Source organism: Danio rerio, chromosome 2, assembly GCF_049306965.1.
Source record: "Danio rerio strain Tuebingen ecotype United States chromosome 2, GRCz12tu, whole genome shotgun sequence".
NCBI classification, from domain to species: Eukaryota; Metazoa; Chordata; class Actinopteri; order Cypriniformes; family Danionidae; genus Danio; species Danio rerio.
Genome location: NC_133177.1, coordinates 43,654,994 through 43,799,172, shown reverse-complemented (window position 1 = coordinate 43,799,172; position 144,179 = coordinate 43,654,994). Strand labels below are relative to the sequence as shown.

Here is a 144,179-nt window from a genome sequence, read left to right as displayed (position 1 = left end):
CAGGATTTATCTATCTAAACACACAAAAACAACATTAACATTATACCAGACACTGTAAAAAGCTAATTTCCGGGTACCAGACAGATATTCAAGTGTCAGATATGTGAGTTTCAAGTATGTTGTGGGACTGCTGTACAGGAGTTTTTCTTAGGGATAATAGATCGTGAAATTTCGTGGTTTTTGTGTTTGTTTTTAGTTTTTTTAAAAGCATAATGGTAAAACATGAACATGTTAATGAATGTATTAAAATATTTGATTGTTTGTTGTACAAATTCATAATAATGAAAAAAATAATAAATTGTGCATCTCCTTCCATGTGAAGCCATGCTGTTGTTATGTTGTTGTAGATGGTGTATTATGGGAAAATTTTGTACCCCATGCTTTCAAGTATGGTCCTGAAAAATCTCTGTTTCAAGGGCTATCTAGCCCTTCCCCTTAGCCCTACACCTTCATGCTAAAGAGAATTGGGATACCCCTACCCCTTCACCTCAACCCGTAAAACAAGTATTAAGTGGAAGGGTTAAGGGTTAGACTTAGGATTGGGCCTTAGGCCCCGTTTACACTAATGCGTTTTAGTTTGAAAACGCATAAGTTTTATTACGGTTACGCCAACCGTCCACACTACGCCGGAGTCCTCGAGCGCCAAAAACGGAGCGTTTCGAAAATGCTGGAGAGGCCGTTTTCATTCTGAAACGCTGCTGCTCCGTCTCAATGTGGATGATGGAAAACGGAGACATCTGAAAACGGAGGCGGGGCTGCAGAAATTTGCCTCTCTGATTGGGGCTTTTCCTCAATATTAAGTAGCCTAACACACAGTTCAGTCCTGCTTCCTCTCCTTGTAAGTTCAGACTTTGCAAGTTTGATCAAGGCTGCAGTCTCTTCTTCTCAGTTTGATATGAAAAACAGACTATACCGAGGACACGGGTAAATCTTCAAAGGGAACAGTGTCCTTTATAACTTCATTCACATCACCCTGGCTACGTTGTTTCACTTTCTCAACAATAAAATGTAAACATGATTTAAGGAACTGCCTATTTTCATTTTAATATTAGCAACTTAACAGAGAGCAGAAATGTTGAGGTGTTGTGCTGCATATATGAGCGTCATCTTCACTGTGTGGATATTTATAACAAAACGGAGCCGATAACAACTGCCTCCTTTCAATTTCAGTGAAAATACGAAACACACCCTCTCTTTTGCTGAATATCAGTTTTAATAATTGATTATGGCCATTATAAAAGTATAACATACAACAAGTTTATACATTATAGGAAATAAAGGCAAGCGATCAGTCAATATACAGAATGTAGGCTACATGGTTACATTAATCATGAACTTATCTTTGCGCTCAGCCAAAACACGTTACCTGAGAACAAGTAATAGATTCCAATGACCAAAGTCAGGGAATATATCATTAGATTGAGACAACAAGATAAATGAAATATCCCGTTTAATAAATATAATGAGATTAGATCCAGCAGGAGATGCTTGATGAGAAGTCCGACTAGCACAGCTCTCATCTGGGTAGATGGCCTGCAGCGCTTGCCCGAAGGCGTGTGTGTGGTCACGTGATGGCGTTTTCAGCGTTTTGGTGTGGACGGAGAGCAGTTCAGAAACGCTGGGTAAACCGCGAGTGTGGACGTGGATCGTTTTCATTCTAAAACACCGTTTTAAAACCAAAACACACTAGTGTAAACGGGGCCTTAATCTCAATCAACCTGACACTTTTAAGGACATTGGTTTATTCATTATACTCCCTTAAAATAACTAATCCCTTTTTATAGTGTAGGAGGATTTCTGAAGGACTTTGTGACTCTGAAGACTGATGTTCTTGCCATACCTTTCAGCATGGCATTCTTTTGAGAATGTTTCCTTAGATTTGGATTGTACATTATGGTCCCACTTTATTATGATGGTCCGTTTGTTGAATTTAAGTTACATTGCATCTACATGCCAACTAATTCTAATTATAAGTAGACTGTTAGGTTGGGGTTGGGGTTACTGTAATTTGACATGTATTTGCAAAGTTTTATAGTCAGTTAAATGTCTGGTTAAGGAGCATATCAACAGATATTAAGCAGACAGTCTACTAATACTGAAATGGACCATTAAAATAAAGTGTTACCTACATTTTTATTCCATCACTATAAATTATTAAATTAATCTGCAGTAGTCAAATGGCACAGTTGTCAAGTCGTAGTGCTCATATTTTTAATTCTACAAGGACATGAGTGCTTTTACCAATCATAATTATCTCATAATTATCTGATAATCATGGCATGAACACACTTTAATGGATCTTGAAAATTCAGCTTTCAGTTGGTAAATGAAATACAGCAGTGTCTTCGGTGAATACATGGACAGGTGAAAAAAGGTCAAGAACAGGCATTAAGAAAATGTAAATAAGGGCAATTTCATGCTGACTTATGCACAATTCATATTATGATCCCTGTGTAGCACTTTTCTTCAAGACTGCTCTTTTCGAGTTCACTCAAAAATGCACTTATTCTAATGCCATTTACTCACCGTTGGGTTTTTCCAAACCTGCATTTTCTTGTACTATATGGTACCAGTCGGCAAAAGTTTTTTTTTTTTTTTTTAACCATTTTAAGGTCAATATTATTAGCCCCCTTAAGCTATATATATCCTTTAAATGTTACTTTAAGCTGAATACTAGTGTCTTGAAAAATGTCTAGTCAAATATTATGTGCGGTCATCATGCCGAAATCAGTTATTATAAATAAGTTATTAAAATTATTGTTCAAAAATGTGTTGAAAAAAAAATCTTTCTGTTAAACAGAAATTGGGGAAAAAATTCAAGAGGGCTTCAACTGTATGTTTTGACTTCAACTATCTGTGAAATATGTTAAAAATGATTCAAACATTATTTCATGCATCAGGTCAGCAGCATTTCAATCAGCCAATCGGTTAAGGGATACCTTTTTATACTTGCAGTTGAGGTTGTGTGCTTCTACATCAATGTTTTCCTAATATTAACCCTCTCTGATTTTGGAAACGGTTATGGTTTGGTTTAGGTGTAGATGGGGTTAGACATGAATGCATTTTTTTAAACAGGAATGGTTCCAGGACCAGTGTTGAGGGAAAACTTATTACAAGTAACGCAAGTTACGTAATAATAAAACTTCAAGCAACAAGCAAAGTAACGCATTACTTTTAAAAATTAAGTAATAATATTTTAGTTACTTTTTAGCTTAATTAATTAGGCTAGCTTAAAACAAATCGCTGAATAAAAATGAGCCTCAATGAATCAATCAGTCAATGAGAGAATGTGTTTATTATTTTGATTATAAAAAGTAACTAAGTAACGAAAGTAGTTAAGTTTTTGGGGAGTATTGTAACTCAATATTGATTATTACTTTCAAAAGTAACTTTCCCCAACACTGCCCAGGACCAACATAGATGTTAATCTAGAATCGCTTGCTTGGCAAAATTGTACCCGCCTGGCACATATCCCTTAGTTCCGCATTGTTTTATTTTTTTTATATATTTATTTTTTCTAAAGCACTCTTATTATTTTATATAGGTAATTATGTGTTTATCTTACACTGAAACAATAATATTATTAATTTAATTTTTATATTATATTAATTATATTAATTTTTCAAAACTTACTATTTCCAGGCCCCAATTATTATTAAGTTGAAAACATATAAATGAACCTTATGAACTATATAAAATTATAAATAATATGCCGTATATAAATGTCATTCATTCATTCATTTTCTTTTCGGCTTAGTCCCTTTATTAATCCAGGGTTGCCACCACGGAATGAACCGCCAACTTATCCAGCATGTTTTTACGCAGTGGATGCCCCTCCAGCTGCAACCCATCTCTGAGAAACATCCACACACACACATACACATACACACTCATACAGACAGTTTAGCCTACCCAATTCACCTGTACCACATGTCTTTGGACTGTGGGGGAAACCGGAGCACCCGGAGGAAACCCACGTGAACGCAGGGAGAACATGCAAACTCCACACAGAAACGCCAACTGAGCTGAAGTTCGAACCAGCCACCCAGCGACCTTCTTGTTGTGAGGCAACAGCACTACCTACTGCGCCACTTAGTTGGCACAGTAGCTCAGTGGTTAGCACTGTCGCCTCACAGCAAGAAGGTCTCTGATTCGAGTCCCAGCCTGAGCCAGTTGGCATTTCTGTACAGTTTGCATGTTCTTTGTTTTATTCCGCTGTGGTGACCTTTGAAATAGAGACTAAGCCGAAAGACGATTAATGAAAAAAATATTTTCTTTTTATTTTATACATTCATTCATTTTTTATTTATTTTATTTTTTCTTTATTTAAAAACTGATGACTCAGTTGAAGGTAGGAACATGCATTAAGAAAAGTAAATAAGGTCAATTTTGACTCATGCGCAATGTATATCATGATCCCTGCACTCTTTTTTCCCATTACTACTCTTCTAAAGTTCACTCCTCATCCCACAAATTCACTTAAAATAAATAAAATCCCAGTAGCTGACTGTTACAGCTACTCTAGTTAAATGTAAAAAGATTCAATTAGATTTCCAATAGAGACCTGTCAGGCTTATGCATTACAGTCTCCACAACAACCTCTTAATTAAAGACGTTTGCACAGATTTTTCACAGACTCTCTGACCTGAAAGCGTGAACTATGTTTCTGCAACTATCACCAGCAGCCGCTCAACTTTGCTAATGTGTGATTTGAACAGATGTATCTGGACATCATGCATACTATTGTGGTGATCCCTCGCTCTTGCTGTTGATGATGGCATTAATCTCTCGGTGCCGTGAATGAGGATCACAAAGGCCTGAAATTAGCGGCAAGCCTTCAGCAACACTCAGCGTCACATTTAACGGAAACACACACATACACAAGCATAAACACTTTGCCAGGAGTCATTAATTTTAGCGCTGAGTCTGGAAATGCAGCTCTGGCCTTTTCATACCCAGCTAATTGCCTCTAATTGTGCTCTTAGCAGGTGTTGCGCTGAAGCGGCGAGTTCTGCCTTTCGTCCCAAAAGCCAAGCAGATCTTTTGCCCTCGCGAAAGCAGCAGGGGTGGACCAAAACAAAAGGGCCGACTGCTACCCGTCTGACTGAAGTTGGAGCTACTGGATAATTCCTGCAGTGGACGACTCTAAGGTTGCTTGATACATATTGTACAGTATAGATTGAATGTGTAGCAGATTTATTATTCTAACATCACACACCTTTTGATCAATTCCAGATGGTTTTGTTGAGGACACATCGGTGTAGCTGCAAGTGTAAAATATTTGCAATACCGGTAAGACCCTACTATAGTAATGCACAATGTTAGAGTGAAATATACAGCAAACTTGCAATTATAACCACCTTTTGAAAATATCCACAAAGCATGATGGATAAGAAGCAGTCCTTTTTAACTAGGATTCTACGAGGATGTTAAATGCACTGTTTCATGCATATCAGTGTTATTTTCATCTTATGTTGAGGTATTTTACATGTCTAAAATGTAAAATATTTCAGTTTAATTAATTTATTTTTCAATCCAGGCTCATTCTGATTAAGTACCCCTATGTACATTTCTGGAGAGCATCAAATATGTCCCAGGAGTTTTTGCGATTGCCTTTCGTCCCTGCTGTTCTTGCGTAAATCCACCAGATGCCACTGTTGACTGACTGACTTATTGACTGACCAACCAACTGAATACACCACCTTCCCCCATTCCTAAAGCCAACCAATACCACAATCCCACCCTGTTATTTACCTGCTTGTTTTATTTTTCAGCTTTTGTCTTACCTGCTTTCTGAAACCTTTCTTCACAGGACTCGAACGCCATTGTTGCAGTCAACTCTGCTCTGCGTCTCAAGTTCGCCGACGTACATGTCGAGCTTCTGGACAAACTGGTAACTGCAGAACAGCCATCTATACGAAGGTAAGCGGTCAGCTGGTAAGCGCGTTTTTCAGTTTGAGGGCATATTTACTCTACACCCTTTTCAAACAAACAAACAATTTCAAGAGTTCACACTTAGCTGATGATTGATAATAAAGCTTGTTTGGCGTGCTGTCCTGGGAGAGAGTCCTGAGCTTATAAGATCCTCGAGCCGAGGGCTCCCTCCCGTTGCAGGGCGAGAGGGGAGTTTGAGCTCAGGTAGATCTCGATAATTCCACTTCCTGTTTATTGTAGCTAAGTGTCAGATATGGATGCTGAGAAGGGGTACTCAGAGCTTGGCTAAATTATTTTGGATTAATTGTTTAAGGTGCTTGTTTTTGAACTGTGCGAGGAAAGCGGAGGACCCGGGAAAAACCCACGCGAGCACCGGGAGAACAAGCAAAACTCTGCACAGAAAAGTCGCCTGGTTTGTAAGGGAATTAAACCAGGGGCATTCTTGCTGTGAGGCAACAGCGCTAATCACTGGCCACCCTGTCGCCCGTTTGAAAGGAGGGAAAGTAGGGTTGGGTGGCGGGGTTTCTTCAAAACGAAGATATTGAGATGAGAAAAGTCTGGTTATTTATAATGAGTTAAGGATCATCTAATAGGATAATTAGTCATTAGCTAAAGTTGAAACAGGTGTGAACAATCATAAGCACGCCATCCTCTCGAAATTTGGTCGGAAAATGCTAAAGATGTTTCAAGTTATTGATTATGATACTGTTATTGTATAGCCTGGCAAGTTAGGTAAATAAGGTAAGTCATAAGACAACAGTACGCTCATGTGAATGTAATGGAGGCCAGCTAGTAAGTGCTGTGCAGGTAAACCTCACTCCTCTGACCTTTGAAGGTGCTCTAGCGACAGACGCTAGAGGCCATGGTCTTTATGCCTCCTTAGTAGAGCAAGCAACTCGCATGCGGAAGGATGCAGGTTCGATACCAGTTCGAAACTGGTTGGGTGGCGTAGGATCGGTGGAGTTACATAAACAGTGGTAGAAAAAATCTTAAGGTGTCTTTCATTTTTTTAATTTATTGTTTAAAATTGCTATTATTCCAAACTAAAAAAAAGACACATTTATCCAGACGAAAATAATATTGGAAGTTCTGTGATAGTACCCTTGCTCTGTTAAACATCACTAAACAAATATTTTAAAGAATTAAAATTTCACTAGAGGGCAAATAATTTTGTTTTTATTTATGCAAATTTGTTTAAGTATCTAATACCTGACATTTTGTTTAAAGGGTTATACATTTATATTGTAATTATATCAGCTTTATTTAACTTAACAAAATATATTTTAATAATTTTGATTTATAATAACACCATAGTGGTTAGCACTGTCACCTCACAACAAGATGGTTGCTGGTTTGAGTCCCGGCTGCTCCAGTTGACATTTCTGTGTGGAGTTTGCTTGTTCTTCCCTTGTTCATGTGGGCTTCCTCCAGGTACTGTGTCCTGCCATTTTATCCTACGCATTAGATTATGCTACCAACATTGTATTTGAATGGTTCTGAAGTTAGGGTTAGGTATGAGGTAGGTTAGGACGATATTACAGCTTCATATCACACTACTCCACATTAAAATTTACACTGGTAGCAAAATCTGATGGGTAGCATATTGCATCATCAAAATGTGCTACCTATTTTTTGAACAGGAGATAGGACAATCCAAAAAGTAGTATTACACATCTCTTGAGTATTTGTTTTGAATTTGATGGCAATATCATGACATTTCTAGAATTATTTTTCTGAGACAACGTTTTGTTATTTTCTGCCTCTTCTTGTTTGTAGAGAAGCAGTCTGATGACCACATATTTACTAAAGGTTTCTAACAATTACTTTACCCTTTTCACATACCACTGATTTTTTATTGTAAAATAATAGACAGAAACGTATAGTATGAGTGAATTATTTGATCACAAGAAGCATATTGTGTGAAATGAGTCCAGTGCATATGCAACAAAAAAGTCGTACAAGAGTTGTTGTTTTGCCCACTCACAGGAAGAAAGTTCTTGAACATCTTTTCATAAAAGTTTGCTGTTGGATGCTGTTTGAAATCCACTCCACAGCAGAGATTCAGCTAAGGTTTTTTATTTTGTCAATTTAAACAAATGTGTCCACTGGCATGTTGTAAAATCTTTCTATAACACATTAGAAATGTTCACATTAAAACACCTGGTGAGATTGAATGCAGTGCATTATGGGATGGAACATCTCCTGCTGTGTTCTTTGTTTCTAAATTCTGCACGTTTCAGCAAATGCTGTACGCATTTCATGCATAATCGAAAAAAATCAATATATATCCTTAATAATCACAGTAGGGATATTATTCTGAACCTTCCCTTTGTTATAATTCCTTTGCTCTGCTTCATTGGTGTGTGTTGTAGTCCTACATTTTAAATGCCCAGCTTAATTTTATCTCAGTTAACCATGAAATAAGGTTTAATGTTTATAATAATGTTTTAACCAAACAAAATCAGCATAAGAACATTTTGTTGTATGCTCTTGAAAAGAGCATTGCTGCGTTGGTGTGAAAAACTGGAGATCTCAACAGAGTATTGCTTAATGCTCAATTAGTCAGGCTATACATGAAAGCAGTCCCATCATGCTTGCCCTCTTCGGACATTTAAAAAAATGATATCATTAAAACATTGGAGGCAGAGGAAGTTCTATTATTGCCAGCTTGACCTTTAAAGGGTAATTGCCTTTTCCTTACCAAAGGATAAAATCCCCGAAACGTTCAAACGAAAATAGGACCTTCTTTACAAGCTACAATAAACCAAACAATAAAAATATGTTTCTCTATAAAATGCTAGCTATATCAGTGAGGAAGTGATCTTAAATGGCTTTTGAGGAAAAAAAAGAGGGCCACGGTATTTATGGAACTCGTTTAAATGTTCTGAGGTTGTATTTAAGTTAGACCGGTTTTATACAAATCAAACGAATACATTGGTCACTTTACAAACCCTCATCATGTGATGTGTATTCATGCTGTAAGAAAACCGAAAAAAGAAAAGGTTTTAAATGAGTAAAGCACTCTCTGGCTCGTTGGAAACAGAGTCAAAGTTTTATCCTGAAGTTTATGGGGAAACTCTGGCTTCAGAATGAAAGCGTTCCACTGCAGTTGTCATGAAAGATAGACTTTAAAGGGCACTTTCAGACTATTGTCACATCAAAAGAACTGTGGCTCTCTTTGGGGTATTGTGCTACTTTAATGATTTTTTTTTCTTCTTCTTTTTTTGACTTGGCAGGAAGCTATCATATATAGAAACCACCTGATGTGGAAACACAGTGTGCTGAAAGGAACTGTATAGGGGGGAGATGCTTGGAGAAAAGCAGCAATGGTGTGTTTAAACAGAGAAACTGAAAAATAGCTGAGGGGGGAAATTAATAATTGATTGATTGTGACAAGATTGTCATAGATACCAAAGATGTTGTAATTAGGCCTCTTTGCATGTTGCATATTACATTTCTTGAAGTTTGTTGTTGTAATTCACATTGGGAACAAAAGTGTTTCGTAGTGGAATATGTAGCATGTACTCAGTTGTGCTTAATTTGCTACTGGTATTTAACGCTTCGAGATCATCTGGACCAGCAATCAAAAGAAAGGATTCGACTCAATACAGCAAAAAAAGATAAGTAGAATATGTACTGTATTAGTATACCTTATCAAGTACATAGTTTCAAAGTGAATAAACCAGTCACTGAAAATATAATAAATTGTCTGTAAAAATAATTTGACTCCGATATTGAAAATTTCAACCCAAGCTCATTCTGGAAACGTAGCCCCGCGGACGTTTCTAGAGGCCGCGATTTATTCATTATTATTATTTTTTATCGAGCGAACGCTGTGGGGTGTTGTGGAGGGCCCGGAGGGACGAGGAGCTGGCCACGGCGACGACCGGGATCGAGTCTGAGGAAGAGCGGTTCCAGAAATCAGGTAAGATGAAAAACAGACTCCAAAAAAATACAGCGAACGAGTTCGCGACAGGGCGAGATCTGAAAACGAGGTCAAAATCGGACGAGGGCTTTTGCTTTTTTTTCTGGATGGCTTTTGCAAATCAGACATGGGTTTAAGGAAGGAGGAGGAGGAGGGCGGCTGGGTCGGTCGATTGGCCGCCAGGTCGATCGTTCAGCCAGTCAGTCGGACGGCTTTTTACACGAGAACAGCGTGGGCACGAACCGCGCGCGCTCCGGAGAGGCGTCCGAGACGCGTAAAAGCACACACAGCGGCCTCTCGTGGATTCGCAAAAACAAAAACTGCTAGAATACGTACCTCCCAGGATGTATTTTGCGGTCTCCAGAAACGTCCGCGGGGCTACGTATCCACAATGAGCCTGGGTTGGAAAATTTGCAGTTGGTTCAGAAATAACCAAAATATAGCTACAACAAGTAATTAGAATACTAAAACTACAAAATAAAGAAGATGATGTCAAAAATTGAGGGGAAAGTTCAGTAAAAATAAGTTCAATTAAAACAACTCAAAGTCAGTGTTCTGTTCGGGCTTAGATACAAAAAAAAATTTAATTAAAAATCTGTGCTCTTAAAGTGAAGTTCAGTTAAAAAATAACCGAAAAAATAGAGCAGTGCTCTTCAAAGATGAAAATTTAAGTCCAAAGAAAAAAAGATTAGATGACTGATCCTTTTTTGTCTTTATCTCCAGTCACAAAATGATAGGGTGGCTCTCCAGTCCAAACCGGACAGAATGCCCAGCATGGACAGTTTTCGATATGTATGATTTTTTATTATTAAAATAATACAAATTGTATTATTAAATGCTAAAAGAGTGTCATACAATTTGCTGACTTAGATGCTCACATTATCCCAAAATGTTTTGTAGGAATGTTCAAATGGAGAAAAAGAAGCAGCACAAAAGTTCAGTTGATTGTAATGATGATTTATCAATGGTCACTACAGCAGAATGAACCTCCAATTACTCCCGCATATGTTATAGATGCCCTTCCAGCCACACTGACCGTTCAATTGTTTTAAATGAAGTTTAATTATGAACTAGTTTCGAGAGGATCACGTGCTTAAGAGGAACACTTTTGTACTTTTTAGGTACCCTTGAGTTATTAATATGGACCTTTTTTAGGTACAAATTTGTACCTTTTGAAAAGGTACCACGCCAATGACAGATCGCGTACCTTTATTTCTGAGAGTGTGGATGGTAACATCCGCAATCTGAGGTATCCTCTGCCAAAGACACTTGTGCTGCCCATTACATTACAAACCACAGGAGAGGGCCATTTTTTCAGGAGGATAGCACTTCTTCTCATACTTCAGCCTCCACATCAAACTTCCTGAAAGCAAAGAAGGTCAAGGGGTTCCAGCAACTTGGCCAGCCCAGTGACCAGAATGAACATTATTGAGCATGTCTAAGGTAAGATGGAGGAGGCATTATATATGAATCCAAAGAATCTTGTTGAACTTGAGAAACAACGCTCTCTTTGCCATTCCAGATGACTTTAGTAATATGTTATTTGCAGAGATGTATGGATGCAGTCATCCAAGCTCGTGAGTCACATGCAATAACAATTTTTCCACTGCATCATGACTTTATCTTCTATACTGTACATTATTTCTGTTAAGTGACTTTTTTCTAAGCAAAGTGAGACCTTACTGTCCTAGTTAAATAATTAAAAATCAAGGCATGAAAGACATATTTTATTTTGGTAAAATAAATGCAATCTAGAGCCTTTTGCCTGTCATATAAGCCACTTCTGATACCAAATGATCAACTAGAAGTTGTTATTATTTGTTGTTCCTAAAATTTGGATTGGCAAAAAGGTTTTTTTTTTTTTTTGTCAGGTAATGTACATCCAAGTTTTCTTGAACAGGGAAATATTTGCTGATTTTTTTCCACCAGGAGTTGAATAGATCACTGGATCTTTGTTGATAGCTACTGATGACTTTGAAAAAGTATCCAAATATTACATATAAGGGTCTCTACAAAGCAGATTCGACCTGCTAGATGCTTCAAAAACTGTCACAGGAGCTTTCACTGGGCAAGTTATCACCTCTATAGAAAAGTTACACATCTACAGTTTGACAGTTTGCTGAAGTACTGTACATTACAGAGTTCTCAACGCATGTTGTAGGGAGGAAAATTCAGCACCAGAGAGTCCAGCGAGGATAGAAAAGGTCAAGAGCTTTACTCTTTTCATCGCATCCTCCTGGTGGAGGTGCTGTTCCCATAATTACAGTGTAAGCAGTGCCTTCTAAGTGCGCCTAAAGCAAACATCATCAGGCTGACGGCAGTAATTTTATATCATTACTGAATATGACTGGGTAGGGACATTAGCAATGGAACATTAAACTGCCTCATGCCGCTTCCAAATGGTTTGTAAAACAACGTACGATTCCCTTTTCATGATTTATGCAACTTTCAGGAGACCGGCACACAGAAACAGGGACGGAAAGAATGGGATTCGGTATGTGCTGATGAAGAGGAATTCAGGATTGATGATGATGGAGGTGATGATGAATCATGATGAGTCATTGTAAAAAGTCAGAGACTAGTGCAATGTGCTGATAATAACAGCAGCTGCGGTCGTGAAATCATTCAGACATCTGCTCCCCATTGAATACTTTGTTTACTCTCATAATGAGGCAACAGCTTATTTAGCATGTTTTATTATTGGTGAACTATCCGGTGAGGGGACTAGAAGTCGGGTCATGTTTATTCAGCTTGCTGTTCTTGGTTAGCCGGTAAAGTTTTTTTGTTCATAAAACTGAGTTTATAGTCGTATGTAATCAAAGCCAATGATATGATCTTCTCACACCTGTTTTTATTCCAAAGTTTCACAGTTTTGCGCATGTTATACTGAAAAATGTGTGGCTAACTAATTCACCAGATGGTTATGTAACCCAGATAACCTAGGATACTAATGGAAAGTGAAAGTGATGTGAGGAAGAGAAATAAAATGAGCCATTTAATCCTTCTAGGTATGAAAGTCATGGTCCGAGTCCATAGGAGAGCGAGCGGAACTCCACTGACGCACCGCATTTGGTTAAGAGAGGAAGTTATGATTGGAAAAGTTAAGACAGTCAAAGTTACGAATGTTAATTGATGCAGATAGATTATTGAGAGAGAGAGACGAGACTGCAACAGATCCATAGTCCCTTCACATTTAGTAAGCGATTTGAAAAAGATTTAACAGAGACAAAGTTGCTGAAAGGAGGCAACAGCACCAAAAAAACTTTGTCTGATTTAGAAACTATCGCCAAATAGAGAATTTGTTGTCGAAGTGAATGTTGGAACCAGTAACTGTTGTCGGCAGACATTTGAGTAAGAAGCGGATTTGCCTAACTTGTAAGCAGATACTGACTTGGATCTGAAAAGAATTTTATTGATGAAATGACACTTTTTCAATTTAGTGAGTTAAGATTCATGTATTTACTTTACATTTACATGATATTTCACATTTAAACACCACAAATTCGACACAGAGTTAATATGAGATGAAATTATTTAGGTAGTGAGCGCATCGCTCAAGCTAAAGCTATCTGACATTTAGTAATGCTAATGAGTTAAAGGTGCAGTAGGTGATCTGCCAAAATGCTAACCAGTTAGCATAATATCTTCAAAACAGTCCCACCCCTGCAGTCCAAAGCCATGCCTTCTGAAACACTAATGCGCACGACAGCAGACAACCCACTAGTTCATGTCATGCACCAGTTATAAATGTAGTTAGTGCTTGGCCGATGACACGCAGGAAATTACACTTATTACTAAGCCATACTTCATGCTATTTCAGAGCGAATATTCAGAGTAGCATAGTAAACAATATAGGGAGCGCGTCACAGGTTGTCATGGTTCAGAAATGAACCAATGTGAATATAAAACCAACCTAATCTAAGTAAATCAGGCTAGGCGGAACATAGTTATTTACATATGTTTTGTTCTTAAACTAAATAAATATCTACATTATCCATGTTATAAAATGTCCCTTATGAAACTGAAAACAGTCACACCAATCTTTCGCCGGAAGATTTCAGTTGCTAAACACCTCTGTTGTGCGTAACTCATTAATAACAGCAACATGTACAGTATGTAAGCTTTGTGTGACTAAAATAGTTTTAAAAAATAGCATTACCTGTCTGAAAGAAATCCATGGTGTCATCCTTCCTCCAGTGTGCAAAAGTAACCCCAATATTGATTCAGAATTTTCAGAAAAGTGTTTATTCTGCATTTGATTTTACCGCTGTGATCTCATGTGTTTCGTGTGCACATGAATGCGAGGCCCACATCCCCATGTGCACGCGCTAATGTCGGATCTACGTGAACAGAGATGTGCAGATGAACAAATCTACATTTGTTGACACACAGTTTGGGCTAATTATCAGATTTATGGGAGATGTCGGCCTGACAATATTTAATTGAATGAACATGTTTTTAGTCTTATGCCTTACCCGGAATATACAATACATATAAATACATTTAGATAATTTTCTTAAATCCTTACTATTGGAATGTGAAGAGACTTTCAACCAGCACAACACAAAATGTTTATGAAGACAATCACCTATTGCACCTTTAATGAAATATCATAAAATGTGGTATTTGAGGATTGTTATGATCAATGTGTGTATATAAGTTGAGTAAATATACATATGAAGCATGTATATGTGATTTAATGTTAAAGATGTTTTATTATTGATGCTTGCCTTGGTTTTGCAAAACTGGGTTTTTTGTGTGAGTTGAAGCATCTGTGACAAGTCCCTGGTTCATACTGGACTCAAGACATTAAATTATGTATGACGAGCCACCAACAGAACCGATTCACCTGCTAGACTGTGTGTTTAAGCCATCAGACTGGCAGAATTTTAAAACAAGACATTTTCCTAAAAATTTCAGTTAAAGAAAAAATAACTTTGTGTTTGTTTATTCACTCACCTGCTGCTTCTTTTCTGTCTCCACTAGCCGTTCCTGCTCTTCTGATAAATTGGCCCACAATGAAAAATACGCTAGCATGACATACTAAACTGTACTTGCTACAGTTATCAATCATAAAGAAATCAAGTTTAACTTTCCAACATAATTGGATTCTTTTCAAATGAATGTTTTCTCCAAATGTTAAGATTCTGTACTCACCTTCACACGGTTTCCTATTTGTGTTTCACAGATATTGAAGAAAAATGGTTTGGAATATCAAGAAGGTGAGCAAATATTATCTGTTCAACTGATCTTTTAAGATAGCACTGTTTGAGTGTTAACTCGTTCTTCCTTTTTTATTCCCTCTCCACAGTAAATGCAAGAGCAGAGAACAAAAAGAGAGGTAAGGACAGAAATTTAGCAACGTATTTGTGAATTTCGCTTAGATATTCAGAGCAGCGATGGATAGAACGTCACTGAATGCCGAAGTGAAAAAATCCCATTTCTCAGACACGCGGTGGGAGATTGAACATGAAGGGGATCATTTCTTTGCCGTGGCTAATGTCTCTTCTGAGAGTCCTCTTTTTGCTAAATTAATTTTGCTTCCTTTAAGTGCATGTTTACTTTAAACAGCACTGAAGTCCCCTGACAAATGCATTTCTTTCTCATCCCCTGAATGTTCAAATGCTCTCCAGGTGCATGTAGACTTCAAGTATGCCCAAAAGACATTTTGTAGGCTTTATTCAAATTGCTCTTTGCTACATCACTGAAACGTGTGCCCACTCATGTATAACTCAAGGTGTGATGGCTGGATTGTGTTTACTGTGCTTCTAACAATCCGTTTTCATAAATTAAAAACTAACTGCAGGCTGATAATAGGGATGAGTTCAAAAAGTGACTATTTTCAGTGTGAGAGTCATGCTAACTATTCCAGAAGCTAATGTTTACCAATTAGTAGTATTGCCTTACTAAAGGCTATACTTTTTCACATATTTTAAATGTAGATTTGCAAAAGAAAGTCGGCATGTGGCCATTTACATGTATGTAGTTATAAGTATGAGCTTTCAGCCCAAAGGTTAGGATATGCCTCAGAAAAAACATGCTGAATGCAATAGATAAAGCCACAGTATTGCTGACAAATGTGTTGATGCAAAATACGGTTAAATTACAACAGAAAAAATGTGTTTAGGTGAAGTTTCGAAAGGATCACATGCTTATGAAAAACAAGTTTTTTTTAAGTTATAAAATTGTATCATATATAAATATATATATATATATATATATATATATATATATAGATAGATAGATAGATAGATAGATGATAGATAGATAGATAGATAGATAGATAGATAGATAGATAGATAGATAGATAGATAGATAGATAGATAGATAGATAGATAGATAGATAGATAGATAGATAGATAGATAGATAGATAGATAGATAGATAGATAGATAGATACATAGATATAGATAGATAGATAGATAGATAGATAGATAGATAGATAGATACATTTTTTTTTTTGACTGATTTAAGTTGACATTATTTGATTCAACTAAACATGTAAGACAGTAAGACTTTTTTAAAGTGCATGCAGTGTTGGAAAATCTTGAAAACAGCCCTCTCTTTCATATGAACCGTTGGATTTTCCACCCAGTAAATCAGTTTTACTCTTGTTCGTAAAACTGAACTGATTAACAGAGGTGTTCCACTGATTCAGATGTGCTTTCAGGTCTTCGTTTTGTAACAGGTTGTTTAGTTAAATCTGGCTGCTCTTTGCAAAACTTTAACACAAGTTGTATAAATTAGTAGACTCTTTTATTTCTTATCAGCAAGGAAAAAACCTACCTATAAAACAGCTAGTAAAGTTCTATGTGTATGTTTTGGCAACCAGTACTTTCTATTTCTTTCTCGGCGTCCTTTTGTTTGCCTCAAAAACCTAATCCTGTGTTATTATGTCCAAAAATATGCTCTCACATTATTAGTGCTGTGTAAGCATAATCTATTTTACATAGATATAAAATAAATTGAAACTATTTGCGTGTTTTATGATATGCTGTAATAAATTTAAATGTTTCTTATGATTTACCACATATATGTATATGTGTATTACATGAAACATTGAGTCATGAAAATTGACTTGAAAGTCCTGGAAAAGTCTTGGAACTTTGGTAGTAAAAATGTGTCTGAAGTCTGACAATATTTTACTAGATATTTTTTAAGACACTTCTGTACAGCTTAAAGTGACATTTAAAGGCTTAACTAGGTTAATTTGGTTAACTAGACAGGATAGGGAAATTAGGCAAGTTATTGTATAATAATGGAGGGGCTAATAACTTTGACCTTTAAATGTTTTTTTTTTTAAACATTAAAAAGTGCTTTTATTCTTGATGAAATAAAACAAATAAGACTTTTTCCAAAAGAAAAAATATTATCAGACATACTGTGAAAATTTCCTTGCTCTGTTAAGCATAATTTGGAAAAAAAAATAAAAAATTGAAGGAGGGCTAATAATTCTGACTTTAATTGTGTAATATATATATATATATATATATATATATATATATATATATATATATATATATATATATATATATATATATATATATATATATAATTTTTTATTTTATTTATTAATTTATTTTTCAGCACATCTTTTTTTTTTTTTCCTACACTGTTAGACCTTACCAGGCTTTTTTACAGTAGAACACTGGCAACACTGTTGCCAGCTACTCACTGTAAAAGTTTGGTTACAGTAAGTAACTGGCAACAGTGTTGCCAGTTAATTACTGGAACTGAACCATTACAGTGAGTGGCTGGCAACAGTGTTGCCAGTTGTTTACTGTAACCGAACCATTGCAGTGAATAGCTGGCAACAGTGTTGTCAGTTAATCACTGTAATAGAGCAGTAGTGGTAACTAACTGGAAACTGTGTACAGTTAATTACTGTACTGTAGTGTTACAACTCACAGCATTATACTGCATACACAATAGTATGTCAAGGTGTTACTAAAATTAATTAGTATTCTTGCCTTTTATTAATTCTTTAAATTAATTAAGTTGTAAATTCTGACAAATTTATTTTATTGTTTTGGCAACAAACAAATATAAAACAGAAAACGTATAACAAAATTAAGAAATCAGCAGATATAAATATCATCTTACATATTACTGAGAGCCACAGGTCTGCACAGCAAGGCTGCAGTCAAACTAACGTTTAAGCATGCAAAATTCTGTTATATGGCTCTGCGAAAAGGAGTGGGATTAAACAAAATATTTAGAGATTGAAAAAGCAAGCAACTGGTCCATAATTTTTGTTCAGAGAGGTCATGGTTTGATCTTTGATTAGTCTCAAGCAATCACATGATGTGATTTCACAGTTCAGAGTTCTCCAAGCTTGAACTTTCCAATGCTGCAAACTGTAAAATTTGTCGCATGAGCATGCATTCCAGGTCTGCAGCATTCACATGCGTATGAATGGAAGTCTAAAGGGAGAAAAGTGCAGTGTGACTGGGACTTTAAGCTGTAACTCTAATTAAACACACCTGATAAAACTAATTAAGGCTCGTTAGAAATCTACAGGTAATGTTAAAGAAGGGTGGGAACTAAACTCTGCTGCCCTGCAGTTCTCCAGTAACTTGGAGTGACCCCCATGGTATATAGCAGGGGTGCTTAATCTTTTTCCTGGAGATCTACGTTCCTGCAGATTTCAGTTGCTACCCATATCAAACATACCTGCCTGTAATTATCACGTGGTGTTCAGGTCCTAATTAATTGGTTTAGGTGTGTTTGATATGGATAGCAACTGAAATCTGCAGGAACGTAGATCTCCAGGAACAGGATTAAGCACCCCTGGTATATAGCATACTTTTAAAGCAACTGCCAACATTTATCACAATCACATATCCAATACACACACACACACACACACACACACACTCAAAGTGCTGCAGTGAAATGTGTTACTCTCTCCTCAATGCTGACCATGCAAAAAAAAAAAAACAAAAAAAAAAAACTGAACAGCAAAAAACAAAATAATTATTTTAAATTTTAAAGTTTTAAATAATTAAAAACTGTGTCAAATCTCAAAAAGTTTAAAATAATTATAGAAAACAAAAATAAAGTTGGCAACACCGAAAAACCAAAGGATTCAATCTTTTATTGTTATAATTATCTCATGACAACAAACTTTTTAATTGTTTCAAATATAAATTCATAGATGGAAACACAGCTCTGAAAAATACTTAGCAACAAACTCACAACCTGGGACCTGACAGTGGAGCTTTTGTGTGGGGATGGCTATGTGTATCATGTTTTTGTGATTCCCTGTGATGATGTGCACATGTTCCCTTACTGAGATGATGGAATTTAATTTTGGCTTAGTTGCCAGAAAGATACACACAACTGTTAGCATCTGTACATTATGGCAGCGTGCAATATAAAATAAATACCTATACTTAAACAAAAGTAATGTAAGAAGTTATATGAGGAGAGGCTAACTAGCTAACAATGTAGCTTTCAAGTACACAGTTCAAGACAACAACAATATAACTTAAAACACAGCCTTATTTTATAAACCCTCAAAAACATTTGAACACATTTTACTTACTCATTTAAGATTCTTATTTAAGCCTAAAACATATCAGACTCAACATTTGAATTGATAGACAGAGAATAGAGCACACTCAGCAGTAAACAAATCAAACACCTGGCTCTCTTAAAGGGCCAGCAGTTTCTGAAAACTCTTTCTAACACCTTTGTGTTTAGAAAAAGACGGACAGCCTGTGGGAGTGTGTGGTGATGCCTAAAGCATTATTTTTTTTTACAGTTATTTACTGCACAATCTACAGAGTAACAGTGCAGTTATACTAATTAAACACACCTGATCAAACTAAATCTAAAGGTAGTGTGTTGAAGCAGGGCTGGAACTAAAATCTACTAGGCTGTGGCCTTCCAGGAGTTTGACACCCCTGGTACATAGCATATTTTCAAAGCAACTGCCTACATTTATCACAGTTATGCTCATATCGTTTAATAAAAACAATAAAAATATACAATAATATAAACTTCATCCATAGAAAAAAATAAATAAATAAATAATCTGATTCTCATGTCGTTCCAAATTTGTAGTAAAAAATGATAAAAAACACAACAAAGATCATGATTTATAAATTTATTTAGGAAAGCCTTTATACTGTTAATGGCACTTTTACTTGCCAGTTTTCCAGGCAAATTCATTGAGTCTCTGCAAAAATGTATGTGCGTGTTGTTTAAGATATATATATATATATATATATATATATATATATATATATATATATATATATATATATATATATATATATATTTTTTTTTTTTTTTTTAATAACACATTTTTACTAGTTATTTAGCAAAATACTAATATTCAGTTGAAAGTGCAATTTAAAATCTTAACTATAGGTCAAACTAGGCAATTAAATTAGATTAATTATAGAAAAAGTAAAATGCTTTAAATGCATTTCGTCCATACCTTACACTTACCTTTTAATAAGCTCTGTGGCATTGGTTGACTCCTGATACTCAATGTTAAAAACATAAAAGGAACCAAAGAAAACACAGAGATAAAATAAATATAAAATAGCAACATAAAGCATCAGAGTAGATGGGGCAGTAATGGTTGAACAGTAATTTACCATTTATTATCACAGTAAATATCTGTAATGGTACATAGAGTAAATTACTGTAATTTATTCTTTAGACTACAGAATTTCATACACATCCTGCTCCTTTTACAGTAAAATACTGTTTCCTTTCATTACAGCTAAACGCTGGCTATTTTACAGTTATTTACTGCATAATCTACAGTAAGGGTTAACAGTGTAGCAGAAAACAGGAGTCCCTCCTGGAAAATGAATTACGCGAAATAATGAAGTCACTGAATTAGATCATTAGCTTGATTAACTCACCCCATATGTTGCAGTCATGGGAGAATGATGAAAAAGCAGGAAAACACATCAGCGCTTGTGAATCATAATTAAGAAATGCTAATTGTGTTTTTCATTACGGGAAAATCAATGGCTAACTCTGGAGACGTTACACTTGGTTTATTTTGTTTGGGTCCAAGATTTCATTTCAGAAGCGACACATTTTGATGCCGAACGCCTGCGAAAATATATACGCCATAGCCTGGAAGTTCAACCTACCACAAACTGTAGCTATAAAAAGAAATGGTTGCGTGTTGTTTTGCATGTTATCCTTCTTTTGATTATTTTCAGGCATTCAAGTTTTCATTTCTAGGTGCAAATTTAATAAATAGCTGTCTCCGTAATACTGTGCACTCGTTGTCTGTGAATACCGCTTATAGCTCATGCATTAAAGCTGACTAGCTTGGCTCTGGCCTTGCTTTAAGTCAGTATTATGCTGAGATGAGAATTTTTTGGATTGTGCTTTGTTTGCAGGGTCACACACGCACACACACACACCATGTAATTAAATTTTGAATCTGCTGGTGTGCCGGAGACAAGAGCATACATTTGAATATACAATAAATGACTGCAAAAAGCAAAACTTTTTTTCTAAAATGCCATTAAACGGTAGTCTAGAGCACAGTATGTGCTCCCTGGCCACTGAAAGCATTGCAGTTTGTTTGCATACTTTAGCAGATATGCGTATCTCTTGGTAAATTGGCTGATTTTTTATTTTTTTTTTTGTACATATTAATTTATGCATGCATTTTTTGCCATGTGCTTGCATTTTTATTATTAAATTTCCTGCGATCTCCGTATGTGCTCTCGTATATTTCTCATACAGAAAGCCATTATTATGCACCGAGTTATTTCTTAATTTGCTCAAGATTATCATTTTCATGTGTTTTATTGAATACTTTGATACAAGTCCTATAGATCATGTTTGCTTTTTGCTGCATGGATTTTCTAAAAATGCAATTATAATATTAATGAAGAAAGAAAAACAGTAATATTGCAAAATACTAATGCAGTTTATATGAACTGCTTTTTTTTAAAAGTTACATTTTCAGTAGAGATATTCCTATCAGGTTTATTTACCCATCGAGTCCGAGTAATTTTGAGTTTCTATCAATACCAAAACCCGACCCAGTACTTTTATAATACATTTTTAAAAAATTTCAATCGAGGTTGTTCGTGCTGCATTAGTATAAGAAATCCAGGGTTCTCTTCGAAGGCGAATGACAGGTCACTCATTGTGATCATCTGTGCTATCTTCACTGCAAAAATTGCTTTTCTTACTAAGATTTTCTGTCTTGTTTCTAGTCCAAATATCTACAAATAAAAATATCTTATATCAAGAAGCATTTTCTTGGCAAGCGAAACATATTGTCTAGTTTTAAGAAATATTATGACAAAATTAAGTGAGTTTTTTTTTTTTTTTTGCCTTAAAGCAAGCAAAATAATCTGCCAATGGGGTAAGCAAAATAGTCTTGTTTTTCCTTTTGTCATAAGATTATTTTGCTTAGCCCATTGGCAGATTATTTTGCTTTTTTAAAGAATAACTCACTTAATTTTGGCATGTTATTATTTAAACCAAAACGATATGTTTTGCTTGCCTAGAAAATTATTCTTGAATTAGGTTTTTGGACTAGAAACCAGACAATTTAAGTAAGACAATCATTATATATGTCTAACAATCACTATAATGTCCTGTGCCTTTACGCTGTCACAGGGCATTTTTTCTCTCCTTTTCAAACTCTCCTCTCCTTTGGTTGGTTTGCCTGGGTAAACTCGCTGTATTGTGTTGGGTGTTTTTGAGGTGCCTTATCACATTTGTTGTGTTAAATGTAGCCTTTTCATTTTCACCTTTTGCAATCCCAAGTTTGCTATGGCAATGTTGTCGTCATCAACTTTATAATTTTAATATAATATAATTTTAAATTTATAAGCTTAATAAACTACTAATTAGGTGTTTATTCATAGTTAGTAAGGTAGAAGGTGGGTTTAGGTTTTGATTAGGATTAGTGATGCCGATAAGATCACATGTTATAACTTCTAATTAACAGTTAATATCTTAATAATAGGCATGTAATAAACAAGTGGTTAATAGCAGGGTACGAATTACAGTGGTGGGGGTGGGGTTGTGGGGGGGGGGGTGGAGGAAGTACATGAAATCGAGATGTATTGGGGGTTCAGCTCTTTAATATTGAGAAATAGTTAGCTCTGATTTGTATCTTAAATAATAATGGTAATATTTAAAATAATATATAATATAAATATACATTTGACCACCCCATATGGTTTACACCACTGTTAATGTATAATTGCGCTAATCAGCCTATGCAAGAAAAGTTTGAAACTGCTGATCTAGAGCACCAATGTTTTCTCATAAAAATAGGTGTTTGTAAGTCAACTTAGATGCATAGTTTGTATAGTTTCACGTACCGTAACCACCGAAATGGGTAATCAGAGGATACTGTAGGTCAGAATACACTAAATGTCCCTCAAAACACTGAAAACTTTAAGTTTTATAAACAAATTAGATGCAATTTAAATAAATACATGCATGACTGCAGCATATATTACACAAACTAACATTTTTTTTAAAAAATTGACCCCTGATGGTCAATGTATAATTCACACACTGGTTAATAGCATGAATTGTGTCCATGTAACTCTTTAAATAATTATACATTCTTACTTATCTTACCCCACTCTCTTATTCTGTCGCATACTGTAGATTTAATAAAAGAATATTATACTAAAAATAAAACTATTATTCACTGTTTTCAATATTGATATTTGTCACTTTTGACACAATGAGATTCCATGCCTTGACATATTCACTTTTGTAATATTTGTGTATCACTGCAGAGCTTGACGAGATAAACTTCTCGTGAATTTGAGGAAAATGTGAAACTTTACAAGGTTGTGATGAAGACAGACTGCAGACTTCTGTCAGCTGATGATGGAAAAGGGCAAGCATTTCTTTGCCTCTCTTGGCTCCACCAGAATGTGGCAAAAAAAAAAAAAGCCAAATGCTGCTGTCATTTGGATGATGTGTCATAGTGACACCCGTACGTATTTAAAAGAGGCGAATGAAAATTAGCATGACATCGGCATACTCATATTTCATTAAAGCAGCTATGAAAAGGAAACACAGGGTTGGTCTGGAAAATTATTACTTTTTATTAGAATGTTTTTTGAAAGGGCAAGTCCTTTTACAAAAAAAAAAAAAAAAAGTACACATATACATATAGAAACATATTCTTGTCAGTTTTGGAGATATCAGTAGTGGTGTTCAAATTCATGAGCACCTGATTTATTTTATGTGAACTGTTAAACTGATTGCCTATTGCTCTGAGCAGTGTATTTGGGAATTGGACTGCTGCATTTGTTCTTAAATCAGTATCTCACTAATTCCATTTATGTGGTCAGAGTCAATGTCCAAGTAATGATACAGTGATTTAAATGATCAGTTCAGAGTGAGTATCCAACATAACGATTCAATGATTCAAATGATCTGTTCATAGTGATGCTGTATCCCAATTTGCATACTTATACTTTGCCCTAAAAGTATGTATTTATTTTGTAATGGAAAAATATATACTTTTGAGTGTGTGACAGAAGAGTATGCAAGCTTTGGGACATGCTACTTCCTTGTTAACAGATCATTATGTTGCTTAGTTATGAGCTCTGTCAATCATCCACACATCATCCATATTTCTTTCATATTTAATTATTTACCTTATTGGAGAAGCAGCCACAGGTAAATCTCCCATTCATGAGTATTTTATGCAAAGAAATCTCTTCTTCTTTGGATAATTATGCATTCAGAAGTTAATGTCCAAACAGGTCTTTTTATAAGTTCAGTTTTGTTGTTGAAGATGGAATATAACATGGTAAATGCGATTTAAATATTTTCCAGTGGGCTAGAAATTAATTAACAGTCATACAAACATCTTTACCAAAGCCTCCGTACTCGACGGTTGGTCTCACATTTCCACAAAGTTTGTAGTTTATTTACATTTTACACCCACGTTTGTAGTTTTATCAAATTCACATCCAACGCACAATGTACAGTACTGTTGTCACGCCTGGGCTCTCTCAGAAAGGCAAAGGATCGCAGAAGTTATTAAACACATAGATTTATTTACAAACACTCAGTAGGAAGATACAGATGACTCAGCAACGACATGGGGTTTTGACAGACATAACCAAGAAAATACTGTACAGTGACTAAACAGCACACAGGACTATACACAGATGAACACTGGTGAAACTAATGAACATAATGAAACGGCGGGAAACAGACCAAAGGAGCACATGAGGATGGTCACATGACAAGAACACAGGGCCTGACAACTGTAGGCAATATCAGTGATTAGAGTGTGGACGGTTCTACATTTAAAATTATCGAAAATAGTAAACCATTTGGCATACTTTTTTTTAACATATTACGATTTAAAACACACAAATTTTATTTTTATACTACTTCCAAGTAACGATTCACTGTTTTAAATGAAGCAAATTTCCGCATTATTGTCATGATTCTTGAGGATGAATTTGTTGAATTCCCAGGTCTGAGTCAAATTCAGTCGCGAACAGTGTTAATTTCTTCTTTGAAAATGGTTAGGGTTAGGTACAAAAAGAAACTTTACAGGTCTGCTGCACATGCACTATGCACTATGCTGTCTACCTATGGTGCCTACCTTGTGCGTAGCCATGCACTTTTACTTCTGTGTGCTGTTTGTGTTGCTCTGCAGTAACACTTTCAAACTGCTAGCTAGCAGTAGGTTTTTATGTTCCTCTGTGTCAAGTTTCTTCATGAATGCTTTGCTTTTTCTGAATGCTATACCTTAATGTACAAGTAGCTCAAACTCGTTCATTCAGAGGCGGGAACCAGCGGACATGCAACAACTTTAATCATAAGGTAAACACATAACAAAAGTTTGTGTCTGGAGCTCCTTCACGGGACTCCACACTTGTAAGCAATCGGTCTATCCGGCTCGCGGCTCTCAGCACCGGCCACACTCACCACTATCAAGCCGACCAATCACAGAGGTTGTGCTATGCATCATTGTGATGTGTAATTACATTTTTTGATAGGTGCACATCAGCATTGGTGTCAGCCATATTTCCAAGGAGCCTGTGTTGACTGATTGAATAATATATATATATATATATATATATATATATATATATATATATATATATATATATATATATATATATATATATATATTAGACTATATAGTATATATGGTTAGTGATTTCCTATCTGATCCGATACCAAGTAAAATGAAGGTGAGTATCAGCAATAACGATCTGATACCGATACGGGCCAAAAATAACTGGGAAATTAAAGTAACAAGTAGTGCACTTAAAAGTGTCACTTCATAATGAATTTGAGACATAATACGATTCATTTTTGTTTATTGATGAAAAATTATCATACAAAAAATAGCCTACTTACATATTTATTGACAATATCTGAGCATGTATATCTTAAAATGCCTACCTGAACCTCTTCTGACCGCCTACTCATGATGTTTTCATATTCTGTCTTGTAATTTATATGTAGGAGTTTGATTAGGTTTGTGATATTACAACAGTACCTCATTGTTTTGTTACATGTGTCACAAACTGCATCTCTTGAGTTTATGGAAGTGAAATAGCTCCACACATAACTTTGCTTGCGGTTGCCCGTATCCAATGACAGCACGATTGAACAACATGTTTTAGGCCAGTGGACTGAGTGGCTAGCTAGCGTGGTCTGCGGTTGTATATTGCCATATTGCGCACATGACTTGGCAGGCGGACGAACAAGTAGTTCCGACTATGTTGGCATTATTCAGATTTTTTCAATATTATTATTATTTTATTTTAAAATAAAATACATATTTGCTAAAAAAAATATTGAAACATCTATATTTTGATAAGATAATCTATTCTAGAACATACAAAGCTAGTATCGCAGATATCGATATTTTAGTATCGACCCGCACATCAGTAGTATGTGTGGTGCATTTTTAGTATGAACAAAACAGACGTACTGTTTTTGCAATGACAAGCAGCTCTGTAAATGATCAGAGAGTTATCATTAGCAGCCCGAAATAACCTCCTTTTCATTTTTTCTCAACCCTCACTTCAATTTCAACAAGCAAAGAAGGAAACTATTACCTATTACATTAAAGTGCCGGAACAAGAGCTCTTACACATTAATTAGACTAAACTATTAGGCTCTGCATGGCTTATTGAGCAGCTCCATTACTCTGTGTCGAGGTTGAGACCCTCTCTCTGTGTTCTGTCCACCTAAGCCTCAGCCACTGCGTCCGTGGCGTTCACCACAAGGTTAATTGCTACACCTTAGCTCATGTCCTCGTGTTAATGCAAATGAGATCTTTTGACATCCCTCGACGAGTTTGTGTGCTGGAACAGAATAGGCGACAGCTCTGGAGCTTGTAAGGGACTGCATGCAACAAAAGCTGCTTGTCTGAGTAATCACTCTTTTGGTTGTTTGCAGGAGGAGGTCGCAGAGGAACAGTGTATTCATGAGCTGGAAGATGAGGGAGATGCATTTGTTTCCTCCTTCAAACTGAAAGGTAAAGGCCTTGTTTGCTGTATTCTCTCTTCGAGTGCACTCAGTGAAGCGGGTTTTCAGCAGTGCAACAGGCACTGGAGACGTGTAGATTCTTTATTTAACAGTGGATTGGATTGTTTCAATTCACAAGGAGTAAACATTTTGTACGGGAGAGGCTGAGGGCAGTGTTTTCCTCCAGTGAATGGTTCTCAGGGTACACAGCAAATTCATCAGAGTTAAATTCTCGGTGTTGAAGCATTTCAGAGTAAAGTGTTGACGTTAAAGAGTTAGATTTTGATAAATGAATATAATAAGAGTTAGAATTGATTTTATTCAGTGCGAAATCAAGGAGTTATCTTTTTTACACTTGGTGGTGTTATTTCCAACATCCGGGAATTCATGCCGCCCCAGTCACTGAAGAATTTTCCAGACGCCATTTTCCATCTGAGGTTTAGAACAGCAACTGGTGAGTCAAACTACCTAAATGTTGGTATTTTACTGACTTTCTTTAAGGAAATACAGTTGTAAACATATTGTTAAGTTAATAACTTTAGAATGTAGTGACAATTTTAATCTTCTGCGGTTCATTCATGGTCGTTTGTGTATCTAGCTTAACTGCATTACTATCGACTTCTTTTCAAGAATGTTTTTATATGTGCTCACGCATACATAGTGCATAAAAACATCAAATGTACATGTTCAACACATTTCTGTCACGCTTAATGCCATTTTGTGCGTTGTTACCCATCTGTAAAATAAAATCGACACTTCTCCTTTAATTCTAAGCAAACTAGCGAGGGAATCCCCGGAGCGCTAGCCTACTCTGCCCGGATGCTAACGGCAACACAGGACGGTTTCCATAAGCTCTGGAGAGTTTCTAAAACATATCTGGTGAGTAAATGAACATATGCTTACTTGTAAAAGGCTTCCTGATTAAAATATATGATTTTTTGTTATCCGTGTATGTTAATTTGGTTATTTTAAACACCGCAGCCCTTTTAAACTGGTTCATTCGTGGCCGTCCATATACCGTTAGTCCATAGACTCGCGTGATAACGTACGCTTGAATTATATTAAGTGTTGACAACCATTAAAGTCGGAATGTTAACATTAATGTCTTTAAATGACCGCGTTTGCACTTTCTCAGACATTTGACGTTACAGAAGTCTCCCGGAAGTTGCGGGACTAACGTTAACGTTATCCCGCAAATGCACAGAGACTCCCAGATGCCTAAGTAGATGCCCGCAAATGAATGATAATCTCCCGGAAATCGCGCGTCTCCCGCCCGGTCATTAAACACTTTGCACACCCCTCTCCACCGCATCCCTCCCAGCTCTTCAGGTACGTCGCGCGCAAGTCACCCCCACCGCTCTTTAGGTACGTCGCGCGCAAGTCACCCCACCGCTCTTCAGGTACTCATCTCTCCCGCTACCTCCCGCAAATCAACTCTGTATCCCCCGAAAATGACTTTTCCCAACTCGGGATGTCTGACGTTAGTAAGTTAGGCTATTTCTGTAGTTAGGAACATCTTAGTCAAGCTTTTTCTTACGCATGATATTGTGCTTAAAACTAGGCTAAACTTAGCATGTACTGTACACAACATTACCGTTTTATTAAAGACAATTTAGTGCGTTGTAAACAGCCACCTGTCTGTAAAATTAATCAACTGATTCATATTTGGTCAGCCTAATGATGATACAGGTTTGATTTGTAGATTTATTATCAATAATCAACATCTGAATTAAAAGATATCTGAAAAAGTGTGAGGCATACTTTGTGATGTTCATCTCTCTTTTTTTATCTGAAGGTTATGCATATGTGTTAGATACTAATGTTTTGTTGTTTTTTAACACCCACAGTTCTCTATACAATAACACAAGACCCTGTGACGGTGGCTGATTAGAGACGGATGGTGTATTTCCAGAGTTGGTGAAATGACCAAGCACACCTTCTTGGTCATATGTGGTGATAATAATGAAGGTATGTTTGATAAAGTTCTGTATTTGTTTCACAATAAGCTGAGAGGGTATTAGAGCATTAGAGAATAACAAATGACATGAAGGTGATAAGTTTTGTATTGTGGGTGAAATATTACTTAAATAATGTTTTGCTCTTTGCTCTGCACTTCTCCTCTTCTGCTTATCCTAATAGTTAAGATTATATTTGGACCTGAAACATCTGCTAGACTCCAGGAAAGGTGGCGTCAATACTGGACCTGAAAGGGCCCAACAAGTTGAATCTGGTAAAGAAACACGCACGCACGCTCACACACACTCACACACACACACACACACGCACACGCTTACAGAAAACTGTAAGTTTATGAATATTTTTTACACTGTGGCCAGTATTTTGGGGAAGTCAGCATCACTAAATGATATAAAAGATTTTAAGCTCCTCTAAATTTTGCTCCAAGTGTTGTGTTAAATTCAGGATTCTGGACAGACAGCTGCCTGTTTTTCCAGTTCTAGTCATAGTGATTAACCTAATTGTTTTTGGAGATCCAACAGTGATGTGTGTGTTTTTTCTACTTTTCCATATCCTGTCACCTCAACCAGCTGGGAGAGTCAAGTTGTGGATCATCATGAAGATTTTCAAAAGGTGAGTTTAGATTTCTTGAATGTTTTATTTACTTTAAATGTTCTTTTAAATATATCATAGAATTTGATTGCAATTTGTTTTCAAACATTTATCTTAGTCATGCTGGAGTCTTGAAGAGTTCTTAGATGAGCATCACCCTATATCCGTGCATCAGGAACCACCAGATGAGTGATCAGCAGCTACTACATCGTCATGGATAAAAAGGTCATCCTGTGGCTGGGAAGCACTTCATTCACAGGACATGCTTGATGAGATTTCCTAGCTCCAGTTTGTTTTCACACAAGTTTCCAGCATTTATACCTTCATTTAAACTGCTGTGTTTGATATGGAGGACCAAGGAAACACCCGAAGTGAAAGATTTGCACGCCAAGTTGTTTAAAGTGTAATTTCAGAAGAAAACTATGCGTTCAGAAGAAAACTGATGAAACATCAAGTTTGGACCAAAGGACTGAAACAGCCTTTTTGAGCACTGGTCATACATATTTTGTTGATACTGTCTGTACTAATAAAACATTTAAAGCATATTTGACATTGTTGCGTTTTAAAAACTGAATGAATTGTTGAAGTGGTGAATTTTTTCAAATAAAATGTTTTTTCTTTTGTAATTTACAGTCTATTTGAGTTTTTTACCATATTTACACTCAAGAGAGTTGAATAAAATAATATATTACACCAGGCGGTGTTAAATATAGTTACATTTTTTAACTCTGCCCAGTTCGGTGTCAATGTGCCAACCCTTTTGAAAGTGTTGATTTAACTCTGTTTTGAGTGGACCCCATGAGACACTTTCAAAGTGTTGAAATTAACACCCATAGAGTTGTTTTGGGTCCCCATATTTTGCTGTGTAATCTAGGTTTACTATTTAATCTCAGGTTCTGGATAAATACAAACCTTAAAAGGGACCTATTATGCAAAAATCACTTCTAAGGGGTGTAAACAGTTATGTGGCGACCTTCTGTGAATAGAACCGGCTTCCAATGGTAAAAAGGTATTAAAGTGTCTACAGAAACACTTTGATTGACATTCTCCCTTTGTACATGTCATCAGGGAAGATAAGCCCCGCCCATTAGTGACAATCTCTCTCTCATTGGCATATGACTTTGATAGGAAATCAAGAACCCTGCTGTCAATGCTGATACTTTTGAAAAGAGGGCTGGGAGCACAATGTCATTTGACTCTAAAACTAGAGTCACCAAAATGGCTGAACCTAGCCCTCGAGGCAATTTGTTTTAGCCCCCCAAATACTGTGACCAAGACATAAAAAATAAAATTTAGTTCAGTCGAAAAATGGTCGCTATAGTTATGAAGTAACGTGTGTCTGTTCAATACAGCATGAGCTGCAGTTGAAGGCTGCGCAGAGAGTGAGTCAAGAAAGCGAGTGGCGTGGGCAGCCGAAAACATTTGGATATTATTGTAGAAAAGGCGTTTTGCACAATGCACTGATATTGTTATTAGGGATGCAATGATAAGCCAATTACACTATTAGCCACACTTTAATTAATTATGGTTAATTAATCATCATTAATCACTGAGGCTAATATTAGGGGTCCCCATTTTGGGTCCCTGTTGAAGTGTAAACAGACTTTTGTTTGTCTTCAAAGCACAAATTAAAATATTTTAGGTTAAATTTAAGAGCTCCCTCATCCTTCATAGACAGCAGGGTTCTTGATTTGTTCGAAGTCCTGAAAAATACCTAAACGAAAAAAAAAAAAAAAAAATGTCTGAAGTCATCACTTTTGTGTTATGTGTGCACAAAAGTATTCTCGGAGCATGATAATATTCAGATTGAACCATTGAACAACATGACAATAATTAATAAAAACATTTCCATTTTTAGGTAAACTAACCCTTTAAAGACTTGACTAATGATACTGAACATTTCTACTTATTAAAGAAGAAGCACGAAACATACAACAGATTAAAAAATATCTAGTAAAATATTATTTACTGTCATCATGGCAAAGATAAAATAAATTAGACATGAGTTATTAAAACTATTGTTTAAAAATGTGTTTAAAAAATCTCTCTATTAAACAAAAATGGGGAAAAAAGAAATAAATAAAATAAATTTTTTTAATTCTGACAGATTTTTTTTTTTAACTTAATATGTTCAGTTAAAAAAAAAAGTTTTTTTCCTAATTCCAAAAATACAGTGAACAATTATTAAAATTGTAAAATACAATTTTATTACATTTTAGGATCTAATTTATAAATTTTGCAAAGCTGAAATATCAACAGTCCTTTATCTGCATTCTATTACCTATTTCCTTTAGGATTCTGTAAAAGAATATTTTCTTGTCTTGCTTTTGAAAATATAAATCTTTCAGAAATCTATTTACCATCCGTTTGATCTATTCATTATTGCAGCGTTGTTGAATGTGATTTTATTTAATTTTTTTCTTATGTTTTAATCATGTTCTCATATATATATTTTTCCATGCAGGTGACCTTGTACAAACAAACACACATTGACAAATGATCACACTGCTGTTTACCATATACCCACTTAAAAAGCCAAAGCACTTTTTTTTTCTCTCCTTCATGAGCTAAAGGTGATCTTTACTGCGGTAGAAAAATGGCCAAGATCTGTCATAGCTCTGACAAATGTAGGCCAAATTTTGCAGCGTTACTCTTTAGGGCTTGTATCCACGCAAAAAAGTCACCCAGCAGCTGTGTTAACCAGCCTACTGGGAGGAAAGCCAATACAGTGGAGTAGAGTAAGAGATCAGGGAAGTGTGCTGTTTAGCCTGGGTCATTTAATTTAGCTTTTCTTGTGCTGCAGAGACAGTATGCTTCAACATCAGTATACATTTGTGCATTACATTCATCCACAGTCTTTAGCTATTGCGTAAAGCCCGGGTAGGCAGTTTTAGAGAGGCTAAAAATGTATGTTGGTATAACATTTTCCATGTTTTTTAGTTCTTAAATAGAAGGGTTCAAATTTGTTTACGGATTTAAAAAAAAAATACAGTTGAAGTCAGAATTATTAGTCCCTCTTTTGATTTTTTTTTCCTTTTTTAAATATTTCCCAAATGATGTTTAACAGAGCAAGGAAATTTTCACTGTATGTCTGATAATATTTTTTTCTTCTGGAGAAAGAATAAAAAAAAAAAAAAAAGTGAGAATAGAACACAGCCAGGAACTGTGTTTCGAACTACAGCTCCAGAGGTGTAGTTGCGAGTGCTCAAGTTTGCGATGCAGTTTGCGAATGTTCGTTGGAGCAACGGATTTCTGAAACGGCTAATCAACAAACTATGTTTGTAACGACGGAACTTGCGACCTTAGTTGGCTAATGATGGTTTTGGGAAACGCACCCCTGGTCGGGTCCAGCGGCTCCCGCAGTACATCTATGGCAATGCAGACCTTTACATAGTACCACTTCGGAAATCACTGGCCATAGAAAGAGCCCAAAGGATCGGTCTTGTGTGCAAAACTGCAGTGGACATGAAAAATGTATACTTGCATATTGTTTTAACCAATAATTAATGTCTATATTTAATTGCCCACTAATTTTAATTTTATAAATACATTTCAAAAGCTGGTTGAAAATTTATCCAAATCACAAATGAAAGTATTGTCATTCAGAGTATTTGTTAAAGAAAGAAAGTGTCAAAATCAAAGTTTTTCCCTACTAAGTATTTTTTTTTCTTCACTCTACCGATGTTAAAAACATTGTTACTGTTGTAAGAGAGCAAATTACCATATGCATTTTTGCTAAACATTTCTTTTTCACCAAGAAGGTTCATACAGCTTCCAAAGGCAGATACTGATAAGGTCAGTGCCAGGTTAAAATGTGTATGGACTTTGGAGGTTTTACAATGTGGTCACATGTTGACTGGTCAGTTTGTTAAAACAAATCATTTTGGTATAAGATTGCAGAAGGATGGTTTAATTTGAAATGTACAGTTTTTTCATATTCATCTTTAAATTATGATGAAGTTGACATATTTTAATGCAAAACATCAGCTTAACAATTTTAAAATGCACAATTTGAAGGTATTGGACTTTTTGAATGTATTGGAGTTTAGTAATTTATTGATTAATTAACTATTTATTTATTCATTCATTCTTTTATTAATGTATTCATTCATTCTATAATTCATTTATTGAGAATGGCTGGGAAAATCAACAATTCAGATGGTATGCGAAGGCATTAAACATCTGTTGATATATTGGTATCATTTATGCCCACCTTTTTGAGTATCTTATTCATCCTAAAGCAAATAAAGGTCATAGATGCATGCCAAAATACATTTTACCCACAAAATTGCATAGTTGGCCAAAAATATGGGATCAAGATCCTTATCATTTTAGAGAAACAAGAATGTGAAGATTAAATGTGTGATTAAATAGTGACATATAACCCTGCTAAACCTGAATTGAAAAGGTTCATGGGTAGTTCACATGCAAATTAAAAGATTTGCATAATGACTCCTTTATTGTAATCTTCTGAGATTGGATCTGTGGCCAAAGGTAAATTAAATTCATCACTTGTGGATGGTTCTTAATAAAAGTGGGAAGAATCTGTCAGCTGTGTAATTTAAAACCAGTATAGTTATGGTCATCATCATTGCCTCTTTCAATAGAAATACTACAAAAAAATCTCAAATAGGAATATGTAAGTTTATCAAATGATACATTTTATGTTCCCTTTTTATCCTCCTATGTTCTATTCTTTAAAAAAAAAAAAAACATGAAGGTTATGTTTCAATGACATTGCTTTAAACTTTCAATGAAAGGTTTATTCAGTTTTGGCTGTTCATTTAAAAGAGAACAGAATTTTGGCATCCTGAAAAACAAACAAACAAATAAAAAAATACAGTTTTTGTCCCCCACTTTCAGGTTTTGGACACTATCCCAGATGTCTGTGTTGAACGTGGATCAATAATTGTAAGTCTGTGAAGAGTAAACACTCACAAATAAATCAATAAAGCTGTTAATTTTGCTCATACGCCATAAATTGTAACATTTACATTGTTAAATTAATGTATATAAAGCTTCTTTTCTTTTATTAAATTAAGTCACAGTGATTAGATCATTTTTGAATTTAGCCTTAGAACATATGAAAACTATCATGATTTTTCATATATTTGTAACCTTTCTTTTCTTTCTCATTTGCTTTCAGGTTTTGGACACTATCCCAGATGTCTGTGTTGAATGTGGAGTGATTGTGTCTGTGAAGGGTAAACACTCCCAACATATTTCCTGCACTTTTTTCAATACAGCTGTTAATTTTGCCCATACACCATAAATCTTAACATTTACATTGCTAAAATAACATTTATAAGGCACATTTTAGTGTTCTTGTTACTAAATAAAGTCAGTAATTAGATAATTCAGGAATTTAGCTGTAGATCATATAAAAATAGCATAATTTTTCATATATTCGTGACCTTTCTTTCCTTTCTCATTTGCTTTCAGGTTTTGGATGCTATCCCAGATGTCTGTGTTAAACGTGGACCAGTAATTGTGTCTGTGAAGGGTAAACACTCCCAACATGTCCATTTTAGTGTCCTTTTTTCAATAAAGCTGTTAATTTTGCCCATACGCAATAAATCATAACATTTAAATAGTTAAAATAACATTAATGAAGCAGTTTTTCAGTGCTCCTTTTACAATATAAAGTCACAGTGATTAGATAATTTAGGAATTTAGGCTTAGATCATAAAAAAATATCATAATTTTTCATATATTTGTAACCTTTCTTTCATTTTTCATTTGCTTTCAGGTTTTGGACACTATCCCAGATGTCTGTGTTGAACATGGACCAGTGATTGTGTCTGGGAAGGGTAAACACTCCCAACATGTCCATTTTCATGTAATTGTTTTAAATAAAGCTGTTAATTTAACCATACGCAATAAATCATAACATTTAAATAGTTAAAATAACATTAATAAAGCAGTTTTTCAGTGCTCCTTTTACAATATAAAGTCACAGTGATTAGATAATTTAGAAATTTAGGCTTAGATCATATAAAAAATATCATAATTTTTCATATATTTGTAACCTTTCTTTCATTTTTCATTTGCTTTCAGGTTTTGGACACTATCCCAGATGTCTGTGTTGAACATGGACCAGTGATTGTGTCTGGGAAGGGTAAACACTCCCAACATGTCCATTTTCATGTAATTTTTTAAATAAAGCTGTTAATTTAACCATACGCTATAAATCTTAACATGTTAGTTGTTAATAATAACATTAAGTATCTTTTCAGTGCTCTTTTTACAAAATTAAGTCACAGTGATCAGATAATTGCAGAATTTAGCCTTAGATCATGTAGAAATATCATCATTTTTCATTTATTTATGACCTTTTTTCCTTTCTCATTTGCTTTCAGGTTTTGGACACTATCCCAGATGTGTCTGTGCTGAATTTGAAAAAACAATAATATGTCTCTGAAGGGTAAACACTCACAAAACATCCATTTTATTTGATTTTCTTTCAGCGAAAAGCTATTAATTTTGTCCATACGCCATAATTCTTCATATTTCCATGGTTACAATAACATTTATAAGGCATCTTTTCAGTGCCCTTGCTTTTTAGAATAATTGAGAGAGAGGTGTTGTATGTGTCTCTTTTAAAGCTGGGAAGGATTACGCAAGCAAAGAAGAAGAGAGAAATGAAAGAAGCAGCGCATTATTCGAGTCAGGATTATATTTAGCTCAGGCCAAGCAAACAGTGCAAACCGATCTTGTAATAGATAAAGACAGCAATGCTCAAGCAATGCGTATGTACCAAGCACTTTTGGGGATTGTTATATGAGCGGATTAAATGTTTGGAAAATTAGCGCACAAGGTTAAACAATTAGTTTATTTCCTTCCTCTCCTCGCCTGTTATTTATTTTCTGCTCTCGCCGGCTGCTTAAAGCAGAACGCCCACTCCTCAAAGAGACTCGTAAACTTTTATATTGTATCTTCACTTAATTAAAAGCCTGTCCTTTATTGACCGTCTCTGCAGAAAGTTGACTGACGTCCGTTTCTTCGCTGTCCAGTCGAGTGTGATGGGAGTTTATGGTCCAGATGGGCTCAGTGGAAACTCACGCTGGAATGCGGGTCGTCCTTCATATTGCAGTGACATCAGTCAATAAAGCTCAGAGAAATTGAAGATCTCTCAACGCCAAGGCCAAACTTTATATGGACTAGGGCTTTTTGGATTCAGCTGTGGGGCTGTTTTTCAGTGATTTAATAACTTGTGTTCTCACATCCGTCTCTTTGTTGTTTTATCTTCACACAGATTGAAGCGGGAAGTTGGGGAACATCAAAACAGGTCATGACATGAGGCATAGCTATGATTCCATTCACCAGTTTTTATGCTCATCTTTGCTTTCCTATTAAGCATTTTTTTCATATGTATATTTCTAAATGCACAAACAAATAGGTGGATGCAAGCATAGCTACTGTACAGTGTGCTTCTTGTCATGACATTCGATGTACCTTAACTTCCCGGTTCAAAAACCCCTTTCACACATACAGACAAAAGACAAGTGAAAGACAAGTAAAATGAACGCAGAAGGAAAATTGCCGGAAAGAGCGCTGACGTGACACCTCTACTTCAGCCAATCAGAACATTCAGAAGCATTCACATCCACGTTGTTTATAAAAATAAAAGCCTTCAGAGACAAATTTAGCTGCTAGATGTTAATCAGATAACATTTCTATCTTCCTTTATTGCCAACTTTGTAAAAATAAATATCGATAAAATGTTTATGATAAACCGCTGTTTGTTTACTTTCAAGCTGTGAGCCGGTGAGCGCCAGCACACATACTATATACATCTCAAAATGCGAAAGTGTTCCTCCATATGTTTTTATGTGTTGTTCACAGTCCATCAACAGAATTTGTAACATTGTCAAATGTGTAAACATTTAGCTGCAGTTAGCATTTCTGCCTTCGGATGTCTCTGGGTATAAATGGTAAAACTTTAAAGCCTTAAATAAAAGTGAAACCATCAACAAAAGCTTGACCCCTTCTATGTATACAAACACAAGTGCAGCCGTTTAGAGGTAATTTCTGGTTAATGATGCCAGAATTTACCGGTATTTTGGAAAGGATGTGTGTATGGTCTTTTCCGGAAAAGTTCCAGAACGTCCTAGCTTGTGTGAACATGGGTAATTTTCTGGATATTTATCGGTGTCAATTTGTGAAAGGGGCTATAGCTTGTATTCTCACAGCCGACTCACTGTTTAATTTTTCTTTACACAGATTGAACCGGGAAGTTGGGGTACATCAAAACAGGCCAAGACATGTGGTTTTCAACCAAATTTGGAATATAAACTTAAGAAATGCTTAATGGAAACTGCAAGATGAACCTAAATTTTAAAAATGCAACATAGGCTCATTTTGAAAAGAAAGCCCTATATACATTTCTTGAGCTGTTTTATGCTATATTCCAGTTTTTTATGGAAACTTACAGTACCTGTATGTAGCCTACGTGTTTTCTTTCTTTTTGTTGAGTTGGCTTTGGACCACGAAAAGAAAACTTATCCTAATACATACATATCCTAAATGTTTTATTGTATCTTTAATGTGTTGGGAGAATTTTCATCTGGTCAATTTTGAATTAAAACCTACTTGTATAACCTTGAGCATTTCAGGAGAGGATCCAAACTGCACTAAATGGATTTACATAAATTAATAATACACAGGGCTGCACTGAATCACCAAAATAATCCTCTTCTTTTGGCCATCGGGTTCTTCACACAGCATTTATACTCCACACTGTGCCATAATCTCCACCCGCAGTCTTTAAAGCCACAATCGCTCATTCAGAAACACATTTTGAGTTTCATGTACTGACTGAAAAAGGAAAGTCTCTTCTTTCTAGTAACATTTTTATTGATAGTAGCAAGCACATAAAAAAGAGATCAAATTGACACTAAACATTCTAAATGTTTCAAGCCTTACATTTCTAAGAAAAACTCTATTTGTCCAAATTTGGTTTTTATTGGTTTTACATTGGCGGCGCAGTAGGTAGTCTGTGTGGAGTTTGCATGTTCTCTCTGCGTTCGCGTGGTAGTCCTCTGGGTGTTCCGTTTTCCCGCACAGTCCAAAGACATGCGGTACAGGTAAATTGGGTAGGCTAAATTGTCCGTAGTGTATGGTGTGAATGAGTGTGTATAGATGGGTTTCCCAGAGATGGGTTGCGGCTGGATCAGCATCCACTACGCAAAACATGTGCTGGATAAGTTGGCGGTTCATTCCATGGTGGCTACCCCGGATTGATAAAGGGAGTAAGCCGAAAAGAAAATTAATGAATGGTTTTACATTGCAATGATCTGTACAAAATTGTAATTTTTCTACCAGAATGATTAAGGATCATGGTTTTTGCAAAAATGAGTACATCCCAAATGATTCAGGATTTTTTTTTTTAATATAAAAATGTAACAATATTTTAAATGGTCGATTACTTGAGAAATTTGTTTCAAAAGACATGTATTATCAACATGGACTATGCGGTTTTTTATATTTTCAGTTAAGAGAACCAACTCTGAAGTGAGCTCTTATTTTAATTGGGTTTTAACAATAAAAATATATTAATAACCACAGGATTGGATGACATCAAGCACAATAATAAAGAATGGAAAAAATAAGTTTCTTATTTTTTTATTTTATTTATTTATCTCTTATTCTGAGCTCTTATTTTTCATTTTATTTATTTTTGTTGCATAAACCATCAGGAACAAACATACAACACAATATAAAGGTGAAGCAAAAATTTATATAACAATGGTAAAAAAATAAACAAGTAGAAAATAATAATAGTAATAATAAAATCAAGTACACAAAGCAAAGTGCACATGTCTACATCCAATTTTAAGAATTACCAGGGGAATAAAAAAACAGTATTCTAATAATCTCAGATTTTTTGCTTTTCAACATTCCCTGTAGAAATAAAGAATTCACACGCGATACAAAAAAATGTTAATGTGGGAGATTTGTGAACTTTTAATTTATAACCTCTTCCTGGTTTAAGAGTGACGTCTGGTGGCTTGTTTGTGAGGTATTTTTGTAGCCGTTTTTCGGAGGTGGAATCAGTGATTAGACGAGTATAAGAGATGATCCACTGTATTTTGGTAAGCTGTGCTCTATGTTCAAACATGATGTTCATTTACTGTATGTTTCGTTTTGTGCTACTATTAAGAAACGATCGATTTATGTTCGCTGTGGTTTTTCACACTCTAAAGAGCGCCAAAACGGCATTTACAGTATATTACTTGTAGTTTAGTGCTAAAAAAATTAAAAGTTAAAAACCGAGGCTTAATTTCATGCAAAAAGACGTCTTTTTGCATGAAATTAAGCCTCGGTTTTGTACATCACAGTTTTTTTTTTTGGTTGTTGTTGTAATTATCCACAATAGTTGTTCATTGTGACGTATAAAAATCAAATACACACACAAACAAACAAACAAACATTTTACCAGTGTTTTTTATACACTTTGATAAAACTTAAACTATAAAACTATTATCCTAAAGTGTTGCTTATCAAATAAAACATAATTATCTTGATACATTAACCAATGTAACCAATGTTTTAAGTAAAACTACATCTATTTAAAACGTGTAAATTCCTAATGAAAATTAACCATGGCTTTACTACAAAATAAAAATAACAAATTAATAAACTTTTGAGAGCCTACCACCTCACCACAAGTGCTGCTTTGGCCTTAAATTGTTGATATAGAAATACATTATTTGAATTTGTTCTAATTTTCATTATTTGAAAAAAAAAAAAAAAAAAGTAAATGGGGGTAATGTATGGTGGTTGTCACTTGCACCAGTTCACCACCTTTAGTACTAAAACCTCAGCTCTTCCTGTGGATAACAGGATTATTGTGCATGCTAGTTGCCTCTTGTGAAGTAACATAAGCTAGCGCTGATAATCAGGACATGGGACCAAGGGCCTGGCTCTCTAATTGAGCCATGGATAGTGGTCTTTTACCCCTTCGCACTACAAAGAACCATATTTGCCAACTCTGACTTAATCAGGTGGTGAACTGGCAGGAGGGCTCTGATTAAAATACTGTTTTTTAGCACTGCCTAGGAGAGCCTGGCTCCTTATTAAAAATTGATCCTTAAGCTGCGTCGCCTTGCGTTTCTGCCTTGCTGAAGAATTCATTACCTCTGCTACGCACCATGTCGCCTGCCTGGTATTCTCCATGTCACTGCACCCCTGCACCCCCTTTTTCTCTTATCAATTCTGAGATGCAAACAAACAAATATTCCAAAGGGAGAAGAGAGGAAGAGAAGGACGAGGAGGGATGCTGAAACAAAAACACGGTGCCCCAAGCCTTTCGCAGCACAGACTACAAGACGTTTGATCACTAGAATGAAAAACGAATGCTGTTTATTCTTATTATCATTTTCCCTCCTTTTATAAGTTCATCTCTTGATGCCTTGTATTAATGTTATTTCTCTGTTGATATGCATGACAGTGCATGTGCTGATTGTTGAGGATATCTGTGGAGTTGTGCACCTTTAACCACGTTAAATGGACTTTACAGTCTTAAAAATAGATTTAGCAAGTAAACAATTGTTTAATTGAATAGATTGTTCTATTCATAAAAATGATTATGTTTTAAATTAGATTGTTTTTACCGATGTCATAGAAGAACAAACTGTTAACAATTCCCTGTAAAATCTACATTTTTACTGGCTCTAGCTCCCCAGTAACTTGCTGTAAATCAATTACAGCAAAAATACTCTACATTTACAGCATCATTTATCTTGCTGCATATGTATTTCAAGATTTGTATGTGTCTTTATTGTAAAATATACATTAATTTTTTACAATGCAACTAAAATACTGTAACATACTGTACTTAACAGAAGTTCTAGTAAATTGAAACTGTGTCAGTCCAGTTTTTTAGAGTTTTATCACTAGTTCAGTTGAGTGTGGTTTAAATTTTACTGCTGGAAGTCCAAACACTAAAGAGCAAATTCATCTATGGGCAGCTTTTTAACCGTCCTACAGTAAAATAGTACAAATTACACTTAAATATTGTATAATTTACAAAAATCATTATCTGTGCAGTTAAAGACATTGAATCCAATGAAGAACGCTCCATTTTTAACAAACACTCAAAGTTTTTGGAGGGCAACAGTTTTGGCTCTTGACTCTACAGGGTGTCTGTGGGGTCTTAAAAGGTCTTCAAATATTTTAAATTTCAAAAACAAAATTTTAGGTCTTAGAAAGTCTTAAATTCACTGAAATATTGTGTTGTGTGTCTTAAATAATTTCAAACAGATCTTAATTTTCCTCTGCCCAAGTAAAGCTACCCAATCAGGCCAACATCCATTCAATCACCAACCTTAATCTTAATAAAATCAGGGAAAGAAAACTAAAAACAATTACACAGTTCCTCATGATAAAAACAGAGAAATATATCCCTTTACATTATCTTTCATCCATACAAAAAATAAATAAGAAATAAAAAGAAATAAGGGGGAGTAGACATAATAGTTATAAATAGGCGTAAAACTTTTTAACAGAAACGCATGGTTTGAAGGTTGAATAGCAGTTATACTTGATCAACTTAGACCAAAAGCCAACAAATATATATATTTTTTTATTATTTATGTAATTGACTCCAGAATAAATATACTTTAACAATGTTAAACTTTCATTAAGAAAATAAAATAAATAAATATTATGGTGAAAAAAGTGTATATAACTACAATTTTCTTGCTTTGACACATTAAAAAAGTATGTCACTTTGAAATATTAAAATTGTATTTATTTTTGTGGCAAACCGGGACATCAGAAATAATCATTAGTGTTTAGCTAGGGCTCTGTAATCAAAATCGACAATCTCTCGCGGATTCGCGAAAACAAAAACTGCAAAAATACGTACCTCCCGGGAAGCATTTCGCGGTCTCAAGAAACGTCCACGGGACTACATTTTCAGAATGAGCCTGAGTTGCAACATCGATGTAGTTTTTCCAGGTTTTTATTTTAATTACTTTCCCTATTGTCTCTGGAATCACGTGATCCCGCTCTGTTAAGGCTCATTTATACTTCTATGTCGAACACACAGGTATGGTCCAGCGCAGCCTTTGTGCGGTCGCATACCTGTGCACCTCTTAAAAAATATAGCTACACATCGCACGTCTGCACTGCATTGACGATGAGGCGAAATATTTTCTATTACAATAAAATTATTATTTACATAAAAATATTTGCATACAGACCTTTTCAAGAAATGCATTTAAAATAATATTATATACAGAATATACAAGAGTTATTCTATTTAGAAGAGATGCTTCTTATTTTCTAATTTTGAATGCATTAAAAATAGGTTATTTTGTTTCCAAAAATTGCAAATGACTTATTTTCACTTTTTTATAAGAAAAAAGTGACTGCTGGTTTTAGGGAATGTGTGTTTTAATTTCAGTTGTTCTGCGTTGATGTTTAATAAATAATCATAGATAGTAGATAGCGTGTGTTTCCTTCAATTATTTAAAATTAAGTAATGCATCCTTCATTCAAAAATGTAATATGTGAGCACATTTACTGTACAAAACCTGTCAGTGAACTATGTGGTTAAAAAAAAAAAAATAAAATAAATAATCGTTTATTAATCAAAATCAAATTAAATTGTTTGATTAATCGAGATTTTGATTTTAGGCCAAATAGCCCAGCCCTATGTTTAGCCCTGTATAAGTCTACAGTTTTATTCATAATGGTCTTAAAAAGTTCATATATTTGACTTGATGAAACATGCAGAAACCCTGCTCCACTTATTTCATATTTTTTATATCCTTTTGGCATCTGTAAACACAGGGGCTCACTCCACTTACTACACTGCATTTATATGAATGTTTTATTGGAAAGATGAACAGTATAAAATAGCATGTAAACTTTTTCAAACACAGCAAGTTTCCCTCAGAGATTCATTCATATGAACTCCTACTCTATTTGTATCATGATTCATTTGGCATCTGAATGTGGTGTCACACAGGCCCCATGTACACTGCCAGTTAAATTTGACCCAGTTCAGATTATTTTTTTTTGCGCATATGTGACAGATCAGATCTGTTCTATGACCATGTAAACAGGAAAAGAGATCGTTTTCAGGTCTCCTTCATATATATGGAAAAAATCATATATAAATCGAATATGTGACAATGCGACTATCATGTAAACATGCAGATCGAATTTGAGTCATTCCATTTTGTACGTCATTGCAACATTGTGGCACTTCTCCGCGGTTTAATGACACAGAAAGAAGAGTGTGTGGAGACTGAGACACTGTAAATAACAACATCAACAGAGGAAACACAGAGAATGAAAGTGATCTGTCACCACAATTTGCTTCCACCAGACCTGAGATCTCACTCGTACCCACAAATTCCTCTGAATGGTGGGGGACACCATATATAAACCATATAAACCAAAGTTGGGCGAACTTCGCATATTTCGTAGAGCTAAAAGCAAGACAATTTCTTTCATCGTGGCTTGTGTGTTGCAGATGCTAGAACCCACCTTAAAGCATGCACGGTGTCGTAAACACATGAATGGGATATGGGTCACAATTAAAAGAACGTGTAAACCGACAGGCAAAAACATCAGATATAGGCAACAAATCGGAATTGGGCATCTAGACCTGACATTGTAAATGGGGCCATATTTAAATAGATTTTCAACCACCTCACGGTTCATCATTACATCTCTACCCTTTATAGATTTAGCTAAAAATCTGATTTTTTTTTTTTTCAGTCTCCTCACTGTTGCTTTGTGATTTATTTTTTTGCCAACATAATTTCCACATACAAGGCAACCATCACCGAGATTCCATTAAATCACCTGAACTATGAAAGCGCGGTGTCAGAGTAATATAAAAATCTCTTGGATACTCTCTCATTTCTGTTTTTTCTTTTCCGTGTTTTCTCTTTCTTTTTCAGAGATGTTATGCTGGGATGTTGATTAAGAACTAATGCAAATCATGGAGCCTCAGCATCAGACGCCGCAGGTAATCAATATCCCGCAAACCCCTGCTCCTTCCCCCTCATTCCTCCGTAGCGATAACTAGAGTCTTCTCAAACAAAAACAATTAAAGACTCAACTTTAAACTCATTACCCACACCGCTGAACAAGAAAGCCTATTCCAGGATGACATTGAGTGCTGTTTGCTTCTCATTGTGAGCCTGTTTGAAATTCCGTGCTTGTCTGAGACCTGCTTAAATACGCAGATTAATTGTGTTCATGTCCACTTGTCTTTGCTCACACAGGTGTGCCTCCGTGATTGATTTGCTGAGAGCTTTGTAGTTTGTTCTCATTGATTTAACCAGTCAACTAGAGCAACCTTTAAGGGTACATGTTGGTTGAATGACTGAACGCAAAGGCCTTCACTCATGGGGGTATAAAACCTTTTCCTGTTGGGCCAGTGACCTGCACGTTTTTAGCTCCAAACCTAATTAAAAACATCTGAACCGGCTAATCAAGGTCTGTTTACTGAATCAAAACTTTAAGCAAGTGAGTTGCAGTTAAGCCAAGATGTCTTCCTGCAATCTGTAGAATGATGATGAACTGGATCAGGTCTAACACCTACTGGACATTGTAACACCCACTATGGTAATGCCCATGCAAATTTTATGATTGGGTTTAGGGTTGGGGAATGTGTAGACATTAATAACACACAGTTTATTGAGTAACTTAATAATTAGTATAAATAGTTATTGTTTTTATCAACAACCACTTGCGCGCACATCCACTACGTGTTGGATCTGACCCAGTACGTCATCGAGCTGCATTGCTGCAGCGACTACACACTCAGCTAAGCACAGAATAGTGGCCCCCCATAAGAAGGATTGAGGATTGAAGAATACGGTGTCAGAAATAGTGAGGAAATGTTTGTTTGTTTAGTGAGCTACCACTTTTACTAAAGTTATGTTCATCTTACTAGGGTTGCGTATATTGTAAAACCTACTGTTATTTAATCTGGGGGTATAGAAAAGCTTACTAAAGTGTTACTCAATAAAACATCCCTTCTGTCTCACAGCAATTCATAACTTTTTGATTTAATGGCTAACTTGTATTAATTTTACAAAATCATTTGCACAATTTAGTATGACTTGCTCATCCCCCAATGACGGTTGGGTTTAAAGGTGGGGTTGGGTGTCATGCCTCCTTTTTAAAATTTTTATATTTTTATATATTTTTTTATATTTGAATTTTTGTACGACTGAACTCTAACAAATTCATACAAATTAGCCACTAAATCTGATAAAGTGTAAAATGGTTATGTTTCCCTTGTGAGATCAGGGTGGTCCGTCCATACATCCATTAATCAGTATCTATTACTCCTTCCCCAAAACAGGATATGGAACATAAGACATTGCAATAGCTACATATGATAATTAATCTAATGATATTTAGACAGACTAATGCTGCATTCACACCAGACGTGGAAGAAGCGTCAAGCGTGAGTGATTTACATGTTAAGTCAATGCAAAGACGTGAATAGACATACTGTAGTGCGATACGCATGAATGAGGCGATTCACCCAATGAAACAGTGCGAGTTGAGAGTTTTACGCGATTGATGTGCTAGCCATGTGTTAGCCATTTAGCAATAAGCTAGAGTCACCGGGCAGACAGAGGCTCTGCCCATCACGGGATTCCTGAGTCTGTTGTGAAGTTAATTTGAAGCGAGAATGAAGTGGATTTGAAGCACAAATAAAGCGAGTGAACTCAAAATGTTCACACGTCTATTTATGAGTGAATAGCACGATTTATCTGCGTTTGCCGCATCTGGTGTGAACACAGCATAAAGTTTTTATTTTTTTTTTATTTTGGATCTATACGTTTGCACTTATTACTTTTGTCTTATTATTTTGTCTTTATTGTAAATAAATCTGCAAACAAAATAATATATTACATGTTTTATATACATGTTGCTTCTGATGGACATTTTTGGCACACCCACCAAACAAAAGAAAACACATCTCAAACACTGTTGCACAACGCACTTTTTATTAGGAAACATGTTGAACGTTGTTTATAAGGAAAACTTGAACGTGCCCCATAGGCTTTTTTTCTATTGGAAGGCCAATATCCTGCCCTGATCAGTTTTAGTGTGTTTAATTGGAATTGGAGTGAGCCTTACATAAAAAAACACCCTTGAACAATCTGATCAAGGTCTTTCTAGGCATCCTGGAAACTTCCAGTTAGGTTTGTTAAGGCATGTTGAAGTTAAACTTTGCTGACAGTGGTCTCTCCGGACCGAGTTTGGACATCAGTTATCTTATCAAAATATTATTATCAAAATAATCATTACTTTAATGTTGTATTGCAGATAAAAAAATTGATAATGAATTGTCAGTTTAAGAAAATCTCAAACAACAACATGTCTTTTTGTAACTATTTATTTGCAAACCGCTCAATGTCATTTATATATCAAATATCCTTCATATGTATTCATACAATCTGCCTTAGGCTCTTGAGAAGGTTAGACTTGATTGCTTACACTTGCTTTTTTCCCCAAAATATTTACTTTATTAATTTTATGAATTTATATGAAATCATCACATTTTATAGTAGTTAAGTTTTCCTGTTCGATTCATCTTATGTAGCATTGCTGTGTACACCTTGTGTCTAAATTGTGTCTAAATTACAATCTGAATTCAGATCAAGAAAACAACAAATTTACAACTTTTTAATGCATCAAAGTGAAGACAGACACTTCCATTCATTAGAGACGCATCATTGCATTATGACATTTCCTTCTTTGCACTGGCAGATAGTATTAATTACCTTCTGGCACCTTTTTCAAATTAACATATTTGCAAAAAGCACTTTTAAAACCCATGTCTCATCAAGTCTATCAAGATTATTAAGTGTATAGACATTTGAACTTCAAACGAATACTGAAACCTTACTTTTAAGTCTATTTGCATGTGATGCACCATGTTCTTATAAAACTTTCTTCTCAAAGCTTCTCATTCTTACTCGTATGACATTTTTTTAGGAAGCCGGATCATTATCCAGAAATAAATTTCTTGTAAAGCTTCTTCTTCACTAGTATTCATCCAAAAATTCAAGTTGAAATTTCATTTTATGCTTTCATGGATTTTAGCAGTTCATTTATTGTAAATGTTAATAGAGTTTTGAAAGTTTTAGATATAATTCTATTATACAGTGAGTGACAGTTCAAAATAACTACTACTGCCACATGTGACCCTCACTGCAGGACTAAGGGATTTCAAAATATTTTTAGGTGTAACAGGAATTTGCCACAAAGGGGGACACAAAGGGACTATATGCGAATGAACAGAAGTATACAGTAGCTGTAAATACTAGTTGTACACTAGTTATACACTTGTAAATGAAGATGCTATAAAAAACAATAATAAAAAAACAATATCATTCTATCAGAAATTATTAAAAACTTGTTAACAAGCTTTATTATCATTGTAAACTTATGTGCAATAAGGATTCATTTTAGAAAACAAAACTAAAGAAATAAAAGACAACTAAAATGAATAAATAAAATAAAATAAATAAATAAAGCAGTGTTTTAGCTTAAATATAGGACTAAGAATGCCCATAAATGAGCTGTTTCATTTACCATTTCTTTGTTAGATCTATTTACATTTTTCATTTTTTGTATTAATTATTGTACCTAAATAATAAATTAATAATAAAATAAGCTTGAATAATTATTTAAAGACAATATCAGCATAATACTGAGAAACGGTCTGGCGTGTTGTCTAAGGGGTTCTAAACTTGCATATTTAATCAAAAGCATAAAAATAAATTGACTATCATTTTGACCACTAAAATGATAATACTTTTTTTTTTTTTTTTTTGCCACCGTAGCATCTGTGATGTTTCTTTTTAAGCAGTGATTAAGCAGGCTGACATTCACAAGTCCTTGACACCCGAAACAACAATGGGAGACTACAAGACCATGGTTGCATCTGAAATCGAGCTGGTAATTATTGTTCTGAATTAATAATTACTTCACACCTATACAAAAGCTAACATTTTTCAGTGTTCTGTATGTATGAATGTAATCTACATATTTAGAAATGTTGTCATCCTGGTAGTTTTTTGCCTTTTTTTGTATTCGGACAAACTCATTTTGTCTCATACCTTTTGTCCACTTACTATAAAGTTAAGAATTATGTCCTTTTGGTATGCAGTAGTTATAACATAACTAATTACTGGTGTCGCATGCATGATACAGCATTTTTGTTGTTCTTGTGGAAACAGGAATCACTTTAAAAATATTGTCATTTACACAAGAAATCCCTCTGATGTTAGTTCATTGTTGTTGTACAAATGTATCCGGATACCTTTATTAATTTATGTACTACAACTCTCTGGAAAGGATTTTTATTTAAATTTTTTTAAGGATGTACTTCTAATTTTAAAGTTTTTATTCATTAAAAACTCATTTTCAGACTGCTTAGATAATATCTGAGTAATATAAATTTTGAATAAAATGTGTAGCATACAAAAATAACTTTCTTATTAAAGCATTTATTTTCAATATTTGATCCTTTTTTGTCCTTACCTTGTTTTGAAGGTGTTAAAAAGTTGTTTATATTTCAAAATTGCACAGATTTTTCAGCAAAATTGCTGCATGCACTTTGCAGTTGGGCTCTGAATGAGTGAGACCTGTTACATATGTGCATATAAGACTTGCATCATGCAGTCATTGGTGCTCAGACAGCACATGAGCAGGTGGTAATCACAACAGTGTCCATTTAGATTACAGCGTTAAACGCTGCACTGATGGATTACATTTCATGGCCCATTTAACTTATGGTTGGCAAGAAAATGCAAAAAGGCACTATTTTTTCCCATGTTTGCTGATCTGGCCTCATTTTAAATATCACATTTTTACCGGTGAAAATATTGTAGAAGTCACTCTCAGATTTGGTACACCTACTAATATTAACATGAAGCATGCAAGAATTAGCATAGGAGGGAAGCAGGGAAAAAATCAAGGCAACAACAATAAAAAAAAAAGCAAAAAACAAAGCAATCTCCTGTAGGGTAGCGTCTGTAAATTAGCAAACTTAATGAGCCAGTGACAGCATGACGGATCTTTAGCATCTGGGCTGGGGTGACAGTGATTGATAGATGCTGGATGTCTGCGGGCTGATCTGATGGCTGATTTATGCCATGCTCGGCGCTGATTACATAAATGCCATTAGAGCTCCCGGTGGCAGCGCTGGAGTGCGGCGTGAGCCAGACGTGATGGAGGAGAGGACACTGACCGACCTGACACAACTCAACCTCCCGCTAAGTGCCCCCAATCCACAGTGACTTTAGATTATTGTATCATTTTTTTAAATGATTGTTTCAGTATTTGATTATCTGTCCTCCGATTTCCATCATTTTTCATTGTCTTATATGGAAAGAAATAACAGCACTTTCTGAGATGGCTTTTTATAGGACTCGGACAGCACATGCTGACTTCGTCTAGTCTGAGAAATTGGGTGTCTGTTTCAGATCATAAACTTCAGCATTCAAATAAGTATTCTCTGCGCTGGTAATGGCTTTTAAAGTAGATGCTTGCTTTTGTTTAAATTTGGAAGGGAACTACCCAACTGATAAGGAAATGTAACCATACCAAAAAAAAAGTGATGAAAAAATACATTGAGCAACTAAAAACACTATATTTTAAAACTCTGGGTTTTATTAAACTCAGCCTCATTCTGAAAACGTACCACTATATACTTATCTGGAGAGCGCCAAATACCTCCCAGGAGGTACGTTTTGTTGAAGTTTTTGTTTTTACGAATCCACCAGAGGCCGCTGTGTATGCTTTTTTTAGATTTCAAATTTCTCTTGTGTGTGCCATTCATGCCTACTATTCTCGAGTAAAACCATCAGAGGCTGCTGTCGACTGACTGACTGACTGACTGATCGATCGACTGACTCACTTTCCTCTAGGAGTGGGCATTATGGAAAAAATATATTAAGATTTTTTCTGAGGAAATCAAGATTCATGACTTTTATTCAGATCCTTTTTCAAGTTGTTTTTAGGACAATTTTGCAAATTACAAAGGTACAATACAACCAAACTAATGTCCCAATTTAAAAATATACTCTTACCATGTATGTTTAAGAAAATTTTATATGGCGATACAACGATTTTTCTGAAAAAGTCCATCGTGCAGTAAATTTGATCGTCCACGATTAAATATCATGTTATCGCACAGCTCTACTCTCCACCTTCTCTAAACCCAACCAATAGTGTTTTTAAAAACACAGATTGACCCGTTCACCTACTTCCCTAAACCCAACCGACAGTTTTAAAAAGCAATCCAGAAAAAGAAAAAAAAAAACACATTTTCCACATTTTCAGATTTTACCACATTCTCACCCTGTTATTTACTTGTTTTATTTTATTTTTTGACCAGACTCGAACCCCGTTGTTGTGGTCGACTCCTTTCTGTGTCTCAAGTTTGTCGACGAACATGGCGAGCTACTGGACAAACTGGTAACAGCAGGAAATCCCATTTGGAGGTAAGTGGTCAGCTGCTTGCGCAAAAAGGAACGGCATCATACCGCCCCGTAGCATTTATTTTAAAGACAAAATGCTGCCATACGTACTTCTGGCTACATAATTCACCTTCTCCCAAAATGTATATAGGATTACATTTTCAGAATAAGCCTATGTTGTTTTAGTTTAACTTCAGACTGTTTAGTGTAGGGGTGCCCAAACTTTTTCTTATGAAAGGCCAAAAACCAAACTTAATAGAGGCCACTGGGCTGAAGGTAAATCTAGTTGACATGGTAATTTGTTTAAATAATATTTACATTGCTTTATATTAACAAAAACAATTTTTTAATTTAATTTTAATTTTTTTTTTTTTTTTACACTTTGTAATGAAATTACAGTAAAACGCAGTCTCATTTATAACAGAATTACATTAGTTTTTGCCTTGATTTGTTCACTGATGTCTTATGATATGTCCTCTCTCCGTCATGTGACAGTTTTTACATTTTATAAAATCAGATTTATTTACAACATTTAACTGAAACATTTAATTTCAGTTTGCTTTTTTGTAGCATATATAAAACAAACAAAAAAGGTTGCATCAAATTACAAATCAAATCTCTGTGTTAAAGACATTCACCCCAACCCTGTCCATCATACTATCTTTCCTCTTAGATGGTATAGTGGGCCAAATCAAAGCTTACAATGGGCCAACATGTACACTCAATGCATGCTTGATTAGGTAGACACTGCTAGGAATGACCTGTTTTGCATAAAATATATGCATATATCTGACTCTATCAAAACAAAAGAAAGGCAAGTATTAATGACAATATTAAGTAATAAAACATAAATACCAATTAAACAGCAAATTAATTTAAGAATAATTAAACGCACAAGTCTATTGTGAAGTCTGATGGTCTTCTAAAATGTATTACTCCGCTTGCTTGCTTGTTTGTCACACTCCAGTCTAGTAGAGGGCAGAAATTCATCTTGACGCTTGATTTGCAAACTGACAATAAAACAAGAACCCAAAGAAAAAGAGCTGAACTCAGACATTTGTAAAGCACAATGTTAACAATCTATATATAAATAACTCTCATTTACTTACGTCCACAGCTGTATCCCTTCTAGCAACAACCAAGTAAGACTGGTATATTTTAACATGAGGTGTTCATCCCTCTGCATGCTCTAATAGACACTGTGCTTATTTTAGGTCTCATGATGGTTATATTTATAACTAATGATGGTGATTTTTATTTTTATTTTTTATATTAAAACAACACTCTGGACAGAAAATCTGTAAATTCTTCAGATCGTCGCTTCTTCTGAGAATGATATCTTCAACAATACCAAACCTGCATCACTAAATGGCTTGCTTCATAAAATATGTATGTCTGTACAGGGAGAGAAAATGCTAATAACTTTTGGTGGCCGAATTAGATTTGGGAACGGAGGCAAGGAAGGGAAGAAATGCATGAAAGAATTTAGCTGTGCGACTCATAAATAGTTTACCAACCTAGTGAAGATTCATCAAGTTGCATAAGAGATAAATTATATTTTCTGGCTTTGCATTCTCACCCGCACACCCGCCTTTCCACCAGAGGAGTGAATTGAATAAAAGATGAGGGATGGAAATTGTGTCTGCGCCGTGATACCAAGGCTAACTGCGGTTTATACCTGCAGACGCTCGTGAAATCCCGATATCTATGATAGGCCACATTTGAAATGGGTGTCACCGATCCTATCGCCTTGCCGTGAATGAGGAAATATTGACAGCAATACAAAATGCCTTGCATGTGCACAGCAACACTATAGCGTATCCTCAACCTCCAGCAAAGCTTTACAGCTGACATCTGCTGGATTTTGCATCCTGAAATGGAGTGTGTGGAGAAATCCAGCACCAGTGGTTTATCGCATCTCTATTTAACAGTGCAGGCCACAGATGAAATTATTTCCAGCACAAACTGAAAAGCAGGCCTTTTTGTTATTCTGGAGGAGTTATAAATAGTTTTTAAAATGCAGTAAGCCTGAGACCGGTTTCCTTGCTAGATGCCATTCTGTGTTTTCGGCATGGAGAACAAACTTTCTTAACAGGAGATCTTGATTTCCTGTTACAGTTAAAGAATTTTGGGCAAAATAGATGACTAAGCATGTTCGCCTTAGGTCTTTTCTGTCGATTTGGTGCACATTTTACACAACTAATCACTTACTAGGTCTGTCAGTTACAAGATTATTCCCCCTCAGAGTATAATTTAAATCCTAAAAAATGTAGTTCTCACAAATTTTGGTTTATGTTTGTCGGCAACATGTAAAAACAAACAACAAAATGAAGTCAGTTTTAGTCTCGTTTGCAGAGAACAGATTAAATATTCATTGTGAGTCTTTCTTCAAAGGGCTACAAATGTGCACTTCCAGTTTTCTCTCTAGGTTACTGTAGCTTACCCTGCTTTGCACCAAAAAATGTCCAATGTTTGTTAACTTGTATCCTCATTTTCACATTTAATGGTGTTTCTTCTCAGATTTAGTAGTAAATACCCATTGCTGCCATTGGCCACCTTCATCACACCAAAACCAAGCCGTTATTCACAGCTTTTAATGTTTTTCAAAACTTTGATTGAAGTGATAGAGCCATAAAAATACAACCACATTAGAAAATAAATCTGATCCAGGTATGTGTATTTTTGTTAACAACACTAACATTTGCTTGCTTTCTATCCACCTTTGTCAATGTGAAATATTATTGAGGTTGAGATTCAGTAATGGAGGTTGATGTAATAATGGCAAATAGAAATGCATCTGTCAAATAAATTCTTATGTAGTAAACATTACTGTACATCCATGTGACTAATCACTGTTATGCTTGCCTTGGTTATGGTTGGTTAGGTTACCAATAGTACAGTCAGCTGCTTTAACAACTTGATGGAAACACATCTAAAGCCCGCCTCACATTGTGTGATTTTTAACAATCCTAAACGACTGTAGCATGTCAGACCTCAGCTGTCTCACCAAACAAAACTCACAAACTGAGTTTAACGACATCCATCAATGACACTTTCAGTATTCCGTGCATTGAAATGATTCCTCAAAGCAAACGTAAACAATCTGAGCACCAATGTTGCACACATCGTGCCTTAATAATAAAACTAGTATGAAAAAAGTTTTGAGATTTCCCCGTGGTAGTTTGAAGTTGTTGGGCGGACTGCATCATTAGATTTTGCGCTCCTATTGGTTCTTTGATGGATGCTCGTCACAGCTGAATCACACTGAAGGAAGTAACCTGACACTTTCTTGAACTTCATTTGATGGAAAATCTGATCGCAATGGCCATTAAGTGGCTGTCTGTGAACATTTCGAAACCAACAATCGAAGATCACAGATTTTAACCTAGGATTTCAGGAATCTTTTAGGATTTTCCAAATTTGTCTCAGACTACCAAGTTGTGGCTGAATTCCCACTGTAACTGAGGGATTCTGACAATGGAGATGAGAATCCATGTGCGGTTTATTAAACAGAGAATGGTCTGGCAGGCAACAGTCAAACAGGTAGCAAAATGGATCATTAAGGTAATTTAAGATCATGGTAAAAGACAAGTAAATGGTCAGTGCAGGAGGCAAAGAATCAAAAAAGCTAGAAAGCAAGGCTCTGATAAAACACGGAAAGACTAGACAAGGATACTCTTTGTGGTGTTACAGACCAACAAGACTCAGCAACGTGTGTGAGAAGTAAATATAAAGTCTACAGTAGGTAATCAGTCCATGATGAGTTACGAGCTGTGTCTGTGTAATCGGGGAATCAGGAACTGGTGTGTGTAATGTGCATAATGGTATTTGTAGTCGACTTCAATCACAGATTCTAGTTCTCCAGTGATCCTAAAGGATTAGATTGCTGGTGATTGTAACACTCACAGTGTGAGCAGGGCTTAATTTATTTATTAATTACTTTATTTTTTTTTGATAATTTTAAAATTATTCTTATTAGGTTGGTCCGATAAAGGATTAATTGAGTTACCCTAAAATTTATCTTAATAACAATGATAAGCTCTGAACTTTTTAAACTCCATATTGATTGAAGAGGGAATTTGGGAATGTATTTATTCATTCATTTTCTTTTCGGCTAAGTCCCTTTATTAATCTGGGCTCGCCACTGCGGAATGAACCGGCATCTTATCCAGCATATGTTTTACACAGCGAATGCCCTCACAGCTGCAACCCATTTCTGGAAAACATCCATACACACTCATTCACACTCATACACTACGGACAATTTTGCCTACCCAATTCACCTGTACCGCATGTCTTTGGACTGTGGGGGAACCTGGAGCACCCAAAGGAAACTCAAGCGAATGCAGGGAGTACATGCAAACTCCACACAGAAACGCCAACTGTCCCAGCCGAGGCTCCAACCAGTGACCTTTTGGGAATTTAAAAGTGTGTTAATATTAGAGATGTATGAAATAATCAGCCACCAAAAATGTATTGGCCGAAAAGATGTTATGCCATTTAATGGCCCCTCTATTTTTTTTACTGGCTTCAGTCATTGTTGGGGTACTTTTAAATCCGTAAACATTAACAACTTGCATCGAAATATATATTGAGATTGTTCAATATGGAAAATAATTATAGAGTTTGCATTTTTGCCAAAAAAATAAAAATGAATAAAAATAAACATATTTGCTTGCTTCAGCGGACATTGTGGATAATGTTTGACATTGCCTTGTCTTTGAAATTAAGGAAATTAATTTCAAATTATATAAAAAAACAAAGAAACTAACAAATCAACTAACAGTTAAATTATTCTTTTTTTTAGCTCCTCAGGCATGTCATCACAAATAACACAAATATCTTAATAATAAGATGTTAAACTTTTTATGCAACTTTTAGAGAAAACAACATAATGCCAGGTTGAAGTCAGTTGCATTTGAGTTTGAGTTGTTGTGGTCTCAGCTGACAGAAAAGATTTAGATTCTGTGTTGTCAGACAGTCATCCACTTCCCATAGTTGACTCTTTGAAAGATATCCCTGTCTTTGAAAGCATTAGGCTGTTTTGCAGTGGCTAGACGTGGTATCTATTGTGACAGAGCTCTTCCTTTATCCACTATGACACCAAGAAGTGGCGTATGCCCAATGGGATGCTCTGGTCTGGGAAAGCTGAGATGACTGGTCGTGTGTCATTTAGTGATCAAAGCGAAAGACACTTTTAAATCATCCTCCATTTAGCCGTAGATTACTCAGCGAGGCTGCGTTCAGACAGAGAATTGAATGCAATATGTGTATAAGACTAATGGTTAAACTCTGCACAAGGCTGGCCACCTCTTTTAATGCAGTTAGTTTGATTAATAGCTTTATAACCATACACTGCATGCCAGTCCCTGCTTCTGATCTAATTGGTTTTATCTGAAGTGCTGGGTTTTGAGTTGATGCCGCCATTAGAGTTCACTTGTTTTGAAAAGGCCATCAGAAAGATGAAAATAACCCAGGAGATTATTCAATACTGAAGACTCAGACATTCACAGTGTCTCTATATCAATATCAGGTTAGAATTACAGTATGCCCACACATCATTCTCATATAACTGTAATTTTTCTGTCTCGTCGGACAAGCTACAGAACATCAATGATTTGCATTAGTGCTGAACATTATTTTTCATAATTGTACAGAATAGTCACCTATTATTGGGTTGTGGTTTACAGACTCTTGTCCATTTAGACTGTTCAGCATTTCTCATAAGTCTACATTATTGTAAACAAGCATGTATGTAGAGCTTTAATAGTTTAAATAAGTTTGATCGTTTCATTAAAGAGTAGCTTATAGTTTTTGGGCTATTAATGGACACTTTTCACATTTCTGGGTTTCTCACTAGCTGATGTTATCAGTAAATGGGAGAGTACAAAAAAAAAAAACACACACATATATATATATATATATATATATATATATAWTTTTTTTTTTTAATTTATATATACTTTTTAAAATATTTCCCAAATGATTTTTAACAGAGCAATGAAATTTTCACAGTATGTCTGATAATATTTTTTTGTTCTGGAGAAAGTCTCATTTGTTGCATTTCGGCTAGAATAAAAGCAGTTATTAATTTTTTGAAAATCATTTTGGGACAAAATTATGAGCCCCTTTAAGCTATTTTTTTGTAATCTACAGAGCAAACCATCATTATACAATAACTTGACTAATTACCCTAACCTGCCTAGTTCACCTTATTAACCTAGTTAAGCCTTTTAATGTCACTTTAAGCTGTATAGAAGTGTCTTGAAAAATATCTAGTAAAATATTATTTACTGTCATTATGGAAAAGATAAAATAAATCAGTTATTAGAAATAGCTTTTTAAAACTATTATGCTTAGAAATGTGCTGAAACAATCTTTCCAGAACAGAACCGAAATTGGGGGAAAAAATAATTCAGGGGGGCTAATAATTCTGACGTCAACTATATATATATATTTTTATTACAATCCTATTTGCTCAAATAATAAAATAAAAACTTGATGATGGTGGTATCAAGACTTTCAGTAAAGGGAAAAAACAAATGTGTGAGACTGATGATGGCAGCCAGAACAGAGAACAAAGCCTAATCTACTTTCCTGGCCGCACTCTGCATTTCAAATGGCGCACATAAGCGGTAACTTGCTTCATGTATATATCAAACTTTCATGGATATATATATCAAAAGATGCTGATGACTGTAAAAAGTTTCATAACAGTCTTGTGAATATATTTGTATAATCAGTATATATTCTACGCCTTGTATTAAGACGCATGCTGTTGTAGTATTAAGTAGTAAAAAAGTAGATACAGAATGATTTGATTCTGCATTTTTAATTGTCCCCTTTTTACAGTAAGTTTGCAAGGGGCCTTACATATATATATATATATATATATATGTATGTATATATATATGTATGTATATATATATATATATATATATATATATATATATATATATATATATATATATATATATATATATATATATATGTATATATATATATATATATATATATATGTATATGTATATATATATATATATATATATGTATATGTATATATATATATATATATATATATGTATATATATATATGTATATATATGTATATATATGTATATATATGTATATATATATATATATATATATATATATATATATATATATATATATATATATATATATATGTATAAATATATATATATATATATGTATAAATATTTCAATAAATATTTCATGATGTAAGGTGTATTTATTTACCTACATATCCTCATGTCATAAATATAAACTAAAGTGTGCAATATGAATGTAATTTCACATTAGCTCTGCTGTTACATGTGAAGTCAGAATTATTAGCCCCTCTGAATTATTAGCACCCCTGTTTATTTTTTTTCCTAAGTTCTGTTTAACAAAGAGCAGATTTTTTCAACAAATTTCTAAACGTAATGAGATGAGCGCGATCATGGGTGTTGATGAAGTGAGTTGCTCACCGTATGCGCCGTATTGCACGCTTTGCCTTCTATAAGCTATAATAACAAACACCTGACATCGCTGACATCTGTATCCCTCAAAGCTGTTTAGAATAAAATATTTAGAGATGGTGTGACAACGCAGACTTATGTGTGCCTTTAATGCACCCCTTTATGCTTCTTAAGCGCGTCACCGCTCAGAGCCGCGGCATGGCGCGCACATGATAGTTGATAGTATCACATACCAGACATGCACATTTGCATGTTATTTAAAATGAAACTAATCAGATGGCGCTCTGTGACGCGGCAGAAATATGAACAGTCATGATTCGTGACTTGATCCCTGACTTGCGAATTTAAAATGCATGGCGCTGCGCATTGCCGGGCGGCGCTTCTGGTGCGCGACCTGCTTTATGTTCTCATCGCAGCACCAGTGGCACCAGAATTAGGCACTGAAACTCATATGCTGATTCGGTCCAATGCATACCAGTTCCCAAGGCACATGGCACCGGGTTTCAGTACCCAACCCTACATTTAACTGACTATAAGAAACTTAACAAGGACATGTCAACTTACACTAACCTCAACCAACAGTCTACTCCTAATCTAATCAGATTAAGTTGATGTGTAGATGCAAAGTAACTTAATTCAGCTAACGGAGCATTAAAATAAAGTGTGACCTTTTCATTTACTGTTCCTAATGCCATTCCAAAGCTGTAAGACCTTCTTTCCTCTACAGAACAGAAATGTTTATATTTGTATTTTATTTTTTATTTATTTTGCTTTATTTCATAAAATTAAAGGCATTGTTTTTGAAAGGAAGCTTTAAAACATAGGGTGGCATGGTGGCACGGTGGCTCAGTAGTTAGCACTGTCACCCCACAGCAAGAAGGTCGCTGGTTGGGCCAGTTGGCTTTTTTGTGTGGAGTTTGGATGTTCTCCCCGTGTTGGTGTGGGATTCCTCTAGGTGGTCTAGTTTCCACCACAGTCCAAAGACATGCGATATAAGTGAATTGAATAAACAAAATTGGCTGTAGTGTGTGAATGTGAGAGTGTATGGGTGTTTTCCAGTGATGGATTGCAGCTGGAAGGCTGTGTAAAACATATGCTGAATATTTGGCCGTTGATTCTGTTGTGGTGACTCCTGATAAATAAAGGACTAAGCCGAAGGAAAATGAATGAATGAATGAGCTTTAAAACATTTAATATTTATATATTAATATTAATATTCTATTTAATATTTATTTATTTATTTTTCATTTATTTTTTATTTTTTTTCCAAAATCTTGTTGCTTTTAGATTGGCTACATTTTTTTGTGTTCACATTTCATTTTTATTATATAGCAACTACAGCAACAGGCTACTTAAATATCATAATTCAAACAATTGCTATGGTTTTTCCGTGAAGATTTATGTGGTGAGTGAGGTGGGGCCGAGAGCCTTGAGGGTGTGTGAGGCGGGTGGCACGAGTGAGATGATCAGGGACTTATTTAAAAGTTTGTCAGTCTCTGCCTCCTTCTTCCAGATGGCCAGGTGGCCATAGAACTTCATTACAATTTAATTAACTTATTTTTTGTTAATTTTAATGTTTGTTTGTTAATTTTTTCATTGAAGAAAAAATTTAGAAACTGACCTGAGGGTGAGTAAATCAATTTACAGAAAATATTTAAAATTCTTTTTTTCCCTTTGGGTAAAATTTTTGATCTCCCATCAGCCACTGTAAGTGTTGTTTAATCAAAAATGGCTTTTATCCACTCATCAAAAACCTCTAGTGATGCCAAAGTAATACATCCTGTTAGCTATTCTAAAGTCATATTGTGTCTTGATAAAACATTGCATCCCTGCACACCATTCACGCACTCACTTAGTGTTTCCAAATCCCATACCCTCTCATTCTTTCTCCATTTCTTTTTTTTCCCCCCTTTTCTCCTTTCTTCTCATTTACTTCTGAGGCATCAGCCACAACTCTTAAACCTCTTCCTTTGAGCTGCTTCTCTCTCGGTACAGCGGCAGATTTTCATTACCGAAGAAGTCAATCATCATCAAACCGCCCTCTTGCCTTTATCGCTGGAATCTATTAGAGTTAATGCTTTTAGCGGCATTAACCAGGGCCCCGCCAACCTGCGGCATCCAATAGGCGAGAACAACATCCCCCGATGACACGTCTGAGCCCTGCGCTGAAAGAGCTGAATTGATAGCTCTGCAGGTATAGATGAATACCAAACAGAGCAGACCCCCGTGCAGAGTCCCTTACTGCATCTTAATGGAGCCTGGGCTTCTCTGCAGAGGATGGGAGGGATTGATATGCCGGCCGACAGCTCCTCGCTGGCTCCCATTGTGCTATAGGCGATATAGGGAGCAGTCGGGATGTTGCTGAAGACAGATTGCTAACTCGGCCTCTGAGGTGCTGGACACACTGAAGGGCCATTGTGATGAGCTGTACTCATACCTGGGCTACTAAAGCATGTCAGTGTATTATGTGTCCTCGGGTCTCGTGGTGCAGGAGAGCCACGCAATGCTTTTCTTACTCCAGTGGATGGTTAATGTTTATGGGAAAGATGGACCATGGAATAACTTTCATCCTGTCCTGCATTATTGATTTTTGTTTCTTCAGCTTCTGAGCTTGCCACACTACTTTCATGCTAATGACTTTGGTTAAATCACACTAGAGTTTGTTTTCTAATATTGTGTTGTTTTTTGGGCAGGTGTGAATGCAGCAATCACACTAGAGTACACACCAAAAAAAGTGTACCAAGGTCTAAAGAAATGTTCTCTTTACTATACAGTACATATGCCAATAACCGCTGATAAAAGCCGATAACCGGTTTCATGGTTTACTGCGGTTTGGTAAAGTCAAGGTTTTAAAGCCGCTACAATTTTCTCTTATACCATTTCTATGGTATATGCAAATATTTTTTACAATTATACTATTTCGTTTTTTTAGGCAACACAGGCTCATTGTGGATATATACCGCTGTTTACATTTCTGGAGAGCGTAAATTATGAACCCAGAGATACTTAAGACCTAACGTTTTTAAAATTAACGCTACAGGCCGCCGACGGCTTCTGTTTCTTTAATGGCCCATTTCCACTGAGTGCTACGGTACGGTTCGTTACGCTTTTATGGCCGTTTCCACTGTCAAAAGGTATGAACCGACCCATACCACTTTTTGGGAAACCTTTCGGAAGGGTACCTAGCACAACGAAAAGATGTACCAAAAGGCGGAGCAAGATGCACAGCTGAATGCTATTGGTTTACAAAGATATGCCTCTGCACAAGCTAGCAGAATAAAATCAAAGAAAGCTCAATTTATAAATACACAGCCGAGATATTACACCGTAATAATATACATAAAATAACAAGCCATGGGCCATCTAAAGTGTGAACGGTTTTGCTGTTTTTCACGTGTGCTCACGGCACGTCATTATTTGAAATGACAAGCTTGATTTTTGAGCTGATGAAATTAACATGCTCATGATTATTGAAGTGCTTCTGATATCTGATCCTTTCAGTAACAAACAAACGTGAGACTGGTGCGTGAAAAAGCAAAGGAGAAGCTGGAAAAAACAAAGAAGCAAATAATTGTTTCAGAAACCTAAAACATGAACAAACTGCCCGGTTTAACTATTATCATCACCTTTTGGACTACAAGGAACTCGAATTGATGGAATCGCATGTACTGGTGAAGATTAAACATACAGATAAGAGATGTGGGCTATATCTTGCGTGTTTTTTTACATTTAATAAGTAAAAAATAAGGCCTAAATGTATGCTACATGTAGTTTTCTGTAATTGGTAACACATGTGTTACTGAGACTATAAGGGGTTGTATGTGTTCATATATGTTCATAGAAAGGTTAGTAATGAACATTTATACACAAGTATTTGTTTGTATAAAGCATCTGTTTTGTGAGAAGTGCTTCTCATATCATATGTAAACAAACCGTACAGCTTTACTTTGACATTTCCTCGAGGGAGAAAGACGTCGATTGAAACGTCGTACACCATGCCCACCATTGGTACCCTTTTGGTAGTGGAAACGCAAGCCTGATAAAGGTGACCCGTACCGTACTGTAATGTACCACTCAGTGGAAACGGGACATTAGCGCTACCAGCTGACACTTAGTTAGTTTAATTAATTTATTTATCTAGCATTTTTTTTACAACACAATGTTGCCCAAAGTGCTGAACAAATTGAATACTAATTAAAATAAATCCTACATCCCATACATAACAATTAAAACATAAGGCAAACCTTATGCTAAACCAAATGCTAAAGAACAAAGATGCAGTTTCAGAAGCTTTTTAAAAAGAGATAGAGCTGGAGCGTATCTGTTCTGAAAACCTGTTCCAGAGTTTTGGGGTGATAGCAGCAAAACCCCACTTCGCTTACACCGGGACCTTGGTACCGAAAGAATAAACTGATCAGTAGACCTTAGTGATGTACCAGGATTAAATACATGTGCTGTAGGAGGTCTGATAAGTAAGACGGTGCCATATTGATAAAGGATTTTAAAACAAAAATTAAAAGGTTAAAATCAATCCCTCACCTAACAGGCAGGCAGCCCAGAGAGGCTAAGATTCCATAAACCAGGTTAAACAAATGCAAAAAAAAAAAAAAAATAAATAAAAAAATAGGCTGAATTTGGGGTGAAATCACGCGGCCGTGAGGTTTAGGGTCAGCAGAAGTGTATATTGCGCCCTCTGGTGGATTTTTGCAAGAAGAGGATGTGCAAGAGAAATGTGTGATCATCAAAAAGCGTACACAGCGGTCTCTGGTGGATTTGCAAATTCAAAAAATGCGTGCAGACGTACAGTACATCCAGTTACGTATTTCACGGTCCCCAGAAATGTAGACCTGGGGCCTCATGTACGAAGACTTGCGTGGAAATCTTACTAAAACATTGCGTACGCACAAAGCTGTAAATGTGCGTACGCAGAAAAAAATTCAGATGTATGAAACACTGCGTACGCCGAATCTCACGCATATTCTTTTGTACATCTGAATGAACGTGAAACTGAGCGCAACATGCACGAGCACAAAACCCCTCCCTGCCTCCTCCCCCGTATGAATATGCTAATGACTATGCTAATGGCAAAACCCAACGAAAAAGCAATGGCAAAAGCAAGCAAAAAGAGAAACTTTGAACAGAATGTGAATTGGAGGTGCTTTCAGAGGTAGACCGGAGAAAAGCGGTGTTATTTGCAAGTTTGTTCTCCGGAATTAACAATAAAAGAAATAAATAGAGCGGGAGAGTTTAGCTGATGCGGTTAACACAGTTGGGTCTGAACATCGCACTGAGTGCATTGAAAAAAGAAATATTGTGGTTTATATCTGTAAAATGTTGCAGGATGGTTAACAGTCTCAGTGGCGCTACTCGTAAGACCCATGTGAACAGGAATTGATACGTTCGAGCATGAACTCGGCTCGAATCCAGCATCTGATGAACTCTTTCTTGTTTTTTCCCTCGCTACATATCAGATTTTGTCAACTATTTATCACGAGAAAGACAAGTAGGAATCATTAATAAGTTCATATCAATAAGCATCATATTTTATTTGCACATTTATTGAATGGAAATGTTTCTGATTCACGCATGCAAATTCATCTTCAGATAGGTATGTAAGATTTCCATACCATACAGTTGACCAGCTAAACATTAAAGCACAATTTGCAGCGGTCGCCTGTTTTCCCAATGTAATCTGAGCGATTTACTGCACGCACATTGCTATTAAGACACTATCTGAAGATGAATTTGCAAGCGTGAATCAGAAACATTTCCATTCAATAAATGTGCAAATAAAATATGATGCACAAACTTATTAATGATTCCTACTAGTCTTTCTCGTGATAAATAGTAGGCAAAATCTGATATGTAGCGGGGGGAAAAAAGAAGAAAGAGTTCATCGGACGCTGGATTCGAGCCGAGTTCATGCTCGAACGTGTCAAAACATGTTCACATGTGTCTTACGAGCGCGCCACTGAGACTGTTCGGAGTGTTGTAACATTTTACAGATATAATAATATTGAATGGAAATGTTTCTGATTCACGCATGCAAATTCATCTTCAGATAGTGTCTTTATAGCAATGTGCGTGCGGTAGATCGCTCAGATTACATTGGGAAAACAGGCGACCGCTGCAAATTGTGCTTTAATGTTTAGCTGGTCAACTGTATGGTATGGAAACCTTATATACCTGCTGAACCCGTCTCATACAGCTGCCATTGCAAGGCTCAGACACTTTGTAGAGAGCAATTTAACACAACTGCCTCTAGGAGTCGCCAATGGAAATAAAACAGACACGCACAAAAAATGTGCGTACGCCTGCCAGAAAGCTGCCGTGAAGTTGCGCACATTCCCACGTTCAGTTCATTGTTAGTAAATCCAAACGTGAGCGATTCTGAGCGTGAAACCTGGCGTACGCAAAGTTTTTGTGCGTACGCAGCGTTGATACATGAGGCCCCTGGGTACGTATCCGCAATGAGCCTGGGTTGTTTTTAGGGCAACAATACAGCAGAAAAGGACCATTCACATCAAAATCTACTGGTCAGCTCACGATTTAGGAACCATTGAAAAAACTAATTGTTCACACACCAACATCCAAGCATGCTTAAGACCTTAGCAGGGCAGGTGCATACATTATATCCAAAGAAAAGAAAGATATCCAAAGATGCCTTTTCAAGTTGTAAAGAAATCTGTATTTTTAAAAACAATGAAAATAGCAGAAGTCAAGGATTTACTTAAAATATTTAGTCAGACATGTGTACTGTTCCAAAAAAATGTAAATGTTTCTTATTGACCTTATTCTTCAATGTGGAAGTGCACTCGTTTTATAAATTGTTTTAGAACTTAAAACCAATTCAGTTGCCTATGTGAGAAATGACTAGGAATAATAAACACCAGAAAATGGTTAAACTACTTGCTCTACCAACAAGTGCTCATGACAATACAGAGAGAGAGCAGAACAATATAATAAGGAAATATCAGTTTGCAACATCAAGCTAGTAAATACATTAATAAATGAAACCTAGTTGTAAATCGTGACCATTATCAGACTAGTTTAATTGCCCATTGAGCTAGTTGTATTGCAAAAACCTGGCAACTGTCCTCTGTTCCTCATGCAGCAAACTAGACATCTGTATTTGTTTAGAATCCTGTCAGTTTAAACATGCACAACAACCTGATTGTCAGATAGCGTGTAACACAAGTATTAAACTAAGCCTTTTTTCATGTCAATTATAAAAACACACAGAAGGTCACAGTGTGTTTACTACATATGGAAGCAATAATATTAAGGATGTAGAGGACTTTGGCTAGGGAAATAATAATGCTCGGACTGTTGAAACAAATATGCTCCAGAATGATTACAAGCTGTGCGAATGATATTTCCAACCATCTTTTCTTCACTCTTTTGTTGTGCAAGTCTGAACAACTATATATTTCCTGTGCCTTGCAGAGTTATACTTTTACTTTAACCACATTTCTGGTTAATGATGTCAGAATTTCCGGTATTTTGGAATGGATATGTGAATGCTCTTTTCAGGAAAAATTCCGTAACCTCTTCGCCTGTGTGAACAGCTCTTTTTTGAATTTACCGGTCGTTCCGGATTTTTTCCAGATATTTACCGGTATCACTGTGTGAAAGGGGCTAATGACTGCTCACTATTCAAACATGTTATTTCAAGAATAGTATCAACTAGTGGTGTAACGTATCACAAATCTCATGGTTTGGATCACATGTCTTTTTTAGTCACGGATCAAATCATTTTTTTTTGATTAGACAAAAAGATGAGAAGACAAATGTGATTTGCTTTCCATTTATTACCAAAACAGTACTGCAAGACACTTTTGGTTTTAACAAACAGAACTTAGAACTTGTAATGTTATCTAAAATTAAATGAAGAATTAATCAGCCGAATTAAATTAAATTGTAAAATATTCAGTACTCTGAAAAATTGACTGTTATCATCACTGCTGTTGATGACGCTAAATCTATAAACCTAACTGTGCTTTCACACCGAAGGCGGCAAAGTGTCAAAGATCACTCTGGCTGCCCTGGCAACAACGCTGTCTGCCTTTACTGCTCCGGCTGCGAGAGCGTCAAAATTCACATTGAACTAGTATTTAAAGGAGCCGTTGCAACACGTCAAATTACATTACCGCATAAAACCTGCTGGCTAGCATGAAAATGTTGTGCTTTTTTTATCAAATTCATTTAACAATGAAAGATCAAGTTAGTGCTCCATTTATCCAATATGTCCATATGTCTTGAATATTCTGAAGTTGTTTTAGTTAGCATGAGATTCCCGCTTTTTAACGAAAAAATATATATAACATCAATGCACATCAGTAACTCACCAGTAACGTTTTTAATGTATTTCCCTGTGAGAAAACATTGTAAATAATTGGAAACCCGGCTACTGCAAAATAAAAACCCTTGTAAACAACTGTGGTCGGAACCAAAGTTCACAGTGCTGTGTTCTCTGGACTCCTCTCAAGTGCTGGACTTGTACAGTACATTCCGATTGGTTGCTGCCGAACCAGGTCACAGCACATTACCATAAAGTTGACTTGATTTCAACTCTTCTCAACAGTGAAGATGTGCCGCAATGCTCCTCATTGATTATTGCCACTTATCGCCGCCGGCTCCCATTGAAAATGAATGATTTCCGTCTACTTTGACACTCTCGCTGCTTTCGGTGTGAACACACAGTAACATTATAATTTGTATTAAAATATTTCTAATATTTCTAATTTCCCATATTTATGTTTAGTATCATTTTCAATAAATTATTCAGTCATTCCCTCAGAAAATGTTTCATTGCTACAGTAGGTGTCACTTTTGAAGAATTACTCAGTGACATGTTTTGATGGACACCTATTGGTTAAATAATGTAATTCCTGTCTAAAACTTTCATTTTGAGCACATGATGGCCATTTTAATCTTTACCATAAACATCAGTGGTTTTATCTAAGCTATAAACTGTTATTCCAGTGTTTCTTTGACTGTTTGTAACTTCATAACTAACTCAAAAGACTAAAGACTTGAGTTTTGCATTTTTCAAAAACAGATTTGAATGTAGCCATTTGAAGGATTAATAAATATATGCAAATCACCATCATTTAAAATTTATGTTTGGTGGTTGTTGAAGTCTTGAACTTTTAATGATTAATGGTGCAGCTTACATTGAATGCGTTAATGCAGGCTAAACAAGTAGTGACAGAAAACACCTTTAATGAAAACCACATCCCGAATAATCTACCACAACTTCCGTCATCGTATATTTTACAGGAAAACCTAAATGCTTTCATACATATGATTTGAATGATGCAAGAGGCGAACAAATTTAGGATAAATCTTTCAGTAAAAAAAATGTGCTGTCCTCATGTGTTCCGAATCGTCAGTTGTGATTCACACAAATCACGGATCAATATTCTATATAGCTTTCTTTATATTCTATAAATATTCTACTTTCACTACTACTCAGTCTCTACTGTAGCTCCAATGTCATACAGTCCAATAATGATGTCAAGTTCTTGTTTTCAATAGATCATAAACCTGACCCTCTTCATGTAAACAAATGACATTAACAAAATATTCAAATTGTGCTAGTTTTTTTTTCAGTTTAAGTTTCTATTTATATGTTGCTTTTATTTAAAAAATGAGCATTCCTGAAAGAAAACAATGGACTACAATAGAGGGAGATTAGAAAGTATTTGCTGATATTGGAGAATAACTCCCTTTGGAGCAAATGTTGTGCTTTGCAACTTTGCAGATCTTTTTTTCATGCTCAAGCAACAACATTAGGAGCTAAAGGAAGTGCAAAAAGCATTAAATGACCTCTTTAATATAATAAATGCAGCCTTGGTGAACATAATAGTCTTCAGGTTCAGTGCATTCTGTGCTTAGTGATTACTGGTCACACATCTTTGCTCTCTCTCTGTGTGTATGCGTGCATGCGTGTGTGTGTTTGGAGAGCTAGTAATTCTGCAGGGGTCCTCTGGGTCTTTCCAGAACTATAAATGCGATGAAAACAATCTTTTATCAACATCCTCATTCACGCTTAGTGATTAGGACAGTTCTGACATTGTACAAGTGTATTTCCATTACTGGATCTGCGTCTTGTGAATCAATACCGGAAGAAAGTATTGAAGCTTTTTTCTTTCCTGACATTCCATTTGTAATTCTTGTACATGCTCTGCAAATACTCTTCCTGAACCACAAAGGTGAACTGTAATGGAGAAAGTGTTTTGCCTCTCCTTAAAAGCATTTCTCTGTCTGTTTATTGATGCTGTGGAGAGACTTGATACTAAGCCTTCATTGCTTTCCTCTGGTAAATTCTTTTAGAATTACTGTAATATCTTAATATTGACTATGCTTTACAAAGTGCGCTACTAATCATAGCTGTCTACTATGATTTATGCATAATTGTTTGTGGAACCACAAATTCTGTAAATTTAACACATTTAATGCTCAGTTATGTCATTTTAAATGCAACGGTGACATTGTTTGTGATGTCTTCGACAACTTAACATTAGCAAATGCATCTTAACAAAGTTTTTGTTTTTAGTCAGGTTACACAATTTTAAATAAGTTATAAGTTTTAAATAAGTTGTAAAGGGCACCTATTTTGTTTCTTTTATAAGATGTAAAATAACACTTCAGAATGTGTCCATAAGGTTTCAGCTCAAAATACCCTTCAGATTTATTAATTTATTATAGCCTCCAGAATCTGCCCACTTTGGTGTTTAGTGTAGCTGTTTTTGCAGCCTGTGGTTTTAAACGACTACCTCAGGGTTTTTGCTTAAAGTTGAAGACACCACTTAGTGTTCAGCAAATTTCCATTAAAACACATTTTATTGGACTGATCTGCTTTTGATGACTGTACTGAAAGTTTTTTTTTTAATGAAATGAACTCACTCAAGGAGATATACTGTAGTATTTTGTAAAGGGTCACCAAGAATTTTATTCTTTTTATCATAAATTAGGGTCTCATTGAATTAATGTATGCAATTATTTGTGGGTTTAATTGTGTTTTTAATTCAATGTTTTTGCTATGAAAAGCCGTTGTTGCAGACATGGCATTAAATGAAAATATACGATGATGGTGATGATGATGATATAGTGTAGCTAGCTCTCTACAACTCTTACATGGTCGCCCACTAAAGCTAAGCAGGGCTGTGCTTGGTCAGTACCTGGATGGGAAACGGCATGGGAAAGCTAGACTGCTGTCTAACGCCCCAGTATAGTGAAGGTAACCCTATACCGCTCAGTAAGTGCCGTCTTTTAGATATCAAATACATATCATAATTGTCTCCTCTCCACCAATAAGCTAGTGTGTGGTGTTCGATTTAGCACAAGATAGCTGTTGCCCAGTCATCCAGGTGGATGCTGCAAAAAATCTGTAAAGCGCTGTATAAATGTAAGGAATTATTATAATTATTTTCCAATGAACATTTGTAATGTTTCATTCAAGACTAAACAATCTAGTTCACCTTTGAATGTCATATAATTAATTATTCACAAAGATGCAAAAAAAAAAATGTTTCTATTGACATTCAAAAATGTTTTCTATAGGCTCCAAGAATCCTAAAAGTAAACTAATCCAACAACCTCCCATGCATTATTAAAAGGCATCCAAGTTGGCATTTATCTTCCCAGTGAGGTCAGGGTGGAAAATCAGTGCACAGTAATGTATTCATGCTCACATTCGCAATAAACAAATACCAAATAATCTCTCTGATAAGCCTCATCACGATCTGCTTCTTTAATTGGCTCCCCTGAGATCAGCGATGTTCAGTGGACTAGATTGTCCAACTGCATTCAGTTATTTAGGTTGAGCAAATGAATAAAACATTGGCAGATTTATCAACAATTCAACAGAAAATGGCAAAACAAAGCTTTGTTTTGTCACAGGACGTCACCCAGAGGCAGCTCCGTCTGTGCTGTGCTCGTGGTTTTGCCAAACGCATGCGTCTGGCTGGTAAATGGGGGCAAAGTGACGCTGCGTCTGACCTGAGATTCACCCCAGGTTCAGTGGAAGTTCAGTGGCACTTTGTCTTTTCACCAGCACTAAAGCCTGCAGGGCTGAAACCCTCCTGTGTGCGGCTCCTCAATATTACATAACACACTGGAGTCAATTAACCACTGAAGGACACCGGTAAATATCCTGTAATGCCTTTTTAAAGAGCTCTCTTGTATTTGAGATTATGCAGAAATGATACCACAGAGAACATATGCAATAACCGGGAATGCAAAGTCAGACGTTCATGCAGAAACCAATCATGACTATTAAAGTAACTAAATATTTCATTTGGACCTAATTTGCATTTGATTGCTGTAGCGACATTGGTTTTAGCGATTTACCATTGAATTAGAGATTTGCCTTTGGATGTAATGGGGAAAGACACAAAACTTGGCTCCACTGTTCTTTTGTGCTGTAGATTTTGACCTTGGGTTTTGTGCTTGGCAGGCATTGCGCGGCGGCTCTGCAGGGACGGCCTGTGACCATGCTATTACCTCTGTGGTAAATTATTTAGCTTCTACAGCCTTGTCTGACTACCTACTGAAACTCAGACACTGAGGCATGAACCAGGTCAGCACCTGCCATCTGACTGCAAATTCCATGAAAGGATGAAAAAGTGAGGGGGCTTATGGAATACTGTTGAATGTTTTGCTTTTCAAATTATTTGTATTTTTCTGTTAGTAATTAGAAACAGCTGCTTGGAGGGCAAAACATAAATTATTATCTTTCTACTATGAATCCAGTTTTTTCAAACTCTAATGAGATTTGCCTCAACCAAGGCAACTAATGAAGCAAACAAAGTTTGACGATATTCAGACTTCATTAAATCGGTGCAATGGAGTACAGATAGTAAGAACAAGTAAGAACAAAATCAATGTTTGAAAGCAACTTCAAATAAATGACTGTTGTAGTAAATGCTTGTATATCAAACAGACATCAAAATAGATTTATCAGTAAATAATCTGTGCTAAAAAATCATCAAAAGTATTGTTTCATCTAATAATGAAATATGAGTGAGCTATTAAGCATTCATTCAAACTGAGATTTAGAATTTTTTTTTAAAAATAATAAATTTTTAATTGGTTGCAGCTAATACACTTTTATCAGAACCTCTATTATTTATTTTATTTTGTTTTGTTTTGTTGTTTGGTCAGAATCATTGGAGAATCATGATCACAAAAAAAGGTTTCAGTTTATTCAGAATCATGGAGCTCAATTATTTAATTTGATGATTCAGTTCTCTCTCTCTCTCTCTCTCTCTCTCTCTCTCTCTCTCTTTCTCTGTCTTTTTTTTTTTTTTTTGGAGCACAAAAGGAGACTTAAGACATCTGAAAAAAAATCCTATTTAACTTCATTAACAACTTGCTTTTAAAATATATAAAACTGTTATATATCATTACAAACACACATACAAAAAAATGTAGGAATATTGTACACTACCCAAGTCGAACTACAAATAATAACTTGATCTCTAGTTGATCATTTGGTAGCAGAAGTGGCTTATATGAAAGGCAAAGGCCTCTAGATTACGCTCATTTTACCAAAATATCTGACTTTGCTTAGACAAAAGTCTTGTCACTTAACAGAAATAATGTACAGTATAGAATATAAAGTCATGGTGCAGTGGAAAAAGAATTAATATTGTGTATGACTCCCATGAGCTTGGACGACTGCATCTATACATCTCTTCAATAACTTGAATAACTTATCACTAAAGTCATCTGGAATGGCAAAGAAAGTGTTCTTTCAGGACTTCCAAAGTTCATCAAGATTCTTTGGATTTATCTTAAATGCCTCCTCCTTTCTCTTATCCCGGACTTGTTCAATAATGTTAATGTCTGGTGACTGGGCTGGCCAATAACGGAGCACCTTGACCTTCTTTGCTTTTAGGAACTTTGATGTGGAGGCTAAAGTATGAGAAGGAGCCCTATCCTGCTGAAGATTATGCCTTCTCCTGTGGTTTGTAATGTAACAGGCAGCATAAATGTCTTGATACCTCAGGCTGTCAATGTTGCCATCCACTCTGCAGATCTCTCGCATGCCCCCATACTGATGTGAGAATCTTGTGTCTGAGTGGCTTCCAAGAGGTCTTTTGCAGTGTTTGTGATGATTGGGATGCCGTTCAACAGATGTTTCATCAGACAAAAATCTACCTTTTGCACTTATCCAAATGATCAACTAGAAGTCAAGTTATTATTTGTTGCTCTTACAACTGGGATTGACAACAAGACTTTTGTTAGGTAGTGTATAGGGTTTGATCTTAAAAAAATAAAAATAATAAATAAATATTAAACAGAAAACCCTGATCTTGACCATTAATCTTCATTTCACTCTGACCCATTCAGCAGAAGCACACAAGTGCACCATTTTTATAAATCAAAATAGAAATCCTGAAAACAGTATCAGTGTAGTATCTCTGAACTGGAACGGTCAGGTGAAAGTCAGAATGACAGTTAACAGATGAAGCAATAACTTGCTTTCGCGACAAACACAACAGAAATACAGCACCTGTCTCATCAAAAGAAAGTACATTTTATTTATTTTTCTCTCTAAAGGTCTACCTTTCTTACTTGTCTGCTTTTTTCTTTGTGAGTTTATTAAACTGCTGTGAGTTAGAATGTACAGCGCGTGTCAGTTTTGTAATGCTTTTGTTTTTTGGACCAATAAATGTATGAAATGAAGCAGGACAATTTGGTTATTTTTAATGTGACAGGGTTTAACTATTTATTCAAACACATAGATTACCCACAAAATAAAATGTACACATTTTTTTCTCACCCTCAATTGGTTCCAAACCTTCATAAGTTTCTTTCTTCTGTTGAACACAAAAGATAAAGCTGAAAACCTGTAACCATTGACATCCATAGTACACTCTCAGAAATAAATGGACAAAAGCTGTCGGTGGGGCAGTACTAGTCCTGGGCAATATTGCAAAAAAATAAAATGTTTTATATCATTCGATATCAATAATTATTGAGCATTTTTTAACAAACCATTTAGGATTTTAGGATTTTTTGTGTCAGAACAATTATAAAAGAAGAAGCTTCAATCCCGGTTTGTGGACATTAAATCAGGTTTATTTTCTACATTAACATAACTGATATCCATAGAGCAGTGGATATTAACCTGTTTTCTGTTGCAACTCCACAACAAATGTATCAAATACTCATTAGTAAAGTTCTTACTGTAGTATTTCTCACAAACCCTCTGTGAGATCTTCTTCCTTTATGTCTGTCTGTTGTCTGGGACAGCTTAGGGAGGAGATTAAAGCACGCTGACAGGCACGTGAAAACGGTGGGCATAAAGGACTAGCCTTGAAGGCGCAGTACAAAAAAAAAAAAACGTTACCTGGTGCTCATAGGTATCAAATAGAAACTTATAAAACATAGAATAATAAATCTGATAGGTGTTTTGAGCTGAAACTTTACAGACACATTCTGGAGACACAAAATACGTATCTTAAATCTGGGGTAAAAAGGGGTAACGTGTACTTTTAAGGGCCTGTTAGAAACAAAAAAAAAAGTGCCTGAAAAGAGAAAAAAAAATACCCCAGTGACAGATTTTGTACCTTTTATTTCTGAAAGTGTAGGAAAAATAAATACTATAGAAAGTCAATGGTTACAGGTTTTCCACATTTTTCAACATATCTTATTTTGTGTTCAACAGAATAAAGAAACTTATAAAGGTTTAAAAAAAGTAAAGGCTGAGTAGATAATGATTTCTTAGTGAACTACCCCTTTAACTACTTAGTAATGTTATTTAATTACATGAATGCTTGCTATATGGTTAGGGTTAAAAGTATTAACGACATTTTATTAAAAAAAGAAAACCAGAATGAGTAAATGGTAACTTAAGTTGTTTTTTGGGGAGGTAAACTATTCTTTTAATGCTTCTTTTTTGTGTGGGAGACAAATTGCTTGTACTTCTATATACTTCTATAAACCAGAACACAATTACTTTGATAACTCAAGGTATTAAGTGTAGATACAGATAAAACAGTTGAACAGTCAAAATTGACTGCAAATTGATGCTGCAGAACTACAGTACTGCATTTTTGATTTATGTAATAAAATGTGAAAGACCTGCGGAGGCAGAGTTAGTGCGGTGCAATTGAAGTAATCAAATCAAGGTTAAGTGAGTTAAGTGATTAGCTTCATTTAATGTCTTTTTCATACAGCAACGTAAAAAAAAACATAATTAATTCTATGTCCTTTGGTAAAATGAAGGCTCTCTTCATGGCAGCGGCTGTAAAGTAAGGGCGGAAAAGAGCATGTGATACTTCTGCGTTTATGCATGGATTAAATACCAACCACATTCGATTATATAATGCTTTATACAATGCAGACCTGGGGGAAGTTTTTCTGAAAAACTCATTTTCTGTGGCATATAATATTTTATGCTTTTTCCTGCCTTCAAAGCAGTAATTGTGCTGGCAATCAATAGCTTATGTACAACAAACTGGCATGCACTTCACTAATGCCAATACACGCTACAAAGACGAAAGCAAATAGACAAATAGTGTTATGAAGTATTGGACATAAAACGTCAATTGATTTACTATTCATAGAATTGCTTACCATTTGAAATATGTTTGCATCTCTTTTTCATTTTTAATCTTAATTTTATAATTGGGCGAGGCAGTGGCGCAGTTGGTAGTGCTGTCGTCTTACATCAAGAAGGTCGCTGGGTCGGTAGTTTGAACCTCGGCTCAGTTGGCGTTTCTGTGTGGAGTTTGCATGTTCTCCCTGCCTTCGCGTGGGTTTCCTCCGGGTACTCCGGTTTCCCTCACAGTCCAAAGACATGCGGTACAGGTGAATTGGTTAGGCTAAATTGTCCGTTGTGTATGAGTGTGTGTGTGAATGTGTGTGTGGATGTTTCCCAGAGATGGGTTGCGGCTGGAAGGGCATCCGCTGAGTAAAAACTTGCTGGATAAGTTGGCGGTTCATTCCGCTGTGGCGACCCCGGATTAATAAAGGGACTAAGCCGACAAGAAAATGAATGAATGAATTTTATAAGTGTGCAGAGCGTGAGGGATACCATTATTTATTGTTTTAAGGGATTTTGCAGGGTTATTTTTATTTTAAAACAAATAGGCAATTTTGTTAGTTTCTTCCTCAGTGCTTTGGTGAATAATCACATTGTTTGTTGGTTTTAACATTGATTTATGGGATCAATGACCTAATTGTATAAAAAAGGCCTTTATTGGTATCAATATTTCAAAGTTGTTGTTTTTTATTATCCTTTTTCATCAAAACAAATGATAATTGATTACATGAAGAAAAAAGCAATAAGGACATCTGATATTCTATTATTTGTATTGTTGTTATTACCAGTATTGTTATTAATTTTATTTAACCTCAGAAAATTGGATTGTGCATCATAATAATACAAAGTCTTCATGCACTTAAATAAACTGTAAAATTCTGCTAAAAGTTGTTGCACATTTAGCAGGGGTGTGGACCTACACTTGTCTCCAATTCAGTTTTGATTATCATGCCATAGATTTGGTTCAGTTCGAAATCTCGGTGCATTGACAATGCTTTCCATAAACAGTTCGATTTTTTTTGTATCACAACACAGTAATTTTTTAATTAAAATATATAAATACATCAATATTTATATATTATTTGTAATGCATTTTTGTGCTTTAATACAAGCGGTCAGATATATGTACTGTAGCGCTTGCTTTTTGAGCGCTGTCAAGCGAGGTCTTATACCCCTATGATTGGTCATTGTCTTCACCCGCTCAACAGAAAGGGCTGTGCTTGGCTTTAGAATTGAAAGCACTTTTCTCCGCGGTTACAGTCTAAATGCGCATAATACGCGGTTATCAAAAGTAATGCATGATAGACACAGTAGAGAAAACTTGCACCTCACGCACGCTTGTGTCTGGATTCATAAATATCACTTTAACAGCCAAGACGAGAGGAAAAGTTACCTTACGAACACGTCAGCGGGTCAAATGTCCAAAGTGAGAGAGCAGGCATGTGCACACATAGGGCTCAACCTGTGCAGTGCACATACTTTTTTTAGTCTTTGATAGAAAGTGCCCTTCCCGAATGATCTGAAGTGCCCCAGTGACCCACGCGACATCACCCCCCCCCCCCCCCCCCCAAATCAACAACCACCACCGACCACGCTCTTCATTTTGCACGCGACATCAGCCGCCCCCCACCCCCGGCTCTTCAGACAACCCTCGCCTACACCAAATAAATATATATTTATTACATTATATTTAAGGCCGCTTTCACACCTGCGGATCGATTCTTTTGTTCCAAAAGAGAGATTATAATTGTTACAATGTTGCACTTTGTTCATGGCGCTGTTTGCTTTCACACAGCAAAGTTTCTAAACGGATCAAAAGAGCTAAAACAAGTCACATGCAAGTTAACTCTCCTCACATTGGTCAGAGTTTCAGGGTTTATTTTTTAGAGTCCCGATCAGCTGTCATACATCCTTATTTATATTTATTTTAAGCGAGTAGCTGCGCTTTCATTTTGAATGGTGACACACACATACATAGCCTATACATTATAGGCTTTACATTATAGAGATAAATAACAGATAAACCAAGACTGCTGTTGGGTCAATTTTCCTAAGGGATAAACGGCTCTCGTTAATAGTTAACATGCTTTCACTTTCATAATTGACATGAAACGTACATTTATCAGTCGAAATGACATCCCCCCTACTCATCATTCTTTCTTCATGTATATGCCTATTACATATCCATAATACACTGTGATGTAGCCTGTTTCGGATCGTATTGCTTTCTCACTACAACCGATCCGCTCCAGAATTAATTTCAGTCGAACTGAGACCACCTCATTCAGGCAATCTCGGACTGATTGTTTTGGCGTGGATCCGAGCGTGATTGATGGATTCAAATATGCCAAACGAACCTGCTAAATACTTAATTTCTATTAACTAATATATTTAGTTTTGTCTCAATAACAGTGCAAAACATTTTAGTAGTTATTTTGTGAGAGACTAGTAATTAGCTTAAGGTGAAATTAGGTTAACTGGGTAAGTTAGGTTAATTAGGTAAATCATAGTGGTTTGTTCTGTAACAAGTCAGGATAAAAAAAATATTCTTTTAGACCATTATTATTGACTATAGTAGTATAAAATTTGCATTTATTTGTTTATTTTTTATTATAACAGTGCTCGAAGTTGCGACCAATTTGGTCGCATATGCGCCCAAAATTTTATCTATGCGACCTTAAAATATATTTGGGAGCATTTCTGCGAGTGCTTAAAATTGTTGTGTGCGACCAGTTTTTACTGCAAAATGTTCAGCACATGCGCGGATTCGGGAGACATTCACGCAAAATGCATCTCTAAGCTCTTTGTCTGTACTTGAAAAGCGAAACGCAGCGCTCAGGAATGGTTTAAAACAGTTGTCATGTCAACTTCCTGCAGTAAACAAAGCCTAGTCCGTAATGCTTGCCCCGCCTTCGTGCTCTTCTTATTGGCCCACTACTGCTCTAGCACTAAACGCGAATGATTGGTTAATATCAGCTGTCAATCACTCAGCGCCTTCTGGCTTCGGATAACAGAGAGCTACTACCGCGAAAAATTGTAAAGCGCTGAAGATGAGAATGAAGATCACATAACACTGACAGATTTAGATTTAGAAACCATCTAGTTACAAATAATGACACATACTGATCGTGTGCTGAATGTTATTCCACCATCTACACCTTACCAAGAGTAGAAGACTTCCAGTGGCTTCAAGTCCGCTATAAAAAGTCTGTGGGATGGAGATTTCAGGTAACTGTTTGCCACATTTAGCATGAGAGCTTCTGTTTAATCCTCCATATAATTGCCAGATGCTGTCCGCCGTGCAAGGGGCAGCTATATGTCAAATTTAACACCATGTACACCATCACAAACGGGCTTGCACTGAGTAAACTAACATCGCTACTCCTAAAAAGACTAGTATTGCTGTTAACATGTATGCATATAATAAGGTACAGTATGTGTCAAAAGCATCAGTGCAATATCCGACAGTCAAAAGTGAGAACAGCAGAGTTATACCGTTAACAGATTCATTCATGCAGTGCGTGCAGGGCCGGTGAGCGCTCCGTGTATGCTATGTTCACTCAGTTTTGTTATAAAAATGTATTTTCTTGCGATAACTGGATTTCGTTGAGACATTTTCCTCACGCTTGCATATATTTATATAATTTTTTTTGCTTGTTAGTTTGATTAGTGTTGATTTCAAAAACAATAAATATGTTTGTATAAAACTTGTAGTAACGGTGCTCATAATTGGTGGGTGCGACTAAATTTTTAAATTTTTAAAGTTAGGAGCACCGGTGCTACCAATCAAAAAGGTTAATTTCGAGCCCTGTATAAGATGATTTATACTTCTGTCTTGAGTGATTGGCGCATACCTGGTGTGTAGTCATGCATATATATATACTTCTGCGTGCTGTTTGTGTTGCTCTGCAATAACAAGCCGCTGCCGCCAAGCTGCCTTTCCACTGCACATGACATTTGAACATGACTGTCGGAATAAGCCCCCTTGTGCCAGTCGCACAGAATTTTCAGTTTTGTTCTGCACCATGGAAGAGCTCGCAGTGTCCGAAATAAAGGAGTACAAAAGCAGGAGCCTTTATTGACTGTGCGTTCACCATGGTTGAATAAATGAATACAAGAAACTCAAAGAACGCTAGAAATTTTGAAGGGAATGTGGAGAAAACATACAAAAATAATATTTGTTATTACTCATTTATAATTAGAAATGTTTGTTTATATATATATATATATATATATATATATATATATATATATATATATATATATATATATATATATATAGACTTTTTTTTCTGATTCAAAACATAATAAAAAATCTAGTATTTCTCATCTCTCGTGCACGGACCTGCTCAGGCAACACTAGCATATATCACAGCATACGGTCGGCTGGTCAAATACGGTACAGGAGCTCAAATATTTCAACGTATCCACAGCTCAAATCGGATCCCAATTTTTCACATACAGAGATAATCTGAACTCCACACAGCTCCCGGACTACTCTCTATTGGAAATGAATGACTTCTGGTCTGTCGGTTGTCATTTACCATGTATAGTGGAAAGGCAGCTTCAGCCATGGTGAGGGTTATGCGACTGTGCAAAGGTTGCACCAGAGCATACATGTACCGTGCGCTTGACCCAGAAGTATGAATCAATCTTTATGTAATAATTAAAAAATCACAGATTTTTTTTATTTTATTTTTTTATATATATATATATATATATATATATATATATATATATATATATATATATATATATATATATATATATATATATATATAATAAGACTTTTTATTAATTATAAAAAATCTACCATCAACTTTTTTTTCTTCAAATGAATGTCACTTGGGTTCAGTGACTGTATATTTTCAAATATTTCTTCAACATCTTTTCTTTACTGCAGAAGAAAAAAAAGGAGTCATGTATGCGACAGCTTGAAGCTGAATATATAATTACTACACCATTTTCAGCTATCTCTTTAAATAAATGCAATTTTGTGAACCAAAGAAGCACAATATTGTAACAGAGCCTATTTTATCTGCTTCTTAATAAATTACATACTACTTGCAAGCAATCATATGTCTGGTCTACCTGTCTGGCACTAAACAATTTTTGGTAGGGGAAAAAAGGGGGTTTCTATCTATGATACATTCAGAAGGTCTTGACAAGCAGACACTTGAAGCTGTCAGTCAAAGCGTTTGTCTGTTCTCTCTTTTTCCACGCATAACGTCCTCTGTGATGTTCCTTTAACCCCTCTATCTTTAGCTGAGATGTTCTGTCACTGCCCTCACAAGAGGAACAAGCCTTATGACAGGGGGATTGTAATTGACGGAAATTGTAAGGAAACTGACTGTCATACATGTGGGGTCTTTTCACACGTCTCATTTTTCTTCCTGGACATCACATCTATGACAGTTATTACCCCGGCTGGAGTCTCAATGACAAAAAATAACACTGCTCATTTCTGACTTTTCAAGAGCCTTAAAGAATGCTTATTATCTATCATATATCTTGTGCATTTTGAAATACTTATTATAGGGTTTTTGTTGATGTTTTCCTTTGTGAGCACTGTTAAAATAAAATATACTATACTATGATATAATATACCATAAACATACCAAACTATAATAAAATAACCTTTTGCATACGTTTTCTGCCAAATGAAAGTAGCCATTATGCTAGAGAATATATATGAGCATTATCACACATGTAGCAGTGCTATATGGCAGTATATTGGCACTGCTGGGAGGCGTGCATTGGCTAGAGACCGTAGGCCGAGTCCTTTAGTGCCCCACTCCAGTGACGATGTACAGCCATTGAGACACTGTTACTCATGTGATATTGCTATTATATATCCGTCTGATGGTATAATCGTGTATATATAAAAATGAAAACTAAACAGAGTCTCAGAAATCATATAGTATGAGGAACTAATTCCGCCATTCATTCACATCTGCAGCTGACATCAGAACAGCAGAAAACGTTGCTTTAAAAACACAACATTGCTTTAGAGCTAGTGTTTGAATTATTCTCTAGTGTAATATCTGAAGTGATGACAAATCAGGTGATTTTGCTGACATTTTAAAGGGCACCTAGGTTACCCCTTTTTTCAGATTTAATATAAGTCTTTTGCGTCTCTAGAATGTGTATCAGATTTTTCATTATACCTTTTACAAGATGCAGTTTTATACTGATTTCCAGCAGGGGGTGGTTTTGTCGTACTGCGCCTTTAAGACGATTCTTTCCCGCCCACTATTTCTACATGCCTCCTCCCTCAGCTGCGTCAGACAACAGACAGACAAAGGAAGAAGGTCTTACGTAGCGTTTGTGAGATACTACAGTAAGAACTAACCTTTACTAATCAGTATTGTGAAGTTGCATTGATGAGTCACACACAATATCGTTACAAAGTTAACGCGCGCACACACACACACACACACGCACATCGCAGATGACACACACACACACACACGCACGCAGGCAGGCAGACAGAAAGAGCACGCTTAGCTTAGTTAAGGCTAACCTCAAATACTGTGTGGATATCTGTTATGCTAATGTACAAAATAAACCTGATTTAACTTCCACAAACCGGGATTGAAGCGTCTTCTTTTATAATTGTTCTGATGCGCGGCTGTGCTGATGAAGTAAAGCTGAAGTAAAACGCTGTAATTAATTACACACATATTCTGTTTTAAAACACTTTAAACATGTGAAACTTACTCTTAATCACATTTGATGATGATTGCTGATCCTAGCGAACAGAACAGACCTTTTATTCCCGGTTGCTCTGCGAATGTCTGCCTGGTCTTGTTGACATATACACGCGACTACCGGAACATGTTAATGCGCACAGCTGTCAATCAATTCGGTGGGCGGGGGGATCGCACACCTACGTAATGGTGCGATTGATTTGAAAACAGCTCCAATTGGCCGACCCTTATTCTTTGTAGTTAAATTGAAAAAAAAAGGACTGGGTGTGTTCATATCACCCCAGTATGACGGTCTATACACTATACCAACACACAGATCTGTCCAAACAGCTTGAAAAGTAGATTTTTTACCATAGGTGCCCTTTAAGATTCCCCAGTATTTCTCTGAGGAGAAATCTCTAAGAATTTACAGTATTATGTGATCTCTGTCACAAACTTGTGGTGGAATGTCAGCCATCAATTTCTTTGCATGCTGATGGACACAGACGCGCTGAATCTCCAAAACTATTTTAAAATAGGCACTATCCTTATAAATTAACTGCATAGTTTCAATCTAAGCAACTACTTTCTTGCCTATAAAAAAAAAAAAAAAAAAAAATATATATATATATATATATATATATATATATATATATATATATATATATATATATATATATATATATATATATATATATATATATATATATATATATATATATATATATATATACATATACACATGGTTTTCGCTACATTCAATCTTCCATAGTGGGGTGCCACACCACGGCTACATTACAGCTTTTCATTCAAAAAATCTTTTTTTTTTTTTTGATAGCAGGTTGTATCGCACTAAATCGTATTTAAAGGTAAGTGAATTATAACAGCTCACATTTTTCTGTAATCATAGTTGTGCTGTGCGTTATTTGTTTAACCCTTAAAGGTAACTGACTGACTGACTGGACTGCGTGATGTGTGAGGCCAGCAAACATGATTATAGCTTTTAGTTAAGATGAACATGGTTTCCATACTTATACTTTATAGATAAAGGTCTATGGCTCTGTTACAATGAATTTATCTTGCTGGAGGTTATGGCCATTTCACTTTACTTCAGGATGCATTGCGTTCTGTAAGTCTATTAGAGATATTCATAAATGTTCCTCGCCAATCTATCAAATGTTGGAGACAGTACTTGTTATATAAACGCACTGCATCGCACTTTAGCCGCATTTATTTGAGAGAGCAAAAGAAAATCTGCACTTGAGCAGCGTATATTTAATGGCATGCAAGAAGTTTTGTACACGAACAGAGATAATCGGCACGCAAGCAAAGAGATTTGCATGCGCATATTACATGAATGAGATCTGGACTTGTAATGCTGCACTCACAACATTTGTAATTGAAATAGTGCCATAGTTGAAAGATCTGTGTAAAAGGCCTTGTGTTTAATTATTTTATTGAGTTTGGGTTGCATATTGGGACAATATGCATCTAGTTTTTTGCAATATATTGGATGTGTTGAATTTTTGTAGTGTAAAAGCTGCAGTAAAGGCTATATTCCAGTAAAATGTTAGTCACAATTGTGGCCAAAATAAAGATTACTGAAGTTAGAAAATACAAGAAAATACATCACAAGTTTAATTAAATATGCCATTTCTTCACAATTGCTTACTAAATTTAGTCACACTTTAGTTAAGTCAAAATTATTCAAGCTATTAAGTACTGGCTTATAAACTGCCTACTATTAATATATCAACATTTCATTAGTGGTTATGCTCTCATTCTGCATCCTGAAACCTAAACCCAACTTCTACCTTACTAACTATTAATAAGCAGTTATATAGTAGTTTATTTAGATATTAGTGTTAGTTAATGGTTTGCTAATACAGTGAATTGTGACTTAAAATAAAGTGTTACCAAATTTATTAGCAATTTCTGTCTAAAACCCAAATTTTGCAATAAGCTGCAGAGAAGACAGCGACCACATCAGCTTAATATTTTTTGGAGAGCCTTCTGATATCTGTTGTCCCTCAGATTGAGACTACAGAAGTTTATAGTGTTAAGGGCGCAGGTGTTGCCCCAATATTGCTTTCTCAATTCTCAATTGAGCTTGATACTAGACTGAACGTCCATCACTCTTATTATGACGAACAGTACAGCGGTTGATGCTGTGACCATTCACACTCCTCATGTACACACACTGCTATCATATAAAGACCCAAGGCACTGAATCTGAGACCAAAAAAAAAAAAAAAAAGATGGTCCAGCCATCATTTGTGAATCTATTCCAGGCAGCATTTTCCTCAGAGAAAGATAAAGCGCTTTATTAATGATGTCTGCTACAGAAAGGGTCATTGAAATGTCACGTTTCATGAATGATGCACTATCAACATCCGCATCTATAATAAGAGACCAACAGTTCCATGATAAAAGTATGGAGAAATAGCCCTGTCGAGTGGACTCTAAAGGATGGACAGTCACATTCCTGTTTATAGGCCCATTTCTGATAGCTCACATTGATAGCATCACCAAGAAGCACCTGCAGGATGTGATTTGTCAGAGATATTGTGGGTTTTTATTTTATGACGCACTCTAGAACCTGAAAGGAAGCGATAGATAACGGTAATATGTTCTTTCGGAGATGCCGACTTTGAACGCACATCATTTTAGAAATCGATGACTTGTAGTGGGTTAGTGGTTATACTATACATAGACATATTGCATATGTGCGTCAAACAGGAAGAACATCAGGTTGGAATTTATTCTGACACATCAATTTCTTTCTCTGTCTCCTTTCCTGTTGTAGTTTCAATGGCTCAAAAAGTATTTGAACACTTAAGCCTCACTTAATTATGTATTTCATCGTATTAGATGGTGAGGTATTAAACGAAGTGGCATCGACATAGGCTGAATGCTGATTATCTGATTATGGCACCGCAAGAACACACACACGCACCCTTCCAAACCCTTCACAAGAGACTATCCTAAGAGGTGAAAGGCAGCAGACAGGTGGAAAAAAAAGTCAATTTCACGCTTTAAAGATCTCCAATAAAAAGAATCGGGCACTTGTAAAACATATTATGCAGTATAATGAAATATTAATGGTATAAACTGTACAATGGGGTTCTTGTTTTGAAGGAAGTTCTTTTATGCTCAAGTCTGCATTTATTTGATCAAATACTACACAGATTGTAGGAGTCTGAAATATTGTTACATTTAAAGATAGCTCTTTTTAACCCTTAAATTTGCTTTTAATTTACTCACCCTTGGCCATGTAGATGGCATCTTTCTTCAGTAGAGCAGCATATAAAAAACAAATGCTTAATACTTGATCTTTGATTATTCATAAAATGCTAGTCAATACCTACCCGCACTTGGAGAGAAAAATATAAATAAAAATAAACATTAACAAATATTACCCATGGCTGATAATGATGCTTAGAGGTCCTATAAAGTAAAAGTTAATGGGCTCACATGATCTTCTCATGCAATGACATTTTAAACTCTTTAAAATGCTAAATATGTATTTGAACAACATAAAAAGCATGTAAAACTTGGTTTTGGAACATTTATGTTAAACTTTATACATTTTTCTTTTGCTCAGTCCCTTTATTTATCAGGGGTCGCCACAGTGGAATGAACTGTCATCTTATCCAGCATGTTTTACACAGCGGATGCCCTTCCAGCTGCAACCCATCTATTGCGCATATCTTTAAACCCACGCAAACACAAGAAGAACAGGCAAATTCCACACAGAAATGCCAACTGACCTAGCCTCCACTTGAACCAGAAATCTTCTTGCTGTGAGTCGACAGTGCTAACCACTGAACCACCATGTGGCCCCTATGTAAAACTTGCATGATCTCATTCAAACAAATGTCAACACTTTATCAAATACAAACATGATCACATGGGTTTCACATTAAAAAGAGTTAAAAACCTTCTTTAAAAGGATAGTTCACCATCATTTACTCACCATTTACTTATTTCAAACCTTTGAGTTTATTTAATTTAATTAAAATTTTTTGTTAAACACATATTTGAAGACCTGCAATCACTGAATCTTTGACTATAGTATTTGTTTTTCCTACTATGGAAGTCAATGATTACAGGTTTTCAGTTTTCTTCAGAATATCTTAAAGATTTGGAACCAATTGAGGGTGAATAAAAAGTGAGTACATCCCTTTAACATTCAACTGTACTCAAACATCACCTATACCTTGTCCTGAAAGTACTTTAATGGCAGAATTTTCTTTGAGAACTGTCTCATTAATCATATTGTCTAATGCGCTAATAGCTGCTAGTTGAATTGTATTTGCAACATTACTTAGGCCCAATTCTATCCCTTAGCCATTCCCCTTACCTCCCCTTCACGTGAATGCGCAAAACAAGGCGTAGAAGTGTCCCAATTTAGCTCGAAGGCGTAGGGCTAAGGGGATAGATAGCCTATAAAACTGGGATTTTTCAGGACTACACTCCAAACCAAGGGGTAAGAAATTTTTCCCAGAATACACCAGCTACAACGACAGCATGGCTGCACCTGGAAGTCAGGAGATGCACAAATTAGTATTTTTTTTGTCATTATTACGAATTCTTTTTGACAAAAAAAAACATATCTTAACACATTCATCATAACCGCGATCGTGTTTTACCATCATGCTTTTAAAAAAAAATACTAAAATAAAACCTGCTAAATTTCGATATCTATAATCCCAAATAGTAAATCTTGTATATCAGTACTTCAACATTCCGTCACTCGATGACACTTAAATGTCGTCAAAATATTCTAGTGGTTGAAAATGTCCTTTGTACAGTATCAGCTATAATGTTAATGTTGTTTTCGTGTGTTTACATATAAATATGGTGTAAATGCACAGTAGTTACAATCTTATTGCCACATTATATTGTTGTGACAATATCATTATGATAATATGATATTGTTGCCTTCAGTGATTTCCTGAATATAAATACTAAAAAAATAACGCAACTGGAATAACTACAGCAGTCGCCATGACGATCTCATATGAAGCAAGAGCTTGTGATGACTTGATGACGTGTGCAGGTGTTGTATTGCTGTCATATTTCTTAGGGGTAAATTTTAAAACCCTTCTCCTTCGCACTCTGTTTCAGGGGTCAAGGATAAGGGGTAGGGGTACAAAATACAATTGGGATTGGGCCTTACTGTTGGCAGGTTTTCTGTGTCCCTTGTTATAGTTGTCTATAGCGTGCACCTTGTTGTTTATTGGGGGGCATTCTGAACCACTATACATTTTACATTCTTCCTTGGCCCAATAGGCCTAGGTACCTGCTATGTGTATAGAAAGAATGCTGATATGAGATCAACAGTCATTAGTTGGAAAATATATTGGGTGCATAGATTTGTAAGTCAGTACCTTTCCAGCCACAAACCTCACCGCACACCACTGTTATGCATGGTGTCATATCACTCAGCTAGCACTGTGATTTTAAAGGACTGCAATGCATTTTAGAAAACTTACCTGTGAAAGTTGATATTAACACATGCCTGTGTTTTTAAATATGCTAAATCCCCCCAAATAAAACTCTAAATACATCTCTGTCTGTCTCTTTTGTTGGGTATAAGTATTGTCAGCGTAAAAAAATAAATAAAAATCAGTGTAGAAAAAGTATGTAGTTAGTTGGGCGTCTAGCAACAAGAACTAAAAACGGCATGTTAACCAGTTAAACATGAGGTCTTTTGTTGTCACAGCAAAAATTAGAGTCAGCAAGCACTTGCTCTGGCAGCCGCTTTGATGGACAGCCCTGCTGCGAACACAACTTGTGTGCTTTGTCAATTTCTCACCAAGAACAATCTCCTGGTCTCTTATAAGCAGCCCTCCGGAGCTCATTTTGTCCACAGCTGCCTGCCTGTTCACCAGCAATCAGTCAGTTCCAAAGAGCCTGGCATTGAGTAAGTGGCGCCAACTGCCCGGACGGTGTGTTTGTTTCATTTCATTCTGCTTTCGGCTTTTGGATCCTGCCCTACGTTTGCTGCTTATTGTGTCCGATGAGTCTAAATGATGGTGTCGGGATGAATAATGCGTGTTGACAGCTGAAAGTGGCGAAAAAAGGTCTTGTCTATCCATCCTTCTATCTCTCTGAACAAGTAAAGCAGGACGAGGATGTAGCATTATCCATCTTTTTGAGGAAGTGAGAGACGTCTGTCCTTGTGTGTCAAAGCAGAGGTCAGAGTTTACTCTGTGCACATAAGTGTCAGAAAAGCAGGAGAGCGAGATTGTAAAAAGAGTTAATTTGGTCGATAGATCACTGTCGCTGTCCCCTGTTGCAGTGCATTGAAGGTGTGAGCATTGAGCAGCGTGCAGGAAATTACCATCCGTGAGCTGTGTGCGAACACGTGTGTGTGCTCTGCTTAAGAGTAATCTGTCACCCTGACATGCCATTTAAGGGGAAACAGCAGAGTATTTTATTATTCCTTCAATGAGCTCCCTTTGTTCCGTGGTGCACCTAGCATGCAGCATGCTATATATTAGCCTTCACTCATTGTGTGATCTTTCCTTCCTTTAGGAAATAAACCATTGGTTTTTGTGTTTCACGTATTCTGTTTGGGTTTCCAGCTCACGATGCTATACTAATAGTAAACATATGTCAGTAAACACAATAAAACGAAATAAAGAATGCCACAATAGAACACTTTTTTCCATCTTTAATGGTGACACCAGATGCCCAAGTCTTAAACTTTGGTTAAATTTCACTCATTACAACTCTGTTAGCATTAGCATTAGCCCTTTTAAAATTGAGAACACTGAAGCCTTTTTTATTCGAGCAGCTTCTTTCTCAGGCCCTGTTTACACTAATACATTTTAGTTTTGAAACAGCGTTTTAGAGTGAAAACGGTCTGCGTCCACACTGGCGTTTCAACTACCGTTTCTGAACAGCTCACCGTCCACACTACACCACTGAAAAACGCACATCACGTGACCACACACACACTGTGGCATTCACCTCAGTGATGAAAGTTGTGTGCATGTCGGAATGTTTATTGAGGATCTACCGCTGGATCTAATCTCACTATATTTGTTAAATGTGATATTTAATTCATCTTGTTGTCTATATCTAATCACATGTTCCCTGACTTTGGTCATTTCAATCTATTACTTGTTCTCAGTTAACATGTTTTGGCTGAGTGCAAAGATAGGTTAATAAATTAACTTTTGTAACCATGTAGGCTACATTGATTCTGCACATTTCACTGATTGCTTGCTTTTATTTCCTAAATTGTATAAAATTATTGTTATACTGTTATAATAATTATTGATAATTAAAACTGATAATCAGTAAAAGAGAGGGTATGTTTCGTATTTCCAATGAGAATGAAAGGAGGCAGTAATGTTTTAGGCTCCATTTTGTTATTAATATGAATACAGTGAAAATGATGGTCATATAAATATGTAGCTACACGAGGCCTCAACATTTTTAGTGTCTGTTAAGTTGCTAATATCAAAATGAAAATAGGCAATTCCTTATATCATGTCTTGATTTTATTTATTATGATAGTGAAATAACACAGTCAGGGTGATGTGAATGAGGTTATAAAGTACACTGTTTCCTTTGAAGATTTGCCCAACGTGTCCTCGGGAGTTTGTTTTCCATATCAAACTTGCAAAGTCTTAACTTACAAGGAAAGGATGCAAGACTGAACTTTGTTTTGGCTACTTGCTGAAAAAGCCCCAATAAGAAAGGGGAAGGTTTTCAGATGTCTCCGTTTTCCCCCCATCCACACTGACACACAGTAGCTGCGATTTAAAATGAAAACGGCCTCTTTACTGTTTCCAAAAAAGCTCTGTTTTCGGCACTCAAAAATTCTGAGGTATTGGATGGATGGTGAAACTGTACCAAAACGTATGCGTTTTAAAACGAAAACGTATTAGTGTAAACAGGGCCTCAATCATAGGACCTCTCTTTCTCTGGGTTGTGTGTGTGTGTGTGTGCGTGCGTGCGTGCGTGTGCGTGCGTGTGATAGGCTAGACAGGACACATAACCAGCCAGTGATTATGATTGGTTTGTCTGTGAACATGGTGTAACTGAGAATGTGATGATTGGCTTAGATAGAGTCCATGTTTATTGTTTGCCAATCAGAGGCAGAGAAGTGCAGGCATTCACACACAAACACACGCACATTCAGTCGCACACACCAACGACCAAGAGTCAGAACTATGGCAAATCCAACAAGTTCTAAGGTAGCTTTTGCAAACTGGAAATATAAGCTCTACTTTTCCTACATAAAGATGAAAGGCAAGAATGTTTGTGTATCGTGCAACTTATGCACAGGGGAAAAAAAAAGTCTCTGCATCAGTGAAGTAATTCATGAGGCCCCTCATGAATCACATGCCACCACAAAATTAGTGTAGTTGTGGTCTGTGCAATAAATACTTAAAGTTCTAAACCATTTTATTATGCAACTGTAGTATTAATAATATTTATGACTTGTAGTTGATCATTTGGAAAAGTGGCAGAAGGTAAATGATTCATCTGTTGAACTGCATCCCAGTCATCACAAATACTGCAAAAGACCTACTGAAACCCACATGGAGCCAAGATTCTCACAGCAATCACTCAAGTTTGATGAATAAAAAAATCATGGTTTGGGGTTACATTCAGTATGGGGGCGTGCAAGAGATCTGCAGAATGGATGGCAACATCGACAGCCTGAGGTATCAAGACATTTGCGCGGCCCATTACATTACAAACCACAGGAGAGGGCAAATTCTTCAGCAGGATAGTGCCCCTTCTCATACTTCAGCCTCCAAATGAGAGTTCCTGAAAGCAAAAAAGGTCACGGTGCTCCAGGATTGGCCAGCCCAGTCAACTTCTTTGTGTAAATTTGCCTACTGGCCTTTGTCCATCATGACCTCCTAACCATCCCCATATTATAATTGGCTTCATCACTCTGTCTCCTCTCCACCAATCAGCTGGTGTGTGGTGTGCGGTCTGGCGCAATATGGCTGCAGCCACGTCATCCAGGTGGATGCTACACACTGGTGGTGGATGAAGAGATTCCCCCAATGTGTAAAGCACTTTTAGTGCCCAGAAAAGCACTATATAAATGTAAGGAATTATTGTCATTAGTTATTATTACCAGACATGAACATTATTGAGCATGTCTGGGGTAAGATGGAGGAGGGATCAAAGAAGAACTCTGAGATTCCTGCAAGAAGAAATCCATACATCTCTGCAATGACTCAAAGCTATTTGAGTCATTGCAGAGATGTATGGATGCAGTGCTTCAAGCTCATGGAAGTCATACACAATATTATATTTTCCCACTGCACCATGACTTTATATTCTATACTGTAAATTATTTTCGATAAGTGACAAGACTTTTGTCTAAGCAAAGTCCGACCTTATTGCCCTATTGAAATAATTAAAAATCAAGACATGATCACATTTTATATTGGTAAAATAAGCATAATCTATCAAGCATAATCATATATGCCACTTCTGATACCAACAAATGATCGACTAGAAGTCAAGATATTATTTGTTATTTATTATATTGTTTAACTTAATATTTCCTAGAACTTAATAATTCCTAGAACTTAGGCAATAAGACTTTTGTCAGGTAGTGTACAGTATACGAAAGAAAAATCGGTGACCCCAGGTTACACTATCTGAATGCCATTTCAGTCAATTATCTTCCACTCGTAGCACCTTTTAAACCTCTGCTAGAGACCCCATCCATCCCTATGGTAATAAAAGCCAGTCACGTCTCCGCTGTGCACAGCACCCCTACTGACCTCCCAGAATCCAATGGAGTTTGTCCCCCCCAAACTTTTTCCCCTTGGTAATTACAACTGTCAAATTCTCAAAAATACATCAGGCAGCCTGTCCAAATGTGTGATTGTGAGCAGGGAAATGCACACTTCATTAAAGCCCCCCTCTGCAAAATGTCACAGTAGATATTAGCCCTCTAAACTTTTGGGAGGTAATTGTCATGTGCTGCCTGTGTAACCTCACTGATCAAGGCACAGTGTTCTGCCCTCCCAACCCCGCCTGGTCTGAGGGGGAAAAAAACAACAGTTCCTGACCTTTTTTTTTTTTTTTTTATAATTGCTTTATTTGGATTCAGGTTTCACTAACAGGCCTTTCAGTTTCAAACATGATTCTGCTTCCCTCTCCCTCTGTGGACTGTAGTTTGATTGACAGTATAAAAAAGTGTGTCATTATTAAAATCTGTTTAATATTGTGTAGTATAGTGCTTGATTTATATGCAAATGAGAGAAGAGCAATGATATTGATCAAACTTTGATCTTTTGGTGTATGTAAAACCTGCAAGTTTATTATATTAGTTAAAATTGTAATTTGTTCTTTCTTTCTTTCTTTTCTTTCTTTCTTTCTTTCTTTCTGTCTTTCTTTCTTTCTTTCTTTATTTCTTTCTTTCTTTCTTTCTTTCTTTATTTTAATATTACTTTAATTTGTTTGTTCTTTCTTTTTTTCTTTTTTTCTTTTTTTCTTTCTTTCTTTCTTTCTTTCTTTCTTTCTTTCTTTCTTTCTTTCTTTCTTTCTTTCTTTCTTTCTTTCTTTCTTTCTTTCTTTCTTTCTTTCTTTCTGTATTTTAATATTACTTTAATTTAATTTGTTCTTTCTTTCTTTCTTTCTTTCTTTCTTTATTTCTTTCTTAACAAGTAATATTTTTTTCTAGGTATTAAAGAGACCCCCATCTGCAAAAATACTGTACATTTTATTGACTAACTAGAGCAATCCAGTTTATGCACTAAATGCACCCCTAATTAAATTCTCCTTTCAAAAAAAGCATTATTTGCAACCATTAACACAACACTTATTCCGCCTTCAGAACACTTTAAACACTTTTTATGAAGAGTTCTTTGTGTACATTTTGTAACAACATTATCTGGTCATATATGCAGTCAAGTGGCTACTGTAGCACATTGCATTTTAGGTGGTTTGTGTGATGACCTAACGGCTGCCTATAGTATATTTAGTGACACATTTTTTTTTTTAAACTATTGTTATCATCCTTTTACACTTTTTTTGTATCCGCCCAATACAACCAAATATACACGATTGATTAAGTAGAGGAAAATCTTAATGTGTGTGCAAGACCTGTCAGCAATCCCACAGAGTCTCATGTGCTCACCAAAGAGAAGCGCCTTTTTGTGACTCAATGCGTCTGGCCGCGGTTTTTAAGTGTCTATTCAAACGATGAATAATATGCATTGTACATGTATACCTATGCTTAGTAATTAGCTCACATTGTATATGTTCCAGCAAAAATAGTGTAATATATGAGGAATGGCCATTGTGCCCCTGTGTAAGACACTTAAACCTGGGTTGCACCAGTGAGACTGTGCCTTAATAAATTAACTGTAAATCACTTTAGATGAATGCACTAAAGTTGAATGACTTTGAACTGGAAGTAATTCTTATGAAGGTTTTGCAGATATATGATGTTTGGGTATCACTTAATTTTGATTGTTAACTTTAGACATTATAATAGGCCCACAGAATCTGTGCTTGCAGAAATATGCAGGTTGTTGAGCCTGTCATACCATCAATTTACTTTTAAAAATGTGCATATATTTTTTTTGCTATATTATAATTGTATTATAATTATTAGATTTAATAATTATCAATAATAGATTTATTCAATATATAAATTGTCACCCTAGATATATAAGGTTCTATCTGACATTTTTGTCAAAATTGAGTTATTGGCATTTATCAAATGACAATTTATTCACACTGATATATATATATATATATATATATTTTGTTTTGTTTACATTTTAAGACTGTTTATTTAAAAAAAAAATGTTACACACATACTGTTTGCTACATAGAATGCAAAAACTTCGAAGCTCAATATCTCAAAATCAATTGGAATGCGGTTAGAACCTTATAATTCCATGGTGACGAAATGTTTATACAGTATTTCTTGTGTACACTACAAAGTGTATTTTTTTTAATGTATTATATGAGAGACTTGCTGTGGTTTTGTTAGACAAACAAGTAGTTCTAACTGGTTTAATTAGCCTTAACGAAAAGGTTAATTGTTTATTTTTAAATTATAGATAAATTATATTATAAAGTTTTTAGCTCATGCTCTCAAAATCATTTCGCAGAAATACAAACTTAAATTATATCAACTAACTCCCATGACATTATTAGAGCACTGCCTGCTGTCAATGTCTGCTGATTTAACATGTAATCAATGTACTGTAGGAAGTGTGTAGGCAGAAACAAACTAGGTTTTCATTCTTGTGTTATACATATAACAATCAAACAATCAAAATTGTAGTTGCCATTCATACACTTTTCATTTGTTTGCACTTACAGTTGAAGTCAGAATTATTAGCCCCCCTTTTGTTTTATTTATTTTATTTTTTTAATATATCCCAGACGTTTAACAGAGCAAGGACATTTTAACAGTATACCTGATAATATTTTTTCTTTTGGAGAAAGTTTTGTTTGTTTTATTTTGGCTAGAATAAAACAGTTTTTAATTTTTTTAAAGACATTTTAAGGACAAAATTATTAGCCCCTTAAAGCTATTTTTTGTCTACAAAACAAACCATCATTATACAATGACTTGCCCAATTACCATATCCTGCCTAGTTAACCTTATTAACCTTGTAAAACCTTTAAATGTCATGTTTTTTCAAGCTGTATAGAAATATCTTGAAAAATATCCAGTCAAACATATTTACTGTCATCATGGCAAAGATAAAATAAATCTGTTATTAGAGATGAGTTATAAAAGCTACTATGTTTAGAAATGTGTTAAAATTATTCTCTTTGTTAAACAGAAATTTGTGGGAAAAAATGAACAGGGGGCTAATAATTCTGACTTCAACTGTACTTTTCATGTGACAGCTTGTAATCATATTACTGAAAAAGGATATTATGGTTTACACTGTAAAAAACGATTAGGTTATTTCAAAAAGAGATAATAAGTATTTATAAGATAAAGATATAATTGTAAAATAAACAAACTGTGTGCATAGTTCTGAAAAGTTAAGTCAATGGGCTCAATGACTTTTAGGTAAAATCAATGTGTTGCATTTAAGGCAACAAGCATTTATGCCGTTACTAATAGACTAATATTATGCTGACTGCTATTTGACATGAAGTTACCAAATGTTCAAAGATGATCATCAATTCAAAGTGTTAAGTTTGAACAAACAACTACTGTATCACTGTACAATACAAAACAATATTAAAATGAACACTTACAAATGCCTATTCACTAGGGCTATGCAATATTGAAGAAAAAATGTGATAAGCAATATCTAAATGATGTAATATTCAATATGTGAAATGATATTTTTATAAGCAACATATGTTCCATATTATTTCAGGGAAAAGAAAGCATTAGTGCAATTTAGGAAACTGAACAGACACATTTTATCCATCATCCACTTGTTCCAGCCTGTTTTAATTTCTCTCTTCTGTTTTAACAAGCAAAGGAAAACATAGTGTAAAATGATCGACTCCCATGGTTAGCTACTTTCTGTTCCTGCTATTGATGTCAGTTGGTTGCTTTTCTCCAATATTCTTCAGACTTGAATTTGAGTAAATAGTGAGGAACGTTTCAATTTTGGGTGAACTATCCCTTTAACATTGCTTGATTGCTTGGCCGTGCGTCGGCATTCATTGAGTTACTTTTGTACAAAATTATTCATTGCGATGTGTATATAGCGATATTCACAGTTGTGATATTTTTATAATTTTGATTTATTGCAAAGCTCTACTATTCCCTACCCATTCTTCAACTGGGATTTTCTGCCACAACCCCACTCAATTTCCATCAGCCTTCTTAAACAAATGAGACAATTTAATCAAATCACTACTGACTCACAGTGTTAAAGCTCTTCAGGAAAGCCAACCCACAAATTGCTTAGTTTAAGTTATAAACACACATTCAATTGGGAAACGACAATGTGTTTTAGCATAATAATACACACATTGCCATAAAATATTTTAGGTCAATTCATCCATAATTTAACCAGAAGTAGCCAATGAAACAAAGATGCCAACATGCAGGTCACATACTTACAGTACAGGCTATGTCTACCAGCGGCGCAACTGACATTGAGATGAATGGGACAGCAAACAGATAACTCTCTTCAGGTGTATTAAACCTTGAGTTCTCCACAATCCTACAGCTGCTCCATTAAAGATCACTGAGATTTCCTTTCAACAGAAGACAGTTCCATCCAAAGTTTCAGAGGTATTCTGCTTAGATCAGCAACAGAGAAACAGCTAAAGTTTCGCACAAAATTTAGAACTTTCCAAAGAAATTTATTTAGTATTCACAAAAAGCACTAAAACAGAAAACCTTGAAGAATCAGGCTAAAATCCCAGTAACGTAATCCCTGATTGAGTAATTTGTTCCCATTGTACTTCTACAGTGTAACTAACTGTCCTTGTGCTCTGAACTCTTTCCCTGTTTTTATTTATTTAAAATTTTTTTTTTTCTTTATAATTTTTTTTCCCTGTAGGACTGAATAATACATATTTATCAAACTAGTTTTTTTGGTAGCAATCTGGCAGTAAAGTTACTTAAGGGAGAGGGAGAAAACGCAAAAGAGCTCATTCACTTTTGAAGTATTTACTCTTTCTGATGACTTTTTCCTGAGATGTGCCTCACCATGGAGACGACGACTAAAGGGAACACAAGAAAAGCACTTGTGCTGCCCACACTGCACTGCAATCACAACAGAATGTGCTTTCACTGAGCTCCTTCAATTAAAGTGCCCAGTGTACTGTTAATAAGAGAACTAATAGAAATACGGAGCCAAAAGAGTGCTGGGCGGCTTGAAAAAGAGAGGTTTATTAGACAGCTGTTAGATTAATAGGGAACTTAGGAAGAATGAACTATAGCTACTCACAGTTTTATTTACTCACTTCATTTAGTCAAATGAATTGTGATAATCTGGGAAGGTGCTAACAGGCCGCGTTATTGCGGGTACAGTTATGAAGATGAAGAAGAACTTGGTCTTATAAATTTTGTTCAACCAACAATAAAATTATATAATCATTTACAAATCATGCACCTTGTTCTTTCAATTGTGTCAGATTTTAATTATTATTTAAAACAAATTCATATATAGCCATACGATACTCTGCAATAATAGCACTCATACAGCCTCCTCACCCTTCTGTATTACTCCGCCCACACAGTAGATCACACAGTAGATCCACAGCCGATCAATAAACTCACTACAGTTTGACAAATATTGCAGCTGTTGGACAACTTACTGAACTTTTGGGGCTTTTTTAGGTGAGAATGTAGTTGTTTAGAGTGTAAATATGCAGTTTATTTATAAATATAGTACCTACTTTAATTATTTGTAATTTCAGAGGAAGAGCACATCCGTATCCATCAGCCTTTCATACTGAGCAGAGCAAAGACGGTTGATGGTCCGCCACAAGATGGTGACAGACCGCATAATAAGCCCTCAGAGGAGAAAAACTCAGTCTGATTTCAAACTACAGCTGATCAAATCATTATAAAACTGGTAAGGGACATTCTAAGTCAAGCTCTCTCTTTTGTAAGTTGTAGTGCTGTATTTATACCATAGAAATCTGGTAGCGTTTGCTTTGCTTTGGCTTTTTCATGGTTAATTACTGTGATATCCCAATTGCAACAGAGAAATACTGAGAAATCTCTGTAGACTGATGGCATTTCCTGCTGTTCAGCTTATAATCTTAAAATGTGAGCAAAATCATCTGTTTTCTCATCACTTTAGATATTATGCTAGAGAATCAATCAATTCCAGCTCTAAATTGACGTTTGTGAACTGGCAACGATTTTTGCTCTTCTGACTTCAGCTGCAAATGTGAATGAATGGCGAAAGAAAGTAGTTCCTTATTCAAAAGAATTTTAGACTCTCTGTGTTTGGTTTTCTTTTTTATATACACGATTATGCCATAAAACGTTTGTATAAACGCAATATCACACTCTTAGCAGTGCGATATGGCTGTATATTGTCACTGGTGGAATACTAAGGCACTCGGTCGCAACTCACACCTCCTACCAGTGCCGATATACAGACATATTGCAGTGATAGAGCATAATATTGCTCTAATATATATTTACTTTCACAATTTTGGAAAACACTTTTGTTTGTTCCAATTATCACTATTAATTGTGGGTTATAACCTGCCTTTTATTAATATATTGACTGTTATAGTACTTATAATTTAAATATTCATCATGATCTTATTCTACATCCTAAACCGAGCTAATACCTAAACCCAATTACTACATTAATAACGATTTATTAATTTATAAATATATATTAGAAATGTATAGATGCAAAAGTCATAGTTAATGGTTTGTTAATAGTGAGAACTGCAACATAAAGTAAAGTTTGACTCAATTTTGCTTTGACATGCTGTGAAAGTTTCTTTAGAAGAAGTACAACAGAGAAAAGATTGAATGAGAATTTTCTCCACATTCATTTAGTTGCAATCCCAGAACGCAGTGAACATATCAGCATGCAAAGAGACATTATTTTGATTTGCACTTAAATGGAAAAGAGCTGCTGACAGCTTTGCTATTGTCACTTGCAGAACTTCCCACTCTCGTTGACGTTTTTATGATGCTGCATGACATGTTAAGTCTGCTTATTAAGTGTACATGTGATGTTAATGTTTCTTGATCATAGCATGTATCGATGGCTGCAGTTCCAGACAAAAAGGTTTACGAATGGTCATTAGAACTATAGTATTTGACAGACAGGACTCTGTTGGCAATGACAGAACTTAACATAAATATGTTTTGAGAAAAACACCAAGATCTGTCATATATTATTTTAGTGCTTCCCACAGGTTTAAAATATACTTGCAGTGGAGGCTGGATTGAAATACACCTTTTTTTTTACCCAAATCACATTAATAATTAACTATAGGCAACAGACAAAACATAATTAGATTTTTAACAATATTTTGATTTATTAAGAAACTGTTATACACGGTTTCTTTTCAATGGCTTAAAGTAAAACAATTTTAAAAAATCCACAATTTCTCTTACTTTTATGAAATTCAGGAGCATGTTGTACAGTATTGCCAAAGCATTTTAGATGTATAAAATATGCAATATATTAACATCATCAAACTAATAAAATATACAGCAAATGAGAAATAAATGACAAAAAAGAATGAAAAAAGGAATAAAACGGACAATATCTCAAAAAATCTTTTAATAAATAATTACAATAATAAAATGTGCAGATTATTTCAATAAGGCAAATCAGTTGATTAGCCATTTCTAGTGGTGTACAAATATTTTGCAGCCAATTTGGATCTAATTTTTCTATCCTCTCTGACTGTTTATTCAAGTGTTTGTTTAGATTAAAGCATAAATTATTTAATGTTCGCTTATCTTGCTCTGGCAGCTGTGCGCATCTACATTTGACGACAAAAACAAAAACAAATCCCAAACATTTTAGGAGATTTAAGCTTATATTATTAAATTAATAATTAATAACATTGGTAAACTGTTATTTCGTTAATATTTTTGTCAAATATTCTCTTTTGTATTTTTCTTGTTTTTGTAAATAGAAAGTTCAAAATAGCCTTTATTTGAAATGCAAATCTTTTTGTAAAGTTATAAATGCCCTTCACTGTCAGCTTTGATCAACAAATGAGTCCTTGATAATAAATAATTGCTAAAATCTGTAATTGAAGTCTTATTACATCAAACACTGAGCAGTGATGCATGTGTGACCCTGTGTGACCAACAAACACAAAAACAAAAACCAAAAATATCAATATTTGTAAAAATTCGATTTCTACATCCCCTGCAAGATGAATAAATTAACTTAGAAAAAATGAACAAAGCATTCACATCAATCTAACTGAGTGCTCAGCCAAACAACAAAAAAGTTTAAAAATGAATCTTAAAAGGTGGCAACACCAAAGCTCCCAAAATATATAATGTGTGAGATCTGATGATACAGGCGTGTACAAAAGAATAACATGCTGTGATCTATATTTTCAGATGAAGAGCTGGTGTGCTCGAAACATCACACTAGCTTTGGGATAGCTTTTTATGTTAATACATTTATGTTTTTGGAGATTTGGTGTTACTGCCTTTATGAATAATATTTAAATAAATAAGCTTTCCAATGATGTACGGGTTGGAATGACAGTATTTGACTGAAATACAATCTAAGGGTTAAAAAAAGTCTAAATAATAATAAAATGTTATTATTATTTTTTTAATAAGCAAAAATAAATTTTCACTTATGCATAAAACAAAACTTGCAACATGATTAGTTGTTCAGAGTAACATATACTGTCAGTCCACTACCTGACAAAAGTTTTTTCATCGACCCCAGTTGTAAGAGAAAGAAATAATAGATTGATTTTTAGGTGGCAGAAGGTTTTTTTGATGAATCATCTGTTAAACTTAATTTTAATCATCACAAATACTGCAGAAGACCTATTAGAACCCACATGGACACAAGATTCTCACTGAAATCAGTCAAGTTTGGTGAAGGAAAAATCATGGTTTGGAGTTACATTCAGTATAGGGGCGTGTAAGAGATCTGCAGAGTAGATGGCAACATCAACAGCATGAAGGTATCAAGACATTTGTGCTGCCCATTACATTACAAACCACAGGAGAGGGAAAATTCTTCAACAGGATAGCGCTCTTCATACTTCAGCCTCAAAATTAAAGTTCCTAAAAGCAAAGAAGGTCAAGGTGCTCCAGGATTGGCCAACCCAGTCACCAGAAATGAACATTATTTAGCATGTCTGGGGTAAGATGGAGGAGGTATTGAAGATGAATCCAAAGAATCTCGATGAACTCTAGGAGTCCTGCAAGAACACTTTCTTTGCCATTTCAGATGACTTTATTAGTAATACGTTATTTGAGTCATTGCGGAGATGAATTGATGGAGTCTTTCAAGCTCATGGGAGTCATACACAATATTAATCTTTTTCCACTGCATTATGACATTATACTCAATACTGTAAATTATTCTGTTAAGTGACAAGACTTTTGTCTAAGCAAAGTCAGACCTTACTGCCCTAATGAAGTAATTAAAAATCAAGGCGTAATCATTTTTTATTTTGGTAAAAGAAGCATAATCTAGAGGCCTCTGCCTTTCATATAAGCCACTTCTGATACCAATTGATCAACTAGAAGCCAAGTTATTATTTATTGTTCCTAAAACTTGGATGGGCGACAATACTTTTAGTGTGCATGCAGTTTGTATCCTATGATACTTGTACAACAGTGAATGTGTTCTAATAGGGTTGACCTACTGTTTAACCTTTTAATTTTCTACATATATAGTTAACCATAAGCACATCATATCCAATATAATTAGACATTCATTGTTTTAAAATCCAATTTACAAAACAAATTCCAGACAGCACAGATAAAATTTGTGTTTCTATGTAACAAAGTTAACACATTTGTCTAAATACCCATAAAGACACGGTTTGGTCTGCATTTTACAGTTAATTTAGTATCAGTATAAAGGCCATGGCGTCTAAGTGAATCTCATATTGCCTAAAGCAAAACTCTCCACTGTCAGAAAAAAACAAAAAAAGTGTTTCCCAAACTGAGAGATATTAAACATTGCTTATCTCCCTCTTGGGTTTGAACTGTTTGCATCCACTACTGCAGCCCACGGCTCTTGTGTCTCTGTAAATTCAGACCTACCTACCCTAGTTACTGTCCTCGGACTGGCAAAGGGGCTTTAATTACAAATGTATCTTTTGCGCTGGGCGTCTGGCTAATTGTTCTGAATTCCCTCCGGTGTCATTCTCTCTTCGCCCCAGCAGTGGCCTGACTCACAGCCTCTAATTGTCATGTACACACTCCAGCTCACTAGATTTAGTGCTGCGCTGCCCTTAATTTAATTGGAAAGCACAGGACGGTGCGAGGAAGGAAAAAAGGGAGAAAAGAAAGAAATAAAAATGGAAGCAATCTTTCTTCAACGGGCAGTAAAAGGGCTGCAGGTATGAATTATTCATCCACTTGATGGATGGGTCTGCAAATAAAAATGTTGAGTGGGTCGCCGACTGTTAAGTGAGCTTTGCATATACTCTCACCCTATTCTTTTCCCACTAGCATCTGACTGAGGGAGACAACATGCACAACGTCAATGCACAATTAATATAATGTGCTGTTTTATAATAACCAACGTCTAAATGTGTCACAATAACCATGGTGTGTTTTCTTTTTTTACTGCAGTCTTTCAGTGAATTAAAGAATGCAGTTTAGCTCTCAAAGTGTTTTCAGCAGGAATGTTTGATCACAATTACTATAATATCACACATCGGCATTTCATGCACCTGGACCTAACAGAGTGTTGTGAGCTGCTCTGCAAATGACAGTGCTTCATAAATCTTGATCATCAAGTTAAGTGACACATGATTACAGCTAATCATGAGCAACCCGAATGCCATTAAGTTTTTTTGCGTTTTTTTTTTTTTTTTTTTTCATATTCCAATCCCAATTTGGGCACGATATTCTAACTATGTGAAACGAAAAAGAAGAACATACTTGCACAGATAATAGGCTTTCAAGGGAGCTAAAATAGATTATGCTCAGCACAGTTCTGGTTTGGTCATGATGACTACAAGACTCAAGTGCATGTTTAAGAAACAGAGGTCTATCAAATCTAGAGAAAGCTCTCAGTTTGCAGTCCAACTTAATAGCGGCTATTTGGATGTTGTAGGCGTTTTTGGAAGTTTGTGATTGAAAGTCTGCTATCTTTGCTACAGGGATACTCTTCTTAAATAAATACTGTGTAATTAATTGTCTTACGTCAGTGCTGATTGAATGATAGTACTAATGTCAGGACCACTTTTGTCATGTTTATTCTTGTTTTAGTGGCAGAGTCTTGGCACTTGGCACAGAGTCTTGGCACATGTTATGTGTTTCTTGTCACTATCCTGAATGCACAGTCTTAGATGAGCTGCACGTTTTTGTCTTTGTAGGGATAGGAGAAGGCTCGGTTTGCACGTGCTTGCCTGTCCTGTGCTTGTGTTTATTATGTGCGCGCTATGCTATTTCATTCTCAGTGCTTTAGTCAAGTGGGTAAGTGTTTTATTTATCGTGTACTCGTATCTTGCGTCTGTGTTGCCATTCTTTGTTGCACGTGGCCATGCTGTTATGTGTGAACACATGAGTTGTCTTATTGGCTGCGTGTTCTGATCCTGTTTTACATAAGCACGTGACTTGTGTTGTGTCTTTATACCTATCTGTTTTATTGTCTAGTCCCACCCTCTTTGTTAACCCATTATAAGTTAATACTGTACCCAGTTTGTTTACTGATTTGTGCTCTTTTTTTTAGCTCCCTTTTGTCTGCTGTCTTGTGCCAGTTCATCATCGTTTTTTTCATGAATCTTGTCCAATCCTGGCCAGTCAGGTTTGTTTGTTTATTTGTTTGTTTGTTAGTGTTTTCCCCCTCAGGGTAGTTTTTGTTGCTTTTTGTTTTATTTTATAATTAATAAACCCATTTTTTAGTCTGCATTTGAGTTTTCACTCTTTTCCCCTCCCGCCGACTGTGACAACTGCAAGAACAGACACAACACAACTATTTTAGCATTTTACACTACCAGTTCATTGATTAATCATTGCTTAAACTCAAACATAATCTTCAAGATGTGAATTGATTGTTATCTTTGTAGTATTATCCTTGGCCCTTAGAGAGTTTAATATAGTATGTGTGCGCGTGTGTGCTCATATGTGAATGTGGTCATATTATATGAATAAAAATGTAGTTGTAGTAAATCTGTGATTATACAAATGGCACCAAAATCAATAAGCTAAAAAACATTCAATAAAACTAAGCCATTTTTAGAGCAGGGGTTTTAAACTCAATTCATCTGGGGGCTGCTGTAGGCAGAGTCTGGGTAAGGCTGGGCCGCATCAGGTTTTCTACAAGAAAAACTTTGTTAAAACAATTCCAATCTTCTCAGATCTCACTCTTTTTTAACACAAAATAAACAAATAAAAATGTATAAGAAAATAAATCAATCAGTAATAAATAGTCATAATAATAATAATTATTATTATAATCATAATAAAAGTTAAATAATAATAATAATAATAATAATAGTAATAATACTTAGATTTACTGTTATCCACCGTGTTATTGTTAGAGGAAAAAGCAACACTGTGCTGTTTTCATTTGTTTTGACTGCTTTTACATCATTTAGAAATAAACGTAAGGCAATGTGAGGCAATGCAAATAAAATGCAAGTAGTGCAATGCAAATGACCCACAAATAATGGTGTGACCCTTTAATTGGTCCGGGTTATCAGGGACTGTTATTGCCGATCGAGAGGTGTCTGTATGTAGCTGGAGACGGCTTCATTAGGCTGCATTAAGTTCCTTACTTTTTTTTTTGTCCCACCATGAGAGACAAAAGAAATTGTGTTCCTTCTGTCTCTTCTTGCAAGAATCACATTACTGCTGTCTCTTCTATCTGCTTCTGTTATCTTAAAAATGCAGATATTATTTAGGTAGGCCGCTATGCCATTATTTATTTTCGCCGCTCACTGGACGCAAATTAATGCTGAATCAATTAAAATAGAAAGCAAAACACGAATATCTGACATTTTCCGAAACAAGATCGGACAAGATTCTGCTTAAATTAAACACTGATTTATATACTTGTATCTATGTATCCCGCTGGGCAGAAAATAAAAAAACGTTTTACGATGAATGTCCGCGTGTGCCCAATAGAAACAAGGCAGAATGCCAGGCATGGAAGAGAACACTGCATGGCAACGCTGCTGTAATTTCTGAAATGTTCTCTGCCTGCATCAAACCCAGCCGATGTCCCTCCCCTGAGAGCCAAATACCCCACCGTGATTGGTAGGTTTATTTAGCTCCGCACACAACACTGTAAAGTGCCATACATATCAAACTCATGGGCCGCACTAACATTAAACTTTCAAATAAAGGCGAGGGCCACAAACTATTGTCTCGCGAACGGCAAGACCCCTGTTTTAAAGTATTTAACTAATTTTCATAAGATTATATAGCAATTAGCATGTTCAGGATGTATTAATGCTTATTTGTGCATTCATACCTATTTTAGTTTCTTAAGAAAGTCTAGTGACAACAGCTACCAGAAGCGGCTCACTAGGTCATGCTAAATAGACAGCACCTCATACAGTACAGTGCGTATACATGTGTGACAAATAAGACAATTTATTCTGCAAAACAAATGAGTGTGTATGGATGTTTCTCAGTGATGGGTTGCAGCTAGAAGGGCATTCGCTGCGTCAAACATATGCTGGATAAGTTGCCGGTTCATTCCGCTGTGGTGACCCCAGATTAATAAAGAGACTAGGCTGAAAAGAAAAGGAATGAATCAGTGAATGAATGAATGAATGATTCTGCAAAACATAAATTTTGAAGAGCAGTTTCATTTGATTTCCATTGCAAGAATGTAATAAGTCTCAAAAAATCTCCCTATTTGTTTAATGGAAATAAAAAAGCACAAATCTTACAGGTTTGGAATGACATGACGGTATGACAATGAATAAACAGTCCTTTGTTAGTGTATCCGATATCGAACATTGATTTTCCTGCCAAACAATCAAACTCAAGGCAAATTAACATGTAGGTCAATAGATTGATTATCTGATTGTTTGATCAGTGGATAGATAACTAGACAGAGATGAATGGAGGGCTTAAAGAAAGAATCTTCCTGAGCCTATTTTTACTCTTGAAAGCCATACCTTTTATCCTCTAATGAGAGATAATTAGCATGTGGTCAAAAGGGCTTGCTGTAGGTGTTTTCTGTCCTCATAATATATCACGCTCTCTCTTTGTGTGTCGCTTTTATGTTTGATAACTAATTTCTCTCGCTTCTACTCCCTATAATCTTCCTCAGGTACCTCATCAAACAAGTGGGCTGCACGATTATTCTCATCACGGTTAAAGACGTGATACATCTGTTCTCTTTTACCCCCGCGTTTCTCTATCCAATTATTATCCCGATCCTCAGCCCACAATCTGATGAAGAGACTCTTTAATGTCAGAGATTCACATATTATTTTTATCTGCAATCGCAAATCGCTATTCCTTACGCTCAACGCAAAAATGTCAGCCGTTAATTTCCATCGGAATGCTTTTCTCCACTAACAGATCCAGTTGGTGTGTCACGGACAAGAAGTGAGCATCTCCGTGTGATTCAAGATATAATTGCTCTCTCGCTGAGCCGAGTTTTTGCTTTATTGGATGCTGCGCATTTAATAACTGAAGTTTAATTAGTCTTTATGCCAGCGATTAAAGAAAATAAACAGAGACTCAACAGGCGTAAAGCGTTTCCCTCACTCTGTTTGCGCTGAAAACCTCCGTCTGACCTGAAGTTTGTACAAGGCAAAACTCAAAATTCAGAGGCCTCATGTGGGGTTGAGGGTATTTGTGTCAGTCAATTACAAAGACAGAAGGAGTGTGTTAGCCCAGATTGCGGATGAAGCTGCTGTTCTGAGTGATATTTACACAGGCTTGAAAATCAGCGGTTGATTAACTTACCAATGATCCACGGGAGATGAGGTGTGCCTGTGTTCTCATCACTACATGGATTAATTAACGTTAATGGGCTAATTATCTCAGCCGAGACAGATATTAGGCAGGATATCATGAAAAATTCCTCACGCTGCAACAAAGCATCAAGGTGACCTGTCTTATTTTTATCATTTAGGATGATTTTAAGACAGACAACATTAAGAGCTGACCGCTTCGAGATGGCCTGGAGCAAATTGAAGCACTGATTGAATCCAGAGCCGAAGGAGCTTAAAAGAATCAAGACCCACTTGAGTTTGATGGAGAGCAAGAGAGACAGACGCAGCTGTATGTCCACGAGCTAAAGCTCATCAGCCTCAACAACAGGGAGCAGACTCACTTCAGGCGCTGAGAGCGAGCTGTTGGTGGAGTTTCGTCAGCCAATCGCAGATGCTGCATCACGTCCAGGTGAGGCCAGATTATTTTGTGAAACAGCTGATGGGATCAAGACTTGAGTGGGAAAAAGAGCCGAGCAAATCTCTCTCGGTTAAAAATGACATAGCCTACTTGTTCATGAGTGCTTTACTTTTTTTGGATTTCTTTCCACTGACTCTAAATCAGGGGTCTCAAACTCAAATTGGCGTGGGGCCATTTCAGTGACATGGCAATTTATAGGAGAGCCGTTTTAACATTCAAGCACAAGAAAAAAGTTGAAATCTGACACAACTGATGCATCTTAGGACTAGGGTTGGGTCAATAGACAACACGATGCTGAGCCGGCATCGCCGATCATTCGCCCAACCCCCGTCGCAAACCTGCTCGCGAAAAATACACACTTAGGCCCTGTTTACACTAAGATGTCTTAGTATTAAACTGGTATTTTAGAACGAAAATGATTCACATCCACACCGTGTTTTACCTAGCATTTCTGAACAGCCCTCCAGTCGCTAAAAACGCACATCATGTGACCTCACACACAGCCACACACTCACACAGCCACGCACACTGTCATTGCTCGTCTGAGCTCCATTGAGCAGTGCACATTGGACAGTTTATCAAAGATGTACCGCTGGATCGTGTCTCATTATAGTTATTAAACGTGATATTTACTTAATCTTGTCTCTATCTTACGACTCTTCTGTCTTTTGAATCTATCAGGTAACGTGTCACAGCATCACTACCCTTCTTCAGTCTTTCACTTTCACACTTGTACTTAGTAATTTTAGCGAAAACTTCAGATACTGTTGGTTATGCACCTTTTTTTACCGTCAACCTCCCGCGGAAAAAGTGATTGACAGTTGGTAATTTGTGTGCATCTTTATTTATTTGACTTGTTTATGGGTAAAACAAAGACAAAGAAAACAAAGGTAGTTGAAACAGTATGCTATAAATAATTAATTTGTTATGAATTAATTAATTATTCATAAATAATTAATTCACCTCTGCCTATGACAACGATGCCATCGTCCATCTCAATGTTTCACATCAGACATTGTATGATGCCAAATTGGTCAACATCGCTCAACCCTACTTAGGACAACAGACATGACATTTATATTTTAAGCATTACCTGTCACCAGTGATAATGCAAAGTAGCACATGTATTGTGTCAGATCATTTTAACACATCAGTTGTTGAAATATATCTGTGGTTGTTATATGTATGGCTGAGCATTAGACACACATTCAGTCATTATCCCACAGAATACATGCAGTCAAAATTCTATCTTTTTGTTTCTTGTTGTTCATATTGAAGGGGTAGTTTAAATTGTTATTAAAATACACCAATAATAGGCATAATAATTATTATTCTGTCCCAACCAATTGTATTGTCCCAGTTGTGAACAACAGAAAGCAGTTTGGGTAACTTAAGTGACTTTACTGGCAATTGGTCTTCTTAAAATCTTAAGCACTTACGCACATATATTTTAACCTTTAAATCAGCCACAGAATTAAAACTATGTGTGTTACTCTCGACCGTACACTGAGAGAAAATGAAAGTAAAACTAATCTGCATGCAGTACTTTAAATGTCCACTAGGCAGGTCAAAATCCCAAGTGGCTGTCCTACTATTAATATTCAGATGTATGCTGATGACACTGTTCTAAATGTGCATGTGGATGACAAACAACTGGTTGTAAATTATTTAACTGAGGCATTGGTTTGTGTCTATGATTGGTAGTGTGATTCAATTCTTAATTTAAATATAAGTAAAACGATTTGTATGTTTTTCTCATAATCATTGACAGTTACCCATCACGATCCAGTTACCCATCCTGATGTATTTGTTAAAGGAGAAATGCTCAGGGTTGTCTCTGATTTTAAATATTTAGTTCTAAGTTTGGATTCACAATTGACATTCCAAAAGCATGCCAAGGTCACTGAAATTGTTCAATTTAATCTGGCCAACTTCAGGCATATACGACCTTACTTGACTAATGAAGCAGCAAAACCTTTTATACACTTTGATTTTTTTCTCATATTACATATTGTCTTACTAGTTAGTCACACTCCAGTTTTAATATCTGTTGAATCACTTTATAAACAGGCACTTAAAGTATTTGATCAGAAGTCTATTAGGTATCATCATTGTAATATAATACAAAAAAACACTATTTATTGAGCTTTGATAATATGAAATATTTGTCTGATGCTTGTATGATTTTTCAAATTTTAAATGGATATGCTTCACCTCCATTATGTGAGTTTGTGACACAAGAATAATTATGGTCGAGAAACACAATCTGTTACCAGAGGAGACTGTGCTGTGCAGTTTAGGTGTACAACTATTGCATGGTCAATCTTCTCAGTTAGAGACAGTCATTTCTGGAACACTTCTAACTAATTTAAGGGGTGTTACAAATTATTCAACATTCAAATACAATTTATAGAAATGGTTAAAAGCAAATCAAGCTTGTAATCATGTGTAATTATTTTGTCTAACTTTTTAAGAAATTATTATTATATATTGTATCCTTTTGTCATGTGTAACTTTACTATTATTGTATGTGTGATGTGTTTTTTGATTTTAGGTTGCCTTTTAAAATCTGGCAGGGGGCAACAAATGAAAATTAGCCCTTGTCGCTAACTGGCTTATTTACAGTTTTACTGTTGATTAATGAGAATTCTCCCTGTTAAATGAATAAATCTACAAATCTATGCGACTGCACAACAATGATAGTGGTTTAAAAATATATGTTTTGGCAGGCCGAATCTCGTTATATTTTTAACATCAGAAGGAGGAGAATGGCTGGCCATACATAAATGGCTTTTTAGCCAGCAGTTTGAGACCCTGCTCTAAAATGTCCTATGGGCTGATAATTTTTATCCTCAAAAGGGATCAGTCTGATGTCAATTTGTACATTTATCTTGGTAGATGGAGCAGTTTTAATAATATTAGATGTATCTTTGTCTTGTTTTCACTATTTGGTAAACCACCTTTTTAAGAAAATACTGTATTTTCTTACTTCAGAGCATACATTTTATTACCATCAAACAAAATAAGATATACTCTGTCTGTTTGTTTCTGTTTATATTTACATGCAGTTTCACCTGTTAGTCTTGTTACTGGGGAAAAAAAGAAATTATGTGATTTCTCTTGTTCTGCAAAATACCCTTTGATTTGTTCACATACCTTGTAGGTGTATTGTAGGTGAAATATTATTTTTAGAGACCATGGCATCTATTATTGATACTCTGAATTCGCTGCATATCCAACCACAAGGCCGCCCCATTTTTCTCCTCCTGGCCTACTTGTGTGAGTCCTCAAGGGCAGCAGAGATCTGGGAGATGGACTATATTTAGTGGGGAGCTTCTGAGTCCTGAAGGATTCTGGGTAAATGTGTAGGTCTTCACGTCTGCTCACACACACACACACACACACACACACACCTGCATTTACTGCATGTGAAGCTGCTGTGATCCATCAAACAAACCATCACTAGTAATGGATTATTAAAACAACGTTTTCAGGTTGTAAAAATAAAAGCTTTTATGCCCCGTCTCGCCTTTCAACAAGAAACTACATAGCAAAAGAGCTGTTTTGACCCATATCACAGCTGCGTGTTTTATCGGAAAGTATCCTGTTGAACAGATTCTTTTGAAATATATAATGTAAAAATAATGCATACAAATATTCATTTCTATATTTATTTTTAAGTGTTAAACTATATGAGGGTAAGAGGAATTTTCAGAAATAGTTTATTCTTGGGGATAGTATTTGTAATAATTTCTAATGAGAAATAAGTAAAATACATATTTATAGTTTTTAGTTTATTGTATATAACATCAACAGATGTGTGCCTAACTATTAAATCTGAAGGCTGATTTAAGGCAGATTTAAGTTGTGTTCTAAATAAAAGCAATGTCACGTGATAGAAGGAATATTTTCCAAATAGCTTTAACCAACACCTGAAATTTATAGATATTTTAGAAACGGCTTCTATTTTTTGCAGCTGAACAACATAATAAAATGACAATGTTAACCTGCTGTAATGTAATGTAATGATAATGTAACCTGCTCACCTAATGCTTGTAATACATTTTGTAATACTCTCATTTTGGAGTCTGCTACTGTCCACAGGAGGTTGCATTTTGGTCATGGACATATACTTTGATTGAATAAATGAAATATGCAGTTTTCCAACAAGTCAACCCAGAATGCTGAAATATGGCCGGGGTGGGTTAAAAGAACCAAAACTAAAACAGACGTTCCGACATGTAACTCACCTTTACAAAGCAGACTAACTGACTTTAGCATTGTTTTTCAGATAAACAATGTTAAACACTGATAAACATTGTTTTTCAGATGTTTACTTAGGATGTTTCTTAAATATCTGTAAAACATATTATGGTATTTTTATGCTATAGAAGAGTCAAAAACTTACAAACAGCAAGTATATATATATATATATATATATATATATATATATATATATATATATATATATATATATATATATATATATATATATATATATATATATATATTATTTATATTATAGTTATATTTAAAGGTGCTGTTTGTAAGTTTTTGACTGTTCTGTAGCATAAAAATACCATATTATGTTTACAGATATTTAAGAAACATCCTAAGCATCTTTTATATGTATATATATATATATATATATATATATATATATRTRTATATATATATATATATATATATATATATATATATATATRTATATATATATATATATATATATATATATATATATATATATATATATATATATATATATATATATATATATATATATATATATATATACACATATAAAAATACAACCAACCCCCTTTGATATTTTTTTATTTTTATTTTATAATTATTTCCTAAATGATGTTTAGCAGAGCAAAGAAATTTTCACAGTATGTCTGATAATATTTTTTCCACTGGAGAAACGGCTAAAATAAAAACAGTTTTCATTTTTTTTTAAACAATTTGAAGGTCAATATTATTACTAAATTATCATTATTAAATTAATTGAATAATAATAATAATAATAATACAATAAATTATTATTATTATTATTATTATTATTAAATAATAATATTATTATTAATATTTAATGATATATCCAGGTTCATTGTATGTGCATTTATTAAAATTGTGTATATTTTTATAACACAACTTTTTAATATTTTATCCTTATTGTACTGTAGTCATTGAGGGATATAAAATGTACCGCATAACAAAAAATAATAAAAAAAAAACTTGGATTTTAATTAAAAATGAACTATGAGTAATTATCTGGCCAATAGTTTTATTTAGTCTTTAAAAATGAAGTGCAGCTCTTCCCTTTTTATTTTGTGGGCTTTTATTTTGGTACTTGTAGGTGTTGTTTACCTCATATTGACCACGGTCTGCTGGGACGTCCTCTCTGTGTGGGCCTGCTTTCATAAACACCATTAAGCATAACTTCTTTATGTGTTTTCCCTCTGTCCGCCTTAATTTACGGTTGCAGCCTGCTCTCGCCTTCATGTTAATTTGTGTGTGGAGTCCGTTGAGCTTTTGTGATGAGCTGGTGTTAATCACACAGCTCACACCACAACTGTGTCCGCGGCCCCTCAGAGAACACCATTGATCAGGGCGTAATGACTCCACCAAAGCCTGTGATCCCAACAATTCAAGACACCGGCCTGCCTGAGGACAAGGGCATAGACCTGAACATCCCATAATTACCCTGGGGGTGAGACCAAAATACAGAGAGAACAGCAGAAATACACAGAACACTCAATCCTGAAAGCTTATACCAGCTGCTGCACTCAAACTTCCATACAGAAAAATGTAGAATTTTAAAGTTTATTTAAAATAAAAAAAATAAGGGAAAAGTTGAAATCAGAATTGTTAACCCCCCTTTAATTTTTTTTTCTTTTTTTAATATTTCCCAAATTATGTTTAACAGAGCAAGGATTTTTTTACGGTATGTCTGATAATATTTTTTCTTCTGGAAAAAAGTCTTATTTGTTTTATTTTGGCTAGAATAAAAGCAGTTTTTTTTTTTATTAAAAAAAAAAAAAAAATTAGGGTAAAAATTATTATCCCCTTTAAGCTATTTTTTTAATAGTCTACTGAACAAACCATCATTATACAATAATATGCCTAATTACCCTAACCTGACTAGTTAACCTAATTAACCTAGTTAAGCCTTTAAATGTCACTTTAAGCTATATAGAAGGTTCTTGAAAAATATCTAGTAAAATATTATTTACTGTCATCATGGCAAAGATGAAATAAATTAGTTATTAGAAATGAGTTATTAAAACTATTATGTTTAGAAATGTGTTTAAAAAATCTTCTCTCTGTTAAAATGAAATAGGGGAAAAATAAACTGGGGAATAATAATTCAGGGGGTTTAATAATTCTGGCTTCAACCAATATGCATTTTTACTGTCACACATGACAAAAATATATATAATTAGTATTTTTATCATTTAGAAGTCTTTTTTTGCCTCCCATGGACCCATTAAAACCTCTTGCAAAAAGCTTTTGATCTCTTATAAAAACTGCTGTTATACATTTTTTGAGCCAAATCTCAAAACTCCTATGGTGTGTATATATACCCCTATATAATTCTGTCTCAGTTATATTGTTCAATAAATTACAGCTCTTACAAATTAAACAAAATGGTGAAATCATTAATAAAAACCAACCAAGTGGCAATTTTATGCCAATAATTTTTTTTTTATTCATATATTTCTAAATCAAATAAATAGCAAATGTATACATCTTGTCCACACATGTAGCGGAATGGCAATAAAACTCAACTTAATTTGACTCGTCACTGAAAACCTCGTCATCTGAAATATGCTGGTTTTAAATTGGCAGTTTCAACCCCATATAAGATAAGCCCAGGAAGCACAAGGCGTACACAAGGACATTGCATTTTGAGTGGAAATGAAAATCAGGTTGGCGTGCCAATCCAATGTTTGGTCACTTTCCAATGCAATAGAAAAGCAACAGGGACATGAACCACTTGTTACAACCTAGGTATGCAGAAGAGCATCACTGAATGCACAACACTTCAAAGCTTGAAGCGAATGGGATACAGCAGCAGAAGACCACACCGTATGCCACTATTGACCGTATGCCACACCGTATGCCACCTAACAGGAAACTGAGGCTGCAATACGCACAGGCTCACCAAAATTGGTCAATAGAATATTGAAAAAACATTTCCTGGTCTGACGAGTCTTGATTCCTACTACGATATTCAGGTGGTAGGGTCAGAATTTGGCATCAACAACAAAGCATGGATCCATCCTGCCTTGTATCAATGGTTCAGGCTGCTGGTGGTGTAATGATGTGGCGGGTATTTTCTTGGCACACTTTGGGCCCATTAGTACCAATTGAGCATTGTCAACACCGCAGCCTACCTAGTATTGCTGCTGGTCATGTCCATTCCTTTATGACCACAGTGTACCCATCTGACATAAAACTTGAATCCTCTCAGACTGGTTTCTTGAACATGACAATGAGTTTACTGTACTCAAATGGCCCCCACAGTCACCAAATTTCAATCCAATAGAGCACCTTTATGATGTGGTGGAATGGGAAATTTGCATCATGGATGTGCAGTTGACAAATCTGCAGCAACTGCATAATGCTATCATGTCAATATGGACCAAAATCTCTGTGGAATATAACCAGTACATTGTTGAATCTACACTATGCAACTAAGTTCTGAAGGCTAAAGGCGTTCCAACCCGTTACTAGTATGGTGTGCCTAATAAAATGGCAGGTGAGTGTAAATGTCAGTATTTGACATAACTATGACGTTGGTTTAAGATCTTGGCTCGACGTTGGATTTTGGTCACTTTCCTACACCACGACCCAAATCTAACCTAATACTAACGTCTTATGAAGGTGTATGCCTGCAGGCATGTGACTGAATCCTCCTGAGAAGCCCATGACGTGCTCTTGTTAAGTTTTTATCTCAAAATTTTTCACATAATGATTTTTTTTTTGACCCACAAGAATTGCTAAGTTTTGTATGTCCTTTATCGTGACACCCCTGTTTATTGAAAATGTCCAACAGTTTTTTATTTTTTTATTGGTTCAGTTTAAAATGTTTAAAAAGTGAAATAATTGATAAATAATTGAAATAATTGATAAAATTGTTAGTGACCTTTTGTATTTTCTCAAACATCAGCTATGGAGGACTTGTTTGTAGGTTTAAAATTAAAATGAAATCGCGTAGGCCAGCTTTGATTTTCTGTTTGTTTTTTTTTTCTACTCAAATGACCCAAAGCTCTTCATTTGGGGTGTCGTGATTGTATGTTGTGGCTGCTCCTGCTGTGTTCGGGGCCCAATCAGCGTCTGATGGGCCCTTGATTGGGTGCAGGGTCTCAGCTCTCATGTGTTATTAGGTATAACAGCTTTGTGCTGGATCAGGCCACTAACACTCATTGAGCCGAGGGCTTAAATTGAGTCTGCACACTCTATCAGTCAGAGATCACTCACACCAGCGTAATGGATGGTGACAATTGGAGATGACTGGTTATTAGTAACAGATATATATAAATGTCTCAGTGATATTTTATTAATATTTATATATTTTGTAGCATTTATATATCTATCTATCTATCTATCTATCTATCTATCTATCTATCTATCTATCTATCTATCTATCTATCTATCTATCTATCTATCTATCTATCTATCTATCTATCTATCTATCTATCTATCTATCTATCTCTGTCTGTCTGTCTCTGTTTGTTTGTTTTATTATTTTTAATTATTAAAATTATTTAGAAATTAGTTTGAGCTTTAGTCATTTTAGTACTTCTGCTTTTTTTTTATTCAACGTTTGGTATTCAAACCATCCAGTATATTTCAACCATCCATCCATCCATCCATCCATGTATCCATCCATCCATCTAGTATTTTTAATCAATCTATTCAGTATTTCTCATCATCCATCCATCTATCCATCTATTTGTCATCCAGCCATCTATCCATCCATTATTTTTCATCTATCCATCCGTTCAGTATATCTTGTTCGTCCATCTAGTATTTCTCATCTGTGCATCCATCTATCCATCCATCTGTCCAACCAGTATTTTTACATCTATTCATCCATCCTGTAATTCTCATCCATTCATCCATCCATCCATCCATCCAACCTGTATTTCTCATCTGTGCATCCATCCATCCATCCATCCATCCATTCATCTGTCCATCCAGTATTTCACATCCATCCATCCATCCTGTAATTCTCATCCATCCATCCATCCATCCATCCAAAATAATTTTTTGTCATTTATTTTCTAACTGTTGTACCTTCTATAGGTACATCTATCATTACATGTATTGATCTTTTTGATGTTATTGTATTCGTCATTATCTCTTTCATATTTTTTTCTTTCTACCTATAGATTTTAAACACTTACTACGTTTACCATTCTTTCTTTCAATGGGTCTTTCTATCTGTCTGTCATTATAACTCCCTTTGTTCTATAATATTGCTTTTTTTCTATAATATTTTCTATACTCTCTTTGTTCCCAAATATTTACACAGATTATGGCCTTTTCCTTTCAATCAATTTACAAAAATGGCTGAACCAGCAGGTCTGGAACAGGTTTGGAATAAGTGAAGGGTGTGTGAATGATGACAGAGTTTTCATTGTTGGGTGAACTATTCTGTCTTTCTACTCTATCAGTCTTTATATGAGTCTCTTACATTGTAAGGATGACCGATTATGAAGATTGAGTGTTTATGATTGGCTGCTTATTTAAAGTCGTAGCTCTTTGCATTCTATCATCTTTACAGTTTCACTCCTGCATTTATCATTTTTTGTTGTCATTTTTAGCATCGTCATACTAGTATACAGTATATCAGTAACTGGCACTTTGAAATAATAAAGGGCATATTTTGTCTCGCACGCAGACAACGGTGAATGATGCTAATGAATGAGCCTGTTGAAAATAGTTTGGAGTGGCATCTTATTGCCATGGCTGCAGGTGCTGTATAATCAAGTGGGTAATTTTGATAATCCAGTTCCTCGTTTCCAGAGATTGGAACAGCTGATCCCGGTGGAATTAATATAAATCGAATTAAATCATTTTCTTTTCTGACTGTAAATATTTTTTTGTCTGTCTGCTGCAGCGTGTGACAGCTAAAGACTTTTAAATATTCCTGTAGAAATCTGAATACAGTGGAATACGAATTTAAAGTGCTTTTTAATTGAGAAAATATTTTTATAATAGACTTTTAAACATAACAGGTTTAATAACAGAATTCTTTAGTCTTTGTTTTGAAGAGAGAACATATTTTTTTACTAATTATTTTACACAATCCTAGTATTCAGCTTAAAATGCACAAGCTGATCAAGTTATGACAATTAGGCAGTCATTGTTTTTTTTGTTTTTTTTTTCTTCTGTAACCAATTGAATATATCAATAGGAAGAGATGATCCATCGAGGACTTTGAGGAAAACTCAAACAAATAGATAGAGGGATGATCTTAACCATCGAGACTTTCAGTACAACACATACACTTAACACTTTATTAAGCCTCTACACATAGACATCACCTTTAAGCAATAAAAATGCAGGTTAACTATGTCTGTATATAATAACTTATATTTGATAGTAACTTTAAATTACTTTGATTATAATACAATAATGTGCACCTTTTGATAAGCTGCTTTGGAACAATAATACTTGTAAAAAGCACTATACAAATAGTATACATTCAGTTGGAGAAAGTTATTTGCTAACCAACACTTCACATCAGCCAAACAATTAAACAAAACCTTATGGGAGGATTTATCCCCATATTTGATGGGGAAGTAGATTTGAGAGTCATCAGTATATAAATGGTAATTTATGCCATGCTTTTCAAAAACTTATCCCAACGTCTCAGAATGTCTGTAAATCTACAATTAATCAATTAGGTTCGCTTAAGCCTAAGTTCCACAGTCACGCAAATAGTCTTGGAATATCTTTGACACCGAGTTAAAGTTTGACAGGCAAATAAATTTAGTCATCAAAAGTGGTTTCTATCAATTAAAGAACATAACCAAATTTAAACTTTTTCTGTCTTTCAAGGAGTTGGAAACCATCATCAATGTTTTTATTATGTCCAGATTGGACTACTGCTACTCTTTGTATTTAGGAGTTTCGCAGGCTTCAATTGTGCATGTGCAGCTGGTTCAAAATGCAGCTGCTAGGCTTTTAACTGGGACAAAAAAAAAAAAAAAAAATGTGTAGTATGCTTTACCAGCTTTATCATCCCTTCACTGGTTCCCAGTCCAATTTAGGATTCAATACAAGTAATTGCTACTTGTTTTTAAAGGTTTGAATGGTCTGGCACCTACTTACATTGGTGAGCTTTTTCACTGGCATACTTCATTGAGGCCAATCAGGTTTCAGCTAGTTGTTCCCAAATCACAGTTAAAATCAAGAGGTGACAGGCCTTTTTCTGTCACAGCCCCCTGTCTGTAGAATAGTCTACCTTTCTATATTAGATCATGTTCTTCCCTTGGTGTTCATTTAAAAAATCACCTTCTTTCTCTTGCTTTTTGATTGCAATTAATTAATTTGAATCAGTTTTATATATTTTGCTTATTTATATATATGAGCAGTGTTGGGCGGTAGCGTCGCTACAAGTAGTGATGCTACTAGCTTAACTACATTTCTCAGTATCGTGGCGGTGGCGTTGTTACTTTCTAAATCAAATAGCTTTTCAGTAGCTAAGCTATTTTGTTAGTCATGTAGCGCAGTAGCGTCCACACAAGCTACATTTACCAATCGCGGATCAATAAGTGACAGCACTGACATTCTCGGAGCTGTGATGCCAGTGTCTAGCCAAAAAAAGTAAATTCATATGATGGTGAGAATCATGATTGCTTCTACTTCCTGTTTTACGGTGTTCGACAACAAAATCTTTGGTGTGTTACTGTCACCTCTGGTTGGCAATGTTGCCAACCGAAACTTGCTTGATGGAAAGATGACTGAGAGAGAGGAGTTATTTCTGAAGCAGGATTCCTCTTGACCATACCTCAAGAAGTACATGTTAAGATACGATAACATTCTGATGCTGTCCTCAAACAATACTTTAGTGTATATATGTATATATAATGTAATGTTTATTCCAAAATATTTATCTTTACTATAAATTTAAATATTTAAATGTGTTACACCTGATTTTATTGGATTTTTTGATTAAGCTTTTATGTACTGTAATTTGTTTCTGTTTAGTACAGCATATTATTTACAGTAAATAACTGGACTGAACTATTATGCTTCATATGTTTCATTGACAGTTTTATCGATCACTAAGATATGATTAACTTGGATTTAAGTTGCTTCGATTTAAAAATAAAAATTGTAAAAATAACTTAGATATAGCTAAGCTACTTTTACAATGTAGCTTTTAGCTTAGCTTGCTACATTTCCCAGGGGGTTGCTTTTAGTGTAGTTAAGCTACATTTTAAGTAGAGTAGCTAATAGTTAGCTCACTACATTTTTCAAGTAGCTTGCCCAACACTGTATATGAGTATAGATTTTATATGTTTGTCTTTATGTAAAGCACTTTGGTCAACATTGTTTTTAAATGTGCTCTATAAATAAAGCAAACAAACGTAAGTTGTAAGACAGTAATTTAACTGTATGAAATATGACATAATAGGACTATTTCGATTTTTTTATTATAAATTAAAAAATGCTTTCCATGTGAACATTTTTGAACATATTATATGTAATAAAAATATATTTTTAAAAACATTACAATAAGTTAAATTAAGTTTACTTTAAAAATTAAGTTTACTTTTAAAGCTGCCCTTTATTAACTGAAATTTACAGACACATTCTAGGGACAACAGAGATTTATTTTGCACAAGGAAAGTTATTATGCATAAATTAACTTTAAATATGAATACAGCACTTTACCATTAAAAAAAGGAAAATAAATTGTGTTTTAGATAGTTGATTGCAGCAATGTGTTTGTCTCCGTTCTAATTATCAGCAAATGCTTAAAAAAAAGCAGAGCTTAATGCACTATCAGTGTAAGGTTTGGAGTTATTATTATTAAATGCATTTGTATATTATTTGATCGTGCAAGTGTTGTAAAAAGCAACTTTTCTTGGATGTGTGAAAAGATTTTTTGGGGACAGCATCACAAGAGAGCATGCTTCCCCAAAGGGCGTTTTGCTTGAGATGCCAAACTTGCCCAGACGGGCACAGCGTGATTCTGTCCGTCAATGTCTGATGTGTTTTTTCGCCTGTCTGAAATCTCCCGCTGGAGGCTTTTAATTGTGGCCGTGTTTTAATGATGCGAATAAACAGGCCAGAACGCATCCTGAAACTGACCTTCCCTCTGCTCATGGGAGGCTGGACGTGATTGAGGGGTGAGATTTTCTCATTAAATCCTGATGCAAAAGGTCTTAAACAGCTCACCAGGGCAACAAAAACTGTCAAATATAGCATCTCCATCAAATGGCACGAAGAAAAGGTCTGGTTTCTCAATTTTACCTTTTGTAAATTTGCACAAACATTTGAATGTAGATGTAAATAAGTTTTTTTTTTTTTTTATCAGTTTAAGGCAAGGCACAGCATACAAAAAACATTGTTTTAAGTGATGCATTTAGTCTAATGGACGGAAACATGCAATATATAATTTTAAGTGTCTCTTTTTTATCATTTTATCGGTGTGTGCCTGTAGATTTCAATGACATAACATGTTTTTTAAAATGTTCCTTTTCTCAAAAAATCTCAAAATATTACTATATAATATTATTTTATAATAAATTATATCATTAAAAGTATTGCTTTGGTAACATTTTATTTAAAGTGCGTGTTCATAAGACATTCATAAATCCTTTATAATCTTTTCATTATGTTTATGCCAGATTTATGACAAGATTTGTTGTCTTGGTAATGTCAAGTTGTTAGGACAGATAGAAGCAGGTTGTGATGTATTTGTTTATGTCACATGACAAAAAACTTCATCTCATTCATAAAATCTCATTTATGATATCATGTCATGATTATAAATGTTTCAGGACAATCTTATGAACACCCCTTCAAGTAAAGTGTTTCCTTTCTGTTTGCTGTATTTTCTTAAATATGTAGTGATAAATACCTCAAATCCTCTGTACAGCATGTCTGTGGATTCTTAAAAAGTCTTAAAATGTCTTGCATTAAAAAAAAAAAAAATCAGAAGTGCAATATGGTTTAGTTATCTACTTTACAATAAAATTAGCATGTATTTATAGACCATATAAGTGAAGGACACCGGCCTGTATAGACTGTTGCATGTGTGTACATTTACTTTATTATAAGTTTTTAAAGAGCTTATAATAGTGTTGAAAAAATATTATCTCTAAAATTAGGGGTTGTTTTTAATTTTATTAATCTAGGCGCCAAGTCTAAAGTGCAGGGCACAAAAGCATTCAGGGCATGTCTGAACTTTTGCTATTTTAAGAACGGCAAAATACGCTCGGCGCCTTTGCGAATGGTCTAACAGCACTGTGCTTATTCTCTTAATGAGTTATGGTTGTGTTTTGAGCATAACATGCATTAAACCAATCAGAGTATCGTCTCCCATTCCCTTTAAGAGTCATTTGCATCGTGTCTTGGCACAATTGCTATTTAAATGACAGACTTTGTATGTGGAAAAACTGAATGCTTTTTGTAGTCAGAAAACAGTTAAAGACCATCTGCACCGAGGATAAAGAAAGAGCCTCCTCCATTCGGCCTCTTTACTTTGTCTTTACTTGACTTTTACTCTTTTCTTTACTCCTATACTTTCATGGAATAAGGAAACAGTGGAACTCATCACATATTTGATTTTGTTTGTTAAGCGCAAAGATATGAATAATAAATGAGCAATAAGATTGAAGTGTAGTAAAAAAAAAAAATTATATTCAAACACATGTCCTATTCTTATGCCCCATATGATGATGCATATCTCCAAAACCAGGTGGACAAATCTAAACTTGTTTTTATTAAAACAAATATAAACATACAAATATAAAATAATACTGCTAATAATAATAACATTATACAAATGCAAACTGTCATGAATAAACTGAAAAAAGCCACCTTTTTAGACCAGAACACCCATGAGTCCTCAAAGTAGCGCAAATGGATGAGGGTTGTGCTGATCTGAAAATAGCAACAAATCGCACCTCTTGCACCTTACAGATCTGGGTGTACTGTATAATAGGGCTCATTATGTGATGGGTAAGTAAAAGATTTTCCACTTGTCCAACTGGACCATTAGATGAAAATCCTTAAACCTGTCTAAATCTATCTATAAATTAATCTAAAATATAATTCACAATGGTCTAAAAAAGTCTTGCATTTTACGTGTTGAAACTTGTAAAAACCCTGCCTGTAAAACCTCAATACACCAAAACAAAGGGAAAAGAAAAACAAGACTTCATCTAAAATATTAAAATAAATATCGCCTCATATAAACATCATTTTTTAAAACAAGTCTGCAATACACAGACAAGGGAATAAATTCAAGGGCAGCACAGTAGCGCAGTGGGTAGCACAATCACCTCACAGCAAGAAGGTCTCTTGTTTGAGCCTCGGCTGGGTCAGTTGGTGTTTCTGTGTGGAGTTTGCATGTTCTCCCCATGTTGGCATGGGTTTCCTTTGGGTGCTCCGGTTTCCCCGACAGTCCAAAGATATGCGCTATTGGTAAATTAGGTAAGCTAAATTGTCTGTAGTGTATGTGTGTGAATGAGTGTGTATGGATGTTTCCCAGTGATGGCTTCCATAAAGCTGGAAGGGCATTCACTGCATAAAAAATATGCTGGAAAAGATGACGGTTCATTTCGCTGTGGCGACCCCAGATTAATAAAGGGACTAAGCCAAAAAGAAAATGAATGAATGAATTCTTAATGTAATCAATCAGCTGTGAAAATATAATAACTATTAGGTTCCTTTTTTTATAATTTACTCTGTTCACCTGCAGTGTCTTGCCTTACAGTGAAAGAGCCACAGAAATATCTTCTCAAATCCTACAGTACCAGCAGCAATCTGTGTCCCCCAGCTTTTCTGTTCTTGTGTGTTATTTATTTTTTGCAAGGATAGCCGATAACCCCCTCTCCTCTGGTTTGTTTTGTTCTATAAATGCCTCTGAGACTCTCAAATGCCCATCAGTAAGACCAGATAGATGTGAACACAGCCTGAATGCCGAATCGATATCTGAACACGGATCAAGACGCCCACGCAGCGCTGCAGGGCAGACGGGACTATCGTGGTGTGTGGTGTTAAGCCTCGGCCCCCGTGTCAGAGTCAGATGGACCCCTCAGCACACTGGTGCCAGACTGGGGCTCCAACCACAAAGCTTTGATTGTGGGATCAGCTGTTTTCCAGCAATGGATCACCTGCATCCTCAATAGGGTTAATCTGAATCGATTCACTGGCTGCTGAAACACTGCTTCACATTTTGAAGTAATAACACTGCAGTATCTCTCAGCCTCATCCTGACTTTTTTGCGTTACTGAATTATTGTAAAACATCAAAATAAATTTACAAAAGTGATTTTATATACATAGAAAGCTTATTAAATGGAATCAAAGTGTCTGAATAATGCACTTTGCATTTATGCTTTATTATTAGAGTAGCTTTTATAAAGTGCTCAACATATATAAGCACACCTCTTACAAATCTCTTTGATAAACTTATTAAAGACATTTAAAGAATGCTGTTTGAACATCATACCAGCTAAATTAAACCAAAAGTGTTAAAATATGTGACAGAAATACAGAAATACATTTAAGAAACTCAAGAAACTACGCCATTTTATTCTGTTTATACACAGTTTGAAGCTTTTCTTATGTTTTCCCTGTGAGCTTGTGTCGGTTTTGTTTGGATTCATCTTTAAAAATGCATTTTTGCCATTTTTATTTCAACAAAGTAGAGTAAACTGTGAAAAAAAAAAAGGAGAAAAGATTTGCTTTGTGTGCAGGTCTGTGAGTGAGCGTTTGCTCAGTAAACATGGCCATACCTCAGCTGAAGACTGAGTCAACAGCAGAACAGATGGCGAGATCCTGCAGGAGAGGTTTGGTGTACACAGAGCCGGGACATCATCTCTTGAATGAATGAGGAGACAAAGACAGATCACAGGCTTACAGAAAGACAGCTGCAATGAAAAAAAAGTGAAATCATTGCGGACGCTTTGGTTGAAGCAGGGGTTCATATGACTGGTACAGTAATCCCTTTCTGACTTTAACTTGTATGTTGTGGAAAAGAAAAGGATAGGAAAATATGTTAAGAAAGGGGAGTTTTAGGCCATGTTTACACTAATGTTTTTTAGTTTTAAAACGCCATTTTAGAATGAAAAAAATTCACATCCACTGGTGTTTCAGGCTATTTCGTATTTCACCATGCATTTCCGCTGATACATTTTTATTGTGTGCATATAGCCTGACATTAAGCACATGTTGCCAAAACCACACAGTGAGCCTAAAGTTTATTATTTTTCAATGAAAACAAAAGGACACAGTTATTGTTTTGTTATAAATTTGGACACAGTGAAGATGACGGTCATATAAATATGTACATGGTGCCTTAACATTTTTGATGACCATTATATTCATTCATTCATTTTCTTGTCGGCTTAGTCCCTTTATTAATCCGGGGTCGCCACAGCGGAATGAACCGCAAACTTTTCCAGCAAGTTTTTACGCAGCGGATGCCCTTCCAGCCGCAACCCGTCTGTGGGAAACATCCACACACACATTCATACACTACGGACAATTTAGCCTACCCAATTCACCTGTACCGCATGTTTTTGGACTGTGGGGGAAACCGGAGCACCCGGAGGAAACCCACGCGAAGGCAGGGAGAACATGCAAACTCCACACAGAAACGCCAACTGAGCCGAGGTTCGAACCAGCGACCCAGCAGCCTTCTTGCTGTGAGGTGATAGCACTACCTACTGCACCACTGCCTCACCCCCTGACCATTATATTTAAGTTGTTAATATAAAAATTAAAAGAGACAGTGCTTTATGTCCTTTTATTGTAACCAGGGTGAATGACGTTATAAAAGTACACTGCCATCACATTTGAAGATTTACTCGACGTGGCCTCACTTCCTTGGGAGTTCATTTTAAATTTGCAAAGTCTGAACTTTGTGTACCTGATATTGAGAAAAAGCCCCAATCAGGTAGCCTGGTTTTACCCCATCCACACCAAAGAGCATGAAATCATCAAGAGGCGACACTCTATGGTGATTTGGGAAACATCCACTAGATGGTGCGGTGGCCATTTTTGAATGAAAATTTCAATAGAACAACAGCATATTATAAGTCTGTAAAATAAACTTTATTTGTATAAACTAAATTGTATATATTTGTATATATCACATAAAAGAGCATAGTAAATTGAAATAGTGTAGTTCAGTTTTAAAGTTCAAGTTCTGTTCAGTTTAGCTCAGTTCAGTGTGGTTAAATAATCACTACTGAGAGTCCAAACACTGAAGAGCAAGCGCAGCTCTACTTATCCCGAACCTCACAATCTAGTGGCGACAGCGGTGAGGAAAAAAACTTCACCAATTAACGAAAGTGAAGAAAAAAAAAATCCTTGAGAGAACCAGGCTCAAATGGGTGCGACCATTTCTCCTCTAGCGAAATGTCTTGTGCGGAGCTGCAGTTTAACCACCGGAGGCTGTAAGCTGGGCCTCAGCGAAGACTAGTCTGTCCCTGGAGCGTCACAGAAATCAGTCTCATGCTCTCCACTCCTCCAAGTGGAGTGAGTGGATTGTGATAGTAAGTGTTGTATTGTCATTTTTCAAGTTGTATCTCAGCTTTAATGTGCTTTTTAAATAAATAAATAAATAAAAAAACAAAGCAGCTGCTTCCCATTGTGACAGCAATAAGATCCAATTTACAACTGACCCCTTTTACTCAAAAATGTCGAAATCCGGGGCTGTTGCTGGACGCTGCTGTTGCAATGAAATGTTCTATTGAGTGTCGCCTCTTGGTCATTCTAAGCTCTTTGTCCACACTCACACGGGGCATCAGTATTTTAAAATGAAAACGGCCTCTTTAGCATTTCCAGAATGATACATTTTTAGGGCTCGAAAACTCAGAGGTAGTGAGGATGGAAGGCGTAACCGTAGCAAAACTTTTGCATTTAAAACTAAAATGTATTACTGTAAATAGGGCCTCAGACACTATATCAGATACTATACTAAAACTCTATGATTGCCCCCTTTTAGAAGATATATAGTTAAAGTCAATATTATTAGCCCTTCTGTGAAATTTTGTTTTATTAAAAAAAAAAAATATATATATATATATATATATATATATATATATATATATATATATATATATATATATATATATATATATATATATATATATATTCCAAGAGCTGTTTAACTAAGAGATTTTTTTTTCAACACTTTATTAAACAATAGTTTAATAACTAATTTCTAATAACAAATTTCTTTTGTCTTTGCTATGGTGACAATATTTTACTTGTTATTTTGCAAGATCTTGTTCAAGTATTTGGCTTTAAAGTGCAATTTAAAGACTTAACTAGGTTATTATGTTAACTAAGCAAGTTAGGTTTATTATTGTATAACAGTGGTTTATGTTCTGTAGCCAATTTCTAAAAAACTAAAAGTCAAACTAAAAAAATAGACTTTCTCTAGAAGGAAAAAAAATATATTGTAGGAAAAACTGGGAAAATGTCCTTGCTTTGTCGAGTAACAGCACTTGGGAAATTTTTTTAAAATAATAAAACTTTTATAGTAGGGCATATATATATAATTTATATATATTCTGTGCATTTTTACTGAACATACATCAATTTATTATACCATGCTGTAAAATTGGAAACAAAACATGCTGCTTTGTGTGGTGTCTCTTTAAATGCAAATGAGTTGCTGTTCCCTGCCCCCACTCTAAAAGAGGTGGGTCCAAGAATTGTGGATCTATTAAGTCATGCTGGGTCCATTGCTTGTGGCAGAAGTTGAAAAGCTTTAAACTATTCAAGCTCAAATGCAGGCGTCAGCCAATCAGATTGATCTGTGCAAATATGCTACTACGAACAATAGCCAATCAAATTGGTTCCTATTTGAATAGTGCTCTGTATGAGGGAGCCGCTATTTGTAGTGTCTAACATTCTGAAGTGCACTCAATCAGTCCCACAATCCACCACAATAAAGAGTGTACGCAACAGCTAGAGAATACCCATAATGCACTGTGAGTTAATTTCTGCAGCTGACCACAAGTTGGCATACACATCAGTATCCCATTAGTGTAAGTTTCTAAATAAATGATTGTTCGATTGTTAAATTAACCTACTGTAAAAGACTGGTAGAATAGACAGATTTCTAAGTGTTGAATAATTACCACCAGGTCTGACCAAGAATCTAATCAGTCTGAGAGATTTATCAGTCAGCAAAGCACAAGCAAAACAGCATCCCATCTAGTCCCCTCAGTGCTCCAATTCCCTTAAAAAAAATAAAAATAGTGAATGAAGGTATGGGAACAATTTTAGATCAGCCACTGTCTTCTTGAACATGGCGATAACATAATTTAAACACAACTCAACTAGGCCCACCTTTATGATGAGGATATTGTGACATGCTCATTCCCATAAATAAACTCTGTACTATAATTGAATGTTTGAAGAAGTTTAAAAACACTTTATTTACTGACATAGAAAGTTAAATTAGGTAGGGTTGTCTTTTTTCCAGTCTGATCTCACGAGAAAACATAAGTATTTTACGTTTTGCCAGTTTAGTGGCTAATTCGTACGAATTCGTACGAGTTCAGTCGTACGAAATGGTACGATTTTAAAAAGGAGGCGTGGCACCTAACCCCACCCCTAACCCCAGCCGTCATTGGGGGATGAGCAAATCGTACTAAATTGTACCAATTAGATCGTACAAATTCATATGAATTAGCCACTAAATTAAAAAGTTACGAATTGCCGTGAGATTGTGTTGCTTTTTTCCCTAAAACAGTTTTTCATAAGGCAAGCAAAAATGCTTACTGAGAAATGTGCAGATAATGTATGTTACTCAAAAACAAGGCAGATCCAATTTATTGTGTTCTTTCAAGAGCTGATCACTAAAAAAATGGGTTTAAGAAAACCAAAATGCTACTTTTATGTATTTCTAGGATTTTATTTTCAAGAGTTTATCATAAAATAATAATAATAATGGCATTGCATCACTATATATTTGTATTCATTCACAGTGTATATGGATGTGTGGCTCAGTTTTGATGACATCTAAAATATTCATGTGAATTAACAAGTGGAGAAATCGAGGACGGGGAAAGGTTTGTTTTGCAGGAGCAGGCCTTTGTAATTGCTTTGTTTATTGCCTCTTGGCTGCATTTGATGGCACGTATGAAATATTACTAGGATGATGATACGTCTCAGCCTAATTCAAAATTATGACAGCTTAAAGTGATGCAGAGAAGGGGAAGGGGGAGTTGGCTGACTCTGCTGTCATACATAACAAAACTTCCAGTAGATCCTGACCTTCGGGCCCACAGGTAAAGCTAACGAGATTTTAAAATGATGACCTTCCATTATAAATGATTCGCCTGAACCTCAGCCTCGCGCGCGCTGCTGACACTATTAGTGTTTAAAATGATGGCGACTTGAGTTGTGCTGTGAAAACTAATTACAGATGGGTAATTGTTTTATTTGTCTTGATGTTAGCATGTGAGTAATGGCCGTGGCAAATGCATATTGGAAAATATGCCACATGCGAAGTCTAATTTTTTCTCATTACAGGATAAAAGCTCTCTGCGTTGGGATTCTGAGAAGTATATGTGCTGTAATTTTCTGCCATTTATCAGGCTACGAACAGTAAACAGGTCAATTTAAGCATTGCTTTGTGTTGTCACATTGCTGCTCTTCTGTCATGTTTTAGTGACTTTTTTGAAAGAGTACAAAAAAAAGTTAGTACAATACTTCCTCAGATTAAAATGTTACATTTGCATACGCAAATCAGGCATTGTTTAATTAAATGTTCACCAATTTGCATATCTTTTTAGCACTAAAATCTCGTTAATAAATGAAGTCAGTTTCAAAATTATTGTTTTGTTTATTTGATATATATGACATTTAAACAACAAAAAAAAAATGTTGCATGGGTTTATTTTTGTATTTAAATTTTATTTTAAATTCCAAAAATGCATTGTATCTGCCAAATATATATATATATATATATATATATATATATATATATATATATATATATTTGTTGTAATATTTATTAAAGATCATGTTTCATGAAGATATTATGTAAATTTGCTACTGTAAATACACACACCATCCACTTTATTAGGAACACTTTACTAGTACTGGGTTGGTCCCCCTTTTCCCTTCAGAACCACCTTAATCTTTTGTGGCATAGATTCAACAAGTTACTGGAAATATTCCTCAGAGATTTTGGTCCTTATTGACATGATAGCATCACGCAGTTGCTATAGATTTGTCGGCTTCACATCCATGATGTGAATCTCCCATTCCATCACATCCCAAAGGTGCTCTATTGGATTGAGATCTGGTGACTGTGGAGGCCACTTGAGTACGGTAAACTCGTTGTCATGTTCAAGAATCCAGTCTGAGATGATTCGTTCTTCATGACATGGCACGTTATCCTGCCAGAAATAGCCATCAGAAGATGGGTACACAGTTGTCATAAAGTAATGGACATGGTTAGCAACAATGCACAGGTAGACTGTGGCGTTGACACAATGCTCAATTGGTACTAATGGGCCCAAAGTGTGCCAAGAATATATCCCCCACAAAATTACACCACCAGCACCAGCCTAAACCTTTGATACAAGACAGGATGGATCCATGCTTTCATTTTGTTGACATCAAATTATGACCCTTTCATCCAAATGTCACAGCAGAAATCAAGACTCATCAGACAAGGCTATGTTTTCCCAATCTTCTATTGTCCAATTTTGGTGAGCCTGTGTGTATTGTAACCTCAGTTTCCTGTTCTTAGCTGACAGGAGGGGTACCCGGTGTGGTCGTCTGCTGCTGTAGCCCATCTGCCTTGAGGTTCGGCATGTTGTGCGTTCAGAGATGCTCTTCTACATACCTTGGTTGTAATGAGTGGTTATTAATCTCTCAGCTCGAACCAGTCTGGCCATTCTCCATTGACCTCTGGCATCAATAAGGCATTTGAGAGAAAACTGCCACTCACTGGATATTTTCTCTCATTTTCAAAAAATTCTTTGTGAACCTTAGAGTTGGTTGTGTGTGAAAATCGCAGTAGATCAGCAGTTTTTGAAATGCTCAGACCAGCCCGTCTGGCACCAACAACCATGCCAATTTTAAAGTCACTTAAATCACCTTTCTTTTCCATTCTGATCGTCTTAACCATGTCTACATGCCTAAATGCATTAAGTTGCTTCCATATGACTGGCTGATTAGAATTTGCGGTTTTTGCGTTATTTGCGTTAACGAGCAGTTGGTTAGGTGTACCTAATAAAGTGGTCAGTGAGTGTATATTAAAATTCTGCTTTTTATCCCTATTGTGAATTGCTTAGAACGTAATTTGGACAAACTGTAAAATGAGATGTTCTTAGTGCTGTAATTGGATTTTTTTGATTCTACAGTTTGCAGATTTTTAAATTGTATTCCATCCAAAAAATGTCACTGGACAACTTACTCAAATTTCAGATGATGCATAAATATACATTTTTAAACATTGACACTTATGACAGGTTTTGTGGTCCAGGCTCACATATTACAGTCACACGTTTTTACAGAAGGGATTGTGAGCATCCTTTTTATCACTCCAAATTTAGTAGGAACATATCCATCTGTAAAAACCTCCAGGATATGTTTATACATAATTTTAAGTGATACAAAATATGATGATAATTCCTTTTGCTCTAATATGTGATCCTTGACCACCAGTCATAAGTATCAATTTTTGGAAAGTGAGATGTATGCATAAAATATAAAGCTTGTACACGTTGCTGAATTTAAGATTCATGGCTCAGTTTAGAGGAAATATTCATTTTGATAAAACAATCTTTAACAATTTAAATAGTAATTGAAATCTACTTAAAGCTATTAATAAAGTGTGACAAAAGAAGAAACACTTAAGTGGATTCTGGATGTTTTCTTTAAATTATCCTGACCAAAAAGAAAAAAAAGACTTTTTGGAAAAGATGCCAGGAGCATAAAATAAATGCATTTTTTTTGTCTGCAGTGCTTCACCCCAAATTAAAATCCTCACTTCTTGACAGTCTTCAAGCTGTGCATCATACATCTGTTTTACCACTAGCCTATATTGAAGTCAGAAAGTTCTCTTTAAATGTCATTGTCCGTTATATTGATTGTCAGCCTGCGAGACAGAGAAGGGATCCAGGAGACGTGGAGACCTCAAAGTGTCCAGTCAGCAGTGAGTGTTCATTGGATATGGCTAGAATATCAGTTTTCCATTGGCAATCGCAGCACTGTGTGGCCAGTTTGGGTGGTCTGGGTGGTCATTGGAGCCCACTTTCCCTGTTAAAGCCATCCGATCGGTGTCTGAGTACCTCTTTGTGAGCTGTCTAGGTGTTTTTTAGTGATGGCTATCTTTGCTTTGCAATCAAGTGTGTGCAATATGACCTTTAGAAGCATGTCTCCATTTAAAGATGATGCTTTCAGGGCTGCAGCAGTGGTCAGAGGCTCTCTTGACCGCATCTGTTTTAGCTTTTCTTAAGATGGAGTAAACGAATGTCAAAACCCTAAAATAAAATAGTTAATTGGACAAATTAAAGAATAAAATTAGTAACTAATATTAGCAATATGTATTTATAGTAACATCTACTATAATTATATAAAATACTTTATATAATCGTATTAGCTAAAATGCTAATTCAAACTATTTACTTATTTTTCCTTGATTAAAGTACATGAATAAAATCTCCTAATATACAGTATTATTTATTTGATTTCCTCCCTTTGGTAGTATATTGGTGAAGTGCTAAGGTAACATTTTATTAATTACTCTTTTTTTTTTTTCTGGTCACTTTATACCTCATGACTTTTGCATTAATAAAGGGTTTAATTTGGGTTGAGTTTAGGTATCGGGTTGGATGGGGTGTAGAACTAGATCATAAAAGGTAATTTATAACTTTAAACAATCAACCAACATCCCAATAAGAAATAAGGCACTAGTTAGTAAGAATTGGTCCTTAGACTAATTTTTTTTTGCTATAGATACAAATAGATAAGAATAATTACTTTTTTTATGATTTTTTTTCTTAACAGATTCCACTTATTTGTGCATTATCATCTCTGTAGTTATCTCAGCATTTATGTTCGTGCTTTAATATAGTAACAGCAATTCCATCCTTATACACAAGGGCTTTGTCAGCCGTGATATGTGAATATCATATCTATTTAACATAATTAGCCCCAGCATTTCGTCCTCGTGTAAAGACCCCATGAGAAAATAGCTGACATTTGTGGAAATAAAAGGCCTCATCTGTTGACAAAGCCTCTAATTGACATTGAAATCCAAACCTCCAGAGCTCTCAATATGAGGTCTGAGGAGCTAAACAACGTTCGATATCTTTCAGCTCCAAAGAAAAAGAAGAAGGAAAAAAAAAAAAAATCTCCCTTTGGTGTAAAAGCAATGTTCTCAGTGTAAAAACCATTGTAGGTGTTTACAATTATGACTGGAGAAAGATGTACCTTTTATGCTGGCATCAGTGTAAATTATAGATTTCATATTTCCCAGTTTTCAGTGCTTCGGGTCTGCGATTTTACCCTTTCTTGCATTCAAAGGTTTCAGTGGCAGAATTGATGTGACATTATATATTTATTTTCCCCAACTGACCAAAGCCGCATGTTTTCATGGCCATCTCCAAGAGCCTCCGCTTATGATGAAATATTCAGAAAGGTGTTATGTTTTGGGACTAGCAGGTTATGTTTGTGAATTTCTCTTTCTGAATTATGGAAGAGAAGAAGCGACCCTGGGGTCTGTTCATCTTACACAGTGAAAATGGTTTTCTCCAATCTATTGTAGTGTACCGTGTTTTGCAGATCTGTGAAATGAGCCTAAAATTGTGAATCTCTCTTGTCGGAGGAAATGACTCTAATTATCTGGCCTTTTAACACTATCTGTACATTGCTCTTTCCAACATGTGTGTTAGAGGGTGAAAATAAGTATGTTTTACAGCTAATGATGATCAGAGATAATGAGGCGGTTATTACTGATTCAAAATGGGCTTCTGTTGCAGCGGGAACCTGAGCAGCACGGGATGAATTAATTAAAACATTTTATACATTTTTTTGTTTGAGTTTGTTAAACAGATCATGACATAGATCAGATCACATTTTGGATTTTGGGTGATGGATTGGATCATTGCTTGGGTTGGCAAAAAAAAAAGAAAGAAAAGAAAAATTTAAAGACAAATATGATTTGCTTTGATTTATTGCTAGAACATTCATTCATTCATTCATTCATTCATTCATTCATTCATTCATTCATTCATTCATTCATTCATTCATTTATTTATTTATTTATTCATTCATTCATTCTTTTTCCTTCGAATTAGTCCCTTTATTCATCAGAGGTAGTCACAGTGGAATGAATCGCAAACTTATCCAGCATTTGTTTTACACAGCGAATGCTCTTCTAGTTGCAACCCATAAATGGCAAACACCCATACACTACAACCAATTTAGTTGATTCAATTCATCTGTACCGCATGTCTTTGGACTGAAAGGGTAAACAACAACATTTTTGCAGTGAGGCAACAGTGCTACTGTAACCACTGAGCCACCCTATCGCTATTGCAAGAACACTTTACAAAATATATTATGGAATCTATACCTTTAAGGTCCGCATGATATTAACATTTTCTAAGTTTATTTTGCTAGTGCACATTAATAATAATAATGTGAACAATTAAATTTTGCTTCAAATAATGTTTATCAAAAAGTAATTAAAAAAAAACAGTTTGTTTTGGTAATATTTAATCAAAATCTTTTAAAGTGATATGCAAAAAAAAAAAAAAAAAACCCAAACCCTTATTCAGGCACTGGTATTATAGGCTTCATACAGTGGATCAGTTTTCAAATCAATTTAATCAGAACATCCTTATTTTATTGCATTAAAGCAAAGTAACTGTTTAAAAAAACATGCAAAAGTTGATAATGAAAATTAATAAATAATTAAATTAAATTAATTAATTAAATTAAATAAAACAATAATAAATTATAATTTATTTAGTATTAATAAATTAATTAATTAATTAAAAAATGAAATTAAATAAATAAATTAAATTAAATAAAACAATAAAAATATATAATTTATTTAGAATTAATTAATTAATTAATTTAAAAATTAAATTAAATTAAATTAAATAAGCTTACGGCCATTCCACCCTGAGCTCGCCCAATCTTTTCAGATTTCGGAAGTTAAGCAGGGTTGGCTCATGGTTATTACTTGGATGAGAGACAGCCTGGGAATACCAGGTGCCGTAAACTCTTGTTTTCTTGCATCTGCTGTGTAAAACATATGCTAGATAAGTTGGTGGTTCATGCTGCTGTGGCGACCCCTGATTTAAAAGGGTACTAAAGAAAATGAATGAATAAAAAATAAAATAATGGGTAAAGGTTGAGTTAACAGTGAATAATTAATTCTGCATGTTAAATTGAGTGATTTTCCAGCTGGTCATCTGTTTTGTTTTATTGGGTTTTGGCACATGTGAGCGACGCTGTCCCCACAGACAGACCAAATGAATTCAGATCAGTTTGAAAGTGATTTTGCACGCTGCTGATCTGTGCCACACTGTGTTTACCTTGCTGTCAGTCATTCTGTGTGGAACATTCTAGGTCTGATATGTATCTGAGCACACAAGATTTACTGCCTAAAGATGAGGAGGGGATTTGTTTAGACCACCCAAATAAAGTCAGAAGACCCAATGCTCATTCGTCTCAATAGTCATAAAAGCAATTAATATTGGTATGTGGTAAACAAAGTACTCACTCATTTGTTGCACAGATGTGTCGATCGTGACGTGTCTGTCAAAGCATGTGTCCTTGTTTTGATGGTTTTCAGAGTTAAACAAACAAGTATTTGGTTATTTTTGAGTTATATTAATGTATGTTGGGCCGTCAAGGTGGCGCAGTGGGTAGCACAATCGCCTCACAGCAAGAAGGTCACTGATTTGAGCCCTGGCTGAGCCAGTTGGCATTTCTGTATGGTGGTTGCATGTTCTCTCTGTGTTCGTGTGGGTTTCCTTCGGGTGCTCCGGTTTCCACCACAGTCCAAAGACATGCGGTACAGGTGAATTTAGTAAGCACAGACCCCTGATTACTAAAATGACTAAGCTGAAAAGAAAATGAATTCATTAATTAATTTATGGATTCATATTGATTTGATATTTGTTGGAATACATTTTTCATCTACTATATAAGCCTTCTAAAATGTTTATGATCTTTAAATAATAATGGCATTGATTATATCAAAAATGGCATTAATATCTCTAAAAATGAATGTTTGTATGTATGTGTATAAGTTTATCAAATGTTAACTTTCACATTTAAAAATTATGCTTTATTTTACATCAATAAGGAATTTGATTTACTGTAATTATGTATTTGTTATATGTCATTCCAGTATAAGGAAAGTTAAAGGGGTGGTCTACTACGATATCATATTTTAAACTTTAGTTGATGTTTAATGTAGATGTGTGAACATAAACAACATCTCTGAATGTAAGATGCTCAAAGTTCAATGCAAAGGGAGATATTAGCTTTTACAGAGTTGACTTAGCAAAGCCTACAGTGAACAGAGTTTGGGGACGACAAAAAATACTTCAGGGCTAGTGAGATCCTAAGGGTTTCCGTTTACATGCAATCATCACATGCACACACCCTGCATAATGTTATAGCAGAGGAAGCTAAAATGCTGTCCACATGCTGCTATTTCCAAAGAGCTTGTACATAGAGTGAGGTGCTTACAGTCATTTTTAATTATGTTCGAGAGAATTATAGAAATTATATATAGCTAGCATTTGACAAAGGATAGCTTCCAGAATCTCTCCCAGTTCAGTGCTGGATTTGGCTAAAAACACCTTCAACAAAGAAAGCTGTGGTTTGTGAGCCACAACCTGTAAGTATTTTTATAAAAAAAAAAAAAAAAACTGATCAATTACAAGCACAGTTTTGAGTGTTAATGGCATGTTGTAGCAAGGACTTAAATGTGGATGTAAACAATGGTAAATGCTGTTTGGCATTTACAATTTACCTACAAATTCATATTTATCAGTCAAACTCCTGTAAACACCCACAATCGCTATCCGTGCATTCGCAATCTCAAATGACAAATTAGCAAAAATTATGTGAATGTTTTATATTACTTACACATTATTCTGAATATATATGAAAGATACTTGTTAGATTTTATTTTAGAGATCAGGCGCGAAGTTCTGATGTGTGCTCTCCATTTTCTGTCTGATTCAGGCTAACTGATACGGCTGTTTACACAGCACAAAAGCACGTGGTTGTAGGGGCATGATGTGGTGACGTGGAGCCAATCCACAAAGCACAGAACATTATGTTAGCTGAACTATCAGAGCCTCTTGAGTGGGTCTTTTTGAGGAAGTAAGAAATATGACAGTTGTTGCATGTTAGTTGAGTAGCTGTATATAATCAAAGTAAGATTGCTTCGCATCTTATAAACACAATCAAGCCTTACAAATACACTATGGATCACCCCTTTAATGGTAAATGCTTGAAATGTATCTGTAAATCTAGAATGAGTCATATACATATTCAGTTGTAATTAATACTGAATATATTGCATTGTTTCGATGTTATTTGTTTGTTTATTTTTGTTAATTCATTCATTTTCTTTCGGCTTCGATCCTTATTTATCAGAGCTCGCCACAGCAGAATGAACCGCCAACTATTCCGGCATGTTTTACGCAGCGGATGCACCTCCAGCCACAACCCAGTACTGTTCATTTTTGTTTCTAACATTTAATTGTGTAAACACACACATACTGTACATAAACTCTATATGTAAACAAGAGAAACGTTTTGGAAAAAAAGCATTCAAATCACACATCTCCTCAATTTGAAATGGGTAAAAATTGTATAAAAAGTTCTAATTCTTTCAGCTCATCTCCTCTCAATGGGTGGAGTTATTCTTCAGAGTTTATTCCAAAAAATAAATTGTTTCCAGAAATGCTGGCTTAGCATGTAAGTGTAGCGTTGATGAATGAAGTGGAACTGAATAAACTCTTTTGCGCCACGTCCCTGTTTCAAATTGACTTTATCCATCCATCAGGATTTAATGAACCTGATGACAGTCAATAATATGAACCATATATCTTATAATTAGGTGCCAGCATAAACCCCTTTTTTTCCAGTAATATGTTAGCGCACAATGCTAAATGTTTGTGTATGCATGCCTGTGCTTGTTTGAGAGAAAGAGATGATGCTTGGCAAAAAATGCTGTAATCGGATAGTGAAAAGCTGCAGTGCAAGTACATGCAGCTGAGCCACTTAGCTTATTGCTTTCCTATCCAAGATATATAAAAGGAGACGAGAGGAAAAAAAGAGCATGCTAACAAGATGCCGAAAATAAATGCTGTTGAGATATCAAATAAATCTCTGAATGCTCATTTTCTAAAAGCATCATCTTGAAACCAATTACCGTTGAATGCTGCTCACTTATGAAACCTTGTCATTGCTGTGTGCTGTTGAAGGTTGGGTTCACTTTCTATATCATAAGCCAGGAAAAAGAGTTTGCAAAGGCAGCCTGATCTCACGAGAAAACTTAAGTATTTTACATTTTGTCAGTTTAGTGGCTAATTCGTATAGAGTTCAGTCGTATAAAATTGTATGATTTTAAAAAGGAACCACACCCCCAAACCCAACTGGCATTTGGGGTGGGGGTTGGGGGGAGAGGCAAATCGTACGAATTAAATAGTATAAATTATTACGAATTAGCCACTAAATCAAAAAGTTACGAATTAGGGTGAGATTGTGTTGGTTATGGAGGATGACATTAGGTAATGTTTAATTTAGGTGGTCTTATTTTAGGCATTCTGTTCTAAAGAGGTTCAGTTTGAACATTCTGTACAGTGTAAAACCCCCTCTTCTCTCCACCACAACACCACATGGCAACCCAAAAACATGATCAATCCATATGTAGAAAACACTCTTTCATCTCTCTGACACTTTAACTTACACACTAATTTTGAACATTTGCACCAGAAATGTTCTTACAATCACTCTATAAAAAACAAACACAACAAAATTGTGCTTTAATGAAGTGTGCTTCACACAGGTGAGTGGGCTTCACAAACCACTTGTAAAACCTGTTCTTTCAAAACTCTCAAAAGCAAAATAATAAAACACTTCCAACCTCCTAACTCTGTCACTTTATTATCTGAGCACAAACAGTTCCTTTGTAAAATTAACACTTCTTGTCTATTGCCTCTTCTTGTTGATTCACTGAATGCCTCCTCAGTTGTAAGTCACTTTGGACAAAAGTGTCATTGAAATGACTAAATGAAATTAATGAAAATATAAGTGACTGCTTCGCAACTTCATGCAACCTTGCAGTCATTGGAGTATTGGTATGCTGTCTGTTTAATATCGGCTATACAGTATGTTTATAACAGATTTGTTTGTTACGCACTCAACAGAAAGATTGTATTGAGTTTAAGTATGTGCAAGGACAGACCATGTCAGCTATTCTACTAAGCCTAATCATTTTCTAATAGACTGCTAATAATGATAGTAAGATAGTTGCAAAATGATTTACACTCAGCATAATGTTTAAAGGAAAAAATCAAATAATGTGGAATCTTAAGGGACTGTTTCTGATGTTAGACTAGTAAACTCTGATGGTTTTTATTAAATTTTTTAATTTGTACATTTTTTAAATAATTTAATAAGTTGTTTTTCTTTTGTAGTTCTTGTTAATATTTAATGAAAATTTAGTTCAGGCCGATATGACAATTCTGTCATTTATTTGTTTATTTATTTTAGCAGATTATTTTCTTGATACATTTCACTGTCTGGCTTTTAAGGCCAATGTTGTTCTGTTTGTTCCCCAAAGTTGACCACAATATTTTGATTCTGATTGACTTCCGTAGCAAAACTGCAATGCACCTAATTTGTTAGGTTGCCAAAATGAATCAAAATACCCTTTTTGTCTTAAATATTTTATGTAATATAATATAATAATATATTATTGGAGGCGACACAGTGGCACAGTGGTTAGCACTTTCGCCTTACAGCAAGAAGGTTGCTAGCTCGAACCCCGACTGGGTCAGTTGCTGTTTCTGTGGTTGCCAGTTCGTGTTTGCTTGGGTTTCCTCTGGGTGCTCCGGTTTCCTTCACAGTCTTAAGCAGGGGTCACCAATCTCGGTCCTGGAGGGCCGGTGTCCCTGCAGGGTTTAGTTCCAACTTGCCTCAACACACCTGCCTAGATGTTTCAAGTTTACCTAGTAATACCTTGATTAGCTTGTTCAGGTGGTTTGATTAGGGTTGGAGCTAAAATCTGCTGGACATCGGCCCTCCAGGAACAAGTTTGGTGACCACTGGTCTAAAGACACACGGTATAGATTGAATAATCTAAATTGGCTGTAGTTTATGTGCGTGAGTGTGTATAGATGTTTCCCAGTGCTGGATTGCTCATTCCACAGGGCATCCACTGTGTAAAACATACAGTATGCTGGATAAGTTGGAGTTGATTCCGCTGTGGTGATCCTTGATGAATAAAGAGACTAATCTGAAAGAAAATGAATGAATGAATTAATTAATTAATATATTATTGGCCGTTATTGCAAATTTTAAAACCAATGCGTAATTGATCTTTAAATTATTTTTTATGCTTTTTGTACTATATAAACCAGTTGAGATTCTAGTTTCATGCATGGGTGTTTAGTTAAAAATCTTTAAAATACTTTGTTTTCCTACAGTACATATTTGCAATTATTTAGATAGAAAATCACCCTTAAGCTATTTTTTGTTATTTTTGCTTTATAAACAATTTCTCCAATATGGCTTTATGTGTTTTAAAAAGAGATTAGTTACTTTATTTAAAGTGAATACAAATGTTGCCTTAAAAACACTACATTGACTTTACTTTGAAAAGCGAGTAATCCCATTGAAAACTGGAATTGTTAAGTTGACTCAAATTCATTTTTAGGATTAGGAACATAGTTGACTTAATAATTTTAGTGTTACAGGTTAAAGTTGAATTTTTCTAATTGATTTTTACAGTGCAAATACTCTTATACACTCTCAGTAATAAAGGTGCGCGAGTTGTCACTGGGGTGATACCTTTTCAAAAGCTACACATTTCTACTTGAAGGGTCCATATTGGTAAAAGTATTTATTGGTACCTAAAAATTTTAAGAAGAATTTTTTGTACTTTTTAGGTATATGCATCCTTGAGTTATTAATATGGAACTTTTAGATACAAATTTGTACTTTTCGAAAAGGTACCACCCCAGTGACAACTTGCATACGTTAATTTCTGAAAGTTTACAGTAAAGTATATATATATATATATATATATATATATATATATATTTTTTTTTTTTTTTTTTTTTTCCTGGAAATTGATAGTGGGGTGACATGGTGGCTCAATGGTTAACGATGTCACCTCACAGCAAGGAGATCACTGGTTTGAGTCTTATCTGGGCCAGTTGGCATTTCTGTGTGGAGGCTGTATGTTCTCCCGTGTTTGCGTGGGTTTTCTCCGGGTGCCCCATAGTCCCAAGACAAGTGAATTGAGTAAATTAAACTCTCCGTAGTGTGAGTGTAAATGTGAATATGGGTGTTTCTCAGTACTAGGGTGCAGCTGGAAAACACATGGAATACTTGACAGTTTATTTCCCTGTGGCAACCTCTGAAATAGAGACTAAACTGAAGAAAAATGACTGAAATTGAAAGTGGAATCAGACTGTTTTGTTTGGAATGAAATGTCTTGGAGAAACTCCTTGACACCCTAAATAAAGTCCAAAATATGTATTTGATCTTAAAAGATTCATTATCAAAAAAATTGCCAGCTAATGCTCACGCTAAACACTTATCTTTGTCCATGTCTTTCCGAAATCCCATTCAAGACTGTAAACTGATATTGGAGGATCAATGCATATAGATCGGACTTTCAACACAGTTAAAACAGTCAGACGCAGATCTTCTTTCATAAAGAAACTTGTCTAGTTGAAATCAATACTGAAGGCTCCACTTCTTTTGTTTAATGCCTTTCTCTACCTCTGCCAGTTGGTGGTTCTCCTGCAATATATCTTATAAATGTTTACTGTGCTTCCCTCTTTATTTGGCCTAATGAGCAGACAAGCTCAACTTTAACGGCTCAATACTTGATCTTCACCTGACCTCCCTCCAGCCTATTGTGATGCTGCTACACCAACAAAGAGATGCTAATGTGGAAAGCGCAGCATCTGTGTAGCGCGCCAGGCACCTGCTTTAGCTAGCGCATTGACAGCTTGGCTAGATTTCAATAACGGATCCATACAGCCGTCCTGGCTCACTCCCCCAGCAGGGTCCCATATTGACGCTCTTGTGTTCTCATGCTCGACACAACAGATTGCTCTTTAGAAGTCATTTCCTCTACCTTTTCCTTAAGTATTTAGATACGTATCTGCTACATGCTGGAGATCAAGCATTAGAGATGCGCGGGAACTGGAAATTGTAATAGTTTTGTTATTTTTTTATTTATTTGGCCAGTTTCTGATTCAAACTTACATACAAACATGCACTGCAATGATTTCATACTACAAGGTGTGTAAAGAGTGTGAAGAGAGGTCTGAGATGAAGCTTAAATTGACACTGTAACATAAAAAATATATATATTTTATGGTTTTATTTCACGTTATTCTAAAATACAGTTAAAATTTAAATATTTTAACAGAAATAAAACAAAATAATAATACTGTGAATTTATATATACAGAGTAAAAATCACATGAAAAACCTGTCAGTGTGTGTAGCACCCAACGGCAACCTCCCGCTCTCACTCGTGAAGCTAAAACGGAAGTACCTGAAACTGCAAGTCATCAAAATTCCGCTAGTCCTGGCTCCATAATAGAGCAGATTTCTATTGAGTCCAATGTTAAAATGGCTGACTTTACAGCAGAAAAAAAGGTGTTTACAGCCTGGTACAAAGAAAGATTTAGGTTCCTATAGCTAATATTACCCTTCATGACAACTGTGAGTGGGGTGAATTTTTTTTTATAACTCATCTGTTTCATTTATATTAAGCTATATTAAGTCTGCATAATTAAGAGCGGGGCCACTTGAGTGACAGCTATGTCTTGCTGGTCACTTCACCTCAGCTGATTCTGGCTGATTAGCCGCTGAACTCAGCATGTACCTTGCATTTTTGTTTTGTTTTATGTGGCTTTACACAGTCAGTTGCTTTTTGGAATTTTTTCTTACACTTATCAGATGATATGACATGCTCTGTGCACTTTTATTGTGCTCACAAACCATTCACGTGGCCTCCATTTCCTAGGTAAGTGAAATTATATACTTATATATCATATCTATTAATGTATTTGTTTTATTTAAGATCATTTATATTTTACTTTAGAACTTGAATGGACTCCGGAATCTGACAGATTGACTGGCTGTAGGCTCTAGAACAGTCATCTGAAACACCGTCATACAGTTTTATGCCTGGATTTCATAAATTTGCATTTACTAACACAGACTATATTTCAAGTACTTAAACTTAACAAGAACTTAAACACTTAAAATAACTTAAACACTCTAAAGAACTGAAACACTAAAAACTAAACTACTCTGTTCCAATTACTATGAGCATTTATGTGAAGCTGCTTTGACACAATCTACATTGTAAAAGCGCTATACAAATAAAGCTGAATTGAATTGAAATAAAAAAAGTATTTGGAAGTAATTCACATTTTTCTCCTGTAAAAAAGCATCAAAAGAACAATGTTTAGTGGCTCAATATATTACAACAGTGTTTTTAAAAGTCTAAACACTTTTATTGATATAGTACACAGCCAAGCACTTGTGGTCAGAACACAAACGAGTCACAGGTAATGAAGTAGTGGACATTTCTCTAATGCTAGCAGGCGTCTGTAGCTTCAATCACGCTCCACCTCTTTGCCCCTATTTGGTTATGTGTATGAAATGTGCTATATAAATAAACTTGCTTTGCCATACTACTCTACTAGTAATTTTGCAAGACACTAGTATTCAGCTTAACTAGGTAAATTACATTATCTAGGCAAATTAGGTTAATTAGGCAAGTCATTTGACAACAGTGGTTTGTTCTGTAAATGTCAAAAAATATATAATTTGTTAAGGGGGCTCATACTGAACTTAACTGTGTCACAAATATATATATATATATATATATATATATATATATATATATATATATATATATATATATATATATATAAAAAATAAATAAATTATATATATATATATATATATATATATATATATATATATATATATATATATATATATATATATATATATATATATATATATATATATATATAATTTATTTATTTTTTCAGAAGAAAAATATACAGTAATAGGGAATACATTGGAAATGTCCTTGCTCTGAATTAAAATTTCACAGTATATTGATTTTATTTTTTTTTTCTGTAAAAATATGTATCTAAAGCTATAGCAAACATCGATATTTAAGGTGCTGTGCAGTGTGCATGGACTTTATTCAATATGCTCATGGATCTGTTGATTTTAATCTATATGTGGATTATGATTTTATTAAAAAAAAAAAAAAAAACTCGCCAGCTGTAGCTCACTGTTACTTGCATGGCACTTAAGATTCTGAAAGAAAATTGTGATAACTAATTTAAGGGTAGGAGGAAGTATCTGTAAAGGAAAATGATTGTCTTAAAAGTTCAAATAGTATTTTATATTTAAATCATTTCTGATATAATTAAGATTAACAGTGGGGCCGCTTTGTTTACAGGACTAACCAATCTTTACTCTTGTAGTTTTATAAACGCCACCAACATGCAGATTGTGTATCCGCATGCTCATTCAGTCTGTATTCTCTTTTTGTTTCACAGATAGACTGTTTTAATGTAGCTTAATTTCAGCAAAATCATTGTTTTTAA

At 35.3% G+C, this 144,179-nt stretch overlaps 1 long non-coding RNA gene across 4 annotated transcripts; it reads left to right on the top strand.

The window, feature by feature from the left end:
* Positions 1 to 39,922: 39,922 nt before the first annotated feature.
* On the top strand, positions 39,923 to 124,837 carry LOC137487481 (uncharacterized). 4 transcript variants are annotated; one of them, XR_012393558.1, is made up of 6 exons: positions 39,923 to 39,998; positions 44,826 to 44,893; positions 48,741 to 48,855; positions 51,299 to 51,404; positions 106,801 to 107,069; positions 124,033 to 124,837. It is a non-coding gene; the product is annotated as an uncharacterized lncRNA (long non-coding RNA). The 4 variants fall into 4 exon arrangements; XR_012393562.1 differs by lacking the exon at positions 106,801 to 107,069; XR_012393563.1 differs by lacking the exon at positions 124,033 to 124,837 and having other exon boundaries at positions 48,764 to 48,855; positions 106,801 to 109,767.
* Positions 124,838 to 144,179: the final 19,342 nt, after the last annotated feature.